Raw genomic sequence first — 141,632 nt, forward strand, 5'->3', positions numbered from 1 at the left:
GTCTTGTTACTAATGGAGTCTTTTCTGCTTCTAATCAGCAGAGAACAGGCTCCCTCTGCGAGAAGCCCCCGCCCTCACCCGCTATCACAAAAGGTGTGAAACTTCCCACCCTGCCACGCTGCTTTTATACCTCCCCAATTAACAGCTTGGCTTGTGCAGCCACACTGAATTCGTTAGAAGATGCTAATGATCCCATTCTGCCCATCCACACAGCCAGCCCCACCGCTAGCAGCTCGAGGAAGGCTTTCAAATCCATTCCCTCCCCCACAACAGCCTCCAGGAGAGAGGCACAGAGCACAGGGGCTAATTTCTGCAAGGGATGCATCCAGCGCTCAGGAGAGCAGGTTTTATCCCCACTGAAGGCATGTTATTTGCATTCTGCCTTGTCCACTGCTGTTTTAAAGCAAAGGCAGCTAAGCCATGGCTTAGCAACAGTATGGACAGCCTCTGTGCAGGGCACATGGCAGATGGGGGGGAGCAGAAAGCAGATGGGACAGGGGAAGGGGATTGGGGTGGCACTCGAAGAGGGCAGAATACCTGCCAAAAACATTGGCCCGAAAGAATCCAAACCTTTACTTACATGAGGCAGAGGCAGCCCCCGGAGGTTAAAGCATTGCCAACCCCTGCTCAGACCCCAAGAGGAGCTGGCTCAGAGCTGGTCCAGAGCCAACTGGATGGAGTCTCAGGGGAGCACCATGCAGCCGGGACTCCTGCCCCACAGCCAACGGGGAGATGGGGCTCTGTTGCTTGGGACTAGGACATGCCCCCCAAGACATACCAAGACCTTGCTGTGCTCCCAACCCCCAAGTCTCCCATCCTACTACTAGCTACAGCTCCATACACCAGACGCTGCTCCCCAAGCATGGATCTACTGCATACATGAGCCCCACACAAGGGACTGCCAAGTCCTGCATGATCCACTATCCCCAGCATACAGGAGGTGGGAAGAGGGGTTGAAGAAGGTTGTGCTACACAGCCTGAAAGAAGACTGAGCCACGTTGGCGAGAGAAACCCAGTTGGTTTATTTGCAAAGGGCTGATCGCTTGCTTTACATAGAAAAACCCTCTCATTAAAATCCTAGAGAATGAGGAAGAGAAAGAATAAGGGCTGGTCCAAGGGAGAGGAGAGGGTTGGGGGGGTTATACAACACCGATGAGGCTCCCGGGCCTGGGAACATTGGTCCGTGCACAAGCTGAGATCCAGGGACTGAAGAGGGATCTGTGGCAGGAAGGTTCTTCAGGCCTCCATGCAGCGCCTCCTATGGCAGAGGTCCTCGCAGGGGGCCCCGTGGGGGCACCGGGGGTCTCTGAGCTGGTCGCGGAGGCATTGGGACCCGCTGGTAGCCATAAGGCGGTGGCCGCGGGGGGCCGCTGTAGCCGTGGGGGGGCATCAGTGGAGGCGGCCCACGCATCCCATGGTGCGGCATGGGGCCAGGGTGACCTGCGGGGAGAGAGGATGCTGGCATTTAGCCTCAGCTCCAAGCGGAGGCTGTGGGGCAGACAGCCCCCAGAGGGCTTTCCCTTCAAGTCCACTGGCCAGGAACACTGGAGGATACCAGTGAAGCTGGGCCAGCTTACTGCTGCAGCCAAGGGGAGGCAGGCAGAGCCAAGAATAATGGACACTTGCTAATGAACCTCCTCGTCTCTCTGGCAACAGGAAGGGGCATAGCCCAGTTCAACCAATGGGACAGCTGGGCAGGGATCTACCTACTACTAATCTGCATATTTAATTGCTTTTCAGTCTTGGGAACAACTTGTCAACAAATATGTCAAGGGCAAACACTATGACCTAGGTGAATAACTTTTCTGAAAAACACCGCCCCCCCTGGAAGACACAGACCAATGGACACAAGCTAGTCAAGGAAAAGTTTTGGCTGGACATAAGGAAAAACTTCTTTTCTGTACGGATAACTAGAACCTGGAACACTTCCAGCAGACATGGTCTTTAAGAGGAGGCTGGACAAATACTTCATTGAGCTCGTTTGAGCCCAATTACCTCCCGCCCATGGCAGGGGACCTGACCGGACTTGATAATCTTATAGGTCCCTTCCAATCCTTCCTTCTAACTCTGCGTAAGCCCATCTCCCCATTTCCACTTGTGGATAGGGGGCAAAATGAAGCAACGTGACCAAGGTCCCACAATAAGTCAGTGTCAGAGGCAGGAAGCGAATTCAGGAGTCCCATTTCTCCCCCTCTACCATGCCTGTACTTACCCATGGGGGACCCAAAGTGTGGTCCACGGGGCGGCATGCCCATAGGTGGGGGCCCCGGGTGCGGCATGCCAGGTGGTGGGCGCGGTGGCGGCTGCCCGCCAGAGCCTGGGGGTCCCGGGTGGTGCTGGCCCATGCCAGGAGGTCCATGATGCACCTGCATTGGCGGCATTCCTGGGGAGGAGACAGAGTGAGACCCTCATGGGCTCTAAGACCCACTCAAATGGAAGCTGTGATCAGGGCAGCTGCACGGCAGACCTGGCTAGGGGCACTGAACAACCACAGCTCCTGCCCGATTCCCCCAGCCTGCCAGGGGCAGGACTGGAAGTAGAAGGGACGCTCAGATCCACTAGCCCAGAGATCCCAGGAGGAAGAGACCAGCCAACTCCCACCTGGTCTCGAGCCCCATAACTGAGCTGGGCTGAGGCCTCCAAATACAGATCCAATGCCCCCATGGTACGGAGATGCCTTTACATCCTTCAGACTTGCTCTGCCCTCATCAATAACCTGCACCCCATTTCTCTGCTGGACCCATCCAGCACAGTTTCCCTCCCTACATACAGCAGACTCGAGAGCTGTATCCTGGCTGATGGACTGGGGACACTGCTAACAAACTCCCCCATCTTCCCGGCAGCAGGGAGGGGCATGGCCCAATCAAACCACCTAGGCAGCTAGGAGGGGAATCTACCAGGCAAAAAATTGCCTATTTGCTTGCTTTTCAACCTAGATCCCTTCCCCTTCCTCCACCCCAACCCCACACCCACAATCTTTTTAGCAGAAGCCTGGACACCCAGGCATACCGCTATGGGGGGGGGGAAACCATTTACCGCATGTAATTGCCTACTTCGAAGGCCCCAAAGCTGGTGTGTAATTGGAGGTGACAGCTGCCATCTGGTCACCCGCAGCCCATTCCCAGATCGCACACAAAGCCTCTTAACCAGGCGGAAAGGGAGAGGGCTGGGGGTGTGCAAGGGCGAGGCTGAGAACTGGAGTGGGGGAAAACCAAGGCATGTAAGCCATTTTGAAGGTTTTCAGATCAACCGTCCTTAACTGGCTGCCCCTGGAGGGATCCAAGAGCATAAAAAGGGGTAGGAAGACAAGGGCAGTGTTCAGCCTAGGCCTTTGGCTTCCTGGGACCATGGCTGCAGGTGCAAACACCATCTGTGCTCAAGGCACCCATTTCAACCAGAAACAAAGGTCAGGAGATCTGGCAAGAGATCCTGAACCGAGGGCCCAATCCCACCTGAGGGAGGCAGGGGGTGCCAGGCCCCCAGGCCCAATCCCAGTGTGGGTGGCCAGATGGGGGCAGTGCCAGGCTCCCAGGGACCAATCCCTAACATTCACATTCAGTCCAAGCCACGAAGCATCCAGCTGATGAAAGGCAGCTATTGCCAAAAGAAAGCAGGCGATTTAAAAATTAAGGCTCAGCAATGAGACGCATTGATCCAGACCACTCCACCCTGGCTTCCCTGCTCAGACATCTCCCACTCTAACTGAAGAGCAGGATTATTAACACCCTCATTAATAAAATCACTAAGCACTTACTCTTGCATGGGAATTTTGTCTTGAGCAGGGCTCAGTGAATCAGGCAGGAAGCCAGTGTCACTGTGCCCATTTTACAGAAAAGGGAAACCAAGTCACGTGGCATTAGTGCCCAGTCCAGCGCTCTGCCCACTAGCCCAAACTGTCCCCAACACCTACCTGGGTGATGCATCCCACCCGGTGGGAAGGGATGTGGATGTGGTGGGTGTCCTCCACTGGGTGCAGCTCCAGATGGTGGGCCAGGGGCACCAGCACCTGGTGGCATGGGCGGAGGGGGCATGGCAGGAGGCATTCCTGGGGGCATGGCTCCAGGGGGTGGCACCGGTGGGGGGAACGAGCCAGGGGGTGGGATGCCTGAGGGAGCAAAAGATCCGTGAGAACGCTTCCCCCCCGCAAATCATCACCCCACAGGCCTGCATGCTGTAGCCCCGCCTTTCCCAGCCATGCAAGAGCCAATGGCATGGCTCAGGGGAGCAAGGCATCCCAGTGACGGGCCAATCAACTTGGGGATGGAAAGCCTTGCGTTGATTGGTCCAGTACAAGAGATAACTGGTCTCAGAGTAGGTGACATGGCCAACTTCCCCGGGGGGCAGGCCGCGTTCCTTCCCAAGTGGGGTCAAGAACCAGGCTTGAAACCCCGGTGGCCCAAGCACAGCAAGGGGCTTGCGTTTTGAGCCCCCAGAGCTGTTCTGGGCCCCGCACATAGGCAAGACCCTGGCCAACGAATGTGCCAACCCAGAGCAACAGGTACGCTTGCCACATCCTTCCCTGTGGTCCAGCAAAGCCCTGGCATTGCTTCAATACCAACCCAGAGAGCAACAGCCCGTGAAAGACCCAGCCACCAACAAAGCCAAACCCCCCACTGTGGGCACAGCACAGAGATCCCCTCACCTGGTGGTGTGACCCCAGGACCCAGGGATGTGACAACCGGGGTGGGCACAGATGGCGGAGGAGGAGCATCTGCAAACAGCTGATGGGGCCGGTCAGCCTGCGAGAGAGGGTTTTGAGCGGCGAGGAGGCGCTCAGCTGCTGATCCGTGACGCTCCCCCTTGGAGTCCTTCTTGAAGGCGTAGGAGACAGTGATGGGGCGGTTGCAGAGGTACTGCCCATTCATGGCCTCAATGGCGGCGTCCGAGGCGTCAAAGCTGGCGAAGTTGATGAAGGCGTAGCCCTTGGAGTTGCCTGTGTCAGGGTCCCGCATGATCTTGGGTGTCTGCAGGATGACGCCGAAGGCGCTGAAGGTGTCATACAGCAGCTTCTCGTCGATCTCCGGGTCCAGATTGCCGATGAAGATGTTGGCACCCACATCCAGGTTCTTGTTGTGTGCCGAGGCCTTGTTCACTCGGATGGGCTTCCCGTACAGCTTGATCATGTTCATGATCTTGATGGCGTAGTCGGCATCCTCCTCACTGAGGAACTCCACAAAGCCGTAGCCTGCAACACATCACGATTCACTGGGAAGGGATGCAGCTCTTGGGACGCAATTGAACCCCTCTCCCTGTTCTCTGCTTCCTCACGACCCCTGGCCTCATCAGCGCCAGACCCTGCTTCCTCTGCGTTTCTCTCTCCTGTTGGCTCATCTGGAAGTGACCCCTTCACACCTACCCCTACCCCAACTGCTGATGGGAGACCTTCTCTGCTCCACCTGGCACTCAGATCCACCTCAGCGCATGTATATATGATCATATAACCCAGGGATCTTTTTTTTCCCAAGTTCTCTCGCAACCAGCTTCTACCACGAGCTCTGATAAGTTGTATCAGTTTAACTCAGTGGGGGGAAACCTTTGTGGCAGACTAATTTGAGCGCAACCCGAGGGATGCACCTGCTGCTGCACTAAAGCACTAAGAGAACTGAAACGCGCAATACATATGTAGCCTCGAAGCTTTCTGGGCCACCGTTTCCGTTAGTCCTCAGAGCCGTCCTTCTGCCTGGCAGCTCAGGGCCCTATTCTCTGAGCACGGGTGTGTTATCACCATAGATCTCACTTCTAAAGCACCGTTTACTCCCTGCTCCAGCAACATGGAAGATGACTAGGAAGACAAGGTCCTTGAAAGCCTTTCCCTAGTAGTGGGGGCTGACCCACACAAGAACTGCCAGTTACTGGGCGAGGCCACAGGCCCACTTTTCCCTGTCTCCCATCACACAGCAGCAGAGCGCAGACGCTGAAAGGAAGAGCGACCTAGGTCCGATCAGGATTCTCCCCCCGTTCCTCTCTCCCTTGCTGCCTCCAGCTTTTAAAGCCCAGGTTTTACTACGATGTAGATTTCTCACCTTGGTGCTGGCCCGTGACCCGGTCTTTGGGCATATGCGTATTGACCACTGGGCCAGCCTGGAGGAAGAGCTCCCACAGCAGCGGCTCGCTGACCTTCTCGTCCAGGCCGCCGACGTAGACGGTGGCATCTTGACAGGGAGAGACGAAGAAAGGGATGTCAGTCACGGGCTTGAACAGGGGAAGGGACCAGGGCCGAGTCCTGGGGGCTCAGAGCATGACAGCAAGGGCAAAACCTTCCCCACTCCATGACGCAAACCCCAGACCCTTGCTGTGGAGAAATTTGGGACCAGCAAGGCCACGTTCAAGAAGGGGGCGGCTTACGGAACCATCCTGGTGCTGCATTAACTGGGCTGGATGGACCCACTGGGACATTGCTGATGTCTCCGAAGACCGAGAAGGGGGGTCAGTGCACGGCAACCCCCCCACCGGCAGCACGGATGGGCACGATGCAGGGTCCTCATGCAAACCCCCCCAGTCCGCCCCAAGCAGGGGGGAAACCCCTGCCTGCCCCTTTGGGGCGAGGGGCCTTGGCCCGGCCCGGCCTGCAGCAGCGCCCGCGCTCTGGGGGCTTAAAACCCCGACACGTGGACCTGGCCCGGGGGCGCCCCCATCACAGCAGCCGCCAGCGCCCAGGAAGGGACAGGCCCGGCCCGGGGGTCGCACCCTGGTTCCGCTCCGAGATAGGCCCAGCCGCCATCTCCTCCGCGTTGAGCCGCCACCGCCGCTAGGCGACCTCCGACCTTTCACCTCGTCCCCTCCCGCCACCACTTCCGGTTCCCGTCTAAGCCGGAAGTGCTCTCCTAAGCGGCTATGTTGGAATCGGGCGGAAGCTGCCCTCCGCGCGCGGGTCGGCCATGTTGGAGCCGGGCGGAAGCGGCTTGTGAAGGCCTGTGAGCCGCTGCTAATGTTAACGCTTGGTGGGACACGCTGGTAATAATAACGGTAGGGCCTAGGCTTACTGCCAATAAATAGTACAGCATCCATTTTGCAGGTGAACAAACTGAGGCCTGGATAAAGGAAGAGACTTGCCCAGGGGCAGAGCAGCTGCTGGGTTTCAAACCTAGCACAATTCCCAAATTTACCCCCGGCTTGCTAGGTGAGCCCTTGCAGGGCTGCTCTGTGCCTTGGTTTCCCCATCTATAAGAGGAAATGCTGATAGCAGCTGCTGAGTGAAGTACTTTGATATCTACCAGGCACATTAGTTAGGGGTATCAATCATTAATGCTACTTGTAATGATTAACTGGCAGATAATACCCTCAAATCGGAGGCTTGTGGGATTTGGCACCACATGGGATGTTGAGGTGATTTCACCCGGCCTTGCGAACGGCCCCCAGAGACAGCAGCCTCTTGTGCAACCTTTTGGGGTGAACTGGGACATCTTCAAACATGCCACCACAACCCATAGCTTTAAAAATACTGTGTTTATTGGGCTCTTAAATAGAAACATCACTACAAAAATATACAGACTAGAAAAAAACAGAATGCCCTTCGCTGGGATAGCTATGCACCTCCTACCTTGCGTCACGGGGGCTGTGGGATACAAACTCCTCAGCCACCCAAAAACTTTTTAAGAAGTAGTCAAAGGAGTTGCTTCAAGGGAGAGCCCAGGCCCCCGGCTGTCATCTTTTTAAGGAGCGATGGACACACTCAGCTTTTCCCCCCCAGGCCTCTCATGGGGCTGGAAGGAGTTTTTGAGATGAAGTGGGTGAGGCTCCCCATCCTTTTCAGTCAACCTGCAGTGTTTTCCAAAGCAGCATTGGACTTTCAGCTGTGACTACACCTGCCCATCCTGCAACTCCGCTGCTTTCCCCTGTGAGAAGTTCGATCCTTGCACCGACCCTTTTCTAACCCATGAAATTAAAGGGATCCTTTCTATTAAGCAAAATGGATGGCGAGAAGCACGTGCATGTGCATGCACCATGAATAAGCTCATCCAAGTATAGTTTCCCATTCTGCCTGAAGTGCTTCAAGCCCAATGGAAACCCATCTGCTGGTTACCAATTATAGCTAAAGCTATTTTTAAAAAAATAAAATACGAATAGCTTTAAACAAAACGTATGTTACCGATAACTGTGCCAGGGCCTTGAAAAAAAAATCCTACAACAGAAACACCTAATCAGCAGTGAGGTTGTTTCTCCCTCCCCTCCCCAGCTGCAAATTTTATAGGTTTAGAAAGAGATCCCAAAGTGGGGAGGAGCGTACCGGCCCTGAGCTACCATCAGCAATGTCTGCACATGTTGAAGTGGGGGAGCTGCTGGGAGTTTGGAAGGACCTGAAAGACTCCAGCAAGTTTCCCATGTGGGGGCCTCCCCTGTATCCTAGTAGCAAGGGCCCAAATCCACCCTGCTGGGCAGATTCCCCTTGCTGGGCTGTGAAGCTCCCAGACAGGATGAGCTTTTGGAGAAGGCCCAGTTCAACGGAGGGGTTAGGAAGATCCCCAGGCATAAACCTTCACCAATCCCATCAAGCTTGTAAGTGCAGAGAGCAAGTGATAACACAGGGCTGAGTCTGATCCTGGCCACGGCAGCCAGAGCGGATGTCCCGGATCCAGCCCAGCCAATGCAACAGCCTGATGTGCAGCTGATGCAGCGGGGCCCGGAGCTCAAGGAAGAGAGTCTGCAAGAGATGGTCGCACAATCCCAGATCCAGCTGCTGTCCCTCTGCAAGAAAGCAGCAGCTGCAACCTGCGCTGGGGGGGTGGGGTGTTGTTATGTACACGCAACATTTTTTGCTCTTTCATGTACTGCAACTGTATGTTTGCATGAGCAGGATTTCCGGACGCTTTAAAAGTCTTTCTTGTGCATTACAGTAAAACTCCTCTGGGTCTTCAAAAGTGCTTCTGGAGGTAGCAGGATTACAGCAAAGAGCACGCCCCCCTCCCTAACCTACTCCCTTGTGCACAGCAGTTTACAATGCATCTGAGCCCCTAGGACAGGGAAGAGAGGGGTCTTCCAGTCCCCCCACCCCAAAGATTCCTCATTAGTGCTTTCTTTGAGGGGTCCAGCTGGGAAAACCCAGCAGAAACAGCCTGGCTTGGTGGGTGGAAGGTGCTGCAAGCCCACCCACAATCCGCAGGGAAGGGACAGCTAACTAGCAGCAGGGCAGGGCTCCTCCACAGACCTGAGCCAGGACGACCGTGGGTCTGGGGGCCCAGGGGAGAGCTCCATCTTTAGGGCTTGCTCTGGGGATGCTGGTCCCCTCTGCCACGTTGCTGGGAGATGCCCAGTCACCAGGACAACCGGGCAACATATCTGCGACCCCCGAGTAGATGCCAAGGGCTGGGCAAAGTTCCAGGCCTGGGACTGAAAATCCAGCAGTATCCAGGTGCCCATCTCCAAGATGAGCTGCCCACAGCAGCCTGTGGGCACTGCCCTCATTGCCAACACCCAGGTGGACAGGTCTGAATGCCAGGGAAGTCGGTCGTGTGAGTCCAGCCGCTGCCTGACATCCTCTCCCAGCAGTGGTCACCATCAGCGGGATGGGGAAAGGGGGCTTCCTGCCTCCTCTGACTCCGCAGGGCTGGGTGGAGCTGTGGCCCTCCAGTGCCCATCGTTCAGACACTCTTGAAGCAGCTCCAGCTCCTCGGTGAGGCCAGAGAGCGTTGGGGGGAAGAGGCCGTGCTGAGCAGGGGGGAAAAGAAGCAGAGGCATGGGGTCAGGGCAGGCATCTGGGGTACTGGCTGGCTTAGTGCCATCAGCTAGTGCATGGAGAGGCTGGAACAGCCAGAGCCCAGATCCAACTCCCTGGGCACCTGACAAGGGCCAGCCCGATTTATGCCTCATTGGGCTGCACCCAGGGGCTGATGAAAAATGTTGCTGTAGCGCACTCGGTGCCATACGTAGCCCCCATCCTGAAGATGCTGCAGGGGAATGTGGGGAGTCCCACTGGATACTAAGGCTTCCAGTTCCCTTCTCCACTATTCCCCTCTCCACCCTAGATCCAGCCCCCTGGCCCACACCACCCTGTTGCAATGAGGGCAAATGGTTTGAATCAACACCGAGGGGCAAAGGGACTTGACTGAGGTTACAGGAGGTGGCACTGAGCTGCCCCGAGCCCAGCCTGGGTCTTACCTGCCGCTCGGGGCTCCCACGGAGGTAGCATCGTCTCCAGAGCTGGATTGCCGGCCCCACGCAGGCTGGCACCAGGACCTCCCCAAGCAAGGCAGGGTAGCTGCTGGGCCAGCCCTGCTGGTCGCTGAGGCTGTCTGAAGATGGCACACGCCATGGGCCCTTCTTGACGAGCGAGCCGTTCTTCCAGGGGAAGAGGTGGGGCTGCGGCGCCAGGGCCCCCCGGGCCAGAAGGAACACAGCCCCAGTCTCAGACAGGGTGGCTTTCAGCTGGAGAGAGGCAGGAGGTGGGCTGGGGCTTTGGGAAGGGGGATGGGGCATAGCAGGGAGCAAAGACACAGCAGGGCTAGAGGGGACTCAAGGCTGAACTCCTGGGTTCCTTCCCCATCCCAACCAGGAGGAAGGCCAAGTTGTCCAGCTCCTTGTCCCTTGTGCTGTGACCATTAGGTTGCCTACCCGCCCACACAGCCCCCACCCAGAGCTGCCTGTAGTGCCCAGCCCCACCCCATACAGAGGCAACTGCACTCACTTTGCTGCAGCCCGGCGGGGCTGTGTGCCCATCACTGGCCCTAGTGTAGACGGTGTTCTGGAACTGCGCCCGCTGCTGGGCGCTGTAGTGCAGTGCCCAGGTCCAGATGGAGGGCAGGCAGGCACCCCCTCCTGCCGGGGCTGAGCAGCTGGCCTGTGGCAGGATCTTTAGGTTGGGGGCGTCCCGCCAGCCATTGACGGGTGTGTACAGCTGGCCGAAGGCCCGGTGCTGGGGGGCAGACAGAGGGGGTGAGGAGAGCACACACAGCCCTTCCCATCAGCCCATAGAGCCCAGAGCTGCTCCCCGCTGCAGACCATTTAAGGGAAACGTCACGTTACCCAGCTCTCCCAGCAGCAGGGAGCAGAACCCCTGTGGGATGAGCAGGGAAAATGAGGCACGAAGCAGTCAGGGGTAGAAGAACCCAGGAGCCCCAGTCCCCTGCTCCAACCCTACTTTTCTCCCAGGAAGCCCAGGTGTCCTCACTCCCATCCCTGGCTTGAACCAGAGGACCCCAATCCCCACCTGCAGCTGAGCAGAGACCCCAGGAGTCCCTGCCCCATCCCCATCCCCTGACCCCATGGCCCCACTCACCTCCCACAGCCAAGGACAGAACCAAGGAGTCCCGACTCCAACCCCTAGACCTGACTCCCCTCCCAAAGCAGAGCAAAGCCAGCTCCCAGGCCCATCCTGAACCCAAGGACTCACCTGGCCCCTACGGCTCCGTTCCCACTGGCAGCTGAAGAGGAAGGTGCTGAAGAAAGGCACATAGCTGCTGTCATGCAGGGCCAGGAGATAGGCCTCGGCAAAGGCAAAGGCGGCTGGGAACTGCCGCAGCAGCTGCCAGGTGCAGTCCAGGAAGAGCTGAAACACTGGAGCCTGCGGAGAGGGGTTAAGCCCCAGTGAGCTGACAGCGAAATGCAACTACTTCTGGGGTGGAACACGGCAACGTACGGACAGCCCCAATGGAGGGAGGAGGGTGGGGGGGTCAGCTGCCATGGCAATGCAGCTGCGTCTGGGGTAGAACACAGCAGCTGGGGACGAGGACAAGTCAAGTGGGGCTGGGATGGGGTCCAAGCCCCAAATCCGAGGGGTCTTCTGGGTCCCTGCCTCACCCAGCCAGCTCCACCCCCTGCCCCCAGCTCCAGGCCCAGGGCACCTGGGAGCCAGTGGGAACAGGCTCCATGATGCCCCCCCCGCTGGTTGCCCCTGGGCTCACCTCGCCTCGGTCACCGTCCCGGCAGAGGTTGAGGCGCTGGGCAAAGGGATGTCCGGCTGCCACCCACTCCCGCTGCACCAGGTTCTGGAAGCCCAGCTGGGTGCGAGCGTGGGGGTCAGCCAGCAGCTGCACCAGCGAGGCCACCAGGCAGTTGAGGTCTCGGTCATCTGACTCTGTGGGGGCAGCACAGGGTGAGGGGGGCTGGGCAGCGCGGCCTGGGGACCCCAGCGAGCAGTGGGGGAGTCTCTACCTTGCAGCACAACAGAGCAGCGCCTCTCTGCCAGCAGCACAGCCACATCGCTAGCCTTCCTCACGCAGGCCCTGCAAGGGGATGGGGTGGCTAGCAGAGCTGGGGGCACTGGGGGTTGGAAAACTAGGGTCATGGCCACATGCGAGCCTGGCCTGGGCACTAGGAGAGGACATCTTGGGGGCAGGGAGGGACAGCTCTCACCTGACATGGTCCAGCCAGCGGGTCCCCTCCAGCGCAGACAGCCACTTCTCATCGGCCACGGCAGGGTCTGGAAGGCAGCCAGGCAGGGGGACAGAGATGGACTCCTCCAGCAGCCACCCCAGCCATGAGTGGGAATGACCCTCCCCACTCCACAGGTGGCAGCAGCGGAGTAAGAGAACATGACCAAGTCCCCCAAGGGGGTCTGTGGCAGGGAAGGAGCAGAGCGACACCAGGTCTCCCGAGTCCCATCCACCCTTTGCAGAGATGGATGAGATCTGCCTGAGCAGGAAAACTGAGGCAAGGAGCCAGCTCCCGGCTCAGCCAACATCCGTGGAAGAAGAGCCCGGCTCTCAGCTCCTAGGAGACACAGGGCAGGGGAAGCTCCTCACCGGGCAGGCAGAGGGTGCGGAGCCGCACATGGGCCAACTGGATCTCGGTGGGGCTGGGCAAGTCGGCCACCGTGTCCACGACCACGCATCGCGCGTGCCCAGCCAGCAGCAGTGCCTCCACCGCCCTGCAGAGACACATGGGGCATAAGATGGGTGCCACTGGCCCCCCTAAGCCAGGCTGGGGCCTCAGCATGGCATCCCACCCCCACCATCACAGCCCCATATCCCCACGTCCGTGGCTCCTACCTCGTGTCCTCCTTCTCAGGGTCTGAGGCAGCGTGGAAGCTCGCAGCGCGCAGCAGGTCACTCCCCCCAGGGTGCCGCCAGCAGAGCCTCTGCAAGGCAGGGCAGACACAGGGGGGCAAAATCCACGTCAGGCTGCTCCCCCCACCCCTGCATCCCCATCCCCTTCCTCCACCTCGAAGCCAGAGCTCTTCCCTTCCCCCAGCTGGTTCAGGCTGGGGAGGGTCACCCTGGATGATGGGAGGAGGTCACTCACTGGGATGCGTCGCTGGTTGAAGTGGGCAAAAGCTCGTTTGAGTTCGTTGTCCAGCAGCTGGCTGGGCACCCAGAGGTACCGGGGCAGGCTATGGGCACGACGCGGGAAAGACAGCTCAGACCCTCCCCACAACCCCCCCGCAACCCTCTATCCCAGGATTCGGCCTTCGGTATCCTCCTTCCCTCCCGAGAGTTTGATCTCAGCCTGGTCCCACCCCAACCTGGCTTTCCAGGCACTTTAAGCCCATCACAGCACAAAACCCCCAAGCATCCAGGGCAGAAGCAGAAGCTTTCCATTGCCCCTACACATCTCAGTCCCCGGGGCTAGGAACGAGGGCTGTGGAGAACAGGAAACCCACGCATCTGGTCCCTCCAATGCCCTGGACCCCTTGGGGATTTGGGGAGGTCTCCTGCATTTTCTAGTGGAGACGGGGTGAGAAAGATCCTGCCCGCCCCACACCCCCGCTCACCTGGTGGCCATGTCGAAGCGCTCGTTGGCCACACTGACCCGCCAGCCTGCGGGCCCCAGGCGCCGCAGCTCCTGCTCCCAGTCCTGGAGGCTCTCGAAGAGCAGCGTGGGCGCCGGATCTTCCTCCTCCTCAGGGCTCCGCTGGGCGTTCTCTGCAAGCCGAAGCCCCTTCAGCATGGTGCCCACAGGGCCCACTGCCCTCCCGGCCAGGCACGGGATCACTTACCCAGGTTCCTCAGCTGGGTTGGGTCGGACCAGGCTGCCACATCCCTGTCACTCTCCTGGGCCCGAGCGATGGCCATCGTCACCTGGGAGGCGGCAGCCATGAGCGGGGCTGGGGCAGGGCTACCAGGAGCATCTTTCCCCCCTGGGCAGCACCCCATGCCCCCCGGCTCTAAGTCTGAGCACTGCTGAGGGGAATTGGGGGTCCTGGCACAGCCCAAATCCCCCGGTCCTTTGTGATTCAGGCACTAGGATGATTTCATAGACATTCGGGCTGGAAGGGACCTCGGAAGATCATTGAGTCCAGCCCCCAACTCCAGGGGCAGGAAGTCAGCAAGGATCATAGGATCCCAGCGAGATAAGCATCCAAATGTGCCTTGAAAGTGTTCAAAGTGGGTGCTTGAACCACCTCCAGCGGCCGTCTGTCAGTCTGTTCCAGACCGTGGGGCTCAGACAGTGAAGAAGTTTCATAGTAGCTAGAGTCGGAAGGGACCTAGGTAGATCATCTAGTCCGACCCCCTGCCTTAGCAGGAAAGAGCACCGGGGTCAGATGACCCCGGCAAGGTGCTCATCTAACTTCCTTTTAAAAATCCCCAGGCTAGGAGCCTGCACCACTTCCCCTGGAAGCCGGTTCCAGGCCCTAGCCGCCCTGACTGTGAAGTAGCGCCTCCTAATATCTAATCTAAACTTACCCTCCGCCAGTTTGTGACGGTTATTCCTGGTCACTCCTGGCAGCGCACGGGGGAACAGGGACTCCCCCAATACCTGCTGATCCCCCCTGACCAGTTTGTAGCAGGCCACAAGGTCCCCCCTTAACCTTCTCTTGTGGAGGCTAAACAGGTTCAGGTCCCGTAGCCTCTCCTCATAAGGCCTGCCCTGCTGACCCCTGATCATACGAGTGGCCCTCCTCTGAACTCTTTCCATATTGTCCACGTCCCTCTTGAAGTGTGGCGCCCAGAACTGGACGCAGTACTCCAGCTGCGGCCTGACCAGTGCCGCATAGAGGGGGAGGATCACCTCCCTGGACCTGCTCGAGATGCATCTGTGAATGCATGACAGGGTACGGTTGGCCTTCTTGACTGCCTCCCCACACTGCCGGCCCACGTTCATCGTGGAGTCAATGACGACTCCAAGGTCCTTTTCCGTCTCCGTGCTGGCAAGAGGGGAGTTCCCCAACCTGTAAGTGTGGTGCCGGTTCTTCCTCCCCATGTGCAACACCTTGCACTTATCAGTGTTAAACCCCATCCTATTCTCATCCGCCCACCGTTGCAACCTGTCAAGGTCAGCTTGTAGCCTATTGCACCCTTCTAGTGCACCCACATCCCCCCACATCTTAGTGTCATCAGCAAACTTGAACAGGGTGCTTTCTACCCCGTCATCCAAGTCGCTGATGAAGATGTTGACCGAGCCCTGCGGAACCCCACTGCCCACGTCCTTCCAGGTCGAGAAGAACCCATCCGCTACCACCCTCTGGGTGCGGCCCTCCAACCAGTTGGCGACCCATTTGACTGTGTAGGCATCGACACCACAGTCTCCCAGCTTTTTGATGAGGACAGGGTGAGAGACAGTGTCGAAAGCCTTCCGGAAGTCCAAAAAGACTGCATCCACAGCAACCCCTGCGTCTAATGATTTGGTGACCTGATCGTAAAAGGCCACCAGGTTGGTCTGACAAGACCTGCCACTGATGAACCCATGTTGGTTGCCCCTGAGCATGCATTCCCCCGCAAGGCCCTCCTGGATGTGTGCCAGGATAATTTTTTCAAAGAGCTTACCCGGGATTGAGGTAAGACTAACTGGCCTGTAATTTCCCGGGTCCTCTTTTTTTCCCTTTTTGAAGATAGGGACCACATTGGCCCTCTTCCAGTCCTCCGGCACCTCGCCAAAGCACCACGAGTGCTCATAGAGCCGCGCCAGGGGTCCCGCAATGACCTCGGCCAGTTCCTGTAGAACCCTAGGGTGAAGATCGTCCGGACCAGCGGACTTGAACACGTCAAGCCTCTCCAGAAGTACCCTAACTAACTCCTCGCTAACCCCTGGCCCAGGCGTGTCTCTCCTGGGGCCCGAGGGGGGCCCAGCAGGGAGGTGGCTGAACTGGTCCCTACTTAGGAAGACAGAGGCAAAGAAATCGTTAAATATGTTAGCTTTGTCATCTGGCGTGATGACTAAGTTGCCCATCGTGTCCTGCAGGGGCCCCACATTACCCGGGACCCTCTTTTTACCCCCTATGTATTTGAAGAAGGACTTCTTATTGTCCTTAATCCGGGAAGCTAGTCCTATCTCCATCTCTGCCTTGGCCCTCCTGACTGCCCCCCTACATCCTCGGGCGACTGTAACATAGTCCTTCTTGGTGATGACCCCATCTCTCCATTGGGTGTATGCCTCCCTTTTAGCAAGGAGACATTCCCGGATGCTCTTAGTGAGCCATGGGGGTTTATGTGCCCTCCTGCTCCCTTTGACCCTTGTTGGGATTATCTCCCTTTGGGCATGGAGGATCGTCTCCTTAAGGAGCAACCACTCACCTTCGACATCTGATTCCCTTCCCCTCTGGGTCCTCAGCGCTTCCCCAACGATCCTCCTTAGCTTGTTGAAGTCAGCCCTCCTAAAGTCTAGGGCTGTTGCCTTGCTGCAGCCCTTTGCCACCTTACGCTGGATGGTGAATTCCAGCAAGCGATGATCACTGTCTCCCAGGTGGCCCATCACCCGCAGCCCCCTCACCAGGTCATCACCCGTGGCCAGCACCAGGTCCAACAAGGCGTCTCCCCTGGTGGGACTGTGCACCTCCTGGGTTAGATGGAGGTCCTGCACTCTGGCTAAGAACCTTATGTCCAGCCTGAATCAGTCACAGAGGAGTTTGTGACCATTCGATCTTGTCATCCCTTGGGGCGCTCTGGGGAACAGATGTTCCCCCAGATCCTGATGAGCACCTCTGATAAACTCATAGGTGGCCACCAAATCACCCCTGAACCTGCGCTTTTCCGGGCTGAAGAGTCCCATGGCTCTCAGCCTGTCATCATAAGGTCTGTTTTCCTGACCTCTGATCATGTGCGTGGCTCTCCCCTGGACTCTCTGATGCTTCTCCACCCCGCTTCTGAATTGTGGAGCCCACAACTGGATGCAGTACTCCAGTCGCGGGATCCCCAAGGCCAAGTACAAGGGGAGAATGACATACTGGGATTTGCTTGAGAAACATCTATGGATGCAAGCCAGCATTTTGCTTGCTTTACTAGCTGCAGCATGACACTGAACACTCATGTTTCTCTTGTGATGAACCATGACCCTCAAGTCCCTTTCATCTGTAGTGCTAGCCAGCGTAGCACTGCCGAGTAGGGCTGTGGGAGGCTTCAGACAGAGCTTCGGATCCGGAGAAGCTTTGGATGCTTCGGGGTCCAAAGCAGCACATCTGGGTCAAGGCACTGCCTCAATTTGGCTTCCTGAAGAGCTTTGGAGCCGCAAAGGAGATCCAGCCATAGGGTATAATGGGGAAACAATAAAATATTTATAACTTTGTTGTTTTTTGTCCAATTTGGATGAACTTTTCAGGGGTGGTAGACTCTGCAGAGAGGATGAGGCCTGCCAACTTTCAAGAAAATCGGTGCAGGGGTTTGGGGGGGAACTGCCCCTCAAGCTGCAGACAAGCACAACTGGTACCATGGGTGCTGTGGGACTGGCTGGCTGTCCTGGGGCCGGGGGGGACACACTGCTGCCGGCCGGCTGCGAAGCTGCTGTGTTCCCGGTTACCAACCAATCAGTCATGATTCACTCAGGGACCAGGGACTCAATACATAGGACCCAGCTACTACATAGCGACTTAAGAGACAGTCTTTGCACCAGTTTTGTCTGTCAGCAGCTCGGGGTGCAGGGCCCCAGGACCCCCCTGCACCGATCTCCTCCACAGCTGGCAGGCGCCACAGCAGGGGCCACCACCCCTGCAGCTGTCACCCCGCTGCGCCTTAGCACACCCAGCGTCACCCATGGCACCAGTTGTGCTTGTCTGCAGCTTGAGGGGCAGTTCCCCCCAATCCCCTGCACTGACCTTCTTGACACTTGGCAGGATTTGTGGCCTCATTACGAGCCACCAGCCTGGCAGTTTTCACCCCCCTATGGTGCGACACACAGTCGTGACATGAGTTTGGATTTCAAAAATTTGGGGTACAGTTCCCCCCCAACGCCTGCACCAATCTTCTTGAAACGTAGCAGATTTCATTCTCTCAGCAGAGGCTACCACTCCTGCATGTTTCATCCAAATCGGACAAAAAACAACAAAGTTATAGATCTTCCATTGATTCCCCATTATACCCTATGGCCGGATCTCCAAGGCGGCTCTGAAGTGTCAGCCGGGTTGCGACAGAAACCTGGTGCGGAGATCCCCATCGCATTGCATTGCCGACATCCGAAGTGGCCAGACTGGCCAGATTGGATCACTGCCGACCCTATATGGATGCTGCAGGTTTTTCCTCCCAAGGTGGAGAACCTTGCATTTTTCGGTGTTAAACACCGTCAGGTTCTCGTCCGCCCATTTCATGTGCCTGTCCAGGTCAGCCTGGATCACCCGCCTGTCTTCTGGCGTGGATGCTTTACCCCAGAGTTTGGTGTCATCAGCAAACTTGACCAGTCCACTTCTGACATCAATGTCTATATCACTGATGATGTTAAACAGTATAGGCCCCAAGACAGAGCCTTGAGGGACGCCACTTGTCTCAACGTGCCATGACGATTGACTTTCATCAACCACCAGCCTCTGGGTCCAACCACAGAGCCAGTCCCCCAGCCAGCGGATCGTGGTGAGGTGGAGGCCACAACTGGCCAGTTTTGCCAAGAGGTGATCATGGGATACCAGATCAAAGGCTTTTTTAAAGTCAAGATATACAACATCAATCTCTTCTCCCTTGTCCAGGTGATAGGTCACCTGGTCGTAGAAGGAAATGAGATCGGTCAAGCAAGACCTACCCGCAACAAACCCGTGCTGGCTATCCCTCAGGATGTTGGCATCGGGCAGTCCATTAAGGATGGCCTCTCTGATAATCTTTTCCAAGACCTTCCCTGGGATAGAGGTCAGGCTGATGGGCCTGTAGTTAGCCGGATCCACTCTCCTCCCTTTCTTGAAGATAGGCACCACATTGGCCTTCTTCCAGTCTTCGGGCACTACACCAGAGCGCCAGGAGCTCTCAAAATCTGTGCCAGGGGCTGAGCTATGACGCTCGCCAGCTCCTTGGGTACCCTGGGGTGTAACCCATCAGGGCCGGCTGACTTGAAGGTATCCAGCCTGTCAAGGTGTTCCTTCATGAGGCCAGCACTGATGGAGGGTAAGGGATCTCCCTCACCCAGACATCCCTGATCCAAAGTGGGCAGGGCTGTCCCATGGGACTGGTGAAAAACTGATGCAAAGTACCCATTTAGCAAGTTTGCTTTTTCATGGGCATCAGTTGTCGGTTGTCCCATCTGGTTTAGCAGGGGTCCAATGATCCCTGCCAGGGACTGTATGGGATCTTGTATGGGATCAGCTGGTACCAACCCCTCAGGGCTGGGCGATCCCCAAGATGCTAAAAGGAAATCCAGCCCTCCCCATTTGAGAACTAAGGGAAACTGAGGCAGGGAGAGGCCAGCAGCACGAGGAACAGCACCCAGGAGTCTTGGCTCCCCGACTCCAACCACCCAGCTCCTGCTCCCCTTCTCGACCTAAGAACTCAGGAGTCTGGGCCCCCAGCCCCTGACACCAACCTAATCCTCCTCCACTTGCTGTAACCAGTGACCCCAGCTGCCTTTTGCCTCCCACCACACAGGAATATGAGGATCTGACCTGCAGCGCATGGGCAGCGGGGTCCCTGCCTGCTGCAGGGGCGCGAGGGAGGGTCGGACTCACCCGGAAGGCGCCTGGCTCCAGCCCACTCTCGGGGAAGCGGAAATGCAGCACACGGAAGTCCCTGCAGTACAGGACCAGCTCCTCGGGCACAAACTTGAGGCTGGAACTGGCTGTCAGCACCTTGGCCTTGGACACGCTGCTGGCTGCGGCAGAGAAGCTGGGTCAGGGGCTTGAACTGGGGGGCTCAGCCCCCAGATGCAGAAAGCACTCCCAGGGCAGAGGGTAGCAGGGATGCCCCATCACCTCCAGCCCCAGTGAGGGGCCCGGGGGCAAACTGCCCCATGCCACTCCCTGCAACCCCCCACAACTGCATACCCCAGGCCTCTTTACCTGCTACAAGCTTCCCAATGCAAGGTAGGGCCACGTCGTATTCACTGTGCAGGAAGGAGCAGCGGGGATGTGCCTGCAGCCAGGAGCAGCCAGGTCAGGGGAGGGACAGGCTATACCCCCCCACACCCCACTCGGCCATGATCTGGGCACATAGTGGGATTAGCTGCTGGCTGGCATGGATGGGGACCCCCCCAGCTTCCCTAGCACCCACCTTGGCCCCAGGGGGCACGTCTGGCACAAAAGCAACCCTCCGGTTGGTGCAGAACAGGGTACCCAGGACGGAGTCGAACCTGAGGCTGGCACCGAGGCTCCTTCGCACGCCGGGTGCCGCTTCCAGCACGAACTCGCCTGGAACCAGGACATAGCATCAGGAGCCAGCAGGGACCCAGCCCTGGATCCCCTGGGAGGGGATGCGGGTCCTTCCCAGCCCAGTTTCTGCAGGGCCCAAGCCGGCCCGAGTTCGGCTACAGACAAGACCCACTCCCCAGGCCAGATGGGGTCTGCCCCCACCCTCACCATACCTGGGATCCCAGGGAAAGCCTGGCAGGGCCTGTTCCTCTTGGCATTGGCACTGGAGAACTTTGGACCCCTGGGCTGCTGGTGGGGGAGAAAGAGGCTAGGGTTAGTGGGGTTTAATCCTGCCCTTCCCAGGATAGAGCTGGCAATGACCAGGAGGTTCTGGAGGGCCATGGGGAGGTCCGTGCCTCACTTTCCCCAAAGCATGCTTCCACCCTCCTTAGTGAAGCAGGCTGAGGTCTGCAGGCTCACAGTGCAGAGAGTCGACCTGATGGCTGTGGGAATGGTGCGGGGTGCTGACACTCAGGGCACCGGGTGGTCTGGAAACAGGGCTGGGAGCCAGCTCACTGCCCTCTCCCTCCCCCAGATCTAGCCTCGCTGCCTGATTCCCTTCTGTCCCTGCTGGCAAGTCACTTTGGCCTCTGATGCAGTCTGTGAGTGGGGAAACAGGCCTGATGCATGCTAACCATTATACCACACAGCTGCATCATCTGGGGACGGGGCAGGGGCCGACTTATGCAGCCCCATGTGCAGCCCCCGATCTGGGGAGCAGCTACAAGGCCGCAGATGGGGATGCATGGATCAGCAGGCTCCAGACATATGTGGCGCTGCCACCAGCTCAGCCCCCCAAGTGACCCCTGCTCCCAGGTCCAGTTTCTCCTCACATCGAGGCAGGGCTGAAACCAGTGGGAATGGGCTTGTGTTCCCATATCCAGTATGAGATGGACTGTACAGGGGAAACCCCCTCCCTTCTCACCCTGATCTCATCCATGCCCCAGTCCCATGGGCTATCTGTGTCACCTGCCAGCCTCCACCCCAGAAGCAGCTGCATTTCACCAGCCCTATCTATCTTGCTGTAACTACTGGGGACCCCAGCAAAGATCAGAGCCCTGCTGTCCATGCACGGTGCAAAGGGAGACGATTCTCCTCCCTTTAGGGCTGTGAAACAGGGCTGCCAAGCAGCTGGGGATGAGCAAGCTGCTGTATACACAGCAGGGCTCTTCTACGCTACACCCATCCAACCACAAAGCTGCCCCTTTGCCCCCTGTTCCCACCCATGGGGCCACTCCTGGTACTCGAGGCTGGGAACAGATGCACCACATAGACTGACAACATCAGCGAGGCACAAACTTGCTCAAGCACGAGCTCCTTTATCTGATGCAGTGGCACAGCATAACGTGGTCACACCAGCACGAGGGGGATTCATACACGGGGCAGATCCAGAAGGGTGCAGTCTCATCTCACTTGGATTCCTGACCCACCCAAACTTGAAACCTAGAGCCTGGCAGGGGCAGCAATGGAGTCACTTGACTTTGTAGTTTATTATAATCTATACTACATATAATCTATTATAATCTATACTATAATACATAATATAGCTATTGTCATCTGTATTATAATACCTAATTCTCTCTCTCTCATATATGTATAAAATAAAATCTATATCATAATACATAATACTATAGTATCTATCTATCTATCTATCTCGGGTATTATGCAGTTATGTACTCCCCTCTCCAATTGAAGGCAATGTCAGCAAGGCAGGTGCGCTGTGAGGTGACACTGCCTGCTGCAGTTTCCCTCCTTCCCCTATAGAGTCAGGCTTAGGCACATGATAAAACTTAACTATTTAATAAGATAAGGAAATCATAATATAAGCATATGTACACAAAATATAGGAACTATAAGCAATTTATTCACATACCTATATAGGTACTGATGGGAGATCAAGAGGTCAGACAAGGGTCTCATTAACTTATACTCTAATGAGAGGTAAGGCTTATAAAGCATAAGGTGCAGGCTCCAAAATATGAGGCACAGGATTTACAAGATATAAGACGCAGAGCAAAGCATGCCCAAATTTAGATTCCCAAGAAAACAAAAGGATAGCTCATGTTACCCTGATGCAATAACAGTGCCTCAAGGATAAGCAGCAGCAAAAGTTTCGCTGTGCCTTACTGGCCCCAGTAACCCTCTCTGAATTGCTCACAAAGGGGACCTCACAACTGGGAGTCCTCCCCTTCGGGGCTTCCCCTCCAGCTGCTGGCCACAAACAACGGGGGAAATCCCTCCTCCTCTGTGGGAAACCCTTTCTCGGGTAACTCAGGAACAAGGCTCTCCTGTTCCTGGGCTGAGACGTCTCCTTCCTCAGCAGGGGTCCTCAGTTTCTCGAGGCCCTTCCAGCCTTGGGCCCTCTCTGGGCCCTGTGCACTATCCCATGCACCAACAGCCCTGGCTCGTGTGTCATGTGGCTGTAGGGTTTCGGTCCACTCCTGGACCCTCCATGCACCGCCTGTGCACCGTGTACCTGGCCCTGCACCAAGGGTTGGGGACCCAAGCTGCCTCGTGCAGCTCTGGGGGCTCAGTCTGTTCTGGACCCCCCGTGCACCAGGATGCCTGGCCTCATGCTGGGGTTGGAGCCTGCAGCTCCCAGGGTCTTGGTCCCTCCCAGACCCTCCAGACACCGGCTGTGCACTGACCCCACACGGCCTCGCGGCGGGGCTGCGGGATACGTCCGCTTGCTGCTCCCCGTCCAACCAGCCGTCTCCACTCTGTCCTGCTGGCCAGCTCTCCTTTGTCCCTCCATGCAGCTGCCCAGGCACCGGGCACTTGCCCTTTTACTCCCTCCAGAGGCTCCACCCCCAGATTGCAAATGGACCAATCGGAGAGCGAGGGGGGTTAGTCTCCTCTCAGGTCCAGCTCTTCACCTCCCCCTGGGTAGGAAGGGGGCAAGCCTCTCCCCTGCCATCACCTGATTGGTGGGAACGCCCCACCAATCGCTTGGAGCCCTTCCAAGCTGGGCTGCTGCCAGCCAGCCTCTATACTGTAATACATACTATCCCAATCTATTTCAATCTACACTATAATATAGAATACTATATATAATATATATATATAAATAATCTATTATAATCTACTTGATTCCTTCTCAATTCTTCATTCGATGGGACTTAAGGATGCTCTCTCCTCCTCCCCCGCCTAAGCACCTTGACTTCCCACTAATCAAGCTCTCCTCTCTTCTGTTGTCTGCTCCTGGCAACGCAGCTGCCATGTCACAGCCCTGCAGACTGCTTTGAACTCCAAGCTGCCAACGCCAGCTCAGGTGTGGAAGCCTTGACTCAGGCAAACGTTAACCAGGGAGTAGAAAAAGCTTTCAGCCATGCACCGGAGGCCCTGCCAAGCCAGCTACATTTTGTTTTACAAACCTGAAAGGAGATGCACCTTGAATCCTAATGATTGCCGGATACAAGAACTAAAAACCTCCCAAAGCAATCAGGACTCGCGGCAGAGGTGATCTCTTTTATTAGACCGACTACATTTTTGCAAAAAAAAAAAAAAAAAAATCTTTAGTAGCAAAAATCTAGTTGGCCTAATAAAAAAGATCACCTCTACCACAAGTCCTGATTGCTTTTTCCTCTAGACCAAAACAGCTACAACCTAAAAACCTTCCCAGTACTTTTTGCCTAATTTATGGCAGGTTTTTATTATTTGTTTGGGTTTTTTTGCACATGTGCCAATAAAGTTATATTGCTTTTGGCTTCAATCTTAAGCTGAATAACATGGCCCCAGCCCCCTTGTGTGTTAGTAAAGCTTCTGGTCCCTTTTCATATGGAGAAAAATGTGTGTTGTGGGATGTTGCACCCCCCTTTTCAAAATCCTAGGTACGCTCATGCTGGTGCCCAGAAACCAGCATGTTCCAGTTATCCCAGTTCTCATAGCACGCATCCGTGCCACAGAAAAGCTTGCCAGAAAAGTCCTGGCCCGGTGGGTCTGCAATCCAGGCTGGTCTGTGCCAAATGCCACCCCCAGCTCTGCATTTTCTGAGGATGTATCAAAACCCAGCAGGCGGCAGGCCAGATCCACGTGGCTCCCGACAGTGGGGCGATCTCCAGGGGTCGTTTGGAGCGTCCCGGGGACGCGGGCGGGGAGGAAAGGGAGCCCAGGTCTGGGTTGACCTCCTCGTTCTGCCCCCCCCCCCAGCCGCTTTCCCAGCGAGGCCCGGGCTGGGCTGGCTTTGGGGAAGCCGTTCCCTGCAAATAACATCATCGGTCCCCCTTCTCTCTGCCTCTTGCCTTCCACTCCCACCCACAGGCATCTCAGGGCTGGACAGGACCCGCTGAGGTCCCATCTAGTCCAGCGCCTGCCAGGCGCCAGGATCAGCCCTGTCCAAGCGTCTGTACAGCACCTGGCGCAGAGGAACCCCCTTGCCCACCCACGTCTGCACGCGGGTCGAGCCCCCCCGCGGCCCTGCTTCGAGCAGGCGGCTCAGCGCCGCGGGGGCCCCGACCCCCCGCACGGGGGCGCCGCCGGCGCTTCTGCCCCCCGCCGCAGCGCTCGTGCGCGGGCCGCGCCTCGCCTCCGAGCGGCACCCAGCGGGGAGCGGAGCCCGACGAGGCGCCGGGGCAATGACGCGCCGTCTCCTGGCGCCGGCCACAGAAACGGGGGGTGCGGGGCGGCACTGGAGGGGGTCACCTTGCAAGCGCCAGCACCCGGGCCGGGGAGCCGGATCCCGGGGGGGGGGGTGACAGGCTGCGGCCACGCCGGGCCGAGGGGGGCTCCCTGCAGGGGAGGGGGCAGCACCCGCACTCACCCCCGCGCCCGGCTCCTGCTGCCGGACCTTGAAGGAGCTCTTGGCGGTGGGCAGCATCGTCCCATGCCCGGAGCGGGACGCGCGGCGACCCCGGCCGGGCGCTGCGCTCCGGCGGCGGCTGCTGCGGCTGCGGCTGCGCGGCGGGGGGCGGGGCGGGGCGGGGCCGCGCGGCTCCCACCTGGCCGCGGGCTGGGACGCAGTGCAGCCTAGTGGGTGCGGGGGGGCTCGTGGGGCCCCGCGGGAGTGCAGCCTAGTGGGTGCGGGGGGGCCTCGTGGCGCCCCGCGGGAGTGCAGCCTAGTGAGTGCGGGGGGGCCTCGTGGCGCCCCACGGGAGTGCAGCCTAGTGAGTGCGGGGGGGGGGGCTTGTGGCGCCCCGCGGGAGTGCAGCCTAGTGGGTGCGGGGGGGGGCTCGTGGGGCCCCGCGGGAGTGCAGCCTAGTGGGTGCGGGGGGGCTCGTGGGGCCCCGCGGGAGTGCAGCCTAGTGGGTGCGGGGGGGCCTCGTGGCGCCCCGCGGGAGTGCAGCCTAGTGAGTGCGGGGGGGGTGGCGCCCCACGGGAGTGCAGCCTAGTGAGTGCGGGGGGGGGGGCTTGTGGCGCCCCGCGGGAGTGCAGCCTAGTGGGTGCGGGGGGGGGGCCCCGCGGGAGTGCAGCCTAGTGGGTGCGGGGGGGCTCGTGGGGCCCCGCGGGAGTGCAGCCTAGTGGGTGCGGGGGGGCCTCGTGGCGCCCCGCGGGAGTGCAGCCTAGTGAGTGCGGGGGGGGGGGCTCGTGGGGCCCCGCGGGAGTGCAGCCTAGTGGGTGCGGGGGGGGGGGGCTCGTGGGGCCCCGCGGGAGTGCAGCCTAGTGGGTGCGGGGGGGGGTGCTCGTGGGGCCCCGCGGGAGTGCAGCCTGGCCCTAGGACACATGCCAATAAAGTTGCATGGGTTTTGGGCTTTGCTCTGAAGCGAACACCGTCGCCCCAGGCCTCTCGCGTCTTAGGAAAGCTTCTGGTCCCTTTTCACATGGAGAAAACCATGTGCTGCAGGATGTTGCACCCCCACTGTTTCGGAGTCCTAGGTGGGGCCAGCTGGGAGCGGCCCCACGGCCGAGCTCCTGGTCTCGTGGCGACCCGCGCCGCAGCGCAGCCTGTGAGAAAGGGGGGTGAGGGCCCGGGGTCCCTGCAGGGCAGTGGAGTGGAGGGGTCAGAAGAGGGGCCGGGCCAGGGCAGGACAGGACTGCTGGGCTCCATTCACACCCACGGGTGCCCCCCGGCAAGTCTCTCCTCCCACCACACCAACCCCAGGATCTGGCCTGGAGACCACCCCCCACCTGGCTCAGCCCCGGCCCAGCTCCGATCCCAACCCGCAGCCCCCGGGGACTCTTCCCCCTCCTGCCTTCCTCAGAGTAGACTCTTCCCCCTCCTGTCTTCCTTGTGCCCAGGGCTGGGGGGCTGCCAGCTGTGCTGTGCACTATCCTCCCCCCAGCTCCAGACTCCCTCCCCTGGCCGCTCACTTCCATGGACTTGGCCCTTGGCCTTGCAGCTACCTTTGGACCCTGCTGCAGAGAGGGAAGGGCCCAGGAGCTAAGGGCAGAGAAGGGGCAGGTGGCTCCACAACTCAGCAGGCTCCGGGCCCTGCCCCAGCCCCATTTGCCCAAAGGCCAATTTAGCTGCGGCAAAGCCAGGGGTGTTTCAGCTCCAGCAGGAGCAGTTTTAGCCACTGCCCAATTATGGGTTGAAACATGTCATTATGGGTGCAGAGGGGCGGTGGCGGAGAGGGCAGCACAGTGCCTGCCTATGTGTTATGTACACATGGGGGTGGGTGTGTACACATGTGCAAGTGTGTGAGTATTTAATGCATAGATGTCTGTCTGCATGCAGGCACATTAATGCATGCTGTGCACACGCATGCATATTGGTGCATGCTGTGCACACGTGCATGCATATTGGTGCATGCTGTGCATGTCAGTGCATATTAGTACATACATGTGTACATGTATGGGTGTGCACATGTGTACAGGTCTGCCTGTATGTATACATGTGTCTGCATATTGGTGCACGTGTACACACGTCTGTATCTGTGTGTACGTCTCAATACATGTATGCTGTGTATGTCTGTGTGCATATCAGTACATGTGTTTGCATGTGTGCACGTGCACAAGTGCCTGTGCGTATTGGCACATATGCATTGCATGCACATCTGTGCATCTGTGCATGTGGACATGTGTCTGGATCGGTACATGTGTGTTGTGTACATGCCTGTGTTTGCCTGTATATGTGTCTATGCATATTGTTGTGTACACCTGCCTCTGTACATAAGGTTACATGTGTGTACATGTGCCTGTGTGTTTGTACGTGTATCCACATGTGTGCATATGCATAGGTGCATGGGGACAGGCAGGAACCGCTTATGATGCCCAAGTCCATGGCTTGGCCCAGCCTTTCTGCCTCGTGCAACCCAGCCATGGACAAGCCACTGTTCCCAGCCACAGGAACCCCCGGAGCCCCCCACCTGGTGTGCTTGGGGCTGTACAAATGCTCTGCAGGAGACCTTCACTGGAGAGAGGGAAGGGACACAGGGCAGGTCCTTACTGCAGCCAGAGGCACAAGACCAGCTCGTCCAGACAGGCCTGGCTGGCTCAGGCTGATCCCCACCACAGAGGAGCTCGCTGGGTGGCGGCAGCCCTGCCCTGCTCCCCGTGGAAGGGAGCCTGCCACAACCTGCCAGGAACGCATGGCCCCCAGCGCCAGCCTGTGACGGGTGCCGAGCAGGGCCCAGCTCAGCCCAAGATCCGTTGGTGGCCCGGGAGCCCCAGCCCCAGCCCCGGACGTTGAACCACAGCACTATAAATAGCAAACACGGAGCCATCAAATAGCAGTGCAGAGGTTCCTGGGGGAGTTTTCCCCGTGCCGTGGGGCTGCGTTGCTTCCAGCTCTTGGCTGCACCCAGAGCTGTTGAAGGGAGGATAGAGGCCCAGGCCCAGCTGCGGCAGGGGCTGTATAAATACGGGGCAAGGGGCTCAGCCTCTAAGGGGGAGATAAAAGGAAGCCAATGCCTTTAGGTGTGTGGGGATGGAGCTGGGAGCAGGGCGAGGGCATCAAGGCACAAGCAGGGGAGGGAACGCAGGCGTCCTGCTCCCTGCCAGCAGGCAAGCGGCTCCAATAAAGACCTCATTGTGCGTGGCCCCGTGTGCTCACCGCGGCAGGAAGCGCCAGCACAGCGAGTTCCCAGCGGCTCCTGCCCAGCTCTGCCAGACCGGCTGCCAGGGGCCGAGGCCAGGCCACGCGGCCTCCACTGATGAGCAACAGACCTGGGGGGAGGCCCTGGGGAAGATGGGCTGGATAGGACAGCCAAAGCAGATGGGTGCCAGGAGGCTGGGGCATGGTGCCATCTGCAGGGATTAACCCTTCATGCGCTGCTAGGGAACGACCCAGGAGGCCTTTGATCATCTTACTGAATGGGTGGGAACCCAGGTGTTCTGGCAGGCAGCCCCTGCGCTCCAATGGCTCTGCCATGCACGAGGCACTGCAGGGCCTGGATAGAGTCCAGCAGCGGTGCTTTGCACTGCACCAGCTTGGAGAGATTACGGGGGGCGGGGGGCCCTCCCGTCCCACATCTGCTACCACCAGGGCCTTGGGCAACTCCCTTCGTCTCTGCAGGGGTCGGGATTTCCAGAGGCTCCACTTGACCCACCCAAAGGACCCAAACTCCAAGCCAGGCCCCTCACAACGTGACACCAGCCTACATGTCTGTCCCCAGCCCCAGCTTGGTGTTACCCCCTGCACAAAGCCCTGAGGCCAGAGCCCCCCGACGCTTTCCTCCGATCCGGGATGGAGCCAGGAGCAACTGCCCGTCCCCTCCCAGTGCTGGGATCTGGGTCTGTGGATGGGGAACACGGGGGCTCTGGCTCCACGCAAGAAGGAAGGAATTTCCTCCTGGCCTCAAACAGCTGCATTCCTCCACGCCACTGCAGCCTGAATCAGCCCTCTCGGCCCCAGGGTGCCCATAGCCACGTGCTTTTGGGTGGCCCAGAGCCCAGGGACAAGTGCAACCCCCAACTCAGGACCTGTTCCCAGCAGAGAACCACATTGCTTCAATTGGAGCATTGCACTGGCCCTGTGAGAAGAGAAAGGGAGTGATGCTATTTCAGTAGCAGGACCCAGCCTATCCTTGGAGCTCAATCAATGGCCTTCTGCTCTTTAGCATAAAGGATTTCTACCTTTCCCTAGCATCCCCGATGGCAAACAGGGCAATACATTTCATGGTCAAGCTGGGCAGATTTATTCACCATCTTCAGTTAGTTAAGATCTGGACTTTGCCTTCCCTGCAGCAAAGAAGTTCCTGAATTCATAGGAGTAGGTGTAAAAAAACATTCACTCTGTCCCAGCCCAGGCCGGGTTCCCACTTTCCCCTGGAACTTTAGTATATGCCCTCCGAGGGGGACCGGGCACCCCGGAAGGGACAATGATGGATGGGCTGAGCCGGGAGATCAAACCCCTCTGCACACAGGCCGGAAAGCGAGCTGAGGAGATGTGCCTAAAGCCAAGCAGTAGGTTGGTGGCAGAGCTGGGTGCTAAACTGGAGAACACAGGTGTCCTAAAGCTCTGACCACTAGACTCTACTACCCGTCTTCCCTGCCTTTGGCTCTCTGCTTAGCACCTGCAATGCTGGATGCCCTGGAGATCTGGCTATAGCATGGAGAGGTGAGGGGGGACACTCCTGCTCTGCCCTGGGGATTTGACTATGGCCTAAATTCAGATGAGAAGGGCTCTGCACAGAACTGCTAACCCCAGAGCAGCCAAGTGGGGGCAGGGAGGGGAGAGCTGTAACGGAAAAAGCAATGACAGAGCAGGCATCCTTTTTAACCACAGCTAACAAGATGCTGCGGCTTCTACCCAAGCTGGATTTCTGCAGACTCAACAGCATTATTCTTATCCTGCGGGGGAGCGGGGCACGGTTCACGCTTACGCAGGCCACAGCAATGGAAAAAAGCCGCACCGCTTGCTTTGCTGTTGCTACCAGCTGGCTTTCTGAAAAGAGGTGCTCGAGCCGAGTAGATTTCCTTTCCTGAAATCAAACCCTCAAAAAGATGCTTAAAAAAAAATAAATTAAAAAAAAAGGAAAAAAGAAGGAAGTTTGGGGGGGGACCCATAATTAGCTTGTGAAAAGGGATGCGACTGGAGCTTTTTAATCTTCTTAGGCTCAAATAGCTGCACAGAGATATTAGCAGCTGGAAGCTGGCTATCACGTCAGAGGATTCCAGTTGCAGAACAGCCGCTCAGAGGTGGAGGGTAAATCTCTCTGGAATGCATGGCTGATGAGAAGCAATGCTAAAAATCGATCCCGCCACTTGCTTGGGAGGAATAGCCAGCATGCCTCGGCAGGGCGCGAACTGCATGGGATGCTTCCAGAAGAGTTGGCCAGCCAGAGAGCAGGTCCGCCCTTTGCTGGAGGACTCAGGCCCAGGGAATGCAATGATAGGAAGCCAGCACGGCTCAATGAGCCGCCAGCTCCACTTGCAGTGGCATTTCCTCCTCTGCAGGATTGGCCTCTGGAGGTAGGGAAAACAAACAACAGAGGACGATTCGGGTTGGGATTCAGTTATCCAGCTCAAATGTGCACCCGCTGAGCTACCAAGGTTCAGAGCACAGCCAGGATCTAAAAGGCAGCACAGAGGAGGGTGATAGGAGATGCACCAACAAGGACTGGAAAGCACCTCGTAGTGTAACAGGAGCACTTTGCACTGCTCAAATGCAGCAAAAAGAGCCGACAATGAAAAGAAGCCTTTTTCCAAGCCACCAGAAAGGTGCCATTGTCCACCACTTGAGGCTTTAAAGTGGTCTCAGGCTCCCTGGATCATCCTGGGCAGCCAATGGACAAAGGATGAATGTGTGGGGTATGAATGCACAGGGGTCTCCAGAAGCTGATGTAGAATCAGGGCACAAGAGACTGACAGGAAATAGTAGCTTGCTTGACACCTATCTAATCTAGTCGTTAAAATAAGCAACATCAGGCCACTCGTAGGTTGTGGCAGCAGCACAGAGCGAGAGAGAAGGGGCTGACTGATAACCAGATGTGGGCGGTTTCTGCTCAGGGCCTGGAATAGCCATTGTGCTGGCTGCAGACATCCAAAGGCAGAGGGAGGACTTCGTCAGGGAGTCTTGGCATCAGGATCCAGGATCCGTGTTTCTAATTTACTGCAGCGGACAACAATGGGGGTGAGTCCAAGTCGGGAGTCGGTTCAATTCCAGCGACAGCCAACTACTCTGCCCTGAATAACGCTGCTAAAATAGGAAGGTGCATGGATTTTCCAGCAAACCTCTGCAAGAGGGAACTCAGTCAACCTGAGAGGCCATTTGTTTTGGCCACTGACAATTACAGGCCTGAGTTGCCCACAGAAATCAATGGAACAATAAGAGATCTCTGAAAGCCTGCTTGAAGTCAGCAATCACTGTGGCAGAGCACAGCCAGCAGCACTCATTCCCGGTTCAACTGTGCAAAGCCTTCAAGCAGCTGCTGAAACCCTCAGCTGAATTGGGGCATGGATCTTTTATTTGATCATGGACACCATCAGATGGCTGCTCTCTGTCTTTCTGAGTTTACATCGCCTGCTTCTGTACCAGACAAGAATCTGCTTTGCTTGCTTCCTGGACACGGTGGCGAAGTGCTGCTGTGGGTGGTTTCCGATGCTTCGGGAGAAGAACATCTATGAATTCAAAGGGCGTCTTAACTAGCGCATGAAGGGATCTGTGTAGCCAGCCTGGAAGCTTTCCTGCTAAACCTTGTAATAAGTCTGAAATTTGTTACCTAAATCCAAGGGACTGGGAAGTAGAGCAGAGCCCAGTGGTACCAAGGGCCAACTAGGAGGAAATAGGAGATTAAAGCAGATGCTTAAAAAAAAAAAAAAAAGCCAATAGCTGGAGATCATGAACTTAAGAAAAATCCGAGGGTAAGACTGGTTACTGCAGAAATCAGAGTCTCTCCCAGGAAGGGCAAGGATCTCACTATGGAGCTGAATTTTTCCTCTAGGTCACAAGAATTGATGGCATCAAGGTTTATTCAGGAGGAAATTCCCATCATTAAGAAAGCTAGGCCTCCAAATCCCTTTGCCAGCCAATGGAGTTTGGGCACTGACCTTTCTCAAGCCCTGCTGAAATTCCCAGCTGGATAACCAAGCTGCAAACTGACTAAGTGACAGCTCTTTGCAGCTAATGTAGCTCTGGGAAGGAGAATTATACATGCACGCAATACACTGGGTGACCCCCAGCTTCCCGATCAATGGAGAAACTCCCCCAAGACCAGCGCTTGGCTGTCTGCCCATCTTACCTTCATGCCATACTGCGCTGGCCTAAGGGGATGCGCTACAGCACCATACTAAAAACACTTGGCAGCTTGCAATGCCGGAGTGGTGGATGGCTAAGACCGTCTTTATTAGACGTTTGTACCTGATACAGAATAACCTGAAGCCTTTAGAGGCTACTTGAATACAAAAATAAATCAAATCTCACACATGCTGTTGACACACACAGCCCTGTTATGTGTTCAAGTTGAAGCTGGACAGAAACCAGCTGCAGAGTTGTTACAAATTTTCAAGCACTACATTGCTAGCGGGCTAGCTTTTTGTGTAGCTGGAGAGACATTTTTATGGGGTGACAGACAGTTCCTTTGCAGGTACGGGACCGGTCTCAACCTATTGCGCGATTAACAAGTGCAGAGTAATTCTCATTTTAAAAAATTAAAGATTTTTTGTTTTTTGCAAAAGTCTAGTCGGTCTAATAAAAGATACCACCTCTACCACGAGTCTTGATTGCTTTTGTCTCTATACCAGTAAGTCTACAACCTGGATACCAAGTAATTTTCATGCAATTCACTGGCTAATCACACAATAAGTGGAGACTGGCCACACCTGCAGACTGGCCAAAAGCACAAAGTAATTCTCACGCAATTCACTGGTGGCCAGTCTTTGCAGGTGTGGCCAGTCTCAATTTATGGCGCGATTAACCAGTGAATTGCATGGTATGTGTGCCAGCACCATGCACACACAAGCCCCAGATCTCTCATTTCAGTAGGAAGCGGAAGAAAAGTCACACCTGCTACTCCACGGTTATTAGTTGAACTTTTTTTCTTTTTTTTTCTTTTTTTTATTGGTCAGTGAAATCTATGGTAGCATAACTGAAAATATACGGTGTAATAAGACTGATCACGAAGCGCCACCTAGTGTTCATTACAGCAGTGCATTTAAACTATGAGTAAAAAAGTTGCCAACCCAATATTTAAATTTAAAAAAAGGGGGTTTTTTTTTGTCAATAAACAATTGAAGAATTAATTCAGGTCACTTCTCATATCACTAGTGAAAAGCAGAGACGTGGTAAACCTTCCTACGGAGACTCGACAGGCCTGCTAAAATAATCCGTGGCTTTAAAAGTCACTCTTATAAAAAGCAAATACTACATCTGGGTTCTGGCAGAAATCAAGTCTAGTAGGTGAAAGACAACAGCGAGCCTTCTAGCCTCAACCGCGCTTCCTCTGCCCCAAAGCCAGAGGGTCACCCAGGGGCAGAGGGCAGCACGATGACATGCTTGTTAATGGTTCATTAAAATATTTTAACTTGTAATATTTTTTAAAACCCTCTAGTGTAGCTTTCCAGAGCCAGGATGGTGCAGAATTAAATGAGGCTGCACAGGAAACCCCGGTCCTAATGGCAAGCAACAGTTCTTGCAACTGCACCCCTAAGTGCACTTATATGAAGACAGCAGGATCCAGTGCCCTTTTTCTGTCTCTGAGGCTAGTCCTCGGGGAGTCTGCCGTGTGTCTTGGGCCTCGGCATCCTCTTCACTGGCTTCTGTGTGAGATATGCACTGACCTGGACACAGAAACTCGCCTTACTGCATGGTTTCCCCCCCACACGCATAAAAAAGTGGAGCATTTGGTGCTCACTTTAAATGAAAGGTGCATCAGAGCAGAAATTGCTTGATTTGTTTTGTCGTTTTCCCTCCCAACCCACTCCCCTGCGTTTCCCCTCTCCCACCCGTCCCCCACTTTTAAAAAAATAGGTACCGTAAAATATTTAACCTCACAACAGCCATCTTCATGCTGCATGGGCAATGGATTTAAGGATGTGTACAAAAGAAGGAAAGCGGATGGTTAATATTCTTTCAATAAATAGAATTTGCATTTCACAGTCCCCCCTTTTTTTCCCCCCTTAAAAAGTTTCACCATAAAGGAAACAAAAATGACCTGAAAAAATCCTTAGCAGTTCTACAGAAAAATTCAATCAATTTTCTTGCTAGTCAATACATTATGACGTAGTTAAGGCGGGCAGGCTTTGGAAACGGGTGTGCTCAGGGTAATAGCTGGAATTCTGTCCTTTATAGAAAAAATACTCTTCAAATATCTTTTTTCTTTTAGTGGAAACTTAATTTTGTCTGAAGTTCAATTTTTTTTTCTTTTTGATTAAAAAAGCTATGAACTAGACGTAACCGCAATAGTAATAATAATAAAAAAAGGGCCAGACAAGCCCATGCCAGAAGCCAACCGCAAGGTTAAGACCCTAAAAAAAAATCCTTGTCTGGGTTGAACCAGAAAACAACACGTCTTTCATCTCCTCAAATGTCCATTGCCCTCTTCACCCAACTTTAAAAGCAATTGGGTCCTGGCATGTGGCAGTCTGACTGTACGTGTTTCTCTCTCACTCGTTCAGACTCCTATCAACTATGTACAGGTTTTACATTCACACCACAGTATAGCAATCTGGGTTCAAACAGGCCTGGGAAGGGTTGACAATACAGTCAAACGTCGTTAATAAGATCATCGTCAGTGGAGAGCATGAAGCACCCAAGGAAGCTCCCTTTAAAAGAGAAAATAGAATAAAAAAAAAAAAAAACAACAGAGCAGTGACAATTCTGCTGGCACACAAGAGAGAAATGGATTTTGTTTGGAAGAGTTGACCTATTTAGTATCTGTAGCTAGCATCCTCCCAGCTATGGTCAGGGTGGCTCTGAACAACTGTTGTGTGCACAGCTTGCTGACAGTCTCCAAGATGAATGAAGTTGCTTTAAAAATTCATTGCTTGGTCTAGATTCACGTTTTACCACTGAGATCGTCAGCAGTGGTCTGTGAATATGGGTCTTGCCTTCTGGGGGTCCTTTTAAAACACCTTAAAAAGGGGCAAGACATGTAGAAAGTGCTTCTGATGTTTCAGCTCCACGGTCAAAAAAAATCACTGCACTCTAGTGGAAGCCCAAGCTGATGCCATCAGGACAGCAGCATGCTACTACCTTGCTTGTGGGGGCTAGAAGTAGGAGCATGGGCTTTCGCTTCTTATCGGTTTGGTCCAAATGGAACAAATGGTGATGGCGGGTTGGAGCATGCCAGAAATGGAGGTAAATCCCCTTCAGAAATACATCAATCTCGCCTTTCTCCTACTCACGACCAGGTGAAGACAGGCCCTGCCAAATACAGAGTCCCTTCACTCCCATTACTTGAGCGGGAGCTTAAAACATGTCTAGCCCTGCAATGCAGATCTGCTATTTTGGACCTGGGGAAGGAAAAAAAGGCAGCTGATACTCAGGTGAAACATTCTCCAACTGCACCGAGGTTGCAGGACAGTGCTTTGGCTGCAGAAAGGGCCCACAATATGGGGCTGAGCGATGGTTATCAGATTTCCAGGCAGCCATGGATGAGCAAAGGGGCTGCAGGGTTTATCTGCATGGAAAACAGCACTGGTTCAATGAAAGGCGCAGCTTAAATCAATGCAGTTAAATGAGGCAGGCTGACAGAACACCTCTGAACCCAACAGGCAGCTGGCCTGTATCTGTGCAGCCAAAGCTGAGGAGGAAAGAGGTGAAAACTCAACTGAAACGTGGCCTTCAAACCCAAATCAGGATGTCTAGAAGGGGTTTAGCACCATGTGAGCTAAGGCCTTTTCAATGCAAGGAAGATGCACACTTGCTTAACACCTCAATTTAGCCAAGCCATGACAAACCCAGGGTTGGCGTTTGTTCCGGCTGAGCTTAGGCTAAGAAGAGTGCCTCACGGTTCAAACCCACCTTTAGATAAACCCATGCCGCTTTCTCTTGTGGACAAGGCCATGTTTTAAAAACACCCTTATGTTAAACTGGTAAAATGTGGGTGTTCAGACAAAGATTTAACATTTTAGTGAAAAAAAAGGCTCTAGGAGATGTTCCAGTACACTTTCACCTGCTCAGTGAAAAGCAGGCAGGCTTCAAATGGCATCTCCTTGCATAGTCACTTCTCTGAAGAGCAACAAAGGGAATGGTGCATTATGCACTGTTCAGGACCATTTCCATATTTAACTTCCACGTGGAGAATGGTTTTGCAGCGCTCCATAAAAGCCTGGAAGGATGGAGTATTCAAGCCTGGGACAGATGATTAAAACAAATAAAAGAAAAAACCTGTGCAAAGTTAGGTCCACCCCAAACACTTCCTTTGAATATAATTCTTGTTCGTCCAGGCTCTTGCTGCAGAGATTGGGAGGGCGAGGAAGGAAGGAAAAACTGCCGACCACAAAGTGCGTTTAACTTAAGCAACAATTAGGGGGTTTGTTCTCGGGTGGTTTGGTTTCGTTTTTCGATAGTGTGGCCTTCAGACCCGTGACCAAAAATGTCTGTGTTACTCGTTGTTTCAAAGTCAGCGCTGGGTTCAGAGTACTGGAGCCAAGTTCATCATATTCGGCAAAACAGAGGTAGTCTGGAAGTAACTTGATCAAGTACAAAACTGCGCGTGCACATCTGCGTACGTGTGTTTGTATGTGTATCTGTGTACCTGGTTGTCTGTCTGCATCTGTCTATCTACATATATACACACACTTCTGAAGCTAGCAGCAAACCGGGAGAGGGCTGGCGTTTCCAATGCTGCAGGGCGCTTGGCCGGTCTCTTCTGCTTCTCCACACCAACGGTTATTGCTGATGGAGGCACTGACCCGATTTCTGGGCTGATTCTTAGTAAGTCGGTTTGACTGTATCACTGACAGAACGGCTATGCACAGTACTTCTGTAAGAAAAACTCACACACCCAAGATTGCTTCCCCTGCCCCTCCCCTGACACCCTCCCTCCAAAACCCCTCCCCGCAAAAAAGGTTTAAAAATAAAATCTTAAAAATATAGTCAAGCCCATCTGAAGAGTACAGCCCTGACCCTGCTGCTAGGAGGTGTGCTCAGAAGACATCCAGTGAGGGTGAGCTAAAAGACTGGGGCTTGGCAGGACCCCAGGAAGTTAAAGGGAGCAGGAAAACTAGTCCATTTCCAACTTGAAATTCATCTTAGTACCAACAAAGACTAAAAATAAAACCAGTGTTAAAATCTTAATAAAAAGGTCCATGATTTAAACTAAAATTGCTGGGCTGTTTTTTGTTTTTTTTGCTAACTCTGCTGGAGAAGAAAAAGAAAAAAAAAAGGAAGCTGTTTTAAATTAGGTTAAGCTGGAATCCAACAGAATAGGACCCCAGGCAGGATAACTCTCCACGTGCCTTAACTCGAAAGCTTTGGTCTGGTTTATTTGATTGGGTAAGAACCTGGCGTCTCTCCCCATGGGGGGAGCCCTGCAGGGGCTGGCTATCTTAGCTCCCCATCACCAGAAGAAGCCTGTTTGATAGCATCTCTCTTGCTCTTTCAGTCTCCTGGGAAGGAAGGGTTGTCTTTTTTTTTTTTTTTCACCCCGCCTCCTTTTCAAATGGACTGCCACTATACACACAATAGCACAATCACATTTGCCGCTCCCCTCCCACCCCCCGTCCGGTCAAGAGGGAGGAAGAAAGAGGAGCATGGAAAGAATTATTATTGCATTCCCCATACTTCATGGGTCCAAGACGTGAATGTGAGGCCAGCCCCTCAGAACCGGTGTATTAGTGCTTCTCGTTCCCTTTCTTTGCGTTTCAGCTCCTCTCGGTAACAGCAGGAACAGAAATTCCCGGTTTCCGGATGCCCATAAAAACTGCAGTTTGGTTGCTTGCATTTGGTCTGTTGAACACCATAAAGCCCGCGGCCTCTGCTTCTGTCTGTGGCTGCTCCCTTCTGCAAGCTATCCTGCTCTACGTATTCCCTGTAGCCGTTGCTCTGGGGGGCACCGCAGGGAGGGCTGTCGCACTCGACGGGGTAATTGAGGGGTATGTCCATCTCGGTAGGGGAGACCCTCCCCAGGTGGGAAGGGCTGGTTTGGTATGGGTGAGGCCGCCCCTGAGTGCAATGTCTGGGTAAGGTCGCATATGCAGGGAGGCTGCTGCAGGACCCCCCTGCTACCTGCCTTCTGGCGTCTTGATAGCTGGGTGGGTGGGAGCTGTCAGCACTGCTCACCACAGAGGGCCTGGGAATGGTGAAGACCCCAGAGTAGCTGGAAGGAAACACTGTCATTCTGGTTCCCCCCATGGCCAGCTCCGGGGCCTGGAGGCTGTATGTGGGGGGCAGCTGGGAGTAGGCTGGGCTCAGTATCACATCCTCCCCCTTGTGAGGATTTGCCCCTTCGGGCTCCAACTTTTTGGAGGCCCCGTTGCTGCAGAGTGCCTTCTTCTCTGCCTCCTTTTGCTTTTGCTCTGCCGTGAACCGCTCCTCAGCGTCCAGAAGGTACCTCTGGATCATCTCCTCCTGGTATTGGTGCCGGTGGCTGGTCTTGAGGTGGCCGGCAAAGATGAACTTGCGCTCACCTTGCATGGCAGCCCGCAGGATGTTCAGGCTCAGCTTGACCTCCTGACTGTATTTGTAGGGATCTGTCTGTTTCTCGCTGGCTGCTTTCCCTGGACAGGTCTTCTCGACAGGTGCTGACAAGTCCCCTTGGGAGGACTCCTCCTTGCTGCCCTTCCGTGACTTCAAAGAGCCTTTCTTCTTCTTCTCCAAGGTATCGCCCTGCCCGTTGCTCACTCCACCTTTGATGGCTTTGCCATGCATCAGGCCGCCCATGTTCTTCTTGAGCTTGCTGCCCAAGGTCTTGCCAAAGCTGCCGAGTTTATTGGCCACTGAGTCTGCCCGCTTCTTGTCCTTCTCCTTGTCCCGCTCTTTCTTAGGCTTCTCTTTCTCCTTGTCCTTGCTGCCTTTGCTGCCCCCATTGCTTGTGGAGCTGCTGCACACCGACTCTTTGTCTGACTCGCCCGACTCAGGGGCAGAGCGGGCATCGTCGCCAGCAGAGGCCGTGGGGGATTCGGGCTGGGCAAGGGGTGCCTGAAAAGGAAAGAGACAATGCATGAGAAGGCCGCTGGCTCAGCTGTGTGTAGGCAAAGATCTAGCAAGCTTATTGAGCACCCAGGGTGATAGTGGGTGGTGGGGTGGGAAGTTTTACCTACCCAGGTTCTCTGCCAAGTGGAGGCAGCTGATACTGCTGCCACTGCTGTAGCAGCAGCCCCATGGCATGGGCTCCCCTCCCCACCATATGCTACTGGATGCAGGGACCTTACCTCCTCTGGCAAAGCCTCTGGGTTGTCGGGGATTGTGGGGAGGAGCACCATTCATTCTACTTTTCCCGCTTGCCCCCCAACCAGAGGGCATGACTGCCTCTGCCATGGCAAAAACTCTCAGGGTGGTGGCGGGGGGGGATTCTGACACCCTCCCCCCATTGCTGACGCCTTCCTAAGTGCAGGTGTTAAACCAGAGGTGACAGGCACACAACTAACTCCCTGTCAGGAGATGAAGAGGAGCGTGCTGCTTTGCAAGGTTGCACAGCCTTCCTGCATAACCCCACACAGTCAGTTAAATCTGGGCCACTGGACAGGAGGGCTGTGATGTGCCTTGTTTGGAGGGTACCTGCACATTTGCCCCCAGAGGTACATTCACATTGTAAGTGTGACTACTGGGCTTTTCTACCGGAGAGGGAGGGAATTAATGGTTTTTCAAGGATTTCCACTCCAAGACAACTCCAAAGCCAGCTCCAGATGCCTCCTGGAAATAGCCACAACTAACAGCCTGCCTAGAAACAAAGTGGGGGATGAACAACAGCCATGTGAATACTGAGGCTCTGTTGTCAAGACTATAATTGAGAAGCCACTAGAAAGTTACTGGAGCTGAGGGCTGCAGCCCATTTCACTAGGGGTCACTGTACCACAAAGATTCATGAGCGACGTTTGCTTGTACTGGGGCAGGGTGTTTCACGACAGGCTGAAATTCAAGCAGGCCAAGCAGTGTAAACAACCTGAGAAAGCCAGGAGGGATATTTAAAGGCGAGCACTCTGAGTCGGGGTCACTCGCGCCCGTCTGCACAGAGCATACATTGGCGGCATCTACTCGAGTTCTTGGAAGGGATCCAAACAGAAGCTTGGCAGTTTGCACAGGCATTTGGAAGCACGACTAGGTCCTAAATTACCAGAGCTACAACTTCCTTTAAATAATAATAATAATAAAAAAAAGAGAGAGATATAGTTTCTATGAGCCTGGCAGAATTAAAGCCATATTTAAACTGTTAAGACAGCTACCACGATTTGGCAGGGGGACAGCAGGGAGCTTTCTGAAATATTCAGAAGGCTACAAATGAGCCCTTAAAATAACAGGCCCTTGGCCGGGGGGGGGGGGGGCGCGGAGTTTAGCTGACTCATCTTCTCTGCTATCCTGAGTCAGTCTCAGTGACTGTAAACCAATAGTCCAGTGGAGTATGGGTTAGACTGAGATTTGTCAGGTCCAGAAGGCATTGTGTAGCAGGCTGCATTAATGGTCTTTTGTGTTTACATGGAGGGCTTGAGCAGTAGAAAAGTCTGCCCTACTACCCCGCTGTACAGATGCATGCCATTTCCCTCATGCCTTCTAATAGGAGCCTATAGAAACCAACACGAAAGGAAGCGACACAGGTCGACCCCTCCCCCAGCTCTCCAAGGATAGAGAATTTTGTTTCTTTACCTGCATTTCACAGGACAGGGTGATCCACTTCACATTCATGTAGCTGTGCAACAGGTGGAGCTTAGCTTCCAATGACAACGCCACACTAGAGAAAGGCAGGAAAGAAACCACACAAGAGCGTTTCAGTGATGGCAGTACTCTGCATCCAGCAACAACATTGCCTTTTCTCTTCTACTAACACAGGCTTGCTTCTGTCTAACCTAATTACTGACTCAAAACCCTACTTTTAGGTGCAACTGAACTTGTAGGTCAACAGTAAAAGGGACAGCTGGGTTAATTTTAGCCCCTCAAATATCTTGTGTGAAGGCAATTTCTCAAGATGGTTTTATTCAGTTTTTGTTTTGTAAAAAATATTTCCGTTTAAATTAGAATTCTTCTGGCAGATGACCGAACAAGGAGCAATGGTCACAAGTTGCAGCAAGGGAAGCTCAGGTTGGATATTAGGAAAAACTCTCACAAGGAAGATAGTAAAGCACTGGAACAGGCTGCCCAGAGAGGTGATGGAGTCTCCATCCTTGCAGATTTTTAAGACCAGGCTTGACAAAGCCTTGGCTGGGATGATGTAATTGGAGCTGGTCCTGCTTTGAGCAGGGGGTCAGACTAGATGTGACCACCTGAGGTCCCTTCCCACCCTCATTTCCTATTATTTTGATGTGCCAAACACATCAGCAGCATTGCTGCAACTAGGAAAGAACCAGGGGAGGGGAAACCAGCTAAACATTAACAAAACCTTTTTATTTTTAATAATATAAAGGTCCATTATTTGCCAAGTCAGGCAGCAGTTTTGCCTCCTTCAAAAAGGAGTTTGTTTTAAAAACATCTGGAGATTTAGGATGTAAAAATTCTACATCACACAAAGTGAACATAGAAAGAGAATGTGCCAGAAGACAAAAAGAAGTACTAAAAACAAGCCACAACCACATTGAGTAATTTAAAGCTGGAAAAGTGAAACTGTTGCATGCACCTGCTTTGTACTGATTTTTTTTTTGTTTGGTCAGTGTCCCTTTAAAAGCAGTGGCACCAAGATAAATCTCATCTGTAATGCAACAGTCTGACAACACTGATATATGGTAATGGTCCAGCCCAGTCCAGAGGGGGAGTTGCTTTCTTTTTTGGCAGGGTATAAATCCCTATGAAAATAACAAGTCACCTGTGAAATCCTGAACCATCAGGCACTAGATGACATCAAGCATAAAAACACAGAGTTAATGAACAGGTATACCAGGCCATCAGTTATTCAAGGAGATCCCATTTTTTAAACTGGCAGAAGACGTTAAGAACACCTGACTGGGCTAATTTACTGGGTATTAATAGTGTGGAAGATTAAAATTTATCTTAGAGAAGCGTCTTTGAAAATAAATCTGTTTGAAGTTCTGGAACTGCATAAAAACATATCAAGGCAAGTTAATCTTCTGGCAGTACAGACACAAAGACTGCACTGTAGAAGGTCACCAAGGCCCTCCATGAGATCCTTTTAAATCACAGAAAATTTAGGATACAATGTTACCACGTGAGCACAGTGGCCAAATTCCAAAGATATTTTTCTGCATTAGTTTGGAGTTACAAGATTACTGGAGGAATTAAAGATCTGATGTTGTTTGTACATGTGATCCCTAAAGAATGAAGACGCAGATGTCATAGAAGAATCTAAATGCAGTTTGTCTGCAAATGGTGTTCTCTTTTCCAAGAAAAATGATTTTCATCAAAAAAAGCCTCAAAGATGTTTACAACAAAAGCTGTCTTCATAACATTTTCCATTAGGTCAAAAATGCTGTTTTCAACTGAACCCACAATGAGGTTGTAGATCAAGAGGTGACAGGAAAGAGAAAAATGTGTACCACTCATTGTAATACCTCTGTAGCTGTATCTACATAAAATACTTTAAATCTTAGTTCCCCCTACATCTTGTACCCCTACAGTCTTACAAACAAAGGGATAAGAACATCCAACTTTTGGTTGCTGCCATCCAGGAAGTATTTTTTTTATTTTTATTTTTTTAACTCCCAGGGCAATTAACACGAAGCTGGATCTAGGAACGGAAAAATATTATGTCTTTCTCCAAATCAGCATTGAAGCTAGGGAGAAAGCTTGGGGGATCACATTCCCAGCCCTGTAATCTCACAGATGCCCCATCCCCTCTTAGCACAATGTGACCCCTTCCCATTTATTCAGTGGGTGAATCTGTACCAAAGCTGCTTCTACATAAGCTGCTGCAATCCACCAATATGACACAGTAGGTTTGAATAAGCTAATAAAGGAAAAAACCTGCTTCATCTCTATTGATCTTCACACTAAACATAAATGAGTCACGATGCTAAAAATTAGCAGTCCTAGTTATTACGTGAAGATAAACTGATCCACTGCCCAACTGTGGCTGCTTTTGCTACCCAACTGAGAGCTCACCTTGCCAGTTTGACGTTGTCGTTGTCATCTTTGCCCCATTCCCAGTCCTTCCCTGGATCTACAGCAAAGTGCACGGGCAGCAGCTTGTGTTCAGAGTCAGTCAGTGGGATCACAGCTGGGATGGAATGATACAGTTTGGTCAGAGTGTGGAAGAACAGACGTCTGAGCAAGATGTGTGCGTGTGGATAAAGGTGGGGTGGAACAAAAGGAGCCAGCCACAGTCTAGGACTCCTATGCTGATGGATTACCATCAGCAGAGAGAGGGGCTCAGGCTCCATCTCAGCCCTTGGCTGATACTACCACAAAGGGTGTCTGTTTTGATGGCAGCTCATGGGGCGCCAAGTTATATGCAATCACTGGCACTTCCCATGCGTCTCATACCAGTTGCCTTGTGACTTAAATTCACCAGCTGGATTCTAACATGTACCTTGGTCTTTTGAGGGTTCCTTCTGCTCCATGGACACCAGTGCAGAAAAATGGGCCTGATCATAAGCCAGTACCAGTGGTGATCTATGACATCTGTTGGCAGGAACTTCTAGGGGCAGGTAGATGCCACCGAAAGGGATCGGAGCAAATGCTGAGGAAAAAGGATTTGTGAAGCATTATTTTTTCATATAAGGCTATAAAAGAACTGTCCTTACTGAAAACTCAGCCAGGAAACAAGCTTGTTTGAGCCTTTCCATTTGAGAGCAGGGGGGGCTAGACCCAATGATCTCACAAGGTCCCTTCCAGCCCTAAACTTCTGTAAATCAGTGATGAGCCTAAACTCATTTGTAGGAGACATGGAGATAACCTTTTATTTTTAATCAGAGGCCCACAGCTATAGAATTAAACCGTATTATCTATACACACCTCCTTTCCTTCTGCGCTGTTTGCAATGCATGCAGCTGGTAATTGATTCATCTCTTCTGACAGGAAATCAGAAGTCTGCTAGTGGAAAATGATGTTCGGAGGCAGTGGAATTTCCCCCGTCTGCATATGACAGTGTGGGGGCAAGGGATTTGGAAAACGGAACATCAAGTCTAGTCTGCCCAAGTACCTTCTTTGAAGCTTGGTATTATGAAGGGGTCTAGTGGCATGAAACCTCACAGCTTCCATGCAAACCAAAACCGGATTGGATTTGAAGACCTGGGCCAGAGTGCTACAACCCAGAGGAAGTGCGATGCGTCTGCTCCTGAACAATACTAAGGCTCAAAGAGCCGCTGGGAAATTCCACTGTGCTCAAAGCAAAGCCCCTCTGCAGTGGAGCGAAGGGGGCTGCGGGACAGTCAGGACCTACCTTCTCCCCCTGAGTCTCGCAGCATCGTGTCTGCCACTACCACAATGGGCCTCTTCAGCACGTGAGCAAGGACAAAGACGTGGAACTCCTCCAGGCTCTCATACACCGGCTCCTCAGAGCTTTCAACACTTGGGAATGAGCAACGAGAAATGTGATCAGCCCTTGGCTTCTTGCATATTTAATCATCGGCTTTAAAACGGACTAGGAACAAAGTCTATATATGGGCCCAAGTAGAAATAGTTCATGTGAAGAGTGGAATCAGAGAGGGGGCAAAAGCTGTTACTTGATCTCTGAGATGGTCTGGATCCTGACTACATCTATACAAAAATGACCCACTGTCCAATAGCTGGCATTTCTATAGAGTGTTTCCCTCCTAAAGCTCTCAGAGTGGTGCATACTGGTGAATACCAACTCATTTCACAGAGAGCAAAACAGAGATAGAAAGCCAATCCCTTAAATTAACTGTGTTACAATGTCAGATGGGTTGCATTGCTGATCCGTGCCCTTGATACAGATAGCAAGAACATGGAACACGAAAGCCTGGGGGTGCTGTAATGCTTAGCTGAAGTCCGACTGAGGATGAAAGCAGAGAAGGTTAAATTCAAGCCCCAAAACTGAGGCCAATGGATGTTCTCTTTAAACCAGAGATAACATCTTAGCTGTGTTCTCTAATGCCCCATGCTTACTGCAAACACATAGCCAACCAGGATTTCACCGGAGTCTCTGCAGGGACATATTAATCCCTCAGGAACACAAATACAGAGGAGATTAAATTTCTTTCATCTTTATTGTTAACTTGGCATTTGGCTATTTTTACTTCTGTTTCTGCCATCTGGCTGAGAGTCAGATGAGGAGTGGTCCAAACTTCAGAAGGCACTGAATAGTTAATTTGGGTCTGGGTTCATGAGGAAGGAAGGATATGTAACACTGAGCTCAGACTCTTCCATGACAGGAGTATGTTGGAGAGAGACAAACCGACAGCTGGATCCAGACTGCAGACAGAGATTTGGCTACAGCGGCACTGAAGTCCAAGATCAGGTGTTAGGCAACTTACATAAGGAAAAGATGACCCATTGCCCCAGATAATTTACAGGGTGTGTCGTGTATACTCTCTGACTATCTTGGACCTTGAGTACAGCCCCACTCCTCAGCAGTTACCCACAAACTGTGTATTGATTAGTGAGATGACCAAATTATGTTGTTCTTGCCCTGGGAGACCTTGGACAGAAAGGCACCTCAGATGAAAGGCTACTGAGTTATACCTGTGGGCCACCTAACCTGTCAGGGGCACCTGCTGGCTTTTCACAGCCGTCTTCCACCTACCCTCCACAGTTGCTTCCATTTGTACCATAGTGCATACGGGGCTCACTCGATGCAAGCTTGATTAGCTCATTCCATTCCTTCTGCCACTCCTCTTCTGTGTAAACAAGACCAGACTGAAAAAACAGAAGCACAAAATACAGGTTTACCACGAGCCGACTGGTTCCATTCATCCTGGCATCGATTTCTCTACAGAACAGAGCTAAGACTGCCAATACCTTCCACGTAAACAAGTCTGCAGTGATATGATTTGGAAATAGTGACCAAGACAGAATCTAGGCTTAGAAACAGATTCCATTGATAAGAAAAAACCCACATTTCTACCTGCTGGAGGCAAATGTTTAAAGCCAGAGTGTTTGAATACCTGAGATTACACCAAAGGCATCTCGATCCCAAGCATTGCCTAATGTACTGAGAAAATAGCAGGAAATTATAACTGGATTGGCAGAGTTAGGTTGTTTTAGAAAGCAATTTATTTTCCCTTCTGACTGAACAGCAAGAAAACTGTCTAAAACTGCCTCTATGAGGTCTGCATCCTTCATGGCTTTTAAGCCTTCCAAAAAAATTAAAAGATGCACAATACAGAAAAGACAGATTTTTTTTTAAGTGTAAAAGGGGAAGATGTTCAGCTGTTACTGAGTCTTCTATATGTTACACATTAACGAACAGACAAGTTCCTTTCCCTGATAGCTTGTTAAGAAGAATTTTTCCAACTATTTGAGTTGGTCTAATAAAAGATATCAGATTTACCCAAAGAACCTTGTCTGCCTATGTCCTTAGACCAACATGGCTACAACCTACACCCCTGACACCTTAATTAAACTACCTATACTCTCAGATATGCTCTTGCTTCAGTCTACACATCATGCATACATTTCGTTCACATTTTAGACACACTGATGTAGAGAGATGGTTGCGATCACTTACTGGCACCTCGTACTACACCATGCATCTCCATTCCCATTGGGATGATCCTGCTGTATCTCGGCTAAGCATAAAATGATAGAAAGGTTCAATCTCTGCCTTGAGGAGCTGATAAGGCGAGTCAAGAACTGGCCAAAAGCATGTCTAGACTAAAACTAGCCTTACAAAAGTAGTTGCTTCAGTAACTCACAGTTGGATGATAAGAAATGATGCCCCATCCTCTTACCATAAGATAAGATCCTCAGTGAACAACTAACATGCCCATGAAGAAGGGCAAGGAAAGGTAGTGTCAGAAACTCTCACTCCCAACCAGAAAGATCACAAAAGATGTTATTAAACCTGAGTCTGAACTCCAACATACCAGGCCTGGCTTGGTGGGTGTGTGGAAAGATGCTGTGCCCTGAACTTCCCATGATGCTGCCCTGCAATTCTAATGAATCTGCAAATTCAGCTAAATACCTGTCATCAATAATCTCAGACAGGACATGAGAAGTAGCAGTCAGGTGGTAACCAAGAAGAATAGGACTATTCCCAACATGGACTATGTCATCCCTGATCTAAGTGGGTACAGAAAGAAAGGGGAGTATTATGTTGCATAGCCCTGCAAAACCCATGGACCGTAATGCACGTCTCCCCAGGAGTCTCTGCCAGGGGAGAGAACTTGGAAGTACAGTAACTTGGACAACCTGACTCCCAATTCACAAGCCACCAATTCTTCAGCATCATCTAATATTTATTAATTCATAGATGTTTGGGTCAGAAGGGATCCAAGTAGATCATCGAGTCTGACCCCCGACCCTGGACAGGATAGAGCACTGGGGTTCGAGGACCCCAGCCAAGTGCATGTCTAGCCCCCTTTCAAAGACCCCCAGGTTAAGGGTGAGCACCACCTCCCTTGGAAGCTCATTCCAGATTCTGGCAACCCTCACCATAAAGAAGTTCTTCCTGATGCCCAACCTAAATCTGCTGTCAGTTTGTGGCCGTTGTTCCTAGTTACTCCAAGGGGTGCTCTGGTAAACAGAGCATCTCCTATCCCACGCTGCTCCCCGCGATGAATTTGTAGGTGGCCACAAGGTCACTTCTCAGCCTTCTCTTGTGGAGGCTGAAGAGATCCAGGTCCCTCAACATTTCCTTGTAAGACTTTGCCTGCAAGCCCCTAATCATATGAGTGGCCCTCCTTTGAACCCTCTCAAGGTTGTCCACATCCCTCTTGAAGTGTGGCGCCCAAAACTGGACACAGTACTCCAACTGCAGCCTAACCAATGACGCATAGGAGGCAAGTTTCATCTCCCTGGATCTGTTCATCATGCACTTGTTAATGCATGATAAAGTGAATTAACTTTACTGATTGCTTCGTCACATTGATGATTCGCGTCCATCTTGGTGTCAACAATGATTCCGAGATCCCTTTCTGCTGCTGTGCTGCTAAGAAGGTCATCCCCCAGCTTGTAAGTGTGTTGGTGATTCCTTCTCCCTAGGTGCAGCACTCTGTACTTGTCTTTGTTGAACTGCATCCTATTCTGTTATGCCCACTTTTCCAACCTGTCCAGATCTGCCTGGATTCATTCCCTACCCTCTAGTGTGTTTAACTTTACCCCATAATTTGGTACCACCTGCAAATTTGGACAGAGTGCTTTCTACACCCTCATCCAAGCCACTTTGTTATTCAATCTGGTTCCTCCATGTACACTTAAATTAAGCCATGCCTCTCTGGAGGACACCACAGCTGTTTATTCTCTCACACTACACTCCTCAAGAATGTTACATGCTTGCTTGACCTGCCTTGTGAATTGTAACTCATGCATCCAAGCAAAGTCTGGTGGGAACATGCCCTGAACTCTGAAATGCTCGTGTCAGATGCCAGGTCAAGACCCAGACAGATCTTCCAACACAGAAGGGAGCAGCACTGGCTTGCCCTGTTTGTACAGTGTTTAAAAGGTCTTTAAGACATACAAGATAGTCATGCTTCCTGGGCATGAGATAGAGCTCAGACAAGGAAGATTAATGATGTACCAAGGCCCAGAATGTCAACATCAATGCAAAGACCATTTGGATTTTTAAATACCCTGTTTTAACAAGGAAGGATCCCTCTTCTTCTAAGCTGCCCAAATAACAATCTCATCCTCCATCTGAGAGCTAAGTAATATATAAAGTAGCACCCAGTGTGGGGTGGAAACAGAAACTCTCCCCATTCTGAAGAGGAAGGGGCTGCAATTGCTATGCAAGGACATCTGGTAATTTTCCACCTTGCTGTCTTGGGCTAGTGTCACAACTTAATGGGCGTTTAATGCGGAGGAAGTGTGAATATCCTTTCTTAGTGGCATGACCTGTGCCATCTCTCTTGATCTTAACAGCAGTCAGATGCAATTCTTGCTTCTAAAATTAACATGCAGTCGTCACATCCTGTCACCTCCAAGCAGCACAGATGTAAACAGGAGGGACTGCATCAGGGAACAGTCAGTAGCATTGTGTTACCACCTTCACACAGCAGCTTGTATAGGCCTCTAGCGTGCAGCAGGGAGTCCCTGCCCAGTGCAGCTTTCACCACATAAAAGTCTCTTCTCTAATGCTTCAAGCCCATCCCTGTAACAGATAGCTGTCTCTCTAGGAGTTGCTTACCTCCTTGTTCTGCTGTGTTTGCTGCCATCGCCACCGCCGCTTCAGGGCTTCCCTTTCCACACCTTTGTCCATTAAGGTATAAAGGGATTTGCGAAGCATGAGATCCCGATCATGGAAACCCCACATGCCTACATAGAGGAGAGAAAAAAAAGGTAGAGTATTAACAGTAGCTGGCATTTCTCCAGCCTCTGCTTTCTAAAGATCACACATGAAAAGCCTTATAATTACCATATAAAACAAGGAAGTAACCACATCTTACTGACTGGGAGCAGAGGCTGGTAAATGATATAACATGTGCAAAGACATCCAGGGAGCAAAACTGCAGAATCCTCAGCTCCCAGCTTACCCAATCATGCTGCAGCCTGCCCCAAACAGGATTTTTATATAGCAAAGAAATATGGGAGGAAAGCACAACTGCTTCAGAGCTGGCATTTGTTCTTTAAAAAAAAAAGTCTTCTTAGCATGGATACACAAAGCATACAGGAGCTTTATATCAGCTGTATATAGATCACCCTAGATAATGAGATACAGGAGACAGGCTGGCTTCCCAACTCTCAAGAAACCAGCCACAAGGAGGAAACATACCACTTCTGTTCACTTAAAATCTCAGATGCCTCAGAGCGTTTACTGTGGTGATGCTTAAGCTGAGGAGGTCCCTGGGGAACTTGGGCACTTAAACCAGTTTGAGTCTGGAAAGTGGTATCCAAACATCAGATGCATGGGCAGCTCTGCTCTATGTCTTTACAAATATAGCAAGAGGAAAGGGCAGCTGCTCAAGGTAGTGAGTGGCACCTCCAGATTTCTAGTAGCACAGATACTTATGTAGCCCCATCACTGCAACATCTCACAGCTGTGCTGACTTATCTTCCCTGCGATGCCCCATTTGAAGAGACCTTGCCAAAATGAAACCTGCAGAGGGGATGGAACTTAACCCGATTTCTTCCAGTCCAGACTCAAACTCTTAACCATGGACTAGACCATCCTTCCTCTTACAGTGAATGAAAAAAACCAACAGATGAGGTACCAGGATACCCAAAAGCTTGCCTATACCTATACCAACCATACAGCTGGTCCAATAAAAGATGTCACCTACTTCTCAAAAACAGATGAGCCTATTTATACGATTATGCAGAACTGGAGTTCTTTGAAGCCTGGCAATATGTGCTTTGAGAAGCTTTTCACCATTTCTTCTGCCTTTATCTATGTTCTCTCCCATCCCACCCTAACCTTAAGACCCACCATTTCAAAATCTGCTTGCTGCCATGACCTTGCAGCTCATTAGTCCCCAGGAAGCTACAAATTCCTAGTGACCGACTTGTACATTGACAGAGAGGCCTTCCACAGCATACTTCTGCAAGCCTCAGTGGAGGGGGCTGCTTATATTGTGTGTGTCATGGCTGTGCAATCTTATCCTGAGCTTTGCGTCTAGCAGCAAAGGCAATTAAATAAAGATTCTGCGCTGTATGATTTTTCTGCAAGACGGAAAGAAGCCCGAGCTGTATTATTCCAACATAAAATTATCTTTGCCTAAGCAGTGCCAAGGATGGTTGCTTGCCACATTTTCACAGCAGGAGAGCCTATTTCTCCTCCATACAGTTTCCTTTCAGAAATCCATAGCTAAAAATACACGCGTTTGGAGGGGAAAGAAAAGAAGGAGCTGTGGATTTCAGCCTACTGAAACATAATGGGACTCGGGCACAGTGGGAAAGCTCTACGTGCTCGAAAATAAGCTCGGGGATTGTCTTATTCAAGTGGGGAGAGTTCGCACACAAGGGAGCTTATTCATTCTGCTTCCAGGACAGGTCATCACAGAAGTGCTGGTAGGCAGAGCCATCCCTGCCTCTCTCAGCTGCCTCCTCAGCCTCACTTCCAGGGCTGCAAATTACAAGGCAGGGCCTAGTGCTTTTAAGATTAGAGAGAGCAAATATTGTGTATAGGGCTGGAAGGAAAGGCCGGGAAGAGGCACGTTTGGAAGAAGCAGGCAGGAATAAGAATCAGATCATTGTCTCATCCCATGCTATTATTACCCCCCACCACAACCTCCCTTCCCATCTTACCTAGAGAGGCAGCATGAAGCAGGCAGTTCCCATCCCCTGTAGTGGCCAGAGGAAGTAGCCGTTGGCAGCTGGGGTCAACATTCACCCACCAGTTCAGGCGACCTGTGGGAGTATTTCAGGGGAGAGAAGAGACCGGTCATGAATGTGCAGCAGTTACAGGAAAACTGATGGTTGTCTGCTCAAAAAAAAAAAAAAAAGGGGGAATGGGCTGGGATTCAGCCCAGGAGTCTGCTCTGAGCATAACCACACGATCGCTTTCTGCTTCGGAGAGAAGTGCATTGCTATGGTCTCTCTGAAGCGATGCCTCCCACCCCAGTTCTCTCCCTGCAGTACCATGTGAGAAGCTGTTTAAGAAAGAAAAAGTTAAAATCAGTAGGGGAAGAAACACTGGAAAAAACAGAGCCAGGAGTCCACAAAGCAACAGGCAAAACACTGAGGGACCTCTCTGAAATCATCAGCTGGATAAGCAAGTCTGAGAGACTTCAGGGCTTACTTGACTGCAATCCTGCCTCTACACCAGAGCAGGACTCGGTTTGGTCAGTGGCCCTCGAAGCTGTGGCTTCCCTCGCAGGAGACGCACAAGCGTTCCTTGTGACCGGCGCTGGGCAATGCCCAGGTAGAAGCTAATGAAACCTCCAGCATGTTAAAACCACAGAAATCATTCACATGCACAAGGGTGGCAGATGCAGATGTGGAGGAAGGGTAGGGACGGGACTGCCTGTGCCAGACGTGGCAGGTACCCAAATCACTGCCCAAGCTTACACCAGGCAAATACACCTGTTCTACCAGACATGCACACAGTGCCTCCTATCAGAAAAGCAGGCGGTTTTTCCCCAGCAGAAATGCACAGAGCTATGCAATGCTGCACTATTGTTAAGTCGGCGCCTCAGCCCCATTTCACAGGCAACAGAGACTAAGCAATTTACCCAGAGGTATAAAATGTAAGGAGCAGGGTTGAAAACAAGAGCCAGGACTCCTGCCCACCCCTTTCTCCAGCCCAGGCTTTGGCTAAGATCAACCTTCTCCCTATGGGTACTTGAACACCACCACAAAAAGTAGGATGAGATCGATTCTCATCTCAAGCGATTCATAAGCAACCCAACACCCTATCCACCCAGGTAGGCACTCCCGCACAACTTATGGATCAAAATAAACAGTATTCACCCTGGAGCTGGATGCTATAATGCCATGCTCTATAAGATTGGCTTAAAAGGACAGCCCAATATGCGAGTGTGATGATGCACCAGACGGCTGACCACCTCCACACATGTACAGCATACTCAGGACGAGGACCTGGCAAGCACCAACGATAACGCAGTTGTGTGGCTCCACCATATTAATGACGCGTAGAGGGGGAAATGAAGTATACGAGAAGAAGAATCTTCTCCTTCCATCCATCCCTTTTTTCCAGGCCTGAAACAGTCCAAAAAGGCTGCAAGCTTTGTTAAAAGCATTGGCCTTGAACAAAGGGTTTGCTGATTCTCAGCTGCAAACAACAGTGGCTTGTTTCTTCTGCAGGTTTAATTGTACACATCTTAAGCAGCCAAAACCATACAGTACAATGTGTCCATCTTTTCTGCATGGCAAAGCAGAGTTTGGGGAAGTTTATCCATTCTACCAGCTAAGCAATACACATCTTAAGCACCTGCAACCAAACAGCATAATTCTTCTCTTTCCTCTACACGCCAGTTCAGGAACAAAGTTTGGGGAAGTTTACTACCAGCTGGGCAGCTTTTGAAAGGGTCTTTCCCCCACGTTAATTTGAGCAGCTAATATAAGAAATGGCAGAGACTGGTGCTTTGTACTTTTCAAAAAAGGACCTGCAGAGATGGTCCCACTAACAAATCCCCTATAAAGGGAATATGTGGAGTGTGGTGGTACAGAGCACAGCTGGAAGGAGTCAAAGCTCTGCTTGGACAGAAAGCAAAGCTAGTCTGCAGTCCTTTTGAGAAGCAGCCATATTCCAAGCCACCTGAACCAGGTTTCGGCTTACTGGGTGCTATTAAACCATGTTCCTTGGCTCTGAACGCCTACTGCTAACCTCTCTGTAATGAGCCAGTTGAGCTCCAAGCAGCATGCAGTGGGCTGCTATGCCTCTATTCCTATTGCAATCGAGACGCAGCCACCGGTGACCCTCCCGGTCTTTAGTCGAACCAGCTCTTTTTCCAGCATTGCAAATGAGCTTTCCCCGTTTAGAGACTGTGTGCTGCTCCACGCAGACGGCGCTTCTAGCAAGTTGGGGATACAGATTTCTCGCAACTTCTTTGCAATCTCCGCCCTGAGGAATGCAGAAGAACTAAAAGAAAAACCAGTGCAAGCACCATAAAGGGAGAAAAAAACCCCGAGAAAGCATCAAATGGAGGGTCAACTGCAATTCGATGCCAGTAATTTCTTTTCTCGGGATTAGAAAAGGAATCCACTCGAGTTGAAAGCTGTTTAGTACACAACTGGGGGGGACGACAATAGCTCCACTCACCAAGGCAGGCTATTTTCAGTCAATATAGCTTCTGGCACAGTAAAGCTGCAACCCATTGCCAAATGGATCACTGCCAGACGAGTAAATTGAGAAACAAAACAGCTTCTAACAAAAGCTAAACAAAATTTAAGGCTACTGTAGTGACTCTTAAGCCTTTTGTCTGCCTCGCGTGTTTTCTCGGGAATTTGTTTTTTGTTGCAGTTGCAAAATGAACGCATTCGAGAGTCAAAAAGCCAGGAAAGCACAGCCAGGCTCTGGTTACTGTCTGAACAGACTGTGCAGCTTAGCCTGAAAAGCCAGGTTGGAGTCGGAGGATACACCTCGAAGACATGCTGCCAACAGACATGCGGACAGGACGCAGCGCGCACATCCAGAGTGACGTACGAGGAGTGATTTGTACCTTTCTGCGCATGCCAAGTTATGCAAGAGGGGTCATCTCTACTCTGTTACTCCAAAAGGCTGGCTCCGAAAAGCTGCTGTAGAAAAGGCCAAGAGGCCCCCTGAAGTACGGAGAATGAGAGACTCCTAATAACTATTCCTGGGGGAGGTATCTTAAACTGCATGCGCTGCTGCAGGGGATAACAGCTCCCTATTTGAGAGGCCAAGCTTCCCCCTTCAGTGATAGGGTTACACTAGGAGTGGCCTTGATTAGCAAGGCAAATGAATAGGAGAAAGTAGGGCTAATTGTAACCCTATAAGCACTGATGGGCCACTCTGAACTTCCCCCACTATAATCCCGGCTGCTCCTCCTTTTTCAACCTAAGTGCTAGCTAGCATCCTGCCTTGATGCTGGCTAGACAGGGGAGTTGCTACAGACTTCAATGCAAAGTGAGATCAGACACCGACAAGCTCCTTCCTCAGCCTTTATCACCGGGATGGATCTAATGAGTAGCTTTAGAGATGTTGGTTTCAAAGGCTGCAACCTGGTTCAAATGCCAAGACCAGGATTTGTGCAAGATGCAATTATTTTCATGGTGCAACCTATTTGTCCGAACGAGATCAGGGCCTGGCTGTGTGCGCTTGTGCCGTGCTCCAAAGAAATCCTAATCTATATTGGCCAGACGGATAGGAAGAAAAACAGCAGTTCCCTACCATGGAACAGATGATGAACAGTGCCCCGGAGACAGCAAGTGGCTTGCTCAAAAGCCACAGAGCGCCAAGCAAAGGAACCACTGCCTTCACCACAAAATCATTCTTCCGCTGTCATGGGACAAGGCTGCTGCTACAAGGAACAACCCATCCTCTTGCTCCCCAGGCCGACACAGCTCATTTAACACCAACACCCACCACCGTCTTTGCTGCGTTACTGCAAAACACATTTTTTTCCTACTGAATCACAGGGTTGGGGGGGGTGGGGGAGGGTTGGTTTGAATCAAAACTAAAACCAAGTTATGAGACCAAAGGAATGGAAAGCACAGTTAATAGAAAAAAAAGAAAAAAAAAAATCAGTATCCAAGTTCATTGTAATATTAATCATCGTTTCTGCCATTCACAGCCTTTTTACATACAAAATAACCTAGCTGACCCCTGCTTTCCTCATCAGAGCTAGGAAAGCCCACACGCATGCAGAGATATGACAGGAGTCTGCGGTGACAATTTGTTTCCTTTAAAATCTGACAGCTACAAAAGGTTTTTCCGACATCCTGGTGCACATCTCTGTTTTCTCCTTGAATAGACAGCCGCCTTCAATCCATATAAACTTCCTGAACCACTTAAGACCTGCACATGGCATGTAAGGGACAGGCCAGAATAAAAACCCGGTATCCACAGGAAAGATCCAGCAAAAGCAGTGACAGCACCTCCAATTTGACCCCAAAGCCTTATAGATGGTTCCTCCAGGATCAGATGTAACAGGATAATTCTGGGACAGATTTGAATGCTCGCCGCTCCACTGAGGATGCCAAGAGAGAGGCCGACTCGCCACAAACGTAGTGGTGATGGTTTTGCAGTGTGGGCACCCACCCAACAAGAACAGGAGAGAAGCTGCATATTCCATTACAGCCCTTCCCAGCCCTCCCCAGGTCCCAGGGAGCTTTTCATTACCATTTTGCAATCGTGTTGGTCTAGCAATGAATCTGACTTCATGGTGCCTCTCCCCATGAGTAAGAGCTGGTCCGGCCAGTGACTTTATTTAGCCAGGGGACCTGCAGAAGCTCAGAAAGCCAAATACACAGCATGCAGCATTTAGGGAGAAGTGGGAAAATGCATGCGTGTATAGAAAGGCCAGCAGAAGGTACCACCCTGGAAGAAAGAAACCTTTATTAAGGCCAGCAGCAGCCTTGTATTGATTCCTCTTATCATCTGTAACCAAACACAAGAGGTTTCTATTCTCAGCAGAAGGCATCTGTTTACCATTCATTCCCTGCCTCTGCATCAGTGGGGGAAATTGTGCTCGAACGACAGGACATGCCTAAAACTGAACTCATCATACAGCAATTTTTAATAGCCTGCCTACAGATGGCATTTTGCAGATTGCAGGACTGTAACCTATGAGTGGAAGAAAGCACAAGTCCTATTGCCAATGGGCTTGGGCAGGATGAGAGCTATTCAGCATCACTCAATTCATCTCCAGCAGGGGAACGGGAGTCAAAGGCAGCAGAGATCTAGGGTTTACTCCCAGACTTCCATGTGACAACAAATAAATCACTTCCGCCATTTCTTCCACTGTAAAAAGGGCAGTACTCCCTCCCTTCAGAAGCATGAGAGGGAGGCTTCTTTTATTCATATTTATGGAAGCTTTTTGGATAACAAAATCATGCTAACAATTACTGGCCTATAGACTGTTTACTGCATCCCCTAAGCACCCTGTGTGCTAAATCGATAAAGGAAGTCGCTAAAACAAAAACAACCCCCAAAACCAGCAAATGACACTTGGAAGGTTTCAAGCTATTTCCTAAACATGCTCTATTTCTCTGTTTAAGAAACACTCACATTTGTCATACACCCACACACACACAATCCCACCTCCAGAGCACTTGATAAACACCAGCTAATGTATCCTACCATCACACCAGAGTACCAGGTATTATTGGCATGCAGATAAGAAAGCCAAGACCACCAAAAGCCTAACCCAGCCCAGTTCAGTTCTGGGCTCCCTATCACTAGGTCTAGCTGAAGGCATGTAATGTGTGGTTTTAACAGCTAAGGCTGCTGCAAAATTATGAGCAAAATACAGCTCTGAGAGTTGAGATGAGCTCTTAACCCTATGCAAGAACACGCATCTCAAATGCAGTCTCCATATTACCACATTTTCTCATGTACACCATGCAACTTTCCCCCCAAAACCAGCCCCCCTAAATTGGGGTGCATTAAGCTGGGAAGCTGGATTTTTTTCCCTGAAATAGAAGCTTTGATTCCAGCTCCACAGCACACCAGCTCTGGTATTATCATTTAGGCAAGTGAAGGAGGAGTCCATAGCCCGTTATTCTTGACTTCATAGGTGTAAACAATCATCTCTTCTTTTTAATAGTCATTCCATTAATCAAGCTAACCTTCCTGGGGCAATTTTGCAGTGCACTAGGGCTTCTGGTCTCTTATTTCACAGCTCTTAAACTCTTTTCAAGATCATAGGTCCACCCATGGAGACCAGTCTTCATCTGCAGCTAGGTTTAGTTAGGCAGGAAAGGGAGGGGGGTGTCAGCTGAAGATTAGGCTTTGTCCCTGCTCTCTTCAGCCTTAATTCTGGAAAAAAAAATATCTTCATAATGCCTTTCAAACACCTAGATGTGTAATAGGCGAGAAAATACGGTAGCAAAATAGATGCACAATGGCCATCTAGATATGACCAGAGGCCAGGATGAATGAAATTTGTTTTCATGAGGCAGGATGGTTTCACAGATTGCCAAGCCTGCAGGTAACAAGATCACTCGTATCAAGTGTTCATTTCCAAAAACCTCAGTATATTTATTACAAGGACGCTCAAACGGATCAGGTCTAAAATTTAACCTACCTTAAAAATGTGTTCCCTCTAGAGGAACCACCTTCCGGTTACGGCCATACATTGGTGGTAGGAGCAAGAAACATGTGGGAGTATGTTGAAAAGTTAAGATCAGGCTGTTAAAACGAGATGGGAATTTGTGCCTTGAGTATGGAGTTTTTTTTATATTCTATTTTTAAAGGCTTCGGAGGAAACCACATGCTTATTATCACTATTCACCTGAGTGCCCCCAGCCACTCCTCACAAGTCATGTCCCCAAGCCCCCAAACCATTTTCTTTGCCCTTTGCTAGATAGACCTCTCTCTCCAATTTGTTCACATCCTTTCTATAGTGGGGGGCGCAAAACTGGACACAGGACTCCAGATGTGGCCTCACCAGTGCTAACGAAGGGGAAGAATCACTTCCCTCAATCTGCTGCCAACGCCCCTACTAATGCAGTCCAGGATGACGCTAGCCTTCTTTGCAACAAGGGCACACTGTTTACTTTTATTCAGCTTCTTGTCCACGGTCACCCCCAGGTCCTTTTCTGCTAGCTTGCATCTATTTTCATATAGTGTGTTTTTGAAGTGTTTACACATATTTGGAAGGGATGCAAGCTGCAATCTGCTGTCTTATATTATGAAGAAACAGTGCACAGAGATGAAATCTCCACTGGGGGAGGTGGATGCATTATTTGGTAACATTCAAAAGTCACCCGAGCAGATAACAGTGAACACTAGTTGCTTTCAGTGCCGACAGACAAAACAAAGCAGCTTTAAGCCTGTTTACATCCTCCTCTCAACTCTGCAGTTTGTTTCCCTGCTACAGAAAGAATCAAACTGACATTATCCATCACGGATACAGAGTGTATCATCCCTGTAATGTGTTCAATTCTTTGCAGCTTGGAGCCTGTAAACAGCAGCACAGACCAGCTGACACAGCGGCAGCTCGCTACTGCGTGATATTAGTGTTAATAAAACTTAACAACAACAAAAAAAAAAGGTAATACCCCCCAGGGTAAAACTTACCAGCCTGCTCCAATGCTGCCAGCATCGACTGCTCAATGAGATCACGCTCAATGAAGCTCCGAAATTCCTCGTTGTAGATGGTGAGGTCCGGCAACTGGAAAGTGCAAATGGGCATCTCCAGCAGGTGTTCGCTGCTGCCATTGCTGGAGACGTGGGAGCGGGCCAAGGAGACAATGGTGGAGCTGGCGTGAGAAATCCCCCGGGACAGGCGTTTCTCTGAAACCCACAGGAAGGAAGAGGGGTGTGAGAGCTGCATTTCTTGACCCACATGCCTCTATGAAGAAGCGCCAAACCTCACAACAGGACATGCCCATAGTCACAACTGGGAGGGAAGGCATTGTAACAGGGGAGTAGTAGGCTTCATTTCTCTCCTGCTAAGCAAAACTCAGGATAGACTCGAGTGACCCAAATTCTACCCCGTCTCCGAATCCTTTCATGACCTGAGACAAACGATTTTGCCTGCGTGCCACAATACCCACAACCCACCACCTGGATAAAAGGTTTGATCAGCCACAACAGTCCATGGTCTAGTTATTTAACATAACCAAAGTGCCTTAGAGGAAAGGCAAAAGCAAAGGAACTGCAGTGAAGCAACTCCCAGCCTTTCCATTCACTGCAAGGAGAGCTGTCAAAGGCCTTGTTATCTGTTAGCTGCTGTTGGCATGACAGGCACTGAATTCCAGCATGGGAAGAGTTTCCAGTTTGAAGAATAAAAAATGTAAAGGCAGCAGCTTCCTCTCTTCTCTGGATTTGGCACCGATTCAAACAATGACCAGCGCCCCTGTAAAATCAGACTGTGTCTGGTCCTCTGCCTCACACCAAAAAGACACAGCCCAGCGCAGCCGTGGGGAATGACGGCTTTGCAATACTATTGCAGCTGCTACGTTCTGGGATGTAACTGTGCTCAAAGGGTCTCCAAAGTAAATCAAAGACCTTTTGGCAACCTCTGCAAGGTTTGGGATGCAGCTCTGCATTCAGTACTGTAGAACCCTCCTCTCTCTCCCAAGCTACTGTCCTCTTAGGCCACAAAGGCCGACACTCAAGAGGGATGTGGACAGCATGGAGCGGGTCCAGAGGAGGCCACTCATATGATCAGGGGACAGCAGGGCAGGCCTGACAAGGAGAGGCTACGGGACCTGAACCTGTTCAGCCTCCAAAAGAGAAGGCTGAGGGGGGATCTTGTGGCCTGTTATAAACTAGTCAGGGGGGACCAGCAGGCACTGGGGGAGTCACTGTTCCCCCGAGCACGACCAGGAGTGACCAGGAATAGTGGTCACAAGCTGGCAGAGGGTAGGTTTAGGTTAGATATCAGGAGGCGCTACCTCACACAGTCAGGGCGGCTAGGGTCTGGAACCAACTTCCAAGAGAAGTGGTGCTGGCCCCTACCCTGGGGGTTTAAAAGGAGGTTAGATGAACACCTTGCTGGGGTCGTTTGACCCCAGTGCTCTTTCTTGCCATGGCAGGGGGTCGGACTAGATGATCTGTTCAGGTCCCTTCTGACCCTAGAAACTATGAAACCAGTTAGCACAGAACTGGTAATGGCAGCGTGAGTGAGTGTGCCTGAGCCTATTTCTTTTCTAGCTAAATGCCACCTCCCACATCTCTAGCAGGAACAGCCCATAGGGACCAGGTCCAGGGACCAAAAAAACCCCATGACTTTTTTTTAAAGCCATTTCCGATCTACCACATGACTATGTGCTGTTAGGCTGGAAAATGCCCCAGAAATCCCACTCACCTTGCACAATGTCGTCCTGGCGCTGGAGCGGTGGCCGCATGGGCCGAGCGGCCTCCTTCTCCAGGGGTTTGTAGCTGCGCCCTTCGTTAAAGGAATGCGGCAGGTTCCCTGCGTGCACCTGTCTCAGCTGTTCAAAGTCACTCAGCGCCGCATTCATGTCCCAGTTTTTACCTTGGTTGGGAAGAATAATAAAGACAGTCACCATTTGAGGGAGGTGGAAATCAAGCCAGCTGTGAAACATGGTGCCCTTGTAGGAATCCTGCCTTAAAAAGCCAGAGCAAGCAGCGATCAATCTCTTGGCCAATGGTAACTCCAACCTGGAAAGAAACATCACCGAGTCCAAGCTCAGCAACGCAAACTGAATATGCCCAGCACAGAAGACCGAGTGGGATAAAAACCGGCTCCAATTTATTCCCTTTTGCACTTTGAAAGGCATCCATTTTTATCCAAATTGGAGTGTTGTAACCGTGATGGTCCAGGAACTATGTGAGAAGCAAGGACATCCGACGCCTGAAAACTTGCCTAATACTTCTAACTGTACAGTTGGTCCAAGAAAAGATCGTTGTTAAAAAAAACCACAACCCTTACTTATGGCATATTATCAGAATATAGCTGCACTGATCTTTATTCTTCCTTCACATTCACCAGCCACCCTGTATCCACACCAGTTGGCCGTCTGATTGAGGTCATACTCGGTATTGTTTTGTAAGCTGCTTCGACCGCATTAAAGAAATGTGTTACAATGCAAGCACCATTTGCTCCCTGACAGAACAAAAAGTAAACAGCTTTCCATATCACCCATGTCACTGGAGGGCAATACTAAAATTAAATGGTCCATCATAGACAAATCCAATATGGTGTTTTTTTAAATTATATATATATATATATATATATATATATATATATATATATATATACACACACACACACACACACACACACACGTATTTCCACATAAATTTAATTAAGGGAAGTGAAACTTCCATTTCATATCAGAAGACAAGCCCCAAAAGTGCAAAAGCATGTCAAGGTGCCTACCAAACAAATTAACAGTGTTTTATAGCAGAATCAGATGCGTTATTATTTCAATACGAAGCGAAGCACAACTGCATGTGTAGACTGGGGTTGAACGCTTTTGTAAGGCAGGGCTGTCCAACTGGCGCCCTGTGTGCGCCCCTCTGAAAGGGTTAGCGTGCCACCCATGGGCTCCTGTCCAGCCACCACTCCCCCCTACTCCTGCCCCAGTGGCCAAGGGGGGGTTAGAGTGCCCAAGCTACAAGCACAGCAAAAAAGAGAGCCGAGGGGGGTGCAATACTGGGCAGCCCACACTGTAACAGGGAGCTGGGGGGTCTGTGGCTCCAGCTGCTTGGAACTTAGGCAGCCTTGCTTTAAAGTAATTCCCCTTCACTTTAAGGCTAATCTTGAAAGCTGAAAGGATCTAATTTAGCAACAGTGACAACAACCCTGAAATATTAAACCATTTGAATCTCTTCCAGGGTGCAATAAACCTTTCAAAACCACTGCTGTTTGGGGGGGGGGTGTGACACTGGAGTGTAGGTGGAAATTGCGATGCTAAGGGTTTTTTCAATCAACACCTTTTCTCAGGAATCTTCACATTGTGTTCATTTACTGCTTTCAGAGGCGGCAAACATATGGCGCATCCTCACGACCGGAAAAATACTTGAACTGCCAACTGGCTTACGACAGATCACAGATAATCCAAGCATGTCTCAGTTCTGAAGGGAACTGTGTTTCTGAAGCATTTCAGTTCTTTTAATAGTGATAATTGACAGCGTTTGGCCATCAGTTCCGCCTGGCAAATCTGTTCCACCACTGGTCCTCTTCGAGTCGAGTCCTTTTGGGTGGAAAGTTGAAACGATCCATCAGTTCAAGGCTCCCATTCGCTATCATGAGTCAGTATTTGCCTCTTTCACAAGTGTTCAGGTCCAGTGGCTCCTCATGTGGTTTTAGCACTTTAAGTTACGAGGAAGTTTGAGCAACTTGGCCAGACGCTTGCAGAATATGAAGCTTCCGTATTGCGCTATCAGGCAATCTGCCTTCGCTGAGTGTGTTCGTGGGATCATAAAGAGGTGAGATGGCAAGAAACTGTGTGAGGTTGAGATTAAGGAAGAACTTCACCCATGAAGCTAATGGGCCAGATTAGGATCTTAACCTTAGGTGGACTCAGCAATGAAGTACGTTAAATGCAAGATGCGGGCAGAGGTGTGCAGTGAAACAGCTGCCTGAAATAGGAGCTACTGAGGCAGGGAATGAGATGGGACCCACTGGGGAGCAGAAGACTACTTACTCGTATTTTATATCCAGAACTACTTACCCTCCAGGCCCACTGAATCCCCTAAGCTGCCCTGATGCTCACACGTCCCCGGAGAGACTCCAGCTGGCAGAAGCAACCAAAGTGAAGTCCTTCAGTAGCTCAGAAAACTTTCTACAGCACTGGCTGATGGCCTGTTTGCTCTAGCCCTCTCTCTCCCTCTCCTCCCCGTTACTCCTTCCACATTCTTCATGCCTCCCTTCCCTTCAAGGTCCCTTTCCCCTTTACTTCTAGTCTCCATCATCACCACGCCTGCCCCCCACAAAACAGCTCAATGGACACTTGCTGCCACCATGCTACTTGGCTGATTTATCCCTCTATAGGTTCCTGTGTCAACCACATCTAAGATATTTGGGACATGGGCTGTTGGCTGCTGGTTGTACAGTACCAGGCACAACAGGACACCTTCCCGGTCCTCAGGTATTACTATGATGAACTTAGCCCTAATGAAAACACAGCTGTTGTTCAGCCTTTCATTGCATTTAAGAATAATCCACTAACTATAAAAACTACTCAAGTTGCATGCAGCAATTCCTTGGCACAAGAACCCAAATCCCTGGCAGAAAAGGCATGAAGGCCTTTTTCTTACAAAGGTGCTGAACCACCTCTGTTTTCTTATAGCTTTCAGAACAAGTGGCAGGTACTGAGCACCTCTGATAAGCACATAAACCATGCATAAATGGCCTGAAGGGCAGACTCCAGCTCCATCCGCCTCAAGGATGAAATAAAAAGCAGAGTCCAGGACCCTGTCCACAGATCTAAATATGTACCCTTAACTCAAGCCTTCCAGCTGATGTGAGCTGCCAGGTTAAAATATGCATCGCAGACTTTCTCTCCTTGGATAATTTGGGCTGCAAAGGGGGTTTTATTCCTTAAAGTTACTATTATATTTCTACTACAAGCACTATTAGTAACTGGAATGAGTATTATATACTCCATCTAACTACCTTGCTCCACTATCTATCCCGTTACCCTTGCACCTGAGCTGCCTGAAATAAAGGTTCATATTTTATAACCAAGTGAAACTGTGGTACATACTGAAGATGTTACATTACAAGTGCCGTTTGAAGCTAAGTATCCAGGCTATAGCCGTATTGGGTCTAAAGGCAAAAAGCAATTAGAGCTCATGGTAGACGTGATATCGGTTGGTCTAACAAAAGATATCACCTCTACCATGAGCCCCAATTGCTGTTTGAAGCTAACTATTTTTGGAAATAATCTAAAAAAAGGAAGCCACATAGGGGAAATTATGTAAATATTCTACACAACAGAGTTTTTAAACAGAAATTAAAATAATCAAGAGAACTGACACAAGAGAGAGAAAAGAAATGTGTGTATTGTCTGAGGTTTACCAAATTAAAACTCTGCCTGATCTGCTTAAAAAAGTCACTTTGAGAACACCAAAACCTCAATGCTTTCACTCCCTGAGTTAAACACAAGCGAGCAAAGGAAATGCCCATTTTAGATTCGATGGCAAATAAAGGAAGGTGCTATTTCAAAGTGATGTTGGAATTAGACATATAGGAATTGCAGTGAAAAACGTAGGGGAATTTAAAGCTACAGTACATCTCCACTACACATCTATATAAATCGGCAGCTGTTTGGATGCGACGGTCTCATTTGCAACCGATTTTAATGGAAGGGCTGTCTGCTGTCCTATGTAGTCAGAGACAGATCCCTCTACAGTAGGTTTGTGCTCTTTGCTAAGACTTCCGCTGTTACCATCATAAACGTACACTGCTTAAAATCCAGACCTATTCAAGTTTAGGTAATTGCTACTTTCTTCTAGAAAAAAAACTAGAATTGCAGCCCAGTGAACTATTCATTCCTGTTACAGCAACAGTCCTGTTCCCCTACAGAGGCGTGGACCAGTGTGGAGTCTGTTCTTCCAAACTGTACTTCTCTCTTCCAAATTAAAACCTCCCCAAGGACCAATACAAATTAGTTAACTAAAGCTGGCTTGCCCACTCCTAAAGAGGATCAACTACTCACCTTTTGCTTTAAACTCTTAACTGGTTCATTAAAAATATTCCAATGACAAGAAAAGTCTAAATGAGGAAAGAAAATTCGAGCCACTTTGGTGTTCCAGGTGAGCAAATGGACAAGACTTCACAGGTACAATGCGACACGAAAATCATCTAAGCCCACACATGAAGCATTTGCAAACTGATAACAGAATATAATATGCTGCTTAATAGTTTTACGTCTTTTTCTATATCAGCAGTATACCATTTGCCGCTTAATGTAAATAGTGTCCATTCTACTGCAGACTCAAATTCTGTTATCAAATAAAGTTTTATCTTGTATTTAATATGTTGAACTAGATAAGAATAGAAAGGAGGTGAAGAAAAGTGCCAAAAACAACTTCAAGACAAAATCCTGAACAGTCTAAAAGAGAAAGTCCTGTCCCCGGTGTTGCAAACTTAAATTAGCCATAAAGTCTTCAAACTAATCTCAGCATAATTTTGCCATTCTGAATAAGGACTTCTCCTCAAACAAGCATTACTGTTAATGCTCGCTTTCATTTGTGTGCAATAAACCTGTTCAAATTAAATCAAAACCTTTGCTCGGACAATACTAAAGTAGTTTTGGCAGACATGTAAATAACTATAGTAAAAATCTAAATTTGCCAAGGAATTATCTTGTGGCAACTGGGCTCCACTGCACAACTACTTGACTGGCTCCATTATAAAACTTAATGCATACATCTGTGAATGATAATGCAGGATTTAAGTAGAGCCTAAAGTAAATCTTCCTTTGAAAACAACACTCAATCATACTTGCTCGTAATAGCTCCTGCCCACATGTTTTTTAGAAGCAAATGGCAAAGTGAATTAATTTGGATTTCACACTCACAGCCCGCCCTGATATATGAATAACCAGACAAAATAAAGGGCTATTCCAGAGGGAAGAGGAGAGACGGAGGGGCAAATTCACCTGGGATGAGTGAGATCTGTCAACTATTTCCACAAACGATTTTGTTTCTGGATGTCACCAAAAGATAAACTACTGGGGTGCATTCACTCTTACATTCTAGTTTGGATGCAAAAGACCTCAGAATTAAGCATGTGTAAATGCACTTGCCAGATACTGTTTTTTGCACTGAAACACTTATTCCTGAAATGTAAAATCCTTTCTTGTCAAAACAAACCATCTAGATTCTTATCCAGCTGCACAGCAGCTATAAAAACCTACAGGTAATCAAAACACAGAAGAGTGTATAATCAGAACCAGACTCAGCTTGCAATTCATGTGTTAATCTGAACATAGTGTGCACAAAGGTGGCATCAGTGTCACCCTGGGACGTCCCGTTTTGAGATAAGTGATTCAGTGGCATTTTATAGGACTGCTTTCTGAGCACAGCAGAATGTCAGTCCCCATCAAAAGTATAACATCGGTATCTTGCCCAAAAGCACTTAGCTGAAAACGTTGCAGTAACACTGAGTAACTTTAGGAAGTGCATTATGAAAATTATTCAGTGACAGTTGCCCAAATAAGTGACCACGCACTGAAGAAATGGGCAGATGATAAAAAACTTCCTCTCCTGGTTTCATCTTCAGCTAAAAATACTTTTCTTTAGAAAGAAAAGGTCAGAAATCCTTAAGTGAAAGGAAATATTCAATTAGAAATCAGAACTTATATGCACCCAAACTGCAGATGCCAGGCCTCCCCAAGACAGCACCATCTAGAAACACAGGGCAAAATCCTAGTCCCGTTAAAGTAAAGGGGACTTTTTGCCATCACCCAACATGACCTGAGGAGGAAGAGAGCTCCAAATCCTCAGAGCCTTAAGGAGCTTTGCAGAAAAACTGGGGAGAAGAGATGGAGCAGCTTGCTAAGGATACATACCAACAAATGTAACATTACCAACAAATTCAGATCCTGTAATTTGTTATGGATGAAGCTCCAAAGTGGTGGCAGCCATGAAGAACCCAGTGCTGGCAGGGCACATGCGCGTTTAAAACCGTAGCTAGCCCTTCTATAGGTCATCATAAACGACCTGGCAGCTGATCTGTATTAGTGCTCCCATCTTTAGGTACCAGAGGAGGATTGTAGGAAAGAAGGAATGGAAGGGACCTCAGGAGGTCATCTACTCCAGCCTCCTGCTCAAGACAGGATCTTTCCTGACTAAATCCATCCCCGTTAAGTGCTTATATCTAACCTGTCTTTTAAAAATGCCCAAAGATGGAGATTTCACAACCTCTCTAGGTAACCTGTTCCAATGCTTAACCACCCTCATAGTCCAAATGATCTTCCTAATCTACAACCTAAATTTCCCCTGTTGCAGTTTTAGGTCATGGCTCCTATTCCTGTACCATGAGCCACAGAGAAAAAAATCTATCTCCATCCACTTTATAAATTGCCCTTCACGTATTTGAAGATTTATCAAATCTCCTCTCCATCTTCTCTTCCCCAGGGAAGAAATAAATAACTTTATCTTTCTGCCTTTCCTGGTAACTCATGTTTCCTGGGCTTCCAATAATTTTTGTTGCTCTTCACTGGACTCTTTCAAATCTACCAAGTGGGTACTCTCAGGATAGAAAAAGTTATGGTGATTGCTTCAGTCAGGTTCAAGTTCACAGCTCCTGGCTCCCAGTCCCAAGGCGGAAGCCACTGCACCCCACCTATGAAAACAGGGTGTGTGTGTACCCACCACAGGATAAAAAGGTCAGCTGGGGGCTGCAATGTTAGTACAAAGTCAAATTCCCAACTCACAGAACAAGCCTGGTTCTAAAGCGAAGGTGGTCACAGCATGGACAACTCAGCAATGCCATATTGCACCAAATTCTGCCTTGTGCTAGACACTCGTGCACTGTTGCCAAACACATCTCTCATGCTGTCACCATGGCAGATGAAAATGTCAGGGCTTTCGTCAGCACTTCCTTGCTCATGTCATATCATCACCAAGCATTTTGGTAACACAGACCTACAGGCTATATTTGCAGGTGTATTTACAGCTTGGGGGAAGGGGGTGGGGGGAAAGCAGAAAAATCCCCGCTCCTTCTTTTAATGGTAGGTTGAGGGCAGCACAAGTCATTTGCAGGCTTTTATTGCAATATATGAACTTAAGAACATAAGAACTGCCATTTACTGGGTAGACCCCAGTGTGACACTGGAGCAGAGAAGATGCAGAAAGGGAGAGCAAACTGGTTCTGACCAGGGTTTTCTTCCACTGTTCCTCTCTCACTTGCAGCCTCCAGTATTTTAGGCAGATGAAGAGCTACTCATAAACCAATTAAAAGCATGCAGCCTGGTAAAGAAAAATGCTCATGGCTTTCAGAGGTACAACAGGCAACTTCCCAGTGCTGCACCCATCTAGTCCCACAAATCAAAACGGCAGGGCCACATCTGCTCCCAACTAAGCCTATCTAAATGCCAGACTGCAGCTCTGCTTTCCAGCACACGGCAACCTTAACTTTATGGCACTTTAACAACAGTATCAATATCTTGCTCATCTTGGATCTGCATTGCCTTCGCATTTGGATGGAGCCCCCACGGAAAAACAGAACTGCTAACATCATGCGATTATACATGGGACAAGGTCTACTTCAGGCACACTTTTCCAGGATAGGAACAGCAGGATGCTAGCACAGCACAGCGCTCCTAGCACAGATGCAGTTATAGTGGCAAGGCATAATGAAACTACCCTTGTAAGCAGAACAAGCTATACCAGTAAAAGCACGGTTTCGCCTGAATAACTCTGCTCTCACTAGATGATCTTGCTCACACAGGTAGATTGATCACGAGTCATGCCTCTTCCTGCCCCTCAGCTACAGCACGGTGCCGATCACTGCCTCTAATGTAGGCACAGCCTTAAAAACCTGCATTGAACCCTTGTGTTCCTGTAACGGAACTATTAGATATATAGAGCACAGCAAAAATAAGCCCTAAATTACTCCTATTTCTATTTAATGCTCTGCTTACATGATGAACACGTTTATCAGTATTAGATGGCAGGCTAGCCTGAACCATCATGTATACGTGAGGTCATTTTTAACAGCTAAAAGTGATTTGCATAAAGCAAAGAGAGCAACCTGCGTAGCACAAATACTGTTAGGCCAGAACCACATATTCAAAGTTAACAAACAAATTGTTTTATTGACCAAAAAACCATAGGATTAATTTAATCAAAACTAGATGTTACAATTTTAATTGTGAAGGCTAGGACCTTGTCTGCCCAAAGTACAATGCAGCCTCCTGGTTGTGAGTTCATTGGTAAAAACTGCAGGGTTTTTAGAATAAAACTTGCCTAACCATTAGATGACAGAGGAAGTTAACTGGATGAAAAGTGCAACTGATGCTCAAAATTAAAAGATGGGAATTTAAAAGGTCAAGATTAGGATACAGTAACACGAGAAGAGTCTGCGGCACTTAGCATATGTTAAAACAATGGCATTACTGGGATCAGAGTAATTTTATGCCCCACCCCAAGCATCATGCCTGCTGCCATGCCAAACATGTACAGCAGGAAGTATGTTTGAAATGGGGTATAAAATTCCTACAATCCCAGTCACCCCACCAATGAGCTACCCCCAGCCTGATCTGTCAGAGAGGGTGGCTGCGTCCTAGACGAGACTTGGAGCTGTCCAGGCAAGGTCCAATAATCAGCTGACTGTCGACCCCAGCCCCAGCAATTCCAGGACCAGGAAGCACTTAACAGATTAATGTGGAATTAACACCTAAATCATGCCATAATTGTAATGTGCGCCAGGTACCTGCAAGTGATCAGTATACAGAGGTAGAAAAGGAAGAAAAAAAACGACATTCAATTAACTTCTCCCAACTGCACTCCCTTACAAGACACGCTGACATGTGGATCTTTACAGTACATTGAAACTTTCACCGAGCGCCTGATCTAAAATATACAGCCTCCAGGACAACATGCTCAACTTCTAAACACCACTTCAACTAAAAATTGATTTCCAATCTACTTTGGGACACAACATACCAGGAAAGATGGTTTACTGCTGTAGGCTGCACTTCTCTTTTAAGCATTCGACTCTCACCCCAGCAAACAGTTGAGCTCCATTACCTTAGTCACATGGAACGCAAGATCAAGCCAAGGTTTCACTATCTGCACTGAAAAGGTCACAGCTTTAAAATGTGCAGTGTTACCATCACTAACAGCTTGCCCCTGGCACACAATCATCTCCTCTCCCAAACTCTCCTCCCTGCCTACTTAAACCAAGAAGGAACCAAGTGAATACCAAATGTTTCTATCCCAGCACTTTTTACCTTCAAGTAAGTCTCTGGCCAGTCCTGGCTCTGCCCCCGTTGAGCGAACAAAATCCGAAAGGACGATGTCCATATCCAGGGTCATGTGATCGTGAATTCGTGGCAGGCAGCTGGAAGCAGGTGGAACATAGATCAAGGCTTAGTCTTCAATCTAAGAACAAAACAAATGTACACGGTTCGTGTTACAAAGTATAAAACAATTAGCTTGGCAAAGCAGGCTGAGCAACCTGGGAATTAGCCAATAGCAGGGGCTTAACTCTCATTTCTTAAGCCAATTTTTGTTTCGGGATTTGGAGGAGACTTCCTGGCTGCCTGTTCACTCATTGAGAGAAAATATGAATTATGCTGCTATGCCCGTTCCCTAGCACACAACCTTATTTGCTGTGATACAATTAGATTCAGTGGCAGGAGCTGCATGAGATACCAAAACGATTGAATTAAACCCAACTGAGGTGTTGTACAAGACCAGAAACAAAACAGCTGGAAGGCGCGATTCAACTGAGTACAGAGAGCTGGCATTTCCACCCAACAGTCGCAGAAAAACCCGACCAGCTCCAGGGTTGGGGGGGTTACCCTTTGTATCAAACTGAGTCAGACAAATAGTTAGCGGAATAAAGGAGTTTATTTCGCGGACAGCTGAAAGAAAGCTCCTCTTATCTGACTATCTGCACTGAGTACACTCCATCCTTGACTTCTCTTCTGGAGACAAGCATTCCTCTTCAAAGCACGTTTGTTATGCTCAAGAAGAAAAAAAATAAAAGGAAGAATGAGAACAAAATGCCTTCATTAGTGGATGTCATCTACACAAAACAAAAAACCACCTTTCAGGTTAAAAAGTTACCTTGCTTTCACACTGGAATAACTCACCCCTCCAACTTGGCATGAGATAGAATATTTTATTCAACGTGCATTTTAAAAAGAAAAAAAGCACTCAAGGTGGAAAATAGCCAGTGTACGACTGCAAAATTTAAGTGGAAGACTTTGCTAATTAGAAGGACCCTTCAAATCCACCTAATAAAGGCAGCGGTAGCATAATTCAGTACAGCGGAAATATGAAAATCAGCTTGGCAGACTTCATGATTTTCCACACAAGATCTCTTTCTGCCGATCAAATCACCACTGTCTTCAATGACAGGCTTCTGAAAGAAATTAGTACATGCACAAAACCCGTCCCTTCCTCCTCCCCCCACAAATAAAAACCCCATTCCAAAGGCTTAACAGTTATCTCCTTATAAAAGTCAAATGCAAGAAACAATTGGTTCTAAAAACCTGAAGTCCAGAGGCAATGTCTTAATAAATGACATTTAAGCAGGTCTGCAGATCTGAAGAGACACATATAGGTGTGTGCATTGAAATCCTGATCTACTACATTCCTGAAGGGAGAAATCAAAAAACTGCACCATCCACAGAAGTTTGGACCGAGCAAATACTCAGGCGAGATCAAACAGCGCTGTGTTTCAGGGGCTATTTTAAAAGCTGCTTTTTTCAGGGAAGAGTTTAAAAAAAAAAATAATAATTCCAAGCTGGAGTGTGGCAACAAATTAGAAAGGCCTAAAAACTGCTCTTTCCTGGCCTATTACTAAAGATGGGCAAAAACCGCACGACGACATAAAGGCAACAAATTAACGTGGAATTTCCTGACTTTGTTGATTTAAAGACTGTCGGACCGTTCCAGATACCTTCTAGCCTGGCAAATCGCAATGCACATTCACTTCACACATAGAAAAGCCACTTCTTTATCATTTGTGCGATCTTCCTTTGAAGGCTGTACTAATTTTACCAGATGCAAACGGAGGGTGAAGAGGTGACAGTTCTCTTACTGAGGATGGAGACCTTGGCTATGGTCGGACAGAAATACAGATTAGAAAGGGAAAATGCTCTAGCATATTAGTTGTTGTGCATATGATCTTAGCGTGCAATCTAAAGCTTGTATTTGCTGTTTACCCAGCTCTTAAATGGGATCAGATGAGATTATCTTTGTTTGCAACAATTTATGTTTCCTTTAACAGTTTCAGCAATTTTTTAAAGCGTATATAGCAAACCTATGGTCTGCTACCGGGGGGAGTGGGGGGGGAGGAGGAGAGGGGGAAACGGCCTATACTAATTAACTGCTGGCATTTACAGCTGCCTCGAAAACTCCCTCTTACACAAAAATGTCAATATTTCAACACTAATGAGCAACACAGATGGAAGTCACAATTCAGAAGATGCAATAATGAACTGCTGAAACGTATTTTAAGGGCTCGGAGGAGGACACATCCTCTCCCTCCTCTGTTTGGGTTTTATATTTGTAACACACACACACACACACACACACACACACACACACACACACACACACACTTGTGTTTTTCCTGTTGCTATGGGGAAGATGAAGAAGGGAGGTTACCATCCTTTCATCAAGGCAGATAAGGTCCGGAAATGCTGCTGTGGATGAATGGACATGTCATCTATGCACCACTCTGGAGCCTGATATTTGTACAGTTATCCTAGACCCTCACCAAACTCCTATTCAGATTTTAAAATCAACTGCTTGTTGATTTTAAAACCCACCTCCCCCTTACCTGTATGAAGGTATTTAGATGGTGATATAGGGGATAAGATTGTTTCAGTCACTGAATACAAGTAGAGTTTCCTACTGGCAGTAAAAACAACATTAAACCAAAGGTTAACTGAGGTTTCTTATTTATGATGCTTGTAGTGCTGGCAGTTGCTTGCAAGATGCATTAGGCACCAAGTACTACTCTATGCTATCTGGATGCTCATTTATGGGACTGCATTTATTACTTTGCAGGGGATTACTGTCATTGTTAAAAGTTTTGCAAAAGCTACACTGTGAAAATAAACTGTCCCAGTTCCCTTCAGCATCTCTCAGCTGTGCATTAATGCTTCAGAGAGGAGCAGATCTTCTCTGGGAGTATTTGAGATATCACTTGCCCCACCCTTGGCTTGCCCCAGCCACTGAGCCCAGCCTTCAAAGTGAGATGAAATCCTTGTTTCCCTTTAAGAGTCCAAACATTAAGCAGATGGTTTCTGCCTCCTGAAGTTCCTCCCTGCAATGCCTTAGGGATGGAGATCAAGTCATGAAGGAGATCAAAGGTTAACCTGATTCACTCGCTGAGCTAATGCTGCAACTGCTTCCAATGAAAAGATTTCTGCTCACGCTCAAGACACAGCACAGAGGAGTTCCTAACAAGTCAAAGTTTATCTGCACACTCAGATTAATGGACCTGTTGGGTGCCTTCTGGAGCTAAAAGGAATCAAAACTTGTGGCAGAGGTAATCTCTTTTATTAGAAGTAGATATCTGCAAAAAAAAATAAAAAATTCTTTATCTGCAAGCTTTCAAGCACAGGCACCCTTCATCACGCACAGGAGATTGCAAATTGTAAAAGTTCTGGAAATGAAAATCCATATTTCTGGAGCCGATACATTCACACCTACTGGAGCCGTTACTCTAATAAGTTATCGTATGACACCATGCTTTGTGTCTTCTTTATTGCCCACCCCGGTATTTCACCTTTTACAAAGGATGCCTCGTTTATGGCCCTTTCACTATAGAAAGTCCCCTTGCTGGGAGACCCAGTTACCAGAGTGTTATGCCTGGCGAATGCCAGCTCCATTTAACCACTTGTATACATGCACAAATTGTATTGGTTTAACAAAAATCAGACCAACCTTCTGAGTGAAAGCTGCTGCGAACACAGATGTGAACACAAATAGTTTAAAACTGGTTATCTTGCACTTGGATTATTATCACAGTGAGATCAAACAACGTAGACCTGATTTACATCCAGTTACAGTCACTGGGGAGCCTCTGGTATTTGTTTAAATGAATCAGGAGAAAAAGCTGTTCATACCTTTCATTACGCAGGTATTCAGCTTGCATCGGTCATGGTCCTAAAGCTGAAAGTCTATGCCTCCAATACTGAACGAGCCACTTCTACGCAAAAGTAAAATCTGCAGCAATGCACTCCCTGGCTGCTGCTACTCAGTTACTTGCTACAAGAAAAGGTCTTATTTTCTTCCTTCTGCCCTTCAAAAACAAGGTGCGTATTATAACCTGGGGTGTGTAATCTGTGACAAAATATGGTTGTTAGCCTCAGTATGACTAGAAAGATGATCTGACAGTGATAAACTAATTTTGGTTTTCAATTCCTGTGAAATGCAGGACAGGAAACACAAGTGCATCACAGACACAAAAGGGCACAGTGGGGTAAGGTGATGAGGACTGCTTCCCTGATCTCCACATAGGATAAGCATGAAGGTCACCAAGAATTTATTAGGAGACTGTAATACAACTTAAGCACATGAGAGTGTATACAAGACCTGGTACCCGCTCAGCTATTCTGGTTTACATTTATATCCAAAGTTATGTCCGTGACACTATCCTAAAACTTTTGCCCGTATTAAAGCTTCTGGCGTGTTGCCAGAGCTATGCAAAAGGGGCCTTAGCATGATGGAGAACTAGGCCAAAAAGTCAGTAAGCAAGTCTTGCCTAAACAAGGTTCAGGTTAGAATAGTCTAAGCTTGGTTCAAATGGAGCCCAGCATCAGCAAGGATCCATACCTGACTGCCCTGCATAGACAGTCAGGGAGTTTCATACACCAGGTGAGAAGTCCTTCCGATGTCTTCACAACCACCATTGCGATAGGTCTCCCATATCTCTTCCCAACCTCCCATATCTCCTCCTAACAACTCCTTGGCTAGAAGCAAGGCTTTCTTCCCCACTCTTCTGGCACTGGGACAAGGCTCTCTGCCCAAAGGATCTCAGATAAGTGCGTGGGTAAAGTTATCAACAGCACATCACAATGGCACCTTGGGGGAAAATATTTGGAAATAGATGTCTGGGACTGGAGCCAAGCACCAATACAGACACCAGAGGTACATAGCCTATGGGCTTATCTTGGCACTAGACCAGGCAGATGCACCAGGTTCTTTCAGGTGGAAAAAGGCAGGAGTTCTGTCTGAAAACAGGCCTAGTAACAACTTCCCAAGACAGTGGTGCTGCTTCAGATTAAGACTTACAAATCCTGCAGATGTTCTTTTGCAAGATGCAATGTACTGATTTCTCCCCAGACGGTGGCCCTATTCACAAAAGATTTCCTTCTCAACTGAACCCAGGAGGTTATCATCCATCAGCTGGAAGCATACATTTAACACAGATTGCTAGAGACCATCTAGGCAGTAAATGGGCTCCGCTTGCTATAAAAGCATTTATATTTGAATGGCATAAGATATCCAACTATACACTTAAAGCAGCAAGTAGGTTTATGTAGTGCTTGCTTATCCTCAGATGCCATAATGCTGTCTGAAGTGATTTTACAGTGCAAGCCATCTGAAGCAGCAACCGATTTGTGGCGTCTTTCTACAGTTCGTAGAATCAGAGAGAAGTAGGGTTGGAAGGGACCTCCACTGATCATCTAGTCCAACCCCCTACCTGAGGCAGGATCATCCTTAGCCAAACCCTGCTATATAGATCCATAGTCTAACCTCGTCATAACTCATAATTTGGATGCTACTGTGATAATAACAACTGGCTCTTCAGATCTGTCATTGCCATAAACCCAAACCCCATTTTCCAGTTTCTCAGGGAAAACATGGGGTCTTCTACATTCTACAAATGTTCCTGCACATACATATCAGATTCACGCAAAGAAACTTGTCTGCCTATGTCCTTACACCAACATGGCTACAACCTACACCCCTACACATACATGCGCTTCTTTATATTCAACTGCACTTTATACCTCTTTTGCCATCAATATTTTAGCAAACAGATGAGTGCCTTGCAGTGATCAGAGTAACAGTTAAATGAAGAACCAAAAGCCAGGCAGTATGAGTGTTACGGGATGTTACAGCCTCTGCTACTTTGGGTCACTAGTCTGCATTGTTTTCATGAGTTCCCAGCCTGGATCTTTTGCCCTCAAATGACTTGTTCACATTTGCTGTACTCACTTTTTGTTCTTGACGTTAATTCACAAGCGTATTAAAGGATCATGGTTAGTTGCATCTACTTCTGTAACTGCTCTGTGTCCCAAGTGATGCGCTGCTTGCCAATAGCACAGTTTTGCTGCCTGTGCTCCGTGAACCCTGCCGGCTGGGTCACCACAAAAGGCAAGTTTGAGAAAAACCACCTTACACACTTCTCTAACAAAAATGATGCAATGCTTCTTCACTGTTCATTAATGCAAGTTATAAACACAGTGGGATCCCAAGAATGTGGTCATGCTCTCCCATCTGAAGAGGATGCAAAATCTGCACAAACGGCATTTTTTAAACACCTTCATTTTCCTTCACCTTTTCTGTATTGCTCACAGCTTATGCAGCAAGTCACCCCACCAGTTCAGGTACTCCACAACTGGTCTGACTGAATGCCATAAGCTAAGGATCTTCCATCCCACTAGAGCAGGGACTTGCAGGGAGATGCTCTCCCCTAGAAGCAGAGAGCAATGCCCCTAGGAAAGCAGCTTTCATCTTGGTCATCCTTCAGAACAGCAGCAGATGGTTTACCTGGGCATTTCCCCCTCCTCCATTAGCCAAGCCCTGGCTGAGCACGCAGTATGACAGACACCAATCTTTTTATATGCATCCTCAGGATCCGACACAAAATGAACTTCGCTAAAAAGTTCAGTTTCAGAACCTAGGACCTATCTAGCACAGTGGAGCCCAACCTTTTTGGCAGGTGTGCCACAAATTAGCCTCACACCCTCCCTAAATGCCACTTTGATCCCGTTCTCCTGCCCAATCTGTTGCCCTGCTTTCTGCTCCATGCCTGAGCTGCTGCTCTGCTCTCTGGCCCTACCTGCCACTGTGCTGCCAGCTCCCTCCCTGATCTGCCATATGCTACCCATGCTACAGGCTGGCCACACCTGATTTAATACAAGGTACATGAGCACACGATGCTTGACCTGTTAGGAAAACACCATGTACCTACAGCAGAAGTTTCCTATCAAAGTTTCACCCTTCTCCAGAACTTGGCTTTTCGTTTCAGTATATGACAGGTGTTGCCACGCCTATAACACTTGTCTGAAATATACTGTTCCAACCTTCAAAGAAAAAAAAATAGGGGGAGAATATAATTATACATTACATGTTACTTTGAAACAAAAAGCAATAAGGTAATCTGCAAAGAGGAGAAGCTTACGGAAACAAATGTCCCATCATTGGCCCAGCAACTCCAGCACCAGTATCTCAACAGATGAAGCCCTTGAGATGAACAGAAAAACCCAGCTTCGGACGACTGGGAATAGCATCAATGCTTTCCTCGAATTGTGTATAACTAGTCATTAACAAAAAAAAACAACAAGACAAAAAATACCAGTGTCCAAGACTGTTAGGAATGTGCAAAGTTCAACGCCTCTTTTGTGATGATGCACAGGCTGAACTATGCGTGCAAAACACGAGCGACAGGAGACGAATCAGGCTGCTAACCATTTCTTAAGAAGGAAGCCTATCTTTGGAGGCAAATGCTTGTACCATCCAGGTCTGGGCAAGACATTTAGCTCTTCCAGGGTTCACCAACATGACATTTCAAGCAATGATCGCGAGTCATTTCCTTCAGAGCTAAGCACTGAATCCTCTGAATCGCCAGACATCTGCCCCATGCCAAACAGCAGGAAAGTAGCACCCTCCAGTTTCAAAATGAACCCAGCTGGCACAAATTCCCTTCTCCCCTCAACCAGATTTTGAATGCTGTAAAGTACAATTTTGAATGCTATAAAGTGAGCGTATCAGCCACTGAACTCTGCTGAAGACTGGAAGCAACTAATATGAGGATGGCCGACAGCTGCCTGACTCTTCCTTTCTCTTGAAGAATATTTTTCTCTAAACGTCGGGTGACCGCAGCTCACCTGGTAACTAGCAACTTTGCTGTGATCTTAAAATAGGCTGATTTGCTTTTGAGCAGTCTGCGGCACAATGCCTTACCATCACTGCTGATCTGCTCTGAAGGAAAGAATGAAGACATAGGTGCATCTTCACGTCTGCTCTGGGAAACGGCACATACAAAAAAAACACAGCTTGAGCATCAGCACATCAGGCACTGGCAGCGTGCTTCCAAATTAATGTAATTCTCTGCAATTCCTGTGTTTTTATTTCCAGCTCCTCTATCTTGCTTGCCTTCCATTCGGATGCCCAAAATACACGTGTCAACGTGACAGGTCGCAGCAATAAATTTAGCTGGCTGCTTGCTGGCAGCTATGGAGAGGCTAAAGTGTCCCAGGATACCTCTAGGAAAACGGTAAATCTTCATTAGCAGCTTTCTAAAAAGCTGGAGCTGAATTATGGCTCAATTTTATCACTCTTGGTATTCACTGTAAATGGGTAGGACTACCTAGAGTGTCTGCTCCTTATTACCCAGAGCTGCGATACAGCTTACCAAGGTCTGGTTACCACAACGGTACCATTTCTTTTAAAGTTCTTTTGCACCTTTGCTGGTCTATAATTTAACCCCAAGTTAAACCGATGCTAAATACGCTTGTCCAGGCCACACACACATGCAAACCAGATTGCTTTTTAGGGATGGCTGTATCTTGAGAAGCCTCAATGCATCTGACCCCAAACTGGCCATACTCACCTGATCCCTCAAGACAGCAGGCGGAGACAGGAGGATTTTGGAGTGATTTGAAATATCTGCTTCTGATGCGAGAACCTAGCTTGACCCTACCAAGGGTTAAGAGTGGACTGCCTCGTAAAATGTATATTTAGGCCCATGTATGCAGATCTCCAACCTCTTTACAGACATCAGTCAGGATGACTAAAATACCTACCTCCTAGGGATGCTGTGATGGTTACTTACCTAATGCCAGTAAAATGCTCTTAAAAAGGCTAGTTATTAAGCCTCACCCTTATGAAACGCTGGCAAGTATTTGCAGTCTTACTTTACAGATGGGAAGCAGACAAGCGAGATGTCACGGAGTGCTAAAAGCAGAGCCAAGAACGAACTCGTGCGTCTGCAACTAGGCCTCCTACTTACATGGCCAGACAATTCTCCAGAAGTCAAGCAAACCTGAGGAAGTAAGCCCTGTTCTCCCAGGGCACAGGAGTTGGGCTGGTTTGATACCAAACAAAAACTGGGATTCACTGAAGAATGACCCCTGCCCACAAGTCGACTTGACTATTACTACTTCTGAGTGTGAATTATAGTAGCAAGTTACCACTATCAAGGGGCCTGCCCGCTTCTCATAGCAAAGACCTTTTAAAGAACTTATGGCTTGATTGTAACAGGCTTTTCCACTGTGATTTCCCTAGGTAAAACGTAGGTAGGGTGTGAACTGCACGCATCGTCCTCACAAAGACAAGCCTTTTGCCATATTTAAATCCCCTGCTGCTTAAGAGGGTGGAGGGATGCAGGGATGCTAAGGGCTCCAGCCAGTGCATCAGTCGAGCTTCAGCAGCTTCTCCAACTTTGTAGGTTAGATCCTAATGGACACGCGTGCCAGGATCCCAGCAGAGTAGAACTGTGTCTTGCTATTAGGCTCAGCCTGAACTGAAGGATTATTAGTAGCACCGAAAAGAAAATGAAATACTTCTAGAATGTAACTGGGTGGTTCTTAAACCAACACAAATGAGGAAAGCAGCCGAGTAAAGGTTACTAATACTTCCTCCACTTGTTATTCGTTCATGTTTTGGCAGTTGGTGTGGAACTATACATCAGATTTGGAAAGGAATTTCCATGTTTCATCACAGAGCTGCGAAGGGATGGTTTCAGCGTGATTCAGGAATCACTCTGACACTGTCCAGAGCACAGAAGAACGGAGTTTATTGCTACATTTTTAACACATTGTACCCTCTTCCATGAGCTGTCATACCTCCCGAGTGACACGGTGACACCAATCTCCACCCCGGCAGGAAGCTGAGTTGCCTCCAATCATACATTATTTAGCATCGCATACTGAAACGTATGTAAGTAAGAGGGAGGGAGCAGGATAGAAGCAACGCTGTGAACCAATGAATTAGCCTGGTCTCTAGAGGCCGCCGGTCAAAACAAGCACTGGATCAAGAGTCCCCATAAAGCTCAGAGGCAGTCCTTTACAGACATTGTAAGTGCTTGGGCTTTTATTTTTTTTAATTAAGGAGAATGAAAAAAAAAAAAAAGTCCTGCTCACATCTGGAACAGACCCACTCCCCGTGCAGAGTGTGGCCATGCACTTAGCTCAGTTGTGGCAGATTGGGAAGGGGACAGGAGGCAGAAAGGGAGATAGGACAGGGAGTAGAAAACAGAGAAACAGACTGCACAGGGAGCATAGGGCAGAAAGCAGAGCAGCAGAGCAGACAGGGGGCTTGGAGCAAGGAACAGAAAGCAGAAGAGCAGAGTAGACAGGGGCACAGGGCAGGGAGCAAAAAACAAAGCAGCAGACCAGGCAGATGAACAGTATTGGAGTGGTACTTGAAGAGGGTGTGGGGCTAATTTGTGACACCTGCCAAGAAAGCTGGCCCCTATCATCCCACCCAGCTCAGCATCGCAGGCACAGTTCACATGGAAAGGTAAGCACTACTGGTGGCCAGAGCCTCTATGTCAAATTCCTTCAGCTGCCTTCTCGCCAACAAAGGGTGCCAATGCCAACCTACCAGCCCATACTTGCAAAATGAATTTCCTCTTTCCACCCCAGGCAGTTTCAAGTGAATATGCAGTTCTCTGCATTCTCTTTCCAACCCCTGAGTAATGTTTCTGGGTGCTGTTAGAGCTTCACCCCAGAAGTGGCTGCATTTAGGCAAGTCATGAATATTTTGGAAAACAATTTAACTGTGTAGAAAGCTGTATGCATCTAGAAGTTCACTCCAGTACTGAAGTCCATCCTGTGTCTTATATGAGAGCAGGCCCCTGTAGGGACTGAGCTGTGGTACAGCTTGTTCATGCAAAGAAAGATGACAGTGGCGCTACGTAACTCTTCTGCAAGGAACAGCAGAGTCCCCAGGCCTGACGCCTAGGCCACTGGACTTGTCCTTGTCGCTGTCGTCTGTCAAATTAAAACAGCCACACGCCAACCTGCGTTTCCAAACACTGTTTCTAGGTTTGCGCTTAGCATCAAAGCAGACTGGTTTGTGTAGCATGGTATGTACCAGATATCGTATCAATCGTGTGCAAATGTGGAAGGAAAACACTGGAGATTTGAACTGGCAGCTGTACTTTTACCAGCCACAAGCACCCACCTCTTTAAACAATGATCTGCAAACCACAATAATTCAGCTAATTTGTAAAAGACTCAGACAACTGGGCAACCATAGCAAGTTATACAGGGGGTATAATCTTAGCTAGTTGTATAGGGGGTATAAAGCAGGGGTATAATCTTACTTTTGGAACAAACATTGCAAGAAAAAAGAACATAGCCTCATATTTATTTCTTGCCCGACCATAACCCCCCGCTTCTCCAGAGAAGGGAAGTGCATGTGTATTTTAAGGGCACAAGACGTTTCTCAAGTGATGCTAAAAGGGAGACCGCTATAGAAGACAAGGATGCAATTTTATAGCCAAAGAAAACAAGCCAGGAGCAGACAGCAGCCACAGTCTCAGGTGGACAAGCCTAATCATGCAAGTCAGGGTTACAGATCAGGTGCCTGAAAGTGCTCAATAAACATTTTTGTCTCAAAATAAAAGTGACCGATTATGAAACCAGCAGTGAACAACAGGTGCGCTCCAGCAGCAGCTGCAGGGTGCTTTCCTGCTTGCTCAAGAGAACAGGTCACTTGTTTAAGCAGACACCTGTTCAATCCTAGCCCAAGGAATTTGTTCTCTTTTGCTGAGGATTAAAAAAATAAATAAAAAAATAAAGGCACCCTGCGCTTTGTCTTTTATGATTGAGGGTAAGCCTAAGTGGCAACAGCAGACCAAAAGGCCTACTTTCACCTCAAGCCCACTCAAATGTTCCCTTCGGTGTTAAAAGGGGGCATGTAGATTCCCAACCTGATTTCTTTACCATTCATTCCATCCAGGAAGAGTGCAGACCAACTGCAGACACTTCCTCAGCCTGACAAAGGGTATTTGTACTGGAAAGCTTGCAAAGAAGAATTTTTCCAACTATTTGAGCTGGTTGAATAAAAGATATCAGATTTACCCAAAGAACTGTGTCCTCCCAACCTGACGGCATTCACAGTGCCCAGCCCAGACGCAAAAGTCTGTTTCTTACAGGATTTGAGTAGGACCAGGCTCAAAGTATTATATAACTATTCTAGGTGGTGAAGAGGCTTGCATGCAGATGTATTTATTGATCATAAATATTCAATGGGTGGAAGATGGACTCAGCAAGACCTACACCATCTCTAGGCACTGCCCGTTTCTCCGTTAGGCTCATCACTTGATCCTGTACCAAGTTTAAGTTGTGATAGTTCAAAATACTAATAGCTAAGGCTTTCCCCCTATTCCCCTCACCACAAAGGCATAATACAATACATTTAGCAGTACTTCAATATAGGTTTGATGTTCAAAACTTGGGATATAGCTACCAAAGCTGTAGTGTTCCCCATGCTTCAACGCAAAATTACGGTTATACTGAGTCATGCGTAGCTCTGAAGCATAAGCAGCTTGCACAAACAATACTGTAGACACTGAGAAAGTGAAAGCCTCATATCACACAAGGAACACCTACATCTATCACTAAATTTAAATGCCTCCATTCATCTATCTAGACTGGGTATCTACCTGTGCAAAAGAGATGTCAACTTCAGCTGTAATCATATCCTGCCACAGCCATTTAAATGAGGAGCTAGGGCAATCAGCTCCGAACACAAACAGGTTTAGTAGCTGTTAATCTCTGAATAGGAGCTGAAAGACAATTTGTATGAATCAGATGTTCCTAAGTGCCATCTGCCTTCTGAGTTTATTAATCATAGGTCCTCCCCCAGATTCAAGTAGTCAGCTGTTTCAATTTGAGGTAAGAACCACCTGCAGGAACACAGGATAGTACTAGAGTGCATAAAAACTTTCTTTTTAGCCTGCCTAGGTAAAGCCAGGGCATACAAGACAATCATCCTTCCACAGGTGTGTGCCACCAGTGCCTGGAAGAAGGGACAGGATTGTATTTGGTAACAACCAGGCTCAAAAGCAACTCCCTTTACATGACAAAACATGCTTATCTGGTTGCCTCATACCCACCTATAGTTAGGCATCTAAAAATAATACGGCAGGCACACTGAAATTAAAAGCAAACCCAGGAAGTGAAAAACCCCAGTGACTCAGCCACGATCATGGCAAAGTTAAATATAGCTGAATTCTCAAATGGTTAAAAGCCACAGACTGGTCTTGCAGAGTACAAGGGTGAGTGCCAGAATACCACAAAAATATACCACAATGCACTGTAACTAGGCCAGGCCTCAAGCAGACAAAATGCGCTGGCTTAGCCAGACTGGAAGAGCCTTCTTGCATCAAGGTAAAAGTGCTGTTGCCACTTATGGTTCATACCAAGTGGAACACAACTTTGTTATATCCATATATATTTTGCCAGCAGGACACCTATGCTATGGCTTGAAGGTATTGAAAAGTTAGGCACCTTTGGAGGAGGTGTTATTTCGGTTGCAAAGACATGATTGTATTTGCAACAGCTCCTAGTGCTGGGCATAAAGTGCTTTAAAGATACAAACCCCAACATATTTGTTCCTCTTGATCTATTGGGAAAACAAGCCATTAATATTCGGTTTGCAATAGGAACTTGCTGCCATTGGGACAACCCTACCAGCAAGCCAATCCTAACACAAACTGTGTGCAAACAGGTTAAGTCTTTCATTAATGCACTATGAAAATTCACAGTGAAGAGGAGCGTCTTTCTAAAGGATGGAGCAGAAGGCAAGCATATAAATATCATCTGAAACAGAGCTAAACTGTGCCCTTTCCTGAGGCACTGAAGCTACATTCTCTCTGTACGGGAGTGTGCATTTCAGAGTACAAACTGGACCGATCTGTCTTGCGTCTTGCAGGACTAAAGCAAAAAAAGAAAAGAAAAGTGAGCTTTGCGGTCATTTATAAGGCACATTTCATGCCAGCCAGGCTTTCTGAAGGAGGGAGCTATTTCTGAAACCTTCAAAGCACCACCACAGAATTAAACTGTATATGCACAGGCGTACACACACCTCACCAGTAATCCTAGTGGTTTAGGACCATTTCAAGCTACCGCTTGCATTTACCATTTACTGACAAAATACATTTTAAAAATCCCAGTACTAATGAATTCACTGTGAGTGACAGCAAATGCAAATACAACTTTGCAAAGTCTCTGCTCTATAATATCTTAGGCTATAACAGGAAAATAGACGCAAGAAAGGGAGAGACAGAATTAAAAGTGCAAACCATAGGATAAATGAACAAACATGTGAAGTTAGAGTACATCTGAGGCAATTCATTTTGTGACTTCCAGAGCGTAATGAGCCAAGTATTACACTGAAATAAGCATCTTGCCAGCACAAAACCCATGGAGCATTAGGAAGGACCTGGCAGTGCCTGCACCCAACACACTAGTTCTGCAACCTAACACCTAAGAGTTTTCTCAGGCTCCAAATAGATGCTGTAAAGATGTACAGAAAGATGAAGTGAGACCAAAACCGCTTAAGAATCTGAATTTTACTGGGTTAAAAAAGGGGGGGAGGGGTAGTTTGTGGTTTTCCACAGCCCTGCCAAGGTTAAACATGTACACATTGATCTTGAAGGCAGTCCTAGGCTGCTGGCCTTTGCAAAATCCCAAATAATATTTCCAAAGAAATGCCTCAAAAGGCTGGATCTAATAATGACATGCACCTTCCCCCAGATGAACTGAGTGACCTTCCCAGATAGCAGAAAGCACAGGTTAGGGGCAGAAGCAGGGGGCTGGGAGGCAGGCCATTCGGGTTATATTCCCTTTTCTGTTATAAATTTATAACCTTGAAGTTGCTTCATCTCTCTGTCCCTCAACCCCAACCCCGCTATAACAGCAGTGGTGCTACAAGGCTTCAAGTGTGAGCAAAGGGTTGGCTCGGCTTCAGACAGGAAGGGACTAAAATGCAAATGTACCTTTAAAGTAACGGAACATCAGCGCCGGAGACAACTGCCATGCGTTAAGAGAGAGCATTGAATATTAACAAAAATTATTTTAATTCTGAAACAGGATCCTCCTGGCAGCTGCCCTGCGGCTTCACCGGCAACGTGCTCAGAGGAATCGATTGCACTAGTTAAGGAACAGAGCTGCAGGAGTGCAATATTTGTGTTCTCCATTATCGCAATGTACAGTCATGGGGAAGGAATCGCCCTGGGGAGGTAACACGGCCCTGCCCTGAGAAGTCCTTTCCCAGGGGAGCCTGTGCACGCCGCAGTGCTATAGCCCAGCCCTTCAGAGCCCTAAGCCCCAAAGCCTGCATTCGATCTGGACCTTGCCTTCGCTGCTGGGCGGGATATTGAAGTTCCTCCCTCTTTTCCCCACTCCCATTACCTGGTCTCCGTGGCCCTGCATCGACAGCCTGCTGGAATGAAACATTCATGATGCAATCCCGAGGCAAGGCAGGCGAGACTTCAATGCCGTTGCCAGCCAAACACCTGTGCTGAGTGAACCCTGGCTTGTTACCTAATAAGCCTTATCAGAATAGCTAATAGCACGGCAAGCCACTTGGGTGGCCTCCTTCCAAACAGAGCAGATCTAGAAGGAAATAAGTCTTTCCATGAGGCTCCCACTTTTTGCCACAATTTGCTCTGGTCGATAGGGTCTCTCCACCTTCCTAAACCATATTTACCTGCCTGATGCAGGACGCTGGTTAAACTATTGCATGGAACTGAAAACAGCCAATGTGAAAAGCCAGGCTTAGTGGACATGAAGAGAATGAGCCTGAAGTGACCCAAAGCCTTTATTATATTTTCCGAGCTCTGCCAGTATGCTCAAGACTCAGAATGGTTTTCCCTAAGCAAAGACAACATCCTGTAGTCAGAAAGTACCACGAAGCCCCGAGGCATGAAACCAATCCTGCTCCTATTACCAAAACCCCATCAGTATCCATATTCCCAGCAAAGGCTGTGCCCCGAGACATACAAGCTGTATTATCTCCTCCAATGAAGTTGCCAGACACTGGGGAAAAGGAAGGGGGGAAAAAAAAAGGAAAGGTTTTTTTGTTAACCACAGACAGCGACTCAAAAAAACATATGCGTGTCACATTGCACAAGTAGCGCTGTGGCATTTTTGGCAGTCTTGCTTCAGCAAACAGTTTTGATCCCTTTTAAAACTGAAATTAGCTTCTGTTTAAATGCAGGTAATTTACCTTTTTTTTTTTTGGTAGAAATTATTTTTAAAGTCACAGTCACCATAGCTAGCTTTTCCTCTCTCTTTGCACTGGAATGAAAAACACTCACCTAATTTCAGACTCAGAGCGTGAGAAATTTCAGAACAATCGCGCCTCAAAGTCTCGAAGTCAAACCTCAAAACAATATGAAAAAGGGAAGTGGTCTCTGAACATGCACTGAGCTGAGTGACTGCCTCTGAGGTCCTGCCAGTCACCAGCACCCAGCAAACCCAGTATGACTTTACCCTTCAGTTTATTTGTTCATTCTGCTTCCAAAAAGGTTTACATCTCTCCCATCAAGTTAGCCTTAGGGCTCAAACCTCTTGAGGCAAAGTAATTGCTAAATAATAGAGAGTATTTAAGTTTCAACCTGTGCTGCATTATGTTAAAAATGAATTATGAGAGTGCAATGCTTAGTACTGCAAACAAAGCATAAGTGTTTAGTGACTAATTTTCAAGCTTTACTTCAGCAATGTACCTAGCGCCTTTCATACGCACAAAGCAACATGGGCAAGATGAACCCAAAGGGGTACCAGAACACCACACAAACTATAAATTGCTACCTCTGGGGTGACGGATGGCAGCCAGTCACAACAGCACACGGGAATCACATCACTTCGGGGTGGAGGCACGACTGGCCCAGGGCGCTCCTACCCCCTGGGGAAATTGCTGTAAGTTCTATGAAAAGCAGGCAGAATTTTGAACCATTCAGTTTCACTCTAAAGCCTCACATACTATTGAGTTTCTAGCAACTCACAGGGCTGTCCAGGGAAGAGAACATTTACAGAATTACACCTTTTTTCAAATATGTTAGAGCATGATTCAAAGAACATACACACTGTAAAAACATTGCAAACTACTTTGAATCCAAACCCCTCCAAAGGCAGCTTATGCAGTTTTGGCTCTTGTGTTCCCAAGCATGGGCAAAGCCCTTCTCGTGGTCCAGATGCACTCATACATTTGTACTCTGCTCCAGCCTTCAAACACACCACACAACCTGTGAATAACGCCGGATACAACTGAAATGCTGTTTCTTAATGGCAGCTACAGAGCATTATGGAAATTAAAACGCCAAGCAAGCGTGTCCAGGTAGAATCTTTCTCCTGCTTTAGCCAACTGCGAGAGGCACTTACCTACCACACACACCTACACCTCTCTCTACCTGGCTACCCGCATTGGAACAACTGCACCTGCTTAAATGAAGGCTTACGCTGGAAACCTTAGCGGCCTGGTTTTCAAAAGAGCTGAGCACTGACAGTTCCCACTGGCCTCCCCTGAGACTAACCAGCCCTTGGCACCTCTGCCAAACAGGCTATGAGAGATTTAACCAACCCATTAGGCACTGCCTCTCACATGCTCTGTGTTTCTGATTCAGGAATCTTCCTATTCAGAATGGATATTTTCATGCAGTTTACCAGCCCTCTTAAAGAGTAATTGATGACTAAACAGCTCAACCATAAAACTTTCAGCGAGCCAGAGGGGGAACTAAAACACTTAAACAAATCTGTTCACTGGTCCAGCATTGCTTTGTACAGTACTGACCATCAAAACCACAATCCCGCTGTGTCACAGAGCTGAAATTAGACATTGTCTTCACATACAGTTCTGCTGTGATCCATTATTGAACGAGGAGCCTCTGTATAAGAACAACATTTCAAACCTACAGCAATTAAGGTCCTCCAAAGGTACCTAACTCCTATGGGTTTTGATCGGGTTGGGAGAAAAGCAGTGAAATACATCTAAGGATATGGAACCCTGTTCTGAGAACAGATTTGCAGATCTAAATATACACTGCTTGTTCATCCAAACTCGATGAACTATTCGCAAGTATTTCGCGTGCCTAGCTACATGGTGCAGGGCTGGCTCAGAAAGTGCCCTGATTGGTAGGAAAGGAGTTTTTTAGGATGGTCCAAGCAGGTATAATTAAGAACAAGTGGGATGAATGTAAGCAGAGGTAAAGTTAGGATTTAATATCTAGAAATCAGACTCTGATTTAGTCTTCCAAAGAAAGAAGACTGGACACAGCATTGGAAAATTTACTCCAGAAACAAGCCTGCCACGGGCAGAGGGTGAACGAGATGGAATCTAACAGGTCCTCTCCGGCCCTGGTTTCTAAAAGAAGTGCTTGTCCAAGTCTCCCCAGCCCCACACTGGTGTCTCCTGTTGCAGTGAAGTTATAATCCTGTTTTCGTTGCATCCCAAGCATAGTAGGACGGCAATGACGGGGGGGCTCGTAAGCACAGTCATCTGACTTTGTGGTTGGATCAGCTACAAGACAGTCCACAGAGAAGCACGCTTTTAAAGAGGTATGTGCGTAACACAGAGATTCAAACACATCCCCAGCCTCAGGAGTAAAGAAATCTGGTAAACGTTAATAAGAAGTCTGAGCGCCTCCTTTTGTGAAATATCAGACAAAGGCAGGTCCACAAGGCAGCTCTGCCATTCCCAGGCTGCACGTGGCCCTCGAGGGGAAAAACTCCTGTTTTGGGCACTGCTCACCCCTTTGCTCTCTTGCTGCTGCCGGCAGAGTCCCCGGCTCCACATCCCCCCTCCAGCTTCTGCTGTCTGCCCCCACCACTGCACCATGGTCCTCTGGTTGAGGGTGCCAGTAGGCAGAGGACTTGGGGGACTTGGAGATCCCACACAGCATTTACACCAGGGCAGGGCAGCAGAAGTCCCCTGTCATGCAGCAGGGAGGGAGGAGCCATGCGTGCCATCCTGTCCAGGCTGTGCACTCTGTGGGGAGGGCACTTAGCAAGGCATGGCATGGCACAGAATGCCACAGCACCCAGAGGGTGCATATCATACACACTGTGCAGCTGGGGGGGCCTGCAGCCCCAAGCCCCTCAAAAGCTGGACAGCCCTGACTGAGGATAAGGTCCCACTCTGCAGGGCAGTCCTGTCCTGCCAATACTTAACCCAGCCATGCCAGCTAATTTTTTTTATACCTGGCTTTTAAAGCAGGAGCTTTAGTTGCATTGATACTGCCAAGCCAAATCTGGCTTGAAATTTAGAATTTGGCCGGGGGGGAAAGAGGGTGGTTTTTTAAAAAGGGTTTTTACAAAGCTCAGAACCCAAAGGAACAGTCTCCAAGATATTTAACAAAGTCAGTCGCAGTGACAAATATTTCCAAGCTGAAGAGACAGCCAGCTGCAGTGCTGGCAACCCAAACATTGCAGTGCATTGTTATTTGCTGGGACATACGTGATCAGCACTATCCAAAGCACAACGGGAAGAGAATCAATGCACACCAGAAAGTCCAACTAGAAATCATGAGCAAGAGGAAGACTGATGTCCCCACCCACTCCCCCAAACTCAGCAATGTACAAAGCAGCACACAACATATTTCGATGCCAAAAATATTGATATTTTCAGAGCTAAAATTCTTAGGAGCTAGCATTTTGGGCAATTAGTTCTACTTTCTCAAGCATCCAACTTAACCTGATGGTTTTCCTTTGCCTACTGTTGGTTTTGCAATCCAGAAGTAGGAAAACATCTTTCCTTTGCACTGTAAGTCTGCAAGGGAAACACATTAGGGAGCTAATAAGCACTTCCATAGTTCCTTTCACTTAATCACACTCAGCAGGTGTGGAAGCATCGCCCCATTTCACAGACAGGTAAGATGAGGCATGGCTCCTCCGATGCACAGCAAGCAATTCAGCAGCAGGAGAGCACAAATCCTGATTCCCAGGTGTAGATAACACTGCTTCCCCCAACAACACACACCACACTTGTGCTGTTATTACATGCCAAGGCAACTCCCACTGCAGGACATCAGTGCAAACACTTGGCCCCTGAAGCACGGGTTCATCAAAGCTGCTCAAGAGCTGAATTTGGTGAGTCATGAGCCTGTTCACTTGCAGAATCCACTGCGCTGCAATGAGGTAACCTCCAATGAGCAAGACATGTAACTCCCTTCCTTCACCGGATTAGGAGGCGAGGACTCTGGACTTGTTTTGAAGCTTGTATTGGTACCTGACTGCAGGGCTTCAAGGCACCAAAGTGCCTTCATCTGCTCCCAATGTACAGGGTGCAGAGCAAAGGAAAGCCCTGCTGCTCCCTTGCACTCAGCAGCAGGACCCGAATCTCTCTTGCATCAGACGCCATTCAGAAGAGCAGGTATGAGACTTCCAACCAAGCCAGCAGGACTGTGCAGTTTGTTCCCATTTAACCACAACACCCTGAAATAACTGCACATGGATTTCTAGTTTGTTAACAGTAATCCTACTCTGATTAGGAGTAAGTGCTTCAGATGAAAATAAATTGTCCAGGCAAGTATTTCCATGAAAATAAATTGACAAGTTTTTCCATAGCCCAATGAGCAGGCAGGCTGCCAGCAGAAACTAGCAGCATCACTGTCCTGCCTATTTACCTTTTTATAAACCAGTCCACCCAACCTGCCCCTGCTGTCTTTACCCACATCCCCTCCTGGCCACACCAGTTTTGTCTTTTTTTGGTTTAAAGCTCTGTGGGCCAGGGCTGTAAATGCAATGGGGAGCCATCTGATGGGGCTGGAGGGGTGCTACGGTAGTTCAGATTATTGCTTTCCATGAAAATGATATGAGAAGGGGGTTTCCTCCTTCCCGATTTCTCCCTTTCTTTGTACATTAGATTTTTTGCCTTGCAGTTAATTTCTACAGGGTCCTAAGTCACCAAAACAGCTGGTTTGGCCTGGACATAATGGTAAACACAAAGCCAAAATAAATCTGTTATGTTAACGGATCTAATCCTGCAAGATGCAAAGCAGCCATATCTTCTGTGCCAGGCTGGGGGCTGGGAGTCCTGAGGCCCCAGTGTTCTTTATCAAGCTTGAAGAACAAAGGGAAAAAACTTTGGCACAGGATTATATGACTTTTGGGGGCCACTCTGGGATAAACTCAGAAAAAGCAGACCCCCAATGTCCACTCATGGCCCCAGTGACTTTGTCCTGTCTGCTCAGGGAAATGTCCTAATAAAACAGGGACCTCATGGAGCTAGTTCAGATCAACCATGGGACTTCAGGCACAGGAGCTTTGCAATTATGAACATCAGTCTGGGACATCACACACACTTGGTGGACAATTTCGAAATGCTGCTGTTCAAAGCAAGCCCAGCAATAGAGTCTAAACATGCACATTTTAGAGATCTTCCCTTATACCAAGATCTTCATAAGCAGTATCTGAAAGGTATTAACTGAGTTTGCTAGAAGCTCATGACTGATCTATTTAGGTCATGCAACATCTCTTATTATAATCATTAGGGAAAATAAAGAAGCTGGAGTGCATGCATCTTTTCTACCTCAGGCCCGAGAGCCTCTAGACAGGACCTCACCTGCATCTTGGCATGCAAGACACTCAGCACGTTGCGGGTACCAGTAAGTAATATCTGATCTACTGTATGAACGAAAGGCTGAGACGCAGATTGCCTCCCTGCCAGAGCAGAACTGAGCCCACAGCTGAAGGCATGCCAGGCAGTAAACTGTTACTATGCTGTAGTTGTCAAAAACAGGAGCTGAGCAGAGAGGGGAAAAGCATCAAGACTAAAGACTGATCTTCTCGTTTGGTTCAAGAGATGAACCAGCGATGAGAAGAGAAGAGAGCAGACGGCGCACGCCTGGGAAGGGGCAGCAGCAGGGAGAGTGCGAGTCTCTCCCATCCCAGGGGCAGTAAACCACCAGGGGCGGTATCCCGGGAACCGAATCCCCACGGCCGCAGAGAGCGCAGGGCCTCATCCATCATTGGGCTGCTGAAGTTTCTGCAACTTGGGCACTCCTGGGGCCGCCTGTGATCAATCACCCTGGGACCGTGCTACAGGAGGCCCCTCCAGCACCTGCTCCCCAGGTGACAGACACCAGCACCACCGAAACGGCGCGGCTTCTCCTGCCCAGGAGAACTCGTGCCCTTTACATCCCTGTCCAATAAAGTCCGTCTGCAACCAGCATCTCCTTGCACCCCCCACAGCACAGACTCAAGTGCGCTCACAGCACCCCTCCTCCCCACAACCAGTGCCACGGGGGGCTCCAGAGCAGCTGAACGACCCCCAGCTCAGAAGTGGGTCCCAGATTGGGGGGGGGGCACAACACCCCAGGGGGGAGTCGGGACAGGCCCAAGAGACATCGAGGGAGGGGGCTGACTTGGCTCAGGGGCACCTGGGGCGGGGAACTGGGGGGTGCTATAAAGGGGGGCGGGAAGATGCTATGATGGGTGCTGGGGAGGGGTGCCAGGAGAGGGGTGGGGGTGCTATGAATGGGTGCTATGAGGGGGAGGGGTGCTGGGAGGGGGCGGAGCGGCGTTACCCTGAGCGCTGGGCGCGGCGGGGCCGGGCCGGGGGCCGCAGGCCGGGCCGCCTGCTCCGCCGCTCGCGTTGCCTGCGGCCGGGCGGTGTGCTCCGCTCGCCAGTCTCCGCCGCCCGGAACCCCGCGGCCGCCGCGGTTCCGCCCGGACCCGTTTGGCGGGGACACGCGGCCGGGCCGGGCCCCGCCCCTCAGCCCCACTACGCCTGCGCGGCCGGCCCGTGACGTCACCGCTGGGGGCGTGACCGGGCCAGGCTGCCACGTGCGCGTCCGCAGGGCGGAGCCTCCTGAGACCCCCCCGCCCCCCCGGGGAGCGCTCGGCTCGAAGTGGCATTGGTGGGTGCTGCGCTGGCAAGACCCTCGCCGGGCGCAAGGGCAGGAGGAGGTGTTATGGGACCCGACCCTCCCAAACTGGTCCATCCGCCAGGGCGGCCATTGCCCGGGAGTCTCCCCAGGAGTTGGATGCGAGTCACCGGGGAGATCAGTGAGAGGGCACTGGTTCCGATAAATATTACATGTTGAATCTGATTTCTGCAGTAGTCCAGTAGGTTTTTTAAATGTAGTTGTCATGTGCATTTGCCCTCGATGTAAAATCTCTGTGCTGTAATCCGTAATGGATACATGCGTAAGCACGTGGGTATGTTTGCGTTGTGTGTTGTGGGCACGGCAGCAACCTCCCAGAATAGATTCAGCCAGAGTTGGCAACCAGGCACGGCTGGTGGAGAGCAGAGGTCCCGCAGAGCCCTCACACCTGGGCCGTGGTGCTACTCGTGGGGGTCGGAGTGGCTACCTGCTGCGTGCAGCCTGGGCTGCGTTGGCCCCACGTGCTGGATCCAGCAAGTGAGCCCAGTCCGCAGCCCCGATCCAACCCAACGCAACGCCTCTGGTCTAAGGAGTGCAAGTCAGGGGGTTGGACACACTGACCCCCCTGAGGCCCCTTCCAGCCCTGCATCCCGATGCTTCTGGGAAATGAAAGTTCACTGCTGCAACCAAACAAGCCCCGTCGTGGAATTTTCCTGTGCTGCCACCACCCCAGCAAGCCCGTTCTTCTCCCAGTCCCAGCCTCCCCCTGGCCAAGGAGGCCGTTTGAATGTTTTCTTTGCTCCAGAACAATCTGGGGATTTATTTTCTTAAAGCCACCACACTGTTTTCCGTTTATTTCCCTAATGCAGAAGCGGCTCTGCAGATTTCGCACCTGCTCATACGTAAATATTGCCATTGGGTTGGAATCCAGCTGGAAAATTTCAGCTCAGGAGAGGCTGCCCGGTCCGATGGATACAGGGCTGGGCTGAGGATTCGGGAGATCGGGAGGTTGTTCTCAGCTCTGCCACCCACATCCCGGGCCAGCTCGTGTGAACTGATGTGCATCTCAGCTCCCTGGCACTGAGGCTGGGAGAAGGTTGCCCTTCTGCCCCTGGGTTGTAACCTGTTGCAGTGTGTCCATGCAGCACCCAGGACACTGATGTCCCAGGCTTAGTGGTGGCTTCTTGGTGAAAGTGGTTGTTTGCTGCCTTCTGGAGCTGGTCACTGGATGCCTGGGTGGCTGTCTCTACCCACTGCCATGTGTGCAGCATGCCATCCACCCCATCACAGCAGCTCCCTGCATCGCACAGGCCCTGTAAGGCCCCTGCTAGGACCACTGAGTCCCTTATGCATGGGAGCAGAGGGAGGAAGGAGCTGCAGAGAGGGCTCTTGAGCCAACATCTGTGGGGAGGGAGAGGCCACACGGGGCAGAACATGAGATCCCCGGGCGTGAGATCCTGCTCCTCCTGACATCCCAGGGCAGGTTCAGGCCCCAAGGCAGGACCATTGGGAAGCTGCTGGAGCTCAGCCCACCCTACAGCAGGATCCTTCAGAAGGGGGTAGCTACTTGGATCCTGTGTCCTTGCTGCAGCCTGAAGTCATTTAAACCCCCATAAAAAGAAGCAGGAAAAGGGGAACAAGGTGAGGAGGGAGGGTGTCTTGCAGTGACAGCCTTGGTCTGGGTTCCCAGGAAGTGCAGGGGGCAGAGGAGCAGGGAGCAACATGTTGCTGGCTGCCCAGGCACGGGACGGGCCAAGTGTTTTGCATTCTCTTTGGCGTAGGCTGCCAGCACCCACAGGCCAGGCATGCTAAGCGTGCACCCGATCAGCTGCCATTCATTCCCTCTCCAGAGGGAGAGGTTTCCAAAGCCACCACAACAATGGAATGGCCCCATGGGCCTCCACACTGCTCTGCAGCCAGAATTGGGCCCACAAGGGTGGTAGTCAGCTAGGGCCTGGTTATACCCCCGGTGTGAGGTCCAGTGAGCTCACATGCGGGGTGTGGCAGAGGCTGCAGAGAGAGGCTGGGCTGTAGCTACATCTGCCTGCCCCTTACCGCTGAAGTTCAGTGCATAATCCCCTGCAGCCAAGGTAGTCTTCCTGCTAGAGACCAAGGCCTTTGGGTGGGCCTGGAAGCAGTGGGGCTGACTCTGTGGACTGTCTTCAGCAGAGCAAAATGTGGCTGTTCCCACTGAGTAGCATTTTGCGCCTGGTTTGTGTTGGCACAAAGGGCTTCCCAAGATGCAGGGTGCTGGGCAAATTTAGGACACCTGGGTTCTCTCCCTGGCTTTGGGAGTCTTCACACCCTTCCTGGTATCTCAACATGAGGACAAGGGTCTCTGGACACCTAAATTCTCTCCATGACTTTGGGAGTCTTCACACCCATCACAGTGTCTCATGGTTGGAAGCAAGGACAAAATCTCAGGACTCCTGGGTTCTCTTCCTGCCTGGGCCAGCAGCTTACTGCATAACCTCTGTAAGCCACTTTCTCTTTGTGCCTCAGTTTCCCCTTTTGGAAATGTGTGGAGAGCTGTGTCAGATGCCAGGTTTAGAATACCTGGCTTTGCACTCTCTGAGATCTACTCCCGAGCTTCACCACAGCAGAGCAGGGCCGCCTTCTCACTGGTAGCAAATGCAGCTCCTTGCACACTGGCCAGACCCTGGTCGCACAGAGGCTGCTTTAGTATAAATGAGAGCAACTCAGCTGATTCTCCTTGGGCAGGATTTTTGTTTACATGTGGCTGAATTGGAAACGGGACGTAGAAAGGAGAATCCCACCACAGAGGTGGCTGCTTCTCAGCATAGGTCTCTGTGTGCAAGCCCAAGGTTGGGGCCGGGGGAATTATATCCAGACATAATAACTGAGCCAGGCACACAGGAGATGGAAGTCACAGTCCCTGACCCTCTGCCCCATGCATGAGTGATGGTGTTACACTGGCTTCTGGACAGGTCCAGCCCATCCTGGGGACACATCAGGCAGTGCCTAAATTACTGCTGGATCAGGGTTAGCACAGACACATGGGCAGTTACCCCAGAGCCTGCTTGCTCTGCAGCCAGCCTCTGCCTCCTTTTAACTCAGGGCAAGTCTGTTCATTGCCCTGTGCCCTGCATCAAATTTTGCGTGGGACATGGATTGCTCTCTGCGCCCCCAGCCCTGTCTCTCCCCAGCAGGCTTTGCTCCGTGCACTGGCTGGGATATCTGTTGCGCTCGGAGGTGCTGATGCTCTCCGGCAAACATCCACTCCAGTAGGAGCAGCGCAGGCCTCACCATGTGCATGGTTCAGCTGACCGGGGCTGTGAATCGAGGGCTTTGTTCTCCCCCGGCCGCCTCCTGTTGTTTATCTCCCGCACAAAGGGATTGTTTATCGTGTCGGAGGCACCGAAAAGTCCAGCAAAGAATGAGAAGTCTGTGCCCTGCAGCCTGGCCCCCTCGAGATGGGGGGGAGGGAGGGGTGTCACAAATGTGTTTTCCCTGCAGTGTTTGTGCAGAGGGGAGATCTTTCCCAATGCCTGTGACAGCCCCAAAGCTGTGTGTGCTGTGTTATTCCTCCTCTTAGGGTGCATTTTGTGCTGCTTTCCAACATCCCAGAGGGTTTGCACATCCGGAGGAGAGTAGGGGCCTCCTCCTTACCTTCTGTCACCTCATTCCCCAAGCCCTTTTCATTGAGGGGTTGCTGGGTCCTGACACTGTAAAGCAGCCACCTCTGGGCCAAAACCCAGCCACTGCCCAGCAGCATGCTCATCGCCCACCCATGAGGAAATCCCTCCTGGGCCCTGGCATACAAGCTGCTCTAGTGTTCAGGGCCAGAGTGATGGGAAGGAGCCTCAGACCCACCGGGCCCCAGCATCGATGTCAGCCCAAGATCATGACCAGGCAGGATCCATTCCCACCAGTCAGGATCAGCATTCGATACTCTTTGTGCTAGTGTGAGTGACTGCACCTGGAGCCTCCATTTACCAAGCAGCTACGAGTGCAGCTCTCTCCGTACCCTTCCTTCAGGGATGTGTGGCTGGCTCAGCACAGGCTATAGCTACCCCCATATGGGCTGAGATGCTGGACTCTCACCTTGCCCGCATCCCCTTCCGTTGGCTGTTGGGAGGACACTGGGTTTATAGCCTTGGCCATTCAAATCAAGGGCTCGGTCACATTCTGCACAGCCAGGGGCTGGCGGGCTGGAACCCCCTCACCAGCTTGCGACTGGTGGGAACGATGATGAGATGAGGTGCAGGGCAGCAGGTAATCAGAGCTCCCTGGAACCTGAATAACGCCATTCCCTTGCGAGTTCTGATTCAGCTTATCCTGGCTGCAGTGAGTGGGACAGCAAATCCCAACCCGGCTGGGCGTCAAGGCACCTTCATGCCTACCAGGTCCCCAAAAATGCCGTGAAGCTGCCTAGTTTGCTTCCAAACCCCAACCCTCTCTTTTTGCCCATAAAATCCCCTGGACTGTGATCAGGAGGCTGTGATATAAATCTCATGCTGAGCTATGTTACTGGATGTACCTTATGCTCCCCTCTCTGCCTGTCTGTACCTCCTGTTGAATCTACTTAGAGCAGTGGCACTTAACCGTTTTAGACTTAAGACTCCCCTTGGAAAATGCCAGCTCTTAATTTTCACTTATTTGACTATGGAAACAGACCAGAGCAATGCTTCTTTTGCAGAGAACTCAGAGAGCCCACAGCATGCAGGATGTTTTCAACCCTATGGATGCCTTTTTGCAATTTCTGGGTTCAACTTGTGAATCCAGTTCGCACACCCAACATTGCTACCATGGTGTGGCACCCTTGAAGGGATTTTGTCTGTATTTCGCCTTCTCCATGAGGCTGCTGTTGTCCCCAGTGCTGCTGTTCCAGCCCTGCAAATTCATGCTCTCAAGTGTCACCCCTGATTTCACCCGGCGTTTGAGAACTTGTGATCCTGTCACTGCAATTCCAGGCCTCCCTTGAAGCAGCCTTGTCCTGGGATCCTGGTAGACATGTAGCAATCACAACCATTCCCATCAGCAGAGGCTATAGGCTTTTAAAACACCTCTTAGCACTTTTGGTAGCTTGGTAGAAGCTGGGCCTGTGGGTGAACTACAGGGTGCAGGGAGATATTTTTAGGAAGGCAGAAGAAACAGGAGGTGCAGGGTTAATCAGGCAGCTCCACTGAGCTGGGGTGGGTGTGGGCTGAGAGCTGAGCCTCCCCCTAAAGCTGGCACCTTGCCCCTTGGGGCTGCGCTCTGTCTTCCTCTGGTGATGCCTCAGCTTGAGGTGCCTGCTACAGCCTCAGGGTTTTCAGTTCAAGCCCTGAGATGCAGCTGTTTCCCTGGCTCCAGCCCTGAGTCTGACTGATGCTAAAGGGGGAGTGGTTCTACTTACTTTAAAGTACAGCAGATGCCACCTCAGTGAGTGGACAGCATTGCTCATCACAGATTCACAAAAGTTTAGGGCTGGAAGGGGCCTCGTGAGATCATCGGGTCCAGCCCCCCTGCTCTGGGCAGCAAAGACTGCTGGGGTCAAATAACGCCAGCAAGGTGTGTGTCCAGTCTCCTTTTGAAGATTTCCAGGTTTGTTGCACCAGGAGCTCTGCTGCCACCACTGTCAGCAATAGGAATGGTGGCAAATAGTACTGTAACCAGAAGGTTTCAGCGGAGGTGCAGCTTAGGGAGTGACACTGAAACAGCACTATACTCTCCAGGATGGAGTGTACATTACACTCATGCCCTTTTACGCCATCCTGACAGAATAAAGTGGCTTTAAAGTAGGTAAAAACAGGACTCCGAGACTGCCCCCGATAGGGGCCTCCCTGGAGCAGATGCAAAGGCCATGAGCCCTGATCCCAACCCTAGCGAAAGGGGAAAGTCAAGGACATGCCAAAGCATGCTGTACTGTTACCCTTGGCTGGAAGTCAGCAGACACAGAGCAGCAATTAGAGCCACCTCGGTGCTAACTGGTATCTGGGGCCCCTTGAATACAGGTTACTGTGAGTGTCTCAGGCCCAGCTTCACCACCAGTCCCTGCCCCCAGCCTAGAGCTGGGAATGACACCCTTGCTCTTGGCCCCGTCAGCAGGATTTGAAGCCAAGTGTTCAGGAAAGGGTCAGCAGAGCCAAGGCTCCATGTATACGTCCCCTGCACAACAGCCAGGCAGGGGGCCGACATGAAAGTTTGTTGAAAGCACAATGGCATCTTTGACGGCTGACACTGTGGTTCTTCGTGGGGCTGAATGATCTGATTCTCAGCACACTGTGTGGTGCCATCAGTCAGTCGGGGCCAGATCCTGATGTCACGTTAAGCTGGGGTGATCCCGCTGCTGGGACGGAGTTTTGCTCCCTGGCCGCCGCGCTGAGCTGGCCCCGAGTGTGGTCGGGGATGGCATTTTCAGACAGATGAAAGCTTTCAGGAGCTTCCTGGTTGGAAACGTCTCAGTCACCACTGCGTGAGCCGCTCTTCAATTGCCAAACAAATAATAATGCTTTGCACTTCTAAAGGACCTTTCATGTGAGGGTCCCAGAGCACTTCCCTGATGATGATGGATTAACCCATGCAGAGCTCCCGAGAAAGTGCTATTAGAGCTGTTTTACTGCTGCAGGGGGGAACTTGCAATGCCAAGAAGTGAAGTGACTTGCCCGTGTTCATAGGATGAGTGAGTGGCAGGGCTGAGAAGTGACTGCAGGTCCATTTGGGCCCATCTCACTTAAGAATTATAATTCAAAGCGGAGCGGGCACATAATATACAACACTGCTATGCAGTAAATCACAGAGATTCAGGGTTGTTACCCCATAAAAACAGCACAGTGATTTTACTATCTGGGAAAGTCGCTGGGAGGAACGGGCTGTGTGCCCATTCCCCTAGTTGGTTTTAACCCAGAAAGCAAACTGCTTTCCCTGCCAGGTGCTATAATAGCCCATACTCAAGAAGACTCTGTTCTGTCTCTGCTCCTTGTTATGGAATAAAATTGGGCCAGGCAAGCCTTTCAAACAGTGGAGAGTAACTAGACACCAGGGCAATTTTCGTCACATGTACAAGCGCCCATGTGTACCAATCCCTGCTCCTCAGCAGTTTCATTCTGAGGCAGAAACTTACTCAGTGCAAACCAGCTGCCCCACCATGGCACCTCCTGTGGGCATTTCCTTTGAGGGGGTCACAGGTCTGCTTTTTGCCATGGAATAATTTTAATGTGGAATTCAATCTGAGATAAATGACAATTGTGCTGTGTGTTCACATGCTAAAAGAAAGCCTTTGCTGCCTTGCAGTGGAGTCAGTAAGAAGACAGCTTCTCTTGGCACAGCATCCAGAACATTGATCATGTTCTGGGATGTGACAGTTACATAGCACTGTAGGGGTGTAGATGCCCTGTAGATGGTGCCAAAAAGAATAAAGCACAGCAGATCGAGATGAAATAACTGCTGCACTTTACATCAAGGATAATAAGGGAGGGGAAGGATAAAGATGGATCCCTTGGGAGACAAATTAATGTGTCTGAGGGGCAATTTGGTCTGTTTCTATAAGGGAGGAATAACATTTGTAAGCCAACCTGAAGAAACGAGGCAGGGGAATGATGTTCAGTGAGGCGACTGACTTGGAGAGGAGATGGGCCCTTAAGAAAGCAAGGGACATAGTACAAGAATGCATGTAATGGAAGTACCACGATAAAATTAAACTTGGTGGAACAATTAGCCACAGTAAAACTAAAAACATGTTGGAGGTGGTCTAACTTGCCATGATAAATCGAAACCTACCACGATATTAAAAGTCAGCGTGTATTTCCTCACGCAACTAATCTAGCAAACAGCAGTTTTTGGTGCTGTTTTGTAACGTGTATCCGAACAGTACACAGCATGCACAAGTGCCCATAGAGAGCAGTCAGCATCATTCTTTGCTTGTACCAGTGGGCTGAGTTGTTCAGGTGGCTCAAGGGGAATTTTCGATACCCAGTGGCCATTAATATTAATGAGGAGCGTGACCTAGTGCAAGAATACATCTAATGGAAGTACCATGATAAAATTAAACTTGGTAGAACAATTAGCCACGGTAAAACTAAAAACATGTCAGAGGTGGTCTAACCGGAATCTCAGCCTCAGCTCTTTCCCTCCCATTTTTTTGATTGTATTTCACCTTGTAGCTTAATTCTCACTCTTTCCAAGACGCTCTGTAAACACGCTCTGCTTGATGACACAGTTCTGCATCTCTGCAGGCAACAGCGAACTGAACCTCAGGTTCCATGGACCAGGCACAGCATGGAGATTTTTCATTTCCTTTGAAGACTCAGATGTCTCCTGAGAAGCAGAAGTATTAGATCCAATGGACCGATGTTCTGAACAGTCAGGGCAGTTGTTACAGTACTTGGTGTTTCTGTCCTGGTCCTATCCAGAACAGCCTGACCCCACAGCACACAGGAGCCATTACAGTAGGTTACATCAGCTCTACTAAGGGAGATTAAGGTGCAGGTCCTGAGTCAATACTATGACTAGGGGGAGATCACATGGATTTGTTAGGGGACATTAGGATAAATAAGAAGAGTGCAATAAAGAGGATAAGGGATTGGAGTAAAAGGGGATAAAGAAAGAGGAACAGATGGCCTGCGTGCCAGGATACGAAAGGAGGTGAAGCAAGACATTTGTTAGGGTAGGGCTGCTATTGTCAGCGCTTTGTATAGAAATTATTTCCCTACTGCAGAGAAAAATATCGCCAGGAAGCACAGGGATTTGGAGCATGAAACCTTTTCAGATTAACTTAGAAAATTGACCAGTTGGCTCTGGACTGATTTGTGAAGGAGATTTTTAAAGGCCACCACTCACAGGAAGGGGCTGGGGTTAGTGAAAGAGCTTTTCTTGCCTTAAAACCTGTTTGACTTTTTCCAAGTCGCTGGTGGAATAGCTAATTAACACAACACAATCGACATGGCTCTGCCGTTTCCAAAGGCCATTTGATGAGGGTCTGGACAGAAAAAGACCTTTTGTTTGTTTGTTTCCTCTCTGCAAAAAGGGAAAGAACAATACGATTATGAAAAAATAATGAAGGCGAGCAGATGATTGTCTGTAATGAGGTGTGCTTTTTTCCCTAAGCAAATGACCAATAGCAATCTTCAAGACTCACTTACTGTGGGTCTGATCAATAACTATGGTGACTATCCCACAGGCAATTAAATCCAGCTGTTTGTATTTACTAATGGCAGATAATTGGGTAGAAGAAGAGGCATGCATCCCCATGCTATGATAACAGATTTGCCTAGAAGAGGAAAACAGTGGGTTACATGGCAGCTTACTTGTGGCTTGTAAGATCAATACAAATTAAATTAGGGCTTTTGGGAAGTGAAACACTCCAAAATGAACTAAAATCCAGTTTCTACTTTATTAAGCAGGACACATGCTCTTATACTTTTAAAGACTTTTATCTTGCATTTGGAAATCCTGCTTGTGCAAACAGTCACACAGTAACAGTGCAAGAAAGGGCAAAAAATGTGGTGTACAAATGCTCTTAGTGTTTTTAAAAGGTAGATCTCAAAGCATAATAGGTAGCCCCAGCTAGCAAATGAGTAGCACTAGTGGCCTAATGGATCAGGCACTTGCCCCCTCACCTAGGAATCATGGGTTCAAGTCTTACCTGGGGTGAAACATGTGCTTTGAAGGATAATATTTGTGGGAGTCCAATATGGATTATTTGTAGTAGGTAGAGCATGTCTGATCAAGCTGGTTTCATTCTATGACAGAGTCTATTCCTAGTTAGAGGTGGGTGTTGTTTTCTTGGACTTTAGCAAGGCCTTCAATATGGTATCCCATCCTATTCCCATAAATAAATTAAGAGGCTGCGACATAGATGTTTACACGGTCTGGTGGGTGGCAAATTGGCTTAGTGGTCACACCCAGAGAGTGGTAGTACATGCGTCGGTATCAACCTGGAAAGATGTGGGCAGTGGGTTCCTGCAGGGTTCAGTCTTTGGACCTGTACTCTTCAATATCTTCATCAGTGACTCGGATGTGAGTGTGAAGTGTATTCTGTCCAATTTTGTGGATGATACTAAATTCAGAATGATTCCAGGCAGACCTGGACAGGTTAGAAAAGTGAGCAGCACACAATAGGATGCAGTACGACAAGGGCAAGTGCAAAGTGATGCACTTACGGCACAAAAATATCCAGCACATCTACTGGCTAGGAAGTGACCTTCTCAGAAGCACAGAAGCGGAAAGGGATCTCAGAGTCATAGCGGATTCCAAGATGAGCATGAGCTGTAAGTGTGATGAAATCATCAGCAAAGCTAACCGCACTTTATCATGCATCAGCAGATGCATGACAAATAGATCCAAGAAGGTGACGCTTCCCCTCTATGCAGCATTAGTCAGATCTCAGTTGGAGTACTGCATCCAATTTTGGATGCCGCACTTCAAGAAGGATGTTGATAGACTTGAGAAGGTCCAGAGGAGGGTCACTCGTATGGTCAGGGGCTTACAGGACAAGCCCTATGAGGAGAGACTGGGGGACCTGGACCTTTTCAGCCTCTACAAGAGAAGGCTGAGAGGTGATCTTGTGGCCACCTACAAATTCATTAGGGGGATGTAGCAAGGGACTGGAGATGCTCTGTTCACCAGGGCACCTCTTGCGGTAATGAGGAACAATGGTCACAAACTGACAGGGAGCAGATTTAAGCTAGATATCAGGAACAGCTTCTTCATGGTAAGGGTGGCCAAAATTTGGAATGGGCTTCCAAGGGAGGTGTTCTCCCCTACCTTGGGGGTCTTCAAGAGAAGGCTGGATAGGTATCTGGCAGGGGTCATCTGACCCCAGCACTCTTTCCTGCCTAGGCAGGGGGTCAGATTCGATGATCTGTTGAGGTCCTTTCTGACCCTAGCATCTATGAATCCATGAATCATGTTACAGAAGAGGTCAGTGTCTTTATTCCCCTTTTACAGATGGTGAAACTGAGGCATAGAGAAAGGACATGACTTATCTAAGTTGCCCAACAGGAACAGAAGCCAGGTCCCCTAACTCTTAGTTCAGGATTATATCCACTAAACAACACTGCTTCTGTCATACATGTAAATATTTTAGATAGTAAGTTAAGGAAAATGATCCTGCTAGCAAGACATTATTCTCTAAAGGAAAAAAAAAATCACACAAACGCTGACACACAGGCAACAGTGTTTCTACAGAACTACCTTATTTTCAAAGTTTTACTTGAGTAACAGCTCTTCTCTGTTAGCAACTGTAAACAAGCTGATAATACTACTAGTGATTTAGTGTGACATTGAAGGTAGGTAGTTTGTTAACCTCCTACTTATAGGATAGAAAAATAAGTTTGTGGAGCTACCAAAGACATTCACTGATAGGTCAAGATATGGACCTGGACAAAACTCCAGAGTTGTATCTGCTCACACCAGGCGTGAATTTGGCCTGTTCTGTCAAACCTGGCAGTAGAAGGAATCCAATAATATTATTTGATGACAAGCAGAGATCTTGTCATCTATAGAGAGATCTATAGATTTTGCATCCTGTCAGGCATGACACTATGATGACATGCAGGGACAGGCAGTAATGAGATAAGGTGCACAGGAGAAAATCCAAGATTTCTTTTGTCAGAAGACAGACAGTGTTGCTTTTAAAAACCCATTCTCTATTTTTCCCCTTATAGAGATGATTGATCCTTGGTCTGATAGCAGTGCTTTCCGTGTGCCGTTCCAGAATGCACAGTAGCCTGACAGGGTTCACACGTCTGTGTGGCATGATTACACACAGGTCTGACTCTGCAGTCCTTCCCATGCAATGCTGTCATTGATTTCCAAAGACAGTTTGCACTAGAAACAATGACAGGATGTACAGGATGAGCTCCTCCTATGACTTATTAATAATCATGTGGTTTGCTGCAGTTCTATTGCTTCCTACCTGCAAGCGTGGCAGTTTGATAACTGAAATATTGCATATCATCAGGCAGAATTGATATGAATGGATAACAGACACTGAGAGCAGAGCAGCTGAGACAGCTGGCTCAGGTGGGCTCATCAGAATTTTTCTAAGTGAATCCCAGCACTTATGGCAACTTATCGCAGTATCTCAAATGGCAACAAATAAATAGAAAGCAGAAAATTATTCCATAGGATTGTTTTGTGCAGGACGGTATGTTCTTCTCCCAGATACAGTTTGAATTACAAAGAGTTCCTGTAATTCAATCCAAGCAGCTGTATATGAATATCACAAGTAAAGGTATGACAGCATTAATTTTAGGGTACCAGGAAACAATGTAATATGAGACCGATCGCATAATGTCACTGGTTTGCTACTTGGTTCAACTACAAGTTGCTTAATTGAACATACCAGTAAACTAGGTAAAGAATGATTTGGCAGATTCTGTCCGTGAGTAGGAGAAGCCAGCTCGAAGAGTGCATTTATGGCTTTGCTGTGTCAGAAACTCAATGTAGAATCTTGGCTCAGACTTGACGGGACAACTCCCAAAGGTGACGAAAAGCCAGGATGACATGTGAAGGCAGAAAGTGGATGGTGATTTTCTTAAATGAGAATTTAATAAAACTCTTCTAAAGAACATGATATGGGAGAGTATAAGGCCTCTCAGTGAACATCTGTCTCCCTGAGGAATTTCCTCTGACAATCTTTACTTGGAAATGAGGGAAGGAACATTTAGTTAATCTTAAATACAAGCCCAAGTGTTGATCCCCTCGCTCACAGTGATCCGCACCTTATTTCTCAAGTAATTCTGTTGATACCTCCCTCCTAGAGCAGGGTGTCTTTAAAATAAGGATATCAGAATCTGGTCCTCAGAAATCCCCTTTTCAGTACAATGTTTTACAGTAATTAGACTACAATAAAACACAAGTGAGATTAGAATAGGTTTTTATTTGTATGTATATATACTATATACATATACGTATATATACATACATATACCTATATATATATTTGAATAATTTGTTCAATAAGAGTTAAATGTGAAACAATGTCAAACATTCTATTATCTAGCAGCTGGTCACACTGAAGTTAAATTGATCTTCTGCCAGTTAGAGTCAACCTGTGAAAGGAAAGCAAGATAGTTAAGGTTTCCTCGAAGCCCAAAACATTTGCTGTGAATGTCTTTTCTATAAATAACAGATTTATGTTCTACAAGACTACACAAAAATTTTCACTCTGCATATTTAGCAAAAGAAACACCAGAGCTGTTTTTACATTAGAGAATTTCATTTCTATTAGCGATGGAAAGTTTTTATCATATTCTTTATTAACTAATTTGGAAAAGTGGTAGACTGGCCAAGTCTGGTTAGTGAAACATGTCTAGTTTCCAGTTTACCACAACGGCTAGAAAATATGTTTTTGGTGAATCTTCCTCACAGTGATGCCATTATTACAAGATACTGGTCTTTGGCGGTTAGGTAAATGCCACAGCGGAAAAACATTGATGGAAGAAAAGGTGCCTAGTTTTGCAATTCAGAATAATACAACTACCTCTCTCATTTTTTTCATGAGAAATGTTTAGTAACCTCAGTAAGTCTGTTGACTTCAATAGGTCTACTTGAAGAGAGAGCAGGGGTTACAAAACTGGGTCCTCTTGCTTTTGCTTCCAGAGACCGCAGTTTAAATCTAGTTAGGTAACAAACGAATATGTTTGGTAGTCTCATGCTAGTTGCCAGATGTTCTCAATTACTAAAGTGTCACACAATGGCAGGACTAAAGCTCCATTGCAGAGGCTCATAATTGCTTTGAAGGGCAACGGAAAACTGCAGGGATGAGTTTACACAGCACCTGCCCAGAGTCTGCAGGGTTCACACGAGGCAAAAATCAAGATACTGTGGTTATACTGTATTAACACAGAACATGAGTGACTGGTGCCTCCTGAATCTGGGAGGGCACCTGAAGAAGCTGTTGATGGCGGTGGCCTTGACAAAAGGAGAAACCAAATGCTTTTATACTAATTAAGAAGCCAAAAGGTTGTAACAAAATTGAAGTGGTGTTTTTTTTGGATGTATTTCACATAATTTTAAAAGTTAAATCTATTAGAATCCATGTACAATCTTTATTTTGAAAAGAAACCAAGTGCTTTGCTAAGATCTGGAATATAATATTTTTACTAAGCATTCATATGCTTCATCTTGTGGTACCTTGAGCTATCTTCATCAGTCTGAGTTGCAACAGTCCTTTGTTGAGAGAACAATACAAAAGCAAGTTAATTACACATATCTGGCATCTTTCTTTAGTTAAATATTAATTTTAAGATCAGAAAATCAGATGTTTTACTCTAATTCTGATTTTTTAAATTATCTTGGCAAATCCATCATAATGCAAAAAAATGGTAAATGAACAAAAATACATTTCTATTCTTTTAAGGACAATTATGAGGATGAATTTATAAAAAAAGGAGACAACACACTTGGCTTATTTAGTTGAAAGTAACATCACTGATACCATTACAAAAGCATTTCCAAGGAAACAGAACAATAATTAAATGATAAGTGCTTTCCAGACATTATCAAAGTGTTTTAAATCAAAACAGGCCCAGAAAAAATATTAAATGCAATTCAACCCTAATTTTGGACTTTATTTTGCATTCCTTAGGTCTACTGGGTGCACCTATGAGACGTTTACTGCAGAGTAGACTAATTAGCTGCACAGTAAACATCTTGATGTCTACACATGCAGGGCAATAATAAACTCTGCAGCAGGACAGTCCTTGTTAGTATAAGAACTATCCTGCTGCGGATTTTTTTTTTACTTTGCAGCACTGAACATGGAGACATTCATGTGTCTGGATAGGACATGAGGGTGCTTCAGCGCAGGGGCTGCCTACCAATTAGCCCCGCACTGGAGCACCCTCGTGCCTCAGCCAGTCCCTCAGCAGCATGTTGAACTGGGCAGGAGCAACCTCGCGCTCCTTGCCAGCTGGGGCTGCTCCAACCAGGCTCAGTGCACTGTGGTCCTGGGCACATGTTCAAACGGCACACCTGGGAGCAATAAACTCTGGAGCTCATTGCTTCACATTAATTGTATGTGTAGATGCACCCACTGAGTACTCTTTATGTCATGCAGGGCACGTCTATATGTTCATTAATGTGCAGTAGTTACCATGAATTTAGTTTAGTACTTACTTAATGAAGTACTAATTAAATGTGCATTAACTAGTTACTGTGCAGTAATGCCGGTGAATGGGGGTTTTTGTTGTGATGCTTACTGCACAGTAGCCTAATCTGTACAGTAGCCTATTAGCATCAGTTTTGATTGGCATGCTACTGCACAGTGTTATTAGGCTACTGCACAGTAAGCATCGCATATAGACAAGCCTGCATAGTCCCATTGACTCCTGCTTTAGTAGATGTTAATCAATAAGAGTGTGACACAAAAATTTGGTTCAAAGATCTCTGTGTATCTAGTTTCTTAACTTAAAATAGTTCTACTATACTAAGTCTCAGAGTACTAAGCTCAGCAAAGTAAAATAAAACAAGGGCTGCTATAACAATTTGTATGCTTAAAAGAAAACAAACATCACGCAAGATGAAGAAAAGACATGTTACTTAAAGCCAAAAGGCAGGATTTATCCATTCAAAATTGTTCTATAAGTATGGAAGTTACAGTAAAGGTATACTGGATTTATTATGTTTAACTCCTTTGTGTTTTTTTTTACCTCAGCCATTCTCATTCTAGGAATAGCAGCTAATCCCAAATGCTATTTTTACTGAGATTAACAGGACCAAGAGCTGTTGTCTGTTCTTCAACATTAGTGACTCAGAGCTGATATTCTTTGAAGGAAGCATTACCTAATTTCATTTAAAAATAGAAAACCGTCTGGTGCTTAAGAACAGAAGTTATAATCATTCGATTTGTCAGGCGCTAATCATTCATGTTGAGTTCTCAGTAACAGACAGTTAGGGCGTTATGAAAGTCTGGAGTACAGGGGTTGTCATACTGAACATGCTGCTGCCTAGTGCAGAACAATCTGATCTCTCGCAGGTTTGATACCAACTAGTTGTCTGAAGCCAATAGCCACTCTGGCAGGGGTTCTGAGCAATACCTCACAGCTTTGGAGTTAACAGGAGTCAGAGAGAAAAAGCTGCTGAAAACTGTTTGATTTACAAGAAAGTATAAATGGATGACAAAGAACAAGGCTTTAATGCCATCCATAGGTTTCCAAACAGCCATACATGTCATCTCTTTTTTTATGACCAGAAATTATGTGCCATTTTGTAACATGTATCTAAACAATACACATCATGTACAAGCATCCTGAATGGATGAGATACAACAGGCCCAGGAAAAAAAGAGACATCCCTGAATACTAGACACTGATCAAGGAACGCATTAGGTTACTATGTCTCATACTCCTCATTGGTGGGACTTAGAAATGCCACACTGCACACGTGAGCCCAGTACTAATGTTATTCTAATCAGGGAGATAGGTGCAGAATTGCACTGTGTTATCTGGGGGGGAATTTAAGGATCAGGCTTTGTGTATGGCACCAGTCTAAGTGCGATTTATTAGTATAATTTACAAGTTCAATGCCCAGAAAGTTGAAGTTTATTTTTAATATCACGAAGAGAGGCTGCAAGGGATTTTAGCATCTTTCCCCTCAGTTTAAAAAACATTTGGATTTCTTCCACTCTGTTCCTTGAGAGACTCCTCCCGTTACATAGTAACCAGTCTCACACATGTGCCGGCTGACTGGCAGGTGCAATGGACCAGTTCCAGTGCCAGGGAATTTTCCTTTATTCCATATACCTCATAGGTCCATCTTGCACATTAGTTATAAGGACCACAGTGAGTTTCAGGGTAAATCTCTGCTCACTGCCTCTTATGAAGATTGAGAATGAGTTCTCTAACCTTTTATTCACAAACTGAAATGCTCATTAGGTTTGAAATCCTGGTAACTATCTGCATAAGAAAACTGAGCAAACCAATAAATCAGCTCTTCATCTGTGGAGCCCCATGGCCTGTACCCCCAGCACATAAAATACCTAACTAGAAAGGTGTGGGATCAGGTTCCACTGTAGTTACTCCCAAATGTACGTTCCTGAAGAATTAATTAGGAACATAACAGGTGGCAAACCTGTAATGCCAAATACTTAGAGCAAAGGGCCAGCCATGACTTGGCCATGTGACAATGTGAGTGGTCAAAGGTTATGCTTTCTTCCCACCCTCAATGATTCCCATTCATTTGAAAGCCAAATGTATCTGCTACTAACTCCATTTAGAAAATGCAGAGCTTTAAACTCCATTTGGAATAAAGCCAACATCAGTGGCAGATGCTCCCAAACATACTCCTTAAGAATGATCCATAAAGAAGAACAAGAATGATACCAACAAGTAGAAAAGCCCAGGTTCTGAGCAAGTGTAGTAGAATGCATGTATTTATTCCACACCTAGTAAGGTATCCATCACTGTTTACCAAGATTAAGGTCTGTAGAAACTCTGGTAAAAACTGAACCTGTGTTTCTAGGGAGTTCAGTGATTTCAAGTTATTTGTTCAGACCACTAAACTAACCCCCTTTAATTTTATAAATCTCCCTCAACTTAGTACAGCAAGTATACTTGCTGTGCAGACCTAATTCTGAGAGTATATTTACTATGGTATATATATCATCTGTGTCTTATATGGTATGCAAAGATGTTGGATGTAAAAATGGCAGCAATTTACTAGATGTTTTAGTGGCAAATGAATAATAAAGACATTACATAACACTTTTAGCTAGAGGATCTCAACATTTTGTATACTTACCACTCAGTATCACTGTGCCTGTTTTACAGGTAGGGAAACTGAGACCCAACAAAGTTTAACTGGCTTGGCTGGTAACAAACAGCATGAGAGTGGCACTCAGAAAAGTGAATAGAGTTTAAGACTAGAAAGGACTACTTAATTGTCTAGTGTGACCTCCTATATACATCACAGGTCATTAAATCTCATCCAGATACTTCAGTATAAAGCAATTTGACCGTGTCCATTCATTTTGTTTGTGAAGCCATACATTTATAGGTGCAGATCTGAGTCCCTGACTGCCACGGCATTTGCTGGAGTCCTTTTATTTCACTCCAACATTCCCAGGCAGCTTTCCTCATGTTTTAGTAGCTACTGGTTCTAATCCTTCCCATTACCCTCCCATCAGAAGGAAAACAAAGTCTCTTACGTCCCTTGTCCAGGCTTTAATTTCTAGACCACTCCCTTGGAGAATCTAAAGTTCACAGTTGGCTAGAGAAATCTTCACCAGTTGTGAAAGGAAACAGCCGTTGCAACACCTGAATTTAGGAACTCATGCATCAAAGCTATCCACAAATTATGAAAGGAAACACCGAGTGCAACACACAAACAGATTTAGGGATTCATATATCAGAGCTATGCACAAAGGTCTCTCATTTCAGCTAATCTTATCTGAACAGTGCTAGACAACCCTGCCTACTGATTTCATTCTATTTACTGCACGCCTCTGAACACAGCTTCTCATTCTTCTGTTGATCTTCACTGAACATGGTCATAGGAGATGCAAATAAACACATCCTCTCTTGTACAGAAGTAAAGATTTCCCTTAGGAGAGGGTGGGTGGCAGTGACATTGTTTGCCCTGCCTTACAGTTTTAAATCCCTTTGGGAGCTCATAGTCTGCCAGAAAATAGTGAAAGCAGAATCTCTGAATCACTGTGATCATCACCTCCTACCCCAGAAGGCATCACTTATCTTGGGGCAGTACTGTCCCTCAACAACAAGCCTCTAGCATATGGATGACTCTAGACACTTAATTCTGCTCAGTTCCAAGTGGAAATTCTTCTTGATGTTTAATACAACATAAATAAATAAATATGGATTCATCTCTGTCATAAAAGTAACTAAACTTGTTTGAAGCTAATGATGGTTCATGTGACCAGAATAGACTCCCAAGCGGGTGGTGCAAGCACCTACCCTGGAAATCTTCAAAAGGAGATTGGAGGCACACCTTGCTGGCATTATTTGACCCCAGCAGTCTTTCCTGCCCAGAGCTGGGGGCTGGACCCGATGATCTCACAAGGTTTTCCAGCCCTAAACGTCTGTGAATTTGTGTGAATCTGTGAATTGCAACAAGAAATTCAAATAGGAGCTGTTACCTTTTCTCTTGTCCAAGCGCGCCCTCTGTCTGAATGCTGTAGAAACACAAATACAAGTACAATGTTTTAAAAAGCCATTGATCTTTCAGCATTAGCCCTTTAAGCTGCAGTTTGGGGATATTCATTTTATCCTTATATAATTAAAACCCAGATTATTAGGTTTGACTTGATATTTGGTATTATCAAGAAACTACATTGCTATAAGTTTCTTGGTAAAGGTAGGTGCTTTAATTAAATGCATAGTAGTGCAATTTTGATTTTGATTTAAAGTTCAACTGAAGAAGTCACTGGAAGTTGAAAGGGCTTAGCGCCCCTGAAAATCAGACTCAGCCTGTCTGCAAAAAGTTCTTTAGCTCAAACACTCTGCACTGTGAAACAATGTAATAATGTATTATATCTAACTATTTCCTTTGAAGTGGTAGCTAGCAAATGAGATTTTTTTTCATTGCTTACCTCACATGTTTGGTCTCTTCCTTTGTTGTTCTTTTCTCTGTTAGATGTAAAGATAGAATTACAGCCTTTTTAACTTTTGGAACTCTCTGAATTCTGTATACTTGAATTATCAGGTCATTACAGTCTCTATATTTCTTTATAAAGTATTGTGATCCTGTTTATGATTTTAAAATTATGTTTTCACTGTAAACCAGTTAAAATCATGGATGCACCTAAGGTAACTGAGTAACATTCTACAGGAGCCTTGTAACAAAGAAAAATGTAACAGTCCATAGAAGAGAGTACTTTTATGACTATATTTAGATGTCCTTTGCACTCACTAAAAATAACATACCTGTGCTATTCAGAAGCTCTGATTCTTCATACTAAGAGAGAGAGAGTTCATTTCACAATCCATCAGAAAAAGCCAAATATTTCCATAAAGGCTAAAAAACCTACTTTGGACTATCTCTAGAAGTACCATACATGTTTCATAAACATCCATTTTCCCAGTACAGGCAGAGAAGATAAGACACAGATTCATAATTGGTCTTTTTCCCCCCTCAATTATTTTCTGTCTGTTTCTGATACTTTTCTAATCCCTGCTAACAAATGGAACAAACTCTAATCATTTTCATAATGAATGTCCTCAGGCTTCTTTCCTTTGCTTTGACTATTTTTATATGCCACCATAGCCAATTGCAAAACAACATGCTCAAGAGGGCATTTAATTCCATTAAAACCATTCCACCACACACACATACTCACCCAGAAATTGGTGACATTTAAGTAATTAGATATCTCGCCAGAAAGTCTTTCAATCTCACTTAGAAAACAAAGCAAAATACAAACAGATGTGTTACTTGTCAGAATGATTTTTAATTACAGTACTGATGGAGACATCCGTTTGTCATTGAATCATAATAGGCAGATATAGAAAAGATTTAGTTAGAGTGAAATTTACCCCTGTGAAGCTGAACCACTTACTACTTAAGTTTTATAGTAAGTTAAGTGGTATTTATATAAAAGACTTTAAATGAGCCCAATATACTGGCGTGAATTCAACCTATAGCTCCCCTTACGGGTCAATATAGCTGTGATTTTTCAAAGCATTTCCATCTAGTCTTAAATTCAGGTACATGTTTAATCCCATTGAAGTTAAGTGATCATATTTTCTTCATCGCATTATTCTGTCTAGTCTTCAATAACTTAAGCAAGCATGTTTTGAGGGACCATTCCACAGTACAACAGAATTTATTTTTGAGAAGTTTTCTTGTCATTTTGCTTAAATTTTCTTTTGTTCAATTTTATCCCACATACAGAGAAAGGAAAACAAGTATAAGCTGTGCTGAGGGGGAAATCAGATATGAAACAGGTACCAAAGCAAACAGATTTTTTCTGACAGAGATGAATCCATATTCTGTTAGATTGTGAAACAATATTGAAAATTAATAATATTTAAATAGTGTATATCATTTTAAACCTTAAGTAAGAACACTCTACTGCTTCAGCCTTACTTCTCATATTCTTCTTTCTTTAATGCCCAATCTAGGAAGAAAGAAGGGGAGAAAGGATTCATTGCCTTTGTTAGCAAAAGAAAAAGTGAAGCTGGAACAGGAAAAGTCCCCATTATTTTTAATCTGCTGATTGAAAGATATATGGATTTTTTCCAAAAGTATTTTTATATAGACTTTTCTGCCTTTAAAACAATCTGTTTCAAAACAATTTCAGCTCCTGATCCTGCAACACTAGTGTATGACACATCGATTTGAATGACGCAGCAGTTTGGCTCCATACTGCAGATTTCAAGAGTCTAAGCCAGCCATGCCTTCCCCAGGGATTTCTATGACTTCAAGGGGAGTTGTGGTTATTCATGATCTCTGAAAATTTGAAAGCTTATTATGTGCTCAATTTATAGCATCTCATTTGAAACATTTTGGCCACACTATATATTCTAAAGCTTAATTCTTTTTGCCACTGCATTTTACTAAACATATTTGATTCCTTTTTTCCATTATTTCCCTCCCACATGCTTCCACCTAAAGATCTCAAACCCAGATATTTCATCTTCAATTCTGCTTCTAATATAAACAATGACAAATGACAGAAATTTCCTGTTGAAAATTTGTACGTGCTTTTAGATCGTGTACCTTTGGTTTTATATCGCAGTCTCGAGTTCTAATGAAGAGAAAACAGAATGAAAGGGGTATTATGCACATATAAAGCATTAACAGTGAAGTCTTTACATACTGAAAAACCAGAGTAACCAATGTGATTTGTGGAACTATTCTCTGAACAGCTGCAGAGAGTAGTTACCTAAAAATGTAAATAAAAAAATGTAAACATATACCGCATTTTTTAGCTTCCTGTTTTCTGTTCTCAGTGCATCAATTTCTTGGACCTGACAAAGAAAAAAAAATTATACCTGTAATTGGGTGTTGAGCATTTTAATGTCAGTATCATGTGTACACCCAGAAGTTAATGTCAGTTTTTTTCTGGCTTGCTACAACTTTGCTGTCAGATTTTAAAACATTTAAAATATACTGTATTTGTTAGGTGTATGGTTTAAACAACTGTAAGAAAATTAACTTTTTTTTATATAGTCAATGATACCATAATCATATAGAATACATATAACAGTCTTGAGACTACTGTGATGTGAGTTCATTGCTGTCCCCATGTGGGGCAATGTTCAATTCTTATTCTAGAATCAGAGCGATTTTTAAAAATTACACTGTAATTTTTAAAAATGGAATGTTATTAACAAGCTGAATCACTAAAATGAAGAGCTGATGAGCACCACCAGCAAAGAGAGGTGATATGGTATATATATCCACACTGGCAGAAAAGTAGTTGGTTGGAACTTGTGACCTCAATTAGTACTCATGCTGGACGGGTAGTGGGATTGGAAATTCAATGTTGAGATTACACCTGCAAAAGCATGTAAAAAGGAGCTGGAAAAATGTCAGCGAGGACTGAGTAGGGAAGAATTTCAGTTGAGAGGAGAAATGCCTGTGGTATAAGTTGCAGGAAAAGTAGAGGAGGTTCTGGCTAGTTGCTTTGTGGGGTACTCTTTTGCAAAAAAGTACTGAAACACTTGAAGGAATGTCTAAAGGGGCTACAAATACAAGTTTTGTGGTGAGCATAAGATATTTGAGTTGCATTTTATTTGTATGGGCAAAAGGATTCCTATTAAGAGACTCCAAGGGACATGCCTTAGCTCTTCTAACTCTGAAAGAAGACAGGAAATGAGGAAGAGCCCAGGTGTGTATTTTAGAAATAGTGTCAGAATTCTTATAGATAACTTGTCCTGGATGGTGGAGACTTAAACATGACCTGTCTGGAGGACCGAGTCACAGAAGCAGTAGAATATTACAGAGCTGGAGGTGTCAATTGGCAGGGGATGCCAGTGTGGGCAAAATCTGCAATATCCTGTCCAATCCAGAGGGATGCATTGTGTGGTGAAAAGCCCCTTCTGAAAACACAAGTGTTCTTGCGAGGCTTATTACTGCAATGTTCCATGCATAGTAATGCTATGTTACAAACAAATTTGGGTGCCTTAGCTTCATGGAATTGCTGAAACTGAAAACTAGGATTATAAAACTACTGCTTTTTGTATCATTCTAGAAATACTACAGAACTCTTCTCTTTGTCTCCCTTTCTTTTGTTTTTCCTCATGGAAGCATCATGTGTTTATGAAAGTAGGGGAAGAGAGGAAGGAAGTCATCTTTGGCTAGTACACTTAAATCATAGAAATCAAAGAGATCTACTTTCATATTCATTTTATACATTTATTGTTATCCCCTAAACACATAAGTCATTTTTACCCAAATAAGATGTTGTATATGTCCCAAACAAGTACTAATTTATTGTAGCACAGAAGCAGACAACATTTAAGTGGCATTGTGCTAGACAGATAAAACAAACCCCTAAATCAGGCTACCTCAACCCTATCCAGCGGAGAATGATCAGTTATACCTGCATGAAAAAGGGATAAAACGCATACTAATATAAGTTGCATCAATTTAGGTTTTGTTTGGGTTCATCCCAAAGTTGCCATGTGATAAAGGCTAATGTGCTATTACTTGATCATGATTTCCATCTAGTGGCAAGAGACAGTAATAGCCTAGTACAGTTGATTCCTTCCTCTGTCTGATCCCTGTATATCACTGGTATAGCAAACCAATGTAGATATTATACAGGAATTTGTGTGTGCCTGTGTTCATAGCTGCATATTAACTATGTAAAATTGAAAACAATGCAATTCCTCCACTCAGGTAAGAACGCAGTTATAGCCATATCTCTTCAGTCTCTGCAAGAGGAGACTGAGGGGGGATGTTGTGGCTGCCTTCAACCTTATCAGGGGCCAGCAGTAGGGACTCGGGCAAAGTCTGTTCATCAGGGCCCCCCTTAGGGTCACCAGGAACAATGGCCACAAGCTGAGGGACGATAGGTTTAGGTTAGATATTAGGAAGAACTACTTCACTGTAAGGGTGGCCAGAGCCTGGAATAGGCTCCCCAGAGCAGTGGTGCTCTCACCTTCCCTGGAAATCTTCAAGAGGAGTCTGGATAGGCACCTGTCTGGGGTCTTATGACCCTTCCCACCCCCAGTGCTCCTTCCTGCCCATGGCAGGGGGTTGGACTCAATGATCTGTCTAGGTCCCTTCTGACTCATTGATTCTATGATTCTATATCAATATACTTACAGCAGTGAACCAGATTCTCGTGAGTACGGGTAAAAAACAGCATCTATTCTAACAGTCATATGATCTACCCATCAGTTTAAAAAGATGCCCCTAACCAGCCTAGTTACATGGGCATAATAATTGTAAGAGCAGTCCAAAGAGATTCTCATCTACATATGCAAAATTCACTTCTTAGGTGCTAAATATGAATAATGTACTGATCAATGTCTTACTTACAGACTGACTGCTGTCTAAAAAGGTACAGATTTCATGGACAAGTCTTTTTCTCTGATCCTTATTCTTCCTAAAAAAAAAAGAAGGTGGAAATTTTAGACCGCCCATATTTTTGTAACTTATTTTGGTGTATATTAAATGTAAATCAAGCAGAACAAAAGGTAAAACAGGAGCAAGATGAAAGAGTTCCTTTGTGTCAGCTTTTATGAGAAGGTACTTACAAGGTTTGCAAACAGCTTTCATTTTTCAACAGCACCTGCTCACCATTTTCTGTATAAAACATGCAGATATTAGAGGATTAAATTTTTATGAATATAATAGCTTTCTTCCAAAATGGTCATATTCAGGAATAATAATAGCAGCAGAACAAATAGCACAGAGACCTACTGCTTCTAAAGGTTGTCAAATCCAGATAGGTTGTAACTGTGCCTATTGTTCCAGGTAGGCTGACCCGGCACAACCCATAGAGATGAACAGGACTCCAGGGGGTAGATCTCTGCAGATGTATGGATTTATAGTACAGAATGACTAAGCTAAGACCCAGCTAAATTTATAAATACTGTATCTGTTTTATATTAATTTCTTAAAGAAAATCTGTATCACAATCCAAGGTGCAATTTCACAGCTACTGTAGACATACCAGAGATAACTTTAAACATGGTACTGATACCGGTATAACCATAGCAGCATAGAACCGTGCAGGCTGCAGAACCCACCAGAAGAGGGGTAAATACCCAGGTACTTAGCTTTGTATTACTGCAGATGACTAGTTTCAAGCCAGCATGGGTATGTGTATAATCCCTTGACCTGCAAAGCAGATGTAACTATAGCTGTCCTGCTGACTTGTGGAAACTCTCTTTGTGCACACAGACTGCATTTACTGATTAATAAGCAATCATTCCAACTCTTACTAGGGTAAGTGGAGAAGTGGGTCCAAGGTTTCTAAGCACCTGGATCCTCCGAGATTTGTGGTTGCATTTGGGATAATACAATATGATCAACTTTCCCAAATCAACAGTTGAGCCTCATTACTCTGGTGTACATAATACCTGAAAAGATAGCATTGTTGATCTTACTCCTGGCCATGTGATATACCTCTCATAAAGATATTTAAGAGTTGGCACTTACCCTGTTTTTTAAGTAATGGCATTTTGAAAGTGAAACCTGGAACACACAAAAAAACAAAACAAAAAAACCCTCCAAACAAACAAACCTAAAGATGAGCATAGACTAAACCTATTTCCTTCAATGCATGCTACTATTCCTACTTTAAGCCTTCATTTCCCGCAGTCTGTTTTTAATAGCTAAATGGAAGGAACTGTAGGAAATTTACTTTTTAAGCAGAGGGAAAGAAGAAGTTGACGGGAACTTGCCCTTTAGCTCCTACCCACGTCTGGGAGGAGTGCTGCTCTCTCTCAGACCACTGGAAAGAGTGACATGAAGCAGTACATCAGACTGGCCTGAGACATAGCAGGATTCCTACCCAAACTGTAGCCTTTTTGCCACTATGATGATGTTCTGCACCAGCAAATGCAGCCAAGTCTCCAGCGAAACGACAGGGTCATTAGTAGTATGCAGTCACAAATGCTGCCAGTAAACCTTTCAAGTATGGATGTGGCCATAGATCAAAAATGCAATAGCAGTCATGTACTGTAATACACTTTTTCTGGATAGATCTGAAAGCAATTAAAAAAGGAAAGCAAGCACCATGGTCCTTGTTTTACACCTGGGGGAAATTGAGCCCAAATGACTCAGCTATACAGCAAGCCGGTGGCACAGGGAGGATCAAGAATCGGGTCCTACTATTTTATCCCATGGGATGCTATAATGACGCTGATTCTGCAAGCATAATTAGCTATGTGCCTAATAAAGCTAAATATATACATTTCTGCAGGACTGGGGGTCTGCCATCATCTAGATATCTTATGATGTCTCAAAGCTCACAATTCCCCTGAATGCCAAAAGAAATAAAGCCCCAAGATGTTACACTGTCAACAAAAGTATAAGCATCAATAAAATCCCCATGGTTCAATCTTGAACTACAGTAATTATTCAGTATAACCCTGAAGTATGGTAGAGCACAGTTTGTCAGCCATAACGTCCATGTTTGAACCACATCGCACCCAACAATTCCTATTTTGTTTTTTGCCACATCATAACAATACAATCAGCAGGATGTTAGTGCCAGGAGTCCTGCTGAGTGGGATGTTGGATGCCCTTATGGGAGGGCTCCTAGCAAACTTAATAGACGCTGGGCAGCTGAGACTTCAAAGGTCAGATAGCACGCACATAAATAACACAGCCTGACCTAGCTAGCCCAAGGTGGGGAGGAAGCCTGTATCTAACACTCTGCTATGAAATGTCAGAGATTCCCAAGCTTTATTTTGCACGCAAAAGCCAGAGAGGACAGAGAGCAAGGCTGAACTTTTTGATGGTCAGGCACAACTTCCAGGAGGGACCTCATCCCTTCCCCTCTCCTATCTAAGGGAGAAGGAGCCTGGGCCTCATTTCTCATCCCCGGCACAAAACTTCCAGCATCCCCCATGGTCCAACAAGGCTTGGGCCTGGAAACCCCACCCCAACTCTCCCCCTGCTCTGCCTGCAAAAAGATTTTGAGGGCTGAAAATGACCCTCCCTGCTAGGAAGCCCCTGACAAACCCCCTCAGCCCTGAGGGGCTGCGGGGCACCCCACAACCCTATTATTATTCAAGCTGGGAAGCTGGGAGACCCTCACAGCCTTCCTGAAGACCCTGCCGGTCACCCCAGTGAAGGGGAGTCATGGTGGCCCCCTTTTGATTCCTGACAGGAAATTGGCATGTCTTGTGGTAGGGGGGATGAGACCCCCTACGGCCCATCAACCCTGAGACAGGAGACCTGAGCGCTTTGTGGCTGAGACTGGGGTGTCTCACGGCAGTGCGGGGAGACCCACAACTCCTCAACCTCCACCCTGAGACAGGAAAATGGTGTCTTGCAGTAGTGGGGACAAGACCCCCTACAACCTCCGCCCTGAGACAGGAGACTGGTGTGTCTTGTGGCGGTGGGGATGAGGCCCCCTCGGTCCCCACCCTGAGGTGTCTGCACAGAGCTCATCCCCAGGAGCGTGAGGGCCCCCAGGCGCTGGAGGCGGGGGCGAGGGGGCCCCACTCCTCACCCCTCAGGGAGGAGGCGAGGGCCCCGCCCCGCGCCCCAACGGTCGCGCGGGGGCTGCAACCGCCCGTTGGGTGGGGGTGGGGGATGCGGCCGAGACCCAGGGGCAGGAGGGCAGATGCCGCAGCCAGGCCAGGCTGCCTGCAACGCTTGCAAGGGCGGACTCGATTCGGAGTCACGCCCCACCCCACCCAGCTGGGATGAGTCCCAGGCGGCCACTTCTTTCCCCACCTCGCCTCACTCGTCAGTGACTCTTACAGAGCCTAAGGAGCCCACATCAGAGGCAAAATAATAATAATTAAAGAAAAAAAAGCAACGAGCCCGCACGTTGGGGATTTGATCTGTTGCAACAAGGCAGGGATCAAGGGCTGCAGCTGATCGCTCGGGAGTTTTTGGCTTTTTGTTTTTTGCAAGAGAGCTATGAGCCTTTTTTTTTCTTTTTTGAACCCACAAGGAAGGGCTGCGACTCCCCTCTTCAGGTGGTAGCAATCCTAGGCTTTGCAAAAACCCTTCTGTGCAAGACCTTCCTGCGCAGCCGCAGTCGCACCCGCAGCGAAGGGCTGTCGAGGCTGGCGTGCCTGGCTGCAGGGAGCGGGAGGCTGGGAATTGTAGTGCCAACCTCGCTGCTGGCGGGCGCCAGGCTCCGGCCCTCGGACTACAGCTCCCAGGGCCGCCGCAGGAGGAAGTGAAGCCGATCAGTTGCACCGGGGAGAGGAGCTGCCTGCTGGGCTTTCACCCTTGCACCAGGGGATCGAGTTGTCGGAGGGGTGGTGGTGGGGGGAGAAGGAAAATGAACGTGGTGTTTGCAGTGAAGCAGTATGTGTCCAAGATGATCGAGGACAGCGGGCCGGGGATGAAGGTCCTCTTGATGGATAAAGAAACGGTGAGCTGAGTGTGCTGGCGGTACTTTGCCCTTCCTGAGCTGCGGGCTGCAGAGGTTTTTTTCTCAACAGCTCCCCTGTGGCTCAGCATCCCGGCTTCTGCCTGAGAAGCAGGGGGCAAGCTATGCTGTCAGAAGGCGGTTTTTCTTGACTCGCTCTTCTGGCCTGGTTTGCTACTCACTTTAAGCCCACTTGATGGAAATGGGAGTCTCCTCCCTTGCTTGCTCCGAGGGCCTTATGGCTGAGGGCAAGCAAAACTCGCGGGGGGGAGGCATCTGAAACCTGAGCCTCCGGGCTTGGGCCTGCAAGTAGGATGCCCGCCAAAGGTTTTGGAAACATCTGAAGGTCTAGGAGGATATTTGCTGGTAGTAGGGCTACTTATAGTTCTGGACCCTTGGATTGGGAATTAGTTTTAGCTAATTTGGCCTTGGGTTGGGGTTTTTTTAGTTTAATTTGTATCCAACTGTATTATGCTGTCCTTCCTCTCTAATCTCTGCTCTTTTGGGGTGCAGACAGAAGTGCAGCTCTCCTACTCTTCAAGTGCAATATCCCTTCTTCAGGGAGGGGTTGGGGGGCATTTTGCTGGGTCTTTGAGCTGCTGAGGCTACAGACTGCTAGAATAAATAAGAAGGGCTGAGTTGCAAGCGGTTTTATGTTCGCTTTGGAGGGAGGTGAAGATCAGGTGAGCATGCAGTGGATGTGGATGTGTGTATTCTGCCTTCCTTTGCATCCCAGTGAATCTGTTACTAAGCCTAATAGGGTCTACTATCCTGAGCTATAAATTCAGCTGAGGCTATATCTTGCACAGAGGCTTCTGGGTTAAAAATACAATTAAAGTGAACCTTACAATTTTCTCATGGAAAACTGAGGCCCAGGAATTAAAACTATGTGAAACAAATCTTTGGCAAGGCCTGGAAGTAAAGCCAGGAGGTCTGACTCCCAGTCCTTGTGCTTTAGCCATTAAACACCATTCCTTCGTCTCATCGAGTATGTCATCAGATGGTACCAGCAAGCTGAAATAACTTGGCTGCTTTCTTTTGCTGCAGACCAGTATTGTAAGCATGGTGTACACCCAGTCAGAGATCCTGCAGAAAGAAGTTTACCTCTTTGAGCGCATTGATTCTTCAAACAGAGAGACCATGAAACACTTGAAAGCAATCTGTTTCTTGCGACCCACAAAGGTAAGGGAGTTCTGTCTTCGTGTTTGATCTCTCCAGCTTCTCGGTTTCAGCTGAGTGGATCATACGTGTGTCAAATAACACCTCAATCCTGTAAATATTTAGTCACGTGCTTGTCTTCCTACTTGTCAGCCTAAGCTTTCAATTTCAAGTCCATAACATCAGCACAGGGGCGTATGCTTGCAGGGTGAGGGTATTAGTTTGCCCATCTGCAAACTGTGCCTTGTCCACTGTTTTGGAGGCGGCAATCTTTTTTGTATTTTTCCTTTTTTCCTTTCTCATTTATGTTTATAAAATGTGCCCAAGTAGTTTGCGTATTCAGGTGGATACTTTTTAGTGATGGTTTTACAAGAGTGATGTGCTCTATGGTGCCTGCTTATGAGGAATTCTTGGTGACCTTCTTGATATAATCCCATCAGTTTTAACAAACTCCCCCTACCCTCTCATAACTACAGAGAAATGCAAACTCTGTAGTTATGAGGTTGGTCTAGAGGTTTGCTAAGCTTTTCGTTTCACTAGTCGTCCCACCCATGACTGGGCAGTGGACATTGAGATCTACAGGCTGTACAGACAGGACAGAGTGGGGAAAAAGTGGGGGGTATTGTGTTAGCAAATAAAAACCTAGGATTCTGGACTAGCCTAGGGACTGACACGACACCTTGTTCGATGAGTGACAGAATGGCTTTATTTACTACAAGTATTTAAAATCAAGTCAAGTGAGCCCAAACCAAATCAAAGTCCAGTAATTAGCTATAAGGTGATGATTTCTCACCAAACAGGTGACGAAGAGGCGGTCTGTTTCTCTTCAACTTCTTGAGTAAGTTGCGCGTATCAGCAACTGGTGTCAGAAAAATTTCTCACTCTTGAAGTGTGCGTGCTGTTTGCTGTTTTACTGCCTTCTTTATACCCTTAGTTTAGCGTCTTCAAAACGTTCTTTTAGTTGTGTAAATCAAGAGAGGCCCAAGCGGTAATTGACAGGAAAAACCTGCTCATTACTAGTTATCAGAAATTTCTAATTTGAATCATAGAAGTAGGGTTGGAAAGGACCTTGTAGATCTTCAGGTCCGACCCCCCGCCTGGGCGGGAGAAAAACTGGACTCAAATAAGTCCAGCCAGGTCGACGTCAAACCTCTTCTTAAAGAGCCTCAGGGTAGGAGCCAGCACCACTTCCCTTGGAAGTTGGTTCCAGCTCTTAGCTGCCCTAACTGTGAAGTAGATCTTGCGGATGTCTAATCTAAACCTACTCTCCAATAACTTGTGTCCATTATTCCTTGTTATGCGGGGGGGGGGAGGTGCTAGGGGCAACAGTGTCTCCCCCAAACCCTTCTGGTCCCCTCTAGTGAGTTTATAGATGGTCACCAGGTCCCCCCCCTCAGCCTTCTCTTGTGAAAGCTGAACAGGTTTAGGTCCCGTAGTCTTTCATTGTAGGGTCTGCCCTGTTGTCGCCGGATCATGCGGGTGGCCCTCCTCTGGACCCTTTCAATGTTGTCCACGTCCCTCCTGAAATGGGGCACACAGAACTGGACACAGTACTCCAGCTGTGGCCTGACCAGAGTCGCATGGAGGGGGAGGATCACCTCCTTGGTTCTACTTGAGATGCACCTGTGGATGCATGACAAAGTCCGGTTCGCCCTGGCAACCGTGACCTTGCATAGTTGGCCCATGTTCATCTTGGAGTCAATAATGACTCCAAGATCCCTTTCAGCCTCCATGCTCTCAAGAAGGGAGTTTCCCACTGGTTTCTACTGCCCAAGTGCAGCACCCTGCACTTGTCAGTATTGAAACGCATCCTGTTTTTGTTAGCCTACCCCTGTAACCTATCCAGATCTTGCTGCAATCTTTCCCTCCCTACTAGCGTGCTCACCTTACCCGAAATTTTGGTATCAGCGAATTTAAACAGGTTGCTTTTCACCCCTTCGTCCAAATTCATCTTGCTGATGAAGAAATTGAACAGCGCAGGCCCAAGGACCGAGCCCTGGGGGACTCCGCTGCGCGCTTCCCCCCAGTCGAATATGACCCGTCCACCGCCACCCTCTGAGTACAACCCTTCAGCCAATCTGCGATCCATCTGACTCTGTAGGCATCAATGTCACAGTCACCTAGTTTTTTAATGAGGGTGGGGTGGGAGATGGTGTCAAAGGCCTTGCTGAAGTCTAGAAAGACTATGTCCATGGTGACACCTGCATCCATTGCCTTTGTGACCTGATCATAAAAGGCAATCAGGTTGGTCTGACATGATCTGCCCCTAATGAAACCTGCTGGTTGCCCTTGAGCATCGTCCCTGAAGCCAGCCCATCACAGATGTGCTCCTTGATGATCTTCTCAAAGAGTTTCCCTAGAATTGAGGTAAGACTGACGGGCCTATAGTTAAGAAGGTAACTCATTCTCGTAACTCATAAGTAACAAGAAGTTATCCTGTTTGAAACATATCAAGAAACTGATTAACAGCCAGGAAAAACATACTAAATCAGGAGGAAACATCTATTGCATATAGAGAATGTCTCTTCCCTTACATAAACGTGAGTTAGTCGCAAAAGAAATATTTACCATACTAATTAATAAAGGATAGACATTTTGTATGGTTACACACCAGACAACTAAGATTCTGCTTGAAATTATCTTGACTATAGCAAGATAAGTTGGAAGAGATACTTCATTATTCCTTCTTAGATGGCCTAGCCGTGAATTTGCATCCTCTTGCAATATGCAGTTAGCATTATTATTCTGTATTTTAACTTTTGTGAGTAGGCCCAAGCTTAGCATGAGTTTCACTGTCATCAGTTGCTCTCTATGTTAAGGAGCAATATACATCTTCCGTAGTTAACTTGGGCCAGGAAGAAGGGCAAATTGAGGTACTATGGGTCAGGTTACAGGGAGGGTCAGGGTGAAGGGGACTTGGTCTACTACAGACCCGCACACCAGGGGGATGAGTTAGGCCTAGAATTCTCAAGACAGCTCTCGGAGGCAGTGCGCTCAAAGGACTTGGTTGCCATGGGTGACTTTAACTGCCCAGACATCGGCTGGGAGAAATAAGCAGCCAGGTCTGCCCATTCCCAAAGTTTGTAACTTCCTTACAGGATCTTTACCTATTGTCCTGTATAGGTTCCCACTAGGGGAAATGCCTTACTAGACTCAGTACTGGCCACAAGGGACAACATGGTGGGGGATCTACAGGTGCAAGGTAACTTAGGGGATAGTGACTACCTATTGTTAGAGTGGCATGAGTTTTGTCTGTCAGCAGCTAGGGGTGCAGGGAACCCCTGCACCGACCTCCTCTACAGCTGGTAGGCTTTGTGGCCTCAGCAAGAGCTACCAGCTCTGCAGTTTTGACCCCCCTGTGTTGTAACACATACACATGACAGGAGTTTTGCTTTTAAGAATTTGTGGTGCAGTTCCCCCCCAGACCCCTACACCAATCTTCTTGAAACTTGGCAGGCTTTATGCCCTCTGCGGATTCTACCACCCCTGAACATTTCATCCAAATCGGTTAAAAAAACAAAACAAAACACACAAACAAAAAACAAACAAAAAAACAAAGTTATAGATATATTTATTGTTTCCCCATTATACCCTATGGCCGGATCTCTGAGGCCGCTTCAAAGCGTTTCAGGAGCTCCAAACCACTTTGGGAAGCCTAACGAGGCCAACTCTTCAACCCGGACATGCTGCTTCGGACCCCAAAGTGTCTGAAGCGTCTCCAGATCTGAAGCTCTGTCCGAAGCCTCGCACAGCCCTAGCGGGCATTTCTCAGGGGTCTTATCCTGCAGGCACAGAAAAGGACCATCCCAGTACACCTAGAAGGGGGCAAAAAAGGGAAAGAAACCCTCTTAGTGGAGCAGGAAAATCCAGGAGAGCCTGGAGGAGAAAAAGAGGCCTACAGGCTGTGGAAGCAGGGGGCTGCCTCCAAGGAGAAGTATATCTGCTTGGCTCAAGCTTGCAGGAAAACAGTGAGGAGAGCCAAAGCAGAAATGGAACTTAGGCTGGCAGCAAAAGTTAAGATAACAAAAAGTCATTCTTTAAGTACATGGGAAGCAGAAAGAAGGTGTAGGGTATCTTAGGGCCCTTTAAGGATGAACTAGGGCAACTGGTAACAGAGAGGATGGCGAAAGCGGAGCTTCTAAATGACTTCTTTGCATCCATGTTCCTGGACACGAATACGAATATGCATCCCATTGGGATCTTGGGTAAGACCAGTATAGATACCAACCCACCAACTGTTTGAGCTGACCTAGTATAGGGACACCTTTACTATTTAAATCAACAGATCCTGATGATCTTCATCCTAGGGTACTTGGGGAATTAGCTGGAGTCATAGTAGAGCCGCTAGCATAACTCTGAGCACTCGTGGTGCTCAGGACAGGTCCCGGAGGATTGGAAAAGGGCCAGTGTGGTCCCTATTTTCAAGAAGGGGAGGAAGGAGGAATCGGGTAACTGTAGGCTGGTTAGTCTTACCTCTATGCTTGGCAAAACCTTAAGAGAAAATTGTTAAGGATCACATTTGTGGGGGACCAGCAGGTAAAGTGATGCTAAGGGGCAATCAGCATGGGTTTGTAGCAGGCAGATCTTGCCTAACTAACCTGGTTTCATTTTTACAACCGGGTCACAAAATGCTTGGATGAAGGAGCAGAGGTAAATGTCATTTACTTAGATTTTAAAAAGGCCTTTGACACAGTGTCACACCCAGTTCTTATAAATAAACTAAACAGTTGCAATGTAGATTATTACACAGCCCGGTGGGTAGAAAATGGGCTTACAGGACACAGCCAGAGTGATGGTGGACAGGTCGGTTTCTGCCTGGAGAAATGTGGGTGGTGGAGTCCCACAAGACTCTGTCCAGGGACTGGAACTGTTCAGTGTCTTCATTAGTGACTTGGATGAGGGAATAGAAAGCAACCTGTCCAAGTTTACTGATGACACCAAACTGTGGGGGGGGAGGTACACAAACTAGATGGCAGGGAGTGAATCCAGGCTGATTTAGACAGGCTAGGGAAATGGGCCGAACAGAATAGGATGCAGTTTAACAAGGATAAGTGTCATGTGTTGCACCTGGGGAGGAAGAATCATCAATACTCCTACAGCCTGGGAGGCACCACTCGAAGTAACACAACTGCGGAAAGGGATCCTGGAGTTGTAGTCTACTCCAAAATGAGCATGAGTCACCAGTGTGACGAGGTAATAAGTAAAGCTAACTGCACCCTTTCTTGCATAAGTAGGTGCATCTCAAACAGGTCCAGGGAGGTGATACTTCCCCTCTATGTGACATTGGTTAGGCTGCAGCTGGAGTACTGTAGTGTCCAGTTTTGGGTGCCACACTTTGGGAGGGATGTGGATGGCCTGGAGAGGGTTCAGAGGAGGGCCACTCATCTGGTTAAAGGCCTACAGAAAAAACCCTATGTGGACCTATTGGGAGACCTGAACCTCTTCAGCCTCCGCAAGAAGAGGATGAGAGGTGATCTTGTGGCTGCCTACGAACTTATCCGGGGGGAACAGTAAGAAATAAGGGATATAGTGTTTACCAGGGTGCCTGTCAGGGTAACTAGAAATAATGGCCACCAACTGGAAGAGCAAATTCAAATGGGACATCAGGAAAAAATAACTTGCAGCAAGGGTTGCCAACATATAGAATAAGCTTCCAAGGGAGGTGGTACTGTCCCCTTCCTTGGAGGTGTTTAAAAGGAGATTGGACACACGCCTGGTTGGGGTCATCTGACCCCAGCACTCATTCCTGCCCAGGACAGGAATAGGTCCCTTCTGACCCTAACATCTATGAAACTCTGCTCTAGTACAAACGGAAAGGAGATAGAAGTTTCATTTTGCATTCCGGAGAAGCATTGTTGCCAGTTCCAAGTATATAAATATATCACAATATAGGATTAAATACCTTGTAATATTTTTTCTAAATTGCAAATTCAGGGCTTTTATTTGTTTTCTGGCTTCAGAATCTGCTAAGGTTCAGAGGTCTCTGTTCCTCCCTCCCCACCGTGCACACGGTCAAGAAGCTTTGCTTTAATTAAGCTGAGAGTGTTATATAATTGCATGGCTACAGGAGCATTCCAGAAAAATTCAGGTATTGTGATCCTTGTGATAAGGTTGTGAGGGCTGGCAACACCGCAGAAGTGGAAGCGCCCTAAGAAACAGAATTCTGAGGGACACGGCACACCACACAGACTTATCTTCTGCAACATTTGCTGTAATAGCTGGGACTGTCCCACCTTTTCAGGATCAGCTCAATGATATATAGCAGTACTTTCTCGATTCTAATTGCCCAAGGGAGTTGCCTGCCTCCTGGCTCACTCTCTTCTCATTAATAATGCCTATGGCAAGCATAGAATATTAAAAAGTACAGTTCTTTCTCTAGGGTCTAAAACAAGTGGCCAGGCTTCTAAATGAGATGGTGGTTGAACTTGTTTGCAAATTGGCCACTGTCAATGGGAGGTACTGGGTGCTGAGCTCCTGTGGGCAGGTATAGCTATCAGAAATGGTGGCAAGAGCCACCAAACCCCAGTGACTTCAGGAGCTCTCTCTGCTGCTGTGAGATGAAGGTTACTGGGCTAGGTGGGACTGTGGTCTGAACCCTTCGGGCACTTTTTTATGTTCTAATAATGCAGCGACTTGCTGGATCAGGCCCATGGTGCTCCTTGTCTTTTGAACTGCCAAAGAAGCATTTGTCTAATTTTTTTCCCCCCATGATCAATGGGGTGTCGTCTTATTCTGCTTCACCTGGAGTCTGTTTTTATCCAGGAGAACGTGGAATATCTCATTCAAGAGCTGCGGAGACCAAAATACAGCATCTATTTTGTTTGTAAGTATATCCTTTCTAGCCATGTTCTTGGGTCCCTTGCATTGCATTAAAACTCCCTGACCTTATCTTTTACTGACTACTACCCCAGGTTATCTTTTCTTAGTACCATGTAGCATTACCTGGTTTTGAACAACAGTTAGTCTAGTCACAGTTTGTGCTTTGCTTGGTTTTGGCTTAGTCCTCTAGAAACTGAAAAAAGGGTCAGGGGCACTTCATCTGTTGCAAATCTTGTACAGCAGAACTCAGTTGGCCTCTAGATGTCATTGTTTCTCTGTACAAATGCACTAAAGCAGGAGCAAAACCAGTTTGGGGAGGAAGGAATGCAGCCCTAGGAAAGGTTTAATGTAAATAAGATAGGATGTGGGGTTGAGGATGCATGATGCTAAGCTTTATATAAAGTCATAATAAGAGATGTACCACTGTTGATTGACCACAGCAATGGGTCTGGTGCTACTGATGTGGAGTTCACTATCTAGGCTTGTGTTAGGTGCAGAAAAGGAAGAAAACTGCTCTGCTGCTTGTAGAGTCCCTAAACTTATGTGAGAGTCTGTCTCTAGCTCTTTGATTACGTGTTTGAGCTCATGCAGAGTAATAGGGAGAGAGGAAAATAGTTAGAGTAACCTTTTTAAAATTGCATTGGTAATCGGGTGATTGTGCCCCAAGGTCAGATTCATGTCTGCTATAGTTTGGGAGCTACTCTTTCCAGTGGAAAGTTCCTTGCTATCTTTTATTGTCCTCTTGCAGTAACTCCTTTGTGTGCTCCTTGTCAGTTTTTATGCTGCAGCCATTACTCCACTACTGTGCCTTGTCTGTCTTTCAGATTTCAGTAATGTGATTAGTAAGAGCGATGTCAAGTCACTGGCTGAGGCTGATGAACAGGAAGTTGTGGCAGAAGTTCAGGTAAAATCTAATCTCCTAAGTAGCTCTCTTCTCCCCAAAGTACTATGAGAATTGACCTACCAATGTATAGGTCCCCTGTTCCCCCCAGCCACATAGTTACTAGAGCCATTTTTAGGGCTCATTTTGTAACGGTGCATGGCAATAACACATTATTTCAGGAGGGAATGAAAGACATGCATATAATGCTACTCTTTCCTCAAGTGCCAGGACTTTTTCATCCATTGTTACAGTCAGCCTCTGTGCTGTAGCAAGATTGGTGCTTGTCTCTTGTCAGGTGATTAGCAGGTGTATGGGCAGACGGGGGAGTAAAACCCCTGTATCAAGGACAAATGCTGAAAGTTCCAGCAGATGGAGGAATTACAGTGGCTGGAGTTGGAGGCGTGGGGGTTACTAGGAGTTTTCTTCAGCAACTTGAAGAAACTGTCCCTGTATGTAGCATTTTGAGCTGAGTAGCTGGTACTAACATTTGCTTTCCTAGGACAAAGAGGTGTTGGCAAAGCATTAACTATGTTTGCTTTTGTTCTCTGACAGGAGTTCTATGGAGATTATATTGCAGTGAATCCACATGTCTTTTCCCTCAACCTCTTAGGCTGCTGTCAGGTATGGAAAAGGCTAATACTCTTTCAGGTGTGTGTAGTAGCTGAGGCTGAAGGAGACTAGCAGGTGCAACAAATGTGGGACTCGTGTTTGAGCTTCCTGTTTGGGCATCCTGCTATTAGAATTTTCAGACTAAAACTGGGAGGGTGATGGGCTTGCACAGCATGAGTAATAGCAGCAGTTAGCTATGCTTTATTGTTACATTATAATTTCAAAGTAAAATTTCATTTATTTAACATAGCTGCTACTCACTGTGAAACTGTCTCACTGCAATGGAAAGGAGATGCGCATCATGCAGTACAACTGATGTGTAATACAGCAAAGTACAAATATGAAAGTAAAAACCCAAAGCATCTAAAATTCAGCATGAGCTTTGTAGGATCAAAGAGTACCCATGTTGTTAAAACCCAGTGAAAACAGATGAAAGTGGTATTTTGTTTAAATACACTTTTATCCGAACCATCCTTCTTAGTAATTATTGTGGAGATCTAAAATTTGCCTTGAGATTTCTTTTGGAATTTTCTTGACTTTTTTTTCCTATTTCTCTTCATTCTATTTTAGACATGGGAGGTAACCTATAAGACACTTTGGCTAGAGCTGTGTTTCCTCTTCCCCCTCAGTGAAAGGATGCATGACCCAAGTGTCTGTTGGTGTGTTTATTTTTCAGGGTCGCAATTGGGATGCAGCCCAGCTATCCAGAACCACTCAAGGGCTGACAGCTTTGCTTTTGTCTTTGAAGAAATGCCCCATGATACGTTACCAGCTTTCCTCTGAATCGGCAAAGAGGCTTGCTGAATGTGTTAAGGTACAGTCCTGTGCTACAGTAATTTTAAATGAGCCTGGTAGTGTGGCTCCTGTCAGAAGTCTGCATCCATTAAGAGGAAGAGTCTATAAAGAATAGTTGTCCCTCTACTTGCACTGTAACCTTGCCCAAGTTGTAACCCCTCTCTGCTCCTCAACTCCTTCGTTTACCAAATAGTCAGAATACTTGATCCCTGATTTTCCACAAGTTCTGTGAAGTTTCCTGGGCAGATAGGGTTCTTTGGGTAAATGTGATCTCTTTTATTAGACCAATTGAATAGTTGGAAAAATTGTTCTTTATGCTTTTGGGCACAAGCACCCTAGCTTGTAAAGAACAATTTTTCCAACTAGTGTATTCAATTGGTCTAATAAAAGAGATCACATTTACCCAAAGAACCTTGTAGCTAACGCCCTCCCTAAGGACATAGGCATACAACCAGCACTCTCAAAATGGTGACGTTTCCTGTAATTTAATGGATCTGAGAACTCTGGAGTGTGCAAGGTAGTGTTACATTTGCCATGTTTACTTAAACACTGTTGTGGTCTCTTTACCTCTTGCTCACTAGTGCCCAAGGCACAGGGAACTTTTTCCATCTGCAGCTAGGACCAAATGGCTTATCCCTTTTTCATTTCCTTCTCCAACAGCAAGTAATTACTAAAGAATATGAGCTGTTTGATTTTCGGCGCACAGAAGTTCCTCCATTACTCCTGATTCTGGACAGGTCGGATGATGCTATCACCCCACTTCTGAACCAGGTGAAATACCTCCTGACCAGCTGGGAGACGTGGGCTATAGCAACCAGGGATCCTGAAATGCACATAGCTGTCTGGTGCTAGCCTGCATCCCAGAGTTTGGGCTCACAATAGCCTAGGGCAGGGTTTAGATTTTAAATGTAAAGAGTCTTTTCCTTAAATTACCTCTGCATTCTGTTTCCGAGAGTCTCTGAATACTCTTGGATTCTCCTGGGTTCTGTGGCAGATCAAACAAGTTGAGTAATTTTCAAGGGTTCTCATGTTTTGTAAAACATGGCTTTCTGTGTAGGGCCTAAACATCTTGGCAATGCTCTTCCCAACTGTTTATTTGCAAAGGACATTTGGCAGCACATCTATCAAATGACCTTGCATTACCTTGTTCCTTGTGCTGCGTTATTGATGAGTGTTAGCATTTACTGGGTGGCTATTGTGATTTTTCTCTAGCTGCTCTGTAGACTTTGGCATTGAATAGTCTATTATGTGTCTCCTTTCATTTCTCTGGGATGTGCTCAGACACCAGCCAGCTTGGTGGTTAGGTAATGGCTGGAGCTGCAGAATTGTTAACTCAGAGGGCAACTAAGGCTTTTGTGCTGCTAGTAAGCGTTATTTAGAACTGAGGACTGCTGGAATTCTGCACTTTCTGCCATGGAGAATTTCAGCTTCTTTCTCCTCTTGACCTCTACTATTCTTAAATTCTAGCAGTGGCATGAAACTCATAACGTCTGGTATTGGTTTGACCTGTGTTTTAAGAGTTACACGAGTCCCAGTCTAGTTTTCATGGCTGTCTATAGACATGCTTGTTTTTGGTTTAAAATTAAAACACTCCAGTGTCTTTACACTGTTGCGTGTATCAAGTCCCCATCCCCCACATCTCTAAATGGTGGTGGGGGCACTTTAACTAAACCTTGTCAAATGAGTTTTAGTTAAAGTGATCCCATGGCTATTTTGAAACCTGAGTGTGGGGTGTTTATTACACAACAGTGAGCTGTTCTAATTAGAGTGGCTCTCCAGGAGCACCCCCCCCCCCATCTGAGCACGTGTTTAGGCAGCCCATGGGCTCTCCAGACCACCGTCACAATGGACACTAATTTCTGTTAAACTTAAAGGACTGAGGCAAAACAGTGTATAGGTTGTGAAGACCCAATCCCTCTACTTATAATAGGTAAAATATTATTTGCCTCTGAGCTGGTTATACCAGTGCTACTATCTAATCTGCATGCACCACTGGTCCAGTCTATTGTGTACAAGGGACTTCGTATCTAAAGCTTAGATCAAATGCAAGCTGTATTTGTGCTGTAGCTAGTTCCTTGCTGCAGTTGTCTTGTGCATAGGTGGGTCGTAAAGGTGCCATGTCTGGGCATGTGTGTGCTCTCAACACGCAGGCAGCTTTTCTTTTACTGGAGACCATATTTGCCTGTTGAGTGGTTTTTTTAAAATTTTATTTATTTATTTATTTATTTATACATACCCAGCCTTAATAAAAGGGTACAGACACTTTTTCTCAACTGTACTTGATTCTTCTAGCTCATTGATTTGAGAGCAATATGGCAGTGTTAAAAAATCAAGCTGGAACTGTGGGCAAGTTCCCAAAATATGTTGCTTGCTGCACAGTCATTGTTTCTAAACCCAGTGCAGAGGTTCAGAGAAATGGATTGACAAGTATGTCAGTGCTTTGATCAGCTTGCAGATTTCCCTTCAAATTAATATTAGTCTTCCCAGGATAAATATAGCAGCACACTGATGCGCAAAAACACACACTCCTGCTGCGTAAGAAGCATAGGAGCGTGTAGGAAATGGTACAGCCTGTAACTGCCGCATCTCTGCAGCCAAAAATACCCTCTGCTGTACAGACAGAGGACGATAATAATGGCAAATGTATTAGTTGTTCCCTGTTGCCTGTCTTCCAGAAGCTTGTCTCAAATACAGATGCAACAAGCTGTCTGGGATAGATACTGTTGCTGGTTTACCTGTACATCAGGTAGTGCAACAAGCTGTTGATCTCTTGCTGAGGATTCTTGTGTGCTAACTCAAACAGAAATCCATGGTTTGGGGGATTTTTTTGTTTGTTTGTTTGTTATAAAGCTTTATACTCTTTAAAAAGGGAATTTCTGCCAGAGAACTGGGCATATAGTTTGGTGTTTAGTAACATAGAGTCTAACTTTTTTTTTTATTTGCAGTAAGCCCTCTTTTATTTGAGTAAAGCTTCCCAAAAGTAAGCAGGACCATAAATCACAAGCAGGTGATGGTCTGGATCTCTTTGCACTGCCTGAATGGTGTAAAATGGTTTTAGCATTACTGGGAGTGCAGTGTGTTGTTTTGCACCCTAGATTAGCTTGTGATCCAAGTAAAACATTTTTCTTTCCTTCCCCCCTCCACCCCTTCCTCCTTAGTGGACCTACCAAGCTATGGTTCATGAGCTGCTGGGGATCAACAACAACCGTATCGATCTGTCTCGAGTACCTGGAATAAGCAAAGATCTGAGGGAGGTGGTTCTGTCTGCGGAGAACGATGAGTTTTATGCCAACGTAGGTGTCTGTCTGGTAGGAAGGGAGTCTATTCAGGTGGTTGAAGTTGGGGCTTGGGTTCTGTTCTTCATTCTGCTGCTGAATTGTTTGTGTGGCCTTCCCCTCTCCTGTGTTTCCCCTTTTTTGTAAAACAAGGATGATGGCATTGGCCTATTACTTGGGTAGGTGGTGAAAGTAAACAAACATAATGTCTCGGGTGGCTCCTGCTGTCTTTGTTTCCCTAAATGTCCTTACCACTTTTTCCTTTGAGCTGAAGTTTGGGGAAAACAATACAACCTTAGAGCTTTGGGAAGAGAGGCTGGTGTGTTTTTTCCATTTAAGTTGCAGCCCTTATCAGAGCAGCCTGCCCTCCAATTTCCCTCCTCTGTCACACACAGAACATGTATCTGAACTTTGCCGAGATTGGCAGCAATATCAAGAATCTCATGGAGGATTTCCAGAAGAAGAAACCCAAGGAGCAGCAGAAGCTTGAGTCCATAGCAGACATGAAGGTAATCGCGTCAACCAGATTGGTTCACGTACTGATACTGGTAACATTATGTTGAGGCAGGTCCCAACGTGTTCCACGAGCCATCTCATGTTGTATGTCTGTACATAGCTTGTGAGGTCCTGGTCGGTGAAATGGGCTTCTCGGTGCTACTTCTGAACAGTGGAGCTGTAGCTGTGAAGAGACTCGGAAAGCTTCTGCGGGCTCCTGAACTTGGGGTCAAAGGGAATGTTGTCCCAGTTGCTTTACACTGGTGTAAATCAGTTTTTTAATTGAAGCCTCCATTATTGCACCCATGTAAAACCAACAGATATTAATAGGTGCCTTCTGTGCTGCCTTGCTGACACATTTTTTGCTCCTATTTTGAAAGAACTTTGTACTTTGGCTTCTCATTTGCAGGCCTTTGTGGAGAACTACCCACAGTTCAAGAAGATGTCAGGCACGGTATCGAAGCATGTGACAGTGGTGGGTGAGCTCTCCAGGCTGGTCAGTGAGCGGAACCTGTTGGAGGTGTCAGAGGTTGAGCAGGAGCTAGCTTGTCAGAATGACCACTCAAGCGCACTCCAGGTACTAGAGGCCCAGCAATCTAACCTCCATGATCTTTGTCCATTTTCCAGAAGGGCAGCTTGGACAGCTCCTCTGCTTGTGGAAGTAGTGTTAGTCAGTGGGAGCTCTTCACATAATCGTGTTGTAGGGTTGGGAACCTTGGATACCAGAACTGGCTTCTCAGCTCCCACCCATTCAGTTCAGATGAGAATGAATCATAGTTAAGAATTATCCTGAGAAGCTGTTGCACTCTGCAAGCCAAAATCATCTGGCTGTGCTCAGTTGATATATTCAGACTCTCCCTGGTTATTTCATGTAGAGAAGGATCTTGGATTACAACTGTTGGGCGTTTGCTTTGTAATGCATCCTACTTCTTGTAGCTAACTTTCAGCAAGGGGTGGGAGTAAGTTTGATTTTTTTTTTTTCCTCCCCCCTTGTTTTTCCCCCACCCCCTACGGTAAATTCTTGGCTGCTTACCGAAACCTGCAGAATTAATGTGCTGGGGAGCAGGGTGTGGCTCTGGGAATTATTCTTGGTATCTATGGCCTTGTCCATGCTGGGTGGGGGGTGGTCACTCTTGGAACAAGAATTCCAAGTCAGATTTTCCAGCCCAGAGGCAAGACTATCATTTCTTAGTCCCTCAGGATAGTGTCGGGGCTTCTATGAGTCTTGGTTGTCTAATGTGAGAGGGCATATTGAATCTGCAGTATTTGCATGAAAACGGCAGCAAGAGAACTGCATCAGTCTGCCTGGCACTAGATTTGTTACAGGACAGATGCACCATGCATACAGTTAACTAAATGGACGTTGTCATTAGCATGTTGGGAGTCCCTCCCTAAGTGGCAGAGTCAGTCTGGAGATGATTACAATAGGAATCTGAACAATTTCCTCTTCTTCACTTATGCTGTTTTGTTTTGTGCTTTCCACTTCTGTCATCCTTGTATGAAAGCAGAATTTTTTTGCTACAACACTGTAGGTGTATGTGGTGCGTTGTCGGTGACTAGACTGGCTGGGGTTCACATGACAGTTTTAGCCTTGATTGTGCAGCAGACTTTGTCCATGGAACCTGGGACCCACACTAAATCTCAGTTATTTCACTGAAGCTGCCCATGGTTTCAGGGCTCTAGCTGCAAAAAAAAAAAAAAAAATCTCATTGTCTCAATCAGTTGTAATGCAGGAGAATCTATGCCTTATTGTATCAGGGTTTGTGAAACCACAAGGCTCAGTTCAGTTCAGCAAGGGCTCCTGATTTCTTCATTAAACTTTTTTGTTTATTAAATCTTGTAAAACCTTCTTATATTTTGAACAGACTTAAAAGGAGCAGAGGTCTTGATTGCAGCTGTCTGGCACTTTGTGTACAGTGCTGGTTAAGGGCAATTAACAAATGTCATAATTTTATGATTGGGATGGTGAAAGAAAGAACTCAGAGAGAGCTAATGGATTGTTTTGAACTCCACAAGTTAAAACCAAAACTACCATCTGTGAACAGAGTGTGGGAGGGTGGTGGGAGGAGGGACCCCATGTCTGATTATTATCCTTATTTGGAGTGTCTTTTCCAGTGTGGAGCTGCATATATAAAGGATGCCTTTAGCAAATAGGCTCAACCTTAAAAAGGATCTCCTTGTTTGACATCTGAGTGTAGAGTGAAGTTTTGACCCCATGATGGCTTGTCAAATTCCATGACCTGCCCCAGAATCTGTCAGTACGTCAGTAGTGATGAACTGAGGTTGTTGACTCCTAACAATACTGCCATTTTTTGAGGGTGACTGTATTGTGATACATGGAGAAGTCATGGAGAGACACAACACTTGTCCTTGTGAAAATGATGCTGATCTGTGCACTGCAAACAGGCTTTTCTAAAAAGGATTTTGTTAAAATGGAAGCTTTATATTGTAATGGACTCCTTCACACCATAGTAAGCAGGAACCTCTGACTAGAAAGCTACAGATCAGGATCTTAAATAGATTTGAAAAGCATTTCTTTTTAGCCTGTGTTATTCAGCATCATGAGTGGGTGGCTCTGTGATAATATTAGCACTGCAAATAGTTTAATCCTTGGGCCAGATCCTTGAATAGGGTAAGCCAGCATAGTGCTGTTGAGATCAGGGCAGCGATGCTGATTTGTGTCAGCTTAGGAGCTGGGTGAGTGTTTTTATATTTGGTATGTCCTGATAACTGCTTATTGAAATGGCTCTTTAGCTATAAAAAAGATGGGATGTAAACAGCCTAGGATCTGTTGCTTTATATTGTCTTATTGTTCCTAGATCCAACTTGCTCCACTTATAAATCCAATGTGAGTTATCTGTCAGGCCTGTACCCCACCCTCTTCTTGGATTGCTCAGCCTCAGCAGGAAAAGATTCTGAAAAGCACCGTGTATATAGCAAGCTCTAGTGCAAAGAAAATCTTAGCTGGTGATGCAGTCAGTAGCAGGGGGGAGGGGGGCAGAAGACTCTTGCCCTGTTTGACATCTGTTAGCCCCTGCAAAGGAAATAGGAGGAAGGACTCGCTTGACAATGCCCAGCTAAGGGTATGATTCTCACCTAGGCCTGGCACAGACTGGTTTTGTACTAATGCGTTTCAGTAAATGATACCTATGTTTGACTACCAGTTTTATCTTAAGCTCCAGTGTGAAATGTGGTTATACCAATTTAAAGGTGCTTATTACCAATTTAAAGGTGCTTATACCAGTACAATTGTACAGTTTAATTCCACATCTCTACAGGAAATTAAGTATAGAGGTGGTTGTATCAGTATCAGAGTCCTTGTGTGTAGATGAGGCCTCATGCTGAGATCTTCGTTATCACCCTGGCATTGCAGAGGGAGACTTAAGGTGGGAGCAGATGGCCTGTGCACCTTTTCAGGATGCTTCAGAGTGCCAGAACAGTGTAATAAGACTGCAGTGCAATTGAATTTTAAGGTAGAGCTCCCAGATCTTGCATAAAGTGACGTTCTTCACAGTCACTCTTCTAAAAAGTCCTCTTCTCTTGAATGCTTGGGTCCTGGTTTTATCACAAGAGCAAACCTGTCCCGATAGAAGCCACCTGAAGCTTCAGGTGCTCAGCACCTGTATCTCTCCATACTGAAGTTTTGACATTTGGGTGTTCAAAATCAGAGGTGTCTGCTTCTAATGGAATTGCCCTTGAATGCATTTGTGGAAGAGCTGAGAGTTGGCTCTTACTAGTGACGATGCAGCTGCCTTGTCAACTCTGCAATTAAGAATCTCTTCTGATAAACCTGTGCTGCAACATGGAGCTTGGTGTTAGCTACAAAGTATGCCCTGAACCCCAAGGAAAGTTTTGAAGACAGACTAGCTTGTGATGAGCTCTATGCTGCCCTGGTTAGAGTGGTACCAGTACCCAACTAGCTGGAAAAAAATACCCAAGTAATCTTTAAAATCAGTAAACTACATGGAGCATATAGTAGACATCCTGAACACAGGCACAGCTTCCATAAACAAAACCCTCTAGGAGTTTGCTGCAGTCACATTTGTAGATGTTAGGTGCTAGAAGGGACCTCTTGAGATTATCAGGTCCTTGAAAGGGATTATGGGAGAGCCAACAAATAGGAACTAATTTGGAACTTTTTCTGGATCAGCCAGAAAACAAAATTGCAAACTATTTAACTGCTGTCTCTTTTTAAGTGGGGGGAAAAGCCTGCAATCGGTCTATCTGGGTGCACTGTCCAAGGGTGTTCTCTGTTGCAACCTCCTAATGGCAGTGTAGGGGAAGGGTCATGGAAACAATGAAGAATAACCCAGGGCATCAAATAAAGAGGGTATTGTTCTCCCACTGATGTAATTTCAGCAATTGTTAATTTCTCTTGTGGCCTTGGGCCCCCAAGTACAGTACATTTTTTGGCTATTCCTTTCCTGATCTCTTATTAATTCTGACAATGTACATGAGTCTTGAGTGATGAATGAAAGGTTTTGAATCCCATCTTCTTGGATGGACAATAGCTTTTCTGTTCCTCGTGCTTCCTGCTTACACAGCTATGACCACCGTGTTCCCAGCCAAGGACTGGAAATCCTGCAAGTAGATATCCTTGTAAGAACCCATTCTGTGGGTGGAATGGAAGGGAGTCAATGGCAAATCCTCCTCCAGGAATTTGTCCTCTATTTCTGTTGTAACCAGTGCTTGTTATTTAGCCCAGTTATGGCAAACCTGATTTAATTGTGTCCAGAGAAATTATTCTACCTGAGTTGGTCCTGCCCTTTTACTTGGTACCAATCTATATTTTCTGCCCTGCATCATGTGCCCCCTTCATCTGTATGCCTTTGAAGTAATCCAAGCTGACTCTGCTCTTTAATCTATCGCACAGGAAGGATTGCAGGTTTTACTATGAGGTGGATCTTAAAGCATCTGCCTGTCCTTGGCCAAACATCTGCAGACACTTAGTCTGTTGTAGATGCTGGTTCTCTGACATCCATTACAAAGGACAGATTTAAGCAGTTTATTTCCACTGCTCATCTAAGCACTGGTATCTGCTTTGTTTGGTCCTTATCTTGCCTGACAGTCTTGCATTGCACCATGTCTGAGAGGGACCATGGGGTGTTGAGAAGCTGCTCCACTTCTTGTTCCGTGAAGGGGTAGAACTAAAATGTGGGGTAGATCCTGGCTGTATGCCACCTTGGGCAGAATACAACCGCTCCTCTAAAACCCCTGGGCAGTATGACGTGAACCACATCTTAATAGGGAGGCAACACATCCCTGATTGCAGCTAAAGCAACAGATTTGTTTGTTAGAAATACGATGCTTATATTTTTGTTGTTTTCATGCAATAGCTAATCTTTGCCCTTCATTTCATTTCTTCCTTGGTAGGTTTCTAGTATCAGCTCTCTCCTATCAAACCTGAGACTTTGCTTTTCTGAAACTTCTTTGCCTTCTTCATGCATGTGGCTGTTGCCAAGCAGCTGGGTAGATGCATGATTTGCACAGTTGCTCTCAAGGCACAGGCTTAATGCATTGGGTTTCCCCTCCCCTTCTTATACTCTTACTTGCCTTCATGTCTCAGAACATGCGGCGGCTCCTGCAGAATCCGAAGGTGACAGAGTTTGATGCTGCCCGCCTGGTGATGCTTTATGCTCTGCACTATGAGCGCCACAGCAGCAACAGCCTGCCTGGGCTGATGATGGACCTCAAGAACAAAGGAGTTTCAGAGAAGTATCGGAAGGTAAGTAATTGCTGGCTCTGTTCTGGATAGATACTGGGATGAGAAGACATAAGGGTGGCAGATCTTTAGCTGTTGTAAGGTGTCCTGGCTCCAGTGGCTTTAGAGCCATGAGACTCCATCAGCTGGAATCTGTCCTAGGGTGGGAGTTCCCAGACATTGACTGGCTAGTCTTGCCTTAGTCCTCCCATCTCTGCTTGCCTTCTTTGATAACAAGCTGCCGTATAGCAGGAAAAGCATTTGCATTTCGGACTGTTTTAATATGTAGTAAAATGGAAGCCTGACCTTGGATAAATAGGGCTGGAAGGCACCTCAGGAAGTCATCTAGTCTGACCTTCCCTTCCTAAAACATTCCAGACAAG

General features: G+C 47.9%; 5 protein-coding genes across 8 annotated transcripts in view; 1 reads left to right on the forward strand and 4 right to left on the reverse strand.

The window, feature by feature from the left end:
• Positions 1-998: 998 nt before the first annotated feature.
• Positions 999-6,803, reverse strand: SF3B4 (splicing factor 3b subunit 4). Its single transcript, XM_090054380.1, has 6 exons — positions 6,688-6,803; positions 6,024-6,152; positions 4,643-5,185; positions 3,911-4,105; positions 2,213-2,383; positions 999-1,440 (listed from the first exon to the last, which is right to left on the reverse strand). The coding sequence occupies exons 1-6, from the start codon at positions 6,719-6,721 to the stop codon at positions 1,259-1,261; spliced, it is 1,254 nt and encodes a 417-aa protein (XP_089910506.1). The 5' UTR covers positions 6,722-6,803; the 3' UTR covers positions 999-1,258.
• A 628-nt stretch (positions 6,804-7,431) lies between these two features.
• On the reverse strand, positions 7,432-25,293 carry MTMR11 (myotubularin related protein 11). Of its 3 annotated transcripts, none has more exons than XM_090053346.1 (17): positions 25,164-25,293; positions 20,578-20,653; positions 20,268-20,404; positions 20,057-20,129; positions 19,727-19,869; positions 13,871-13,952; positions 13,646-13,796; positions 13,177-13,264; positions 12,924-13,012; positions 12,678-12,802; positions 12,289-12,355; positions 12,088-12,158; positions 11,838-12,010; positions 11,327-11,497; positions 10,622-10,849; positions 10,096-10,362; positions 7,432-9,645 (listed from the first exon to the last, which is right to left on the reverse strand). In XM_090053346.1, exons 1-17 carry the CDS (start codon positions 25,218-25,220, stop codon positions 9,496-9,498), a joined length of 2,148 nt encoding a protein of 715 aa, XP_089909472.1. In that variant the 5' UTR covers positions 25,221-25,293; the 3' UTR covers positions 7,432-9,495. The 3 variants fall into 3 exon arrangements, with proteins under 3 accessions (XP_089909472.1, XP_089909473.1, XP_089909474.1); XM_090053347.1 differs by having other exon boundaries at positions 20,578-20,650; positions 25,164-25,289; XM_090053348.1 differs by lacking the exon at positions 7,432-9,645 and having other exon boundaries at positions 10,191-10,390.
• Positions 25,294-32,427: 7,134 nt separating this feature from the next.
• On the reverse strand, positions 32,428-92,973 carry OTUD7B (OTU deubiquitinase 7B). Its single transcript, XM_090053038.1, has 12 exons — positions 92,795-92,973; positions 70,293-70,443; positions 60,725-60,895; positions 58,990-59,205; positions 51,570-51,671; positions 49,513-49,640; positions 45,973-46,085; positions 44,650-44,777; positions 43,798-43,947; positions 43,371-43,485; positions 40,968-41,052; positions 32,428-39,305 (listed from the first exon to the last, which is right to left on the reverse strand). The coding sequence occupies exons 2-12, from the start codon at positions 70,375-70,377 to the stop codon at positions 37,986-37,988; spliced, it is 2,613 nt and encodes an 870-aa protein (XP_089909164.1). The 5' UTR covers positions 70,378-70,443; positions 92,795-92,973; the 3' UTR covers positions 32,428-37,985.
• A 13,007-nt stretch (positions 92,974-105,980) lies between these two features.
• On the reverse strand, positions 105,981-118,767 carry LOC149861198 (uncharacterized). The gene is made up of 12 exons (XM_090053403.1): positions 118,616-118,767; positions 117,709-117,757; positions 117,491-117,557; positions 114,919-114,969; positions 114,719-114,746; positions 114,086-114,116; positions 113,337-113,394; positions 112,924-112,954; positions 112,590-112,626; positions 112,137-112,172; positions 107,177-107,212; positions 105,981-106,092 (listed from the first exon to the last, which is right to left on the reverse strand). Exons 1-12 carry the CDS (start codon positions 118,635-118,637, stop codon positions 106,062-106,064), a joined length of 477 nt encoding a protein of 158 aa, XP_089909529.1. The 5' UTR covers positions 118,638-118,767; the 3' UTR covers positions 105,981-106,061.
• A 2,546-nt stretch (positions 118,768-121,313) lies between these two features.
• Positions 121,314-141,632, forward strand: part of VPS45 (vacuolar protein sorting 45 homolog) — a 50,125-nt gene continuing 29,806 nt past the window's right edge. The window contains exons 1-11 of one of the 2 annotated variants that reach the window (XM_090055435.1): positions 121,314-121,517; positions 122,562-122,696; positions 129,435-129,495; positions 130,316-130,395; positions 130,927-130,995; positions 131,660-131,797; positions 132,439-132,549; positions 134,937-135,071; positions 135,449-135,562; positions 135,958-136,125; positions 141,115-141,273. In XM_090055435.1, the coding sequence (XP_089911561.1) occupies positions 121,425-121,517; positions 122,562-122,696; positions 129,435-129,495; positions 130,316-130,395; positions 130,927-130,995; positions 131,660-131,797; positions 132,439-132,549; positions 134,937-135,071; positions 135,449-135,562; positions 135,958-136,125; positions 141,115-141,273 (1,263 nt within the window). In that variant the 5' untranslated portion in view covers positions 121,314-121,424. The remainder of the gene's footprint in view (positions 121,518-122,561; positions 122,697-129,434; positions 129,496-130,315; positions 130,396-130,926; positions 130,996-131,659; positions 131,798-132,438; positions 132,550-134,936; positions 135,072-135,448; positions 135,563-135,957; positions 136,126-141,114; positions 141,274-141,632) is intronic. The other variant, XM_090055434.1, reaches the window with a different exon arrangement.

Source organism: Crocodylus siamensis, chromosome 6, assembly GCF_052110815.1.
Source record: "Crocodylus siamensis isolate JL-2025a chromosome 6, ASM5211081v1, whole genome shotgun sequence".
NCBI classification, from domain to species: domain Eukaryota; kingdom Metazoa; phylum Chordata; order Crocodylia; family Crocodylidae; genus Crocodylus; species Crocodylus siamensis.

Bases quoted from the DNA above. Each gene is read 5' to 3' on its own strand.
- SF3B4 (XM_090054380.1), bottom strand. From the start codon at position 6,721: ATGGCGGCTGGGCCTATCTCGGAGCGGAACCAGG. The intron at 5,186-6,023 runs GTGAGAAATCTA...GATGTGTTGCAG, and splicing joins GGTCACGGGCCAGCACCAAG to GCTACGGCTTTGTGGAGTTC. The intron at 1,441-2,212 runs GTAAGTACAGGC...CTCTCCCCGCAG, and splicing joins ACACTTTGGGTCCCCCATGG to GTCACCCTGGCCCCATGCCG.
- OTUD7B (XM_090053038.1), bottom strand. From the start codon at position 70,377: ATGACCCTGGATATGGACATCGTCCTTTCGGATTTTGTTCGCTCAACG. The intron at 44,778-45,972 runs GTAGGTGGAAGA...CTCATTCCCAAG, and splicing joins AATGGAAGCAACTGTGGAGG to TGTTGAAAGCTCTGAGGAGC. The intron at 41,053-43,370 runs GTGAGCTCTCAG...GCCTTTCTCTAG, and splicing joins GACAACGTCAAACTGGCAAG to TGTGGCGTTGTCATTGGAAG.
- LOC149861198 (XM_090053403.1), bottom strand. From the start codon at position 118,637: ATGCCATTACTTAAAAAACAGG. The intron at 114,970-117,490 runs GTAAGTAAGACA...TTTCTTTGTCAG, and splicing joins TTTTAGACAGCAGTCAGTCT to GTCCAAGAAATTGATGCACT. The intron at 113,395-114,085 runs GTAAGGCTGAAG...TTGTTTTCTAAG, and splicing joins AAGAAAGAAGAATATGAGAA to TGAGATTGAAAGACTTTCTG.
- MTMR11 (XM_090053346.1), bottom strand. From the start codon at position 25,220: ATGCTGCCCACCGCCAAGAGCTCCTTCAAGGTCCGGCAGCAGGAGCCG. The intron at 13,953-19,726 runs GTGAGTCCGACC...GCCGCCTCCCAG, and splicing joins TGGAGCCAGGCGCCTTCCGG to GTGACGATGGCCATCGCTCG. The intron at 9,646-10,095 runs GTAAGACCCAGG...CCCCCTGCTCAG, and splicing joins GTGGGAGCCCCGAGCGGCAG to CACGGCCTCTTCCCCCCAAC.